General features: G+C 32.8%; 25 protein-coding genes across 52 annotated transcripts in view; 13 read left to right on the top strand and 12 right to left on the bottom strand.

The window, feature by feature from the left end:
- LOC109326689 (bZIP transcription factor 11-like) overlaps positions 1-195 on the bottom strand; it is a 10,528-nt gene extending 10,333 nt beyond the window's left edge. For 2 of the 3 annotated variants that reach the window (XR_002105277.1, XM_019559426.1), the window contains exon 1: positions 1-195. This exon is cut by the window's left edge. The gene's annotated coding sequence lies outside the window, so the exon portion shown is untranslated. The other variant, XM_019559427.1, reaches the window with a different exon arrangement.
- Positions 1,248-5,448, top strand: LOC109327181 (AP-4 complex subunit mu-like). The gene is made up of 13 exons (XM_019560248.1): positions 1,248-1,427; positions 1,494-1,597; positions 1,917-2,120; positions 2,370-2,486; positions 2,584-2,712; positions 2,851-2,962; positions 3,351-3,445; positions 3,542-3,646; positions 3,724-3,818; positions 4,469-4,556; positions 4,682-4,742; positions 4,829-4,902; positions 5,321-5,448. Exons 1-13 carry the CDS (start codon positions 1,370-1,372, stop codon positions 5,417-5,419), a joined length of 1,341 nt encoding a protein of 446 aa, XP_019415793.1. The 5' UTR covers positions 1,248-1,369; the 3' UTR covers positions 5,420-5,448.
- Positions 10,687-15,233, top strand: LOC109326222 (transcription factor bHLH110-like). The gene is made up of 7 exons (XM_019558921.1): positions 10,687-11,078; positions 11,361-11,958; positions 12,420-12,551; positions 13,751-13,816; positions 14,148-14,213; positions 14,738-14,797; positions 14,985-15,233. Exons 1-7 carry the CDS (start codon positions 10,951-10,953, stop codon positions 15,132-15,134), a joined length of 1,200 nt encoding a protein of 399 aa, XP_019414466.1. The 5' UTR covers positions 10,687-10,950; the 3' UTR covers positions 15,135-15,233.
- On the top strand, positions 18,838-21,912 carry LOC109326927 (bifunctional nuclease 1-like). Of its 3 annotated transcripts, none has more exons than XM_019559845.1 (11): positions 18,838-18,876; positions 19,043-19,302; positions 19,664-19,834; positions 20,033-20,082; positions 20,225-20,281; positions 20,397-20,462; positions 20,583-20,657; positions 20,757-20,875; positions 21,049-21,140; positions 21,501-21,555; positions 21,709-21,912. In XM_019559845.1, exons 2-11 carry the CDS (start codon positions 19,059-19,061, stop codon positions 21,722-21,724), a joined length of 945 nt encoding a protein of 314 aa, XP_019415390.1. In that variant the 5' UTR covers positions 18,838-18,876; positions 19,043-19,058; the 3' UTR covers positions 21,725-21,912. The 3 variants fall into 3 exon arrangements, with proteins under 3 accessions (XP_019415390.1, XP_019415391.1, XP_019415392.1); XM_019559846.1 differs by having other exon boundaries at positions 18,857-18,936; positions 19,053-19,302; XM_019559847.1 differs by lacking the exon at positions 18,838-18,876 and adding an exon at positions 18,881-18,942 and having other exon boundaries at positions 19,050-19,302.
- Positions 22,861-28,050, top strand: LOC109326926 (phosphatidylinositol/phosphatidylcholine transfer protein SFH6-like). Of its 6 annotated transcripts, none has more exons than XM_019559843.1 (15): positions 22,861-22,882; positions 24,016-24,316; positions 24,551-24,650; positions 24,793-25,059; positions 25,164-25,241; positions 25,357-25,458; positions 25,573-25,622; positions 25,709-25,808; positions 25,909-26,001; positions 26,105-26,218; positions 26,316-26,451; positions 26,545-26,891; positions 27,291-27,365; positions 27,480-27,578; positions 27,766-28,050. In XM_019559843.1, the coding sequence occupies exons 1-14, from the start codon at positions 22,876-22,878 to the stop codon at positions 27,498-27,500; spliced, it is 1,791 nt and encodes a 596-aa protein (XP_019415388.1). In that variant the 5' UTR covers positions 22,861-22,875; the 3' UTR covers positions 27,501-27,578; positions 27,766-28,050. The 6 variants fall into 6 exon arrangements, with proteins under 6 accessions (XP_019415388.1, XP_019415385.1, XP_019415384.1 ...); XM_019559840.1 differs by lacking the exon at positions 22,861-22,882 and adding an exon at positions 23,158-23,265 and having other exon boundaries at positions 27,480-27,575; positions 27,759-28,050; XM_019559839.1 differs by lacking the exon at positions 22,861-22,882 and adding an exon at positions 23,158-23,265.
- On the top strand, positions 36,109-40,119 carry LOC109326033 (glucose-1-phosphate adenylyltransferase large subunit 1-like). Of its 3 annotated transcripts, none has more exons than XM_019558665.1 (14): positions 36,109-36,425; positions 36,480-36,608; positions 36,912-37,085; positions 37,257-37,349; positions 37,467-37,550; positions 37,647-37,702; positions 37,862-37,955; positions 38,067-38,252; positions 38,364-38,444; positions 38,843-38,929; positions 39,045-39,149; positions 39,268-39,374; positions 39,512-39,572; positions 39,684-40,119. In XM_019558665.1, exons 1-14 carry the CDS (start codon positions 36,228-36,230, stop codon positions 39,783-39,785), a joined length of 1,557 nt encoding a protein of 518 aa, XP_019414210.1. In that variant the 5' UTR covers positions 36,109-36,227; the 3' UTR covers positions 39,786-40,119. The 3 variants fall into 3 exon arrangements, with proteins under 3 accessions (XP_019414210.1, XP_019414212.1, XP_019414211.1); XM_019558667.1 differs by having other exon boundaries at positions 36,110-36,425; positions 36,492-36,608; XM_019558666.1 differs by having other exon boundaries at positions 36,111-36,425; positions 36,486-36,608.
- LOC109326427 lies at positions 41,251-41,992 on the top strand. The gene is made up of 2 exons (XM_019559111.1): positions 41,251-41,430; positions 41,751-41,992. The coding sequence occupies exons 1-2, from the start codon at positions 41,319-41,321 to the stop codon at positions 41,990-41,992; spliced, it is 354 nt and encodes a 117-aa protein (XP_019414656.1). The 5' UTR covers positions 41,251-41,318.
- On the top strand, positions 43,788-45,028 carry LOC109326729 (protein RADIALIS-like 6). Of its 2 annotated transcripts, none has more exons than XM_019559489.1 (3): positions 43,788-43,947; positions 43,985-44,224; positions 44,999-45,028. In XM_019559489.1, the coding sequence occupies exons 2-3, from the start codon at positions 43,986-43,988 to the stop codon at positions 45,024-45,026; spliced, it is 267 nt and encodes an 88-aa protein (XP_019415034.1). In that variant the 5' UTR covers positions 43,788-43,947; position 43,985; the 3' UTR covers positions 45,027-45,028. The 2 variants fall into 2 exon arrangements, with proteins under 2 accessions (XP_019415034.1, XP_019415033.1); XM_019559488.1 differs by having other exon boundaries at positions 43,790-43,926; positions 43,971-44,224.
- Positions 45,721-51,594, bottom strand: LOC109326725 (5'-nucleotidase domain-containing protein 4-like). 4 transcript variants are annotated; one of them, XM_019559480.1, is made up of 17 exons: positions 51,281-51,594; positions 50,530-50,849; positions 50,223-50,300; positions 49,916-50,136; positions 49,298-49,390; positions 49,023-49,106; positions 48,582-48,692; positions 48,092-48,197; positions 47,953-48,015; positions 47,739-47,792; positions 47,491-47,548; positions 47,115-47,191; positions 46,696-46,784; positions 46,547-46,607; positions 46,403-46,462; positions 46,244-46,306; positions 45,721-46,073 (listed from the first exon to the last, which is right to left on the bottom strand). In XM_019559480.1, exons 1-17 carry the CDS (start codon positions 51,402-51,404, stop codon positions 45,936-45,938), a joined length of 1,800 nt encoding a protein of 599 aa, XP_019415025.1. In that variant the 5' UTR covers positions 51,405-51,594; the 3' UTR covers positions 45,721-45,935. The 4 variants fall into 4 exon arrangements, with proteins under 4 accessions (XP_019415025.1, XP_019415024.1, XP_019415027.1 ...); XM_019559479.1 differs by having other exon boundaries at positions 46,684-46,784; positions 51,281-51,593; XM_019559482.1 differs by having other exon boundaries at positions 46,696-46,754; positions 51,281-51,590.
- Positions 53,170-56,972, top strand: LOC109326727. Of its 4 annotated transcripts, XR_002105286.1 has the most exons (7): positions 53,170-53,439; positions 53,522-53,629; positions 53,740-53,870; positions 54,644-54,744; positions 55,450-55,509; positions 56,268-56,413; positions 56,690-56,972. XR_002105286.1 is itself a non-coding variant. In XM_019559484.1 (6 exons), the coding sequence occupies exons 1-6, from the start codon at positions 53,241-53,243 to the stop codon at positions 56,781-56,783; spliced, it is 693 nt and encodes a 230-aa protein (XP_019415029.1). In that variant the 5' UTR covers positions 53,170-53,240; the 3' UTR covers positions 56,784-56,972. The 4 variants fall into 4 exon arrangements, 2 of the variants coding, with proteins under 2 accessions (XP_019415029.1, XP_019415030.1); XR_002105287.1 differs by lacking the exon at positions 55,450-55,509; XM_019559484.1 differs by lacking the exon at positions 56,268-56,413.
- Positions 57,214-59,303, bottom strand: LOC109326726 (putative S-adenosyl-L-methionine-dependent methyltransferase Mb1758c). The gene is made up of 2 exons (XM_019559483.1): positions 58,560-59,303; positions 57,214-58,087 (listed from the first exon to the last, which is right to left on the bottom strand). The coding sequence occupies exons 1-2, from the start codon at positions 58,939-58,941 to the stop codon at positions 57,435-57,437; spliced, it is 1,035 nt and encodes a 344-aa protein (XP_019415028.1). The 5' UTR covers positions 58,942-59,303; the 3' UTR covers positions 57,214-57,434.
- Positions 60,657-61,924, bottom strand: LOC109326728 (myristoylated alanine-rich C-kinase substrate-like). 2 transcript variants are annotated; one of them, XM_019559486.1, is made up of 2 exons: positions 60,846-61,924; positions 60,657-60,799 (listed from the first exon to the last, which is right to left on the bottom strand). In XM_019559486.1, exon 1 carries the CDS (start codon positions 61,277-61,279, stop codon positions 60,893-60,895), a length of 387 nt encoding a protein of 128 aa, XP_019415031.1. In that variant the 5' UTR covers positions 61,280-61,924; the 3' UTR covers positions 60,657-60,799; positions 60,846-60,892. The 2 variants fall into 2 exon arrangements, with proteins under 2 accessions (XP_019415031.1, XP_019415032.1); XM_019559487.1 differs by having other exon boundaries at positions 60,657-61,437; positions 61,522-61,924.
- LOC109326082 (CRAL-TRIO domain-containing protein C23B6.04c-like) lies at positions 64,404-66,990 on the bottom strand. 2 transcript variants are annotated; one of them, XM_019558737.1, is made up of 6 exons: positions 66,880-66,990; positions 66,534-66,669; positions 65,973-66,149; positions 65,773-65,871; positions 65,177-65,422; positions 64,404-65,061 (listed from the first exon to the last, which is right to left on the bottom strand). In XM_019558737.1, the coding sequence occupies exons 2-6, from the start codon at positions 66,600-66,602 to the stop codon at positions 64,759-64,761; spliced, it is 894 nt and encodes a 297-aa protein (XP_019414282.1). In that variant the 5' UTR covers positions 66,603-66,669; positions 66,880-66,990; the 3' UTR covers positions 64,404-64,758. The 2 variants fall into 2 exon arrangements, with proteins under 2 accessions (XP_019414282.1, XP_019414283.1); XM_019558738.1 differs by having other exon boundaries at positions 66,534-66,604; positions 66,880-66,974.
- LOC109326765 lies at positions 70,520-79,560 on the top strand. Of its 2 annotated transcripts, none has more exons than XM_019559567.1 (9): positions 70,520-70,779; positions 71,646-71,728; positions 71,888-72,784; positions 72,870-72,996; positions 74,001-74,792; positions 74,948-77,672; positions 78,380-78,576; positions 78,725-78,784; positions 78,977-79,560. In XM_019559567.1, exons 1-9 carry the CDS (start codon positions 70,734-70,736, stop codon positions 79,333-79,335), a joined length of 5,286 nt encoding a protein of 1,761 aa, XP_019415112.1. In that variant the 5' UTR covers positions 70,520-70,733; the 3' UTR covers positions 79,336-79,560. The 2 variants fall into 2 exon arrangements, with proteins under 2 accessions (XP_019415112.1, XP_019415113.1); XM_019559568.1 differs by having other exon boundaries at positions 70,521-70,779; positions 78,383-78,576.
- Positions 80,757-87,132, top strand: LOC109326692. 2 transcript variants are annotated; one of them, XM_019559431.1, is made up of 16 exons: positions 80,758-80,928; positions 81,310-81,515; positions 82,046-82,182; positions 82,254-82,364; positions 82,467-82,568; positions 82,672-82,777; positions 82,867-83,067; positions 83,281-83,449; positions 83,545-83,626; positions 83,716-83,809; positions 84,083-84,179; positions 84,962-85,055; positions 85,678-85,750; positions 86,068-86,241; positions 86,364-86,486; positions 86,729-87,132. In XM_019559431.1, exons 1-16 carry the CDS (start codon positions 80,916-80,918, stop codon positions 86,888-86,890), a joined length of 1,944 nt encoding a protein of 647 aa, XP_019414976.1. In that variant the 5' UTR covers positions 80,758-80,915; the 3' UTR covers positions 86,891-87,132. The 2 variants fall into 2 exon arrangements, with proteins under 2 accessions (XP_019414977.1, XP_019414976.1); XM_019559432.1 differs by lacking the exon at positions 86,729-87,132 and having other exon boundaries at positions 80,757-80,928; positions 85,678-85,745; positions 86,364-86,480.
- Positions 87,963-93,185, bottom strand: LOC109326694 (lysophospholipid acyltransferase LPEAT1-like). Of its 3 annotated transcripts, XM_019559435.1 has the most exons (9): positions 92,603-93,185; positions 91,453-91,572; positions 91,307-91,344; positions 90,954-91,018; positions 90,793-90,861; positions 90,325-90,458; positions 89,445-89,585; positions 88,568-88,631; positions 87,963-88,238 (listed from the first exon to the last, which is right to left on the bottom strand). In XM_019559435.1, exons 1-9 carry the CDS (start codon positions 93,098-93,100, stop codon positions 88,219-88,221), a joined length of 1,149 nt encoding a protein of 382 aa, XP_019414980.1. In that variant the 5' UTR covers positions 93,101-93,185; the 3' UTR covers positions 87,963-88,218. The 3 variants fall into 3 exon arrangements, with proteins under 3 accessions (XP_019414980.1, XP_019414978.1, XP_019414979.1); XM_019559433.1 differs by lacking the exon at positions 87,963-88,238 and having other exon boundaries at positions 88,288-88,631; XM_019559434.1 differs by lacking the exon at positions 87,963-88,238 and having other exon boundaries at positions 88,288-88,631; positions 91,453-91,569.
- Positions 96,782-99,390, bottom strand: LOC109326695 (protein BRASSINAZOLE-RESISTANT 1-like). Its single transcript, XM_019559437.1, has 2 exons — positions 99,007-99,390; positions 96,782-97,791 (listed from the first exon to the last, which is right to left on the bottom strand). The coding sequence occupies exons 1-2, from the start codon at positions 99,250-99,252 to the stop codon at positions 97,066-97,068; spliced, it is 972 nt and encodes a 323-aa protein (XP_019414982.1). The 5' UTR covers positions 99,253-99,390; the 3' UTR covers positions 96,782-97,065.
- On the top strand, positions 106,220-110,109 carry LOC109326084. 2 transcript variants are annotated; one of them, XM_019558741.1, is made up of 6 exons: positions 106,220-106,707; positions 108,104-108,230; positions 108,610-108,743; positions 108,830-108,889; positions 108,969-109,037; positions 109,731-110,109. In XM_019558741.1, the coding sequence occupies exons 1-6, from the start codon at positions 106,420-106,422 to the stop codon at positions 109,800-109,802; spliced, it is 750 nt and encodes a 249-aa protein (XP_019414286.1). In that variant the 5' UTR covers positions 106,220-106,419; the 3' UTR covers positions 109,803-110,109. The 2 variants fall into 2 exon arrangements, with proteins under 2 accessions (XP_019414286.1, XP_019414285.1); XM_019558740.1 differs by having other exon boundaries at positions 106,224-106,707; positions 108,827-108,889.
- LOC109326885 (protein DA1-like) lies at positions 114,287-116,640 on the bottom strand. The gene is made up of 7 exons (XM_019559766.1): positions 116,536-116,640; positions 116,303-116,422; positions 115,667-115,882; positions 115,521-115,586; positions 115,278-115,399; positions 114,849-114,910; positions 114,287-114,629 (listed from the first exon to the last, which is right to left on the bottom strand). Exons 1-7 carry the CDS (start codon positions 116,542-116,544, stop codon positions 114,388-114,390), a joined length of 837 nt encoding a protein of 278 aa, XP_019415311.1. The 5' UTR covers positions 116,545-116,640; the 3' UTR covers positions 114,287-114,387.
- Positions 118,999-121,919, bottom strand: LOC109326883 (protein DA1-like). 2 transcript variants are annotated; one of them, XM_019559765.1, is made up of 9 exons: positions 121,770-121,919; positions 121,374-121,500; positions 121,182-121,253; positions 120,972-121,082; positions 120,615-120,815; positions 120,369-120,434; positions 120,090-120,193; positions 119,924-119,982; positions 118,999-119,371 (listed from the first exon to the last, which is right to left on the bottom strand). In XM_019559765.1, exons 1-9 carry the CDS (start codon positions 121,805-121,807, stop codon positions 119,100-119,102), a joined length of 1,050 nt encoding a protein of 349 aa, XP_019415310.1. In that variant the 5' UTR covers positions 121,808-121,919; the 3' UTR covers positions 118,999-119,099. The 2 variants fall into 2 exon arrangements, with proteins under 2 accessions (XP_019415310.1, XP_019415309.1); XM_019559764.1 differs by lacking the exon at positions 121,770-121,919 and having other exon boundaries at positions 121,374-121,571.
- On the bottom strand, positions 123,434-124,048 carry LOC109326886. The gene has a single exon (XM_019559767.1). It carries the CDS (start codon positions 123,956-123,958, stop codon positions 123,581-123,583), a length of 378 nt encoding a protein of 125 aa, XP_019415312.1. The 5' UTR covers positions 123,959-124,048; the 3' UTR covers positions 123,434-123,580.
- Positions 124,991-127,375, top strand: LOC109326426 (pollen-specific leucine-rich repeat extensin-like protein 1). The gene is made up of 2 exons (XM_019559110.1): positions 124,991-126,902; positions 126,984-127,375. Exons 1-2 carry the CDS (start codon positions 125,390-125,392, stop codon positions 127,373-127,375), a joined length of 1,905 nt encoding a protein of 634 aa, XP_019414655.1. The 5' UTR covers positions 124,991-125,389.
- LOC109326508 (protein DA1-like) lies at positions 128,652-131,580 on the bottom strand. 2 transcript variants are annotated; one of them, XM_019559207.1, is made up of 9 exons: positions 131,431-131,580; positions 131,035-131,161; positions 130,843-130,914; positions 130,633-130,743; positions 130,276-130,476; positions 130,030-130,095; positions 129,751-129,854; positions 129,585-129,643; positions 128,652-129,032 (listed from the first exon to the last, which is right to left on the bottom strand). In XM_019559207.1, exons 1-9 carry the CDS (start codon positions 131,466-131,468, stop codon positions 128,761-128,763), a joined length of 1,050 nt encoding a protein of 349 aa, XP_019414752.1. In that variant the 5' UTR covers positions 131,469-131,580; the 3' UTR covers positions 128,652-128,760. The 2 variants fall into 2 exon arrangements, with proteins under 2 accessions (XP_019414752.1, XP_019414750.1); XM_019559205.1 differs by lacking the exon at positions 131,431-131,580 and having other exon boundaries at positions 131,035-131,232.
- On the bottom strand, positions 133,095-133,708 carry LOC109326921. The gene has a single exon (XM_019559829.1). The coding sequence runs from the start codon at positions 133,617-133,619 to the stop codon at positions 133,242-133,244; it is 378 nt and encodes a 125-aa protein (XP_019415374.1). The 5' UTR covers positions 133,620-133,708; the 3' UTR covers positions 133,095-133,241.
- Positions 134,651-134,993, top strand: part of LOC109326425 (pollen-specific leucine-rich repeat extensin-like protein 1) — a 2,975-nt gene continuing 2,632 nt past the window's right edge. Inside the window, exon 1 of the mRNA XM_019559108.1 lies at positions 134,651-134,993. This exon is cut by the window's right edge and continues 1,570 nt beyond it. The gene's annotated coding sequence lies outside the window, so the exon portion shown is untranslated.

Genomic DNA, 134,993 nt, shown 5'->3' with positions numbered 1-134,993 from the left:
AGAAAGAGATTGAACTAAGTGGGTCCTGCGTTTGAGGGAAGAGTCTATAATAAATCCGGAACAAAGAATTTCACTGATAACTGGAGACATGAATGTCAAACAGAAGAGGACAAAGTACTAGGAATATTAACAATATGAAAAGACATTAAGATGTTTCATAAAATCTAAGTAGACAAAGAAAAGAAGGGGAATTGTTAGAAGGTGAAAAAGAGAAGTTGAATGGGTAAATGAAGAGACAATTTTATAGAAGAAAGTTGAGGAATGAGGAAAGAGAGACAAATGGCATCGAAATTTTCTCCAAGGAAGAGAGACATTATTGCTTATGTGAGGTAGAGACTAATTATTTAAGGTAAAGGGTGAAACTAATTTAGTTGTTGTAGAAATTATATAAAATCAATAAATTCTAATACATTTTCTAAATTTAACCTTAGATACTAATCATTAATCATTATACACATAAAAATAGGAAAGAAAGAAATACCATAAATGCTAAAGTTAAAGATATAAACTTAAAATCAATGGTATAACTCTAGTCTAATAATAATGAGTAGCTCAAAATTCCAACATTAGCCAAATAAGGTTAAATAATTAAATCTCTCAAAGGCTTAAAACTAAGTGCTAAGTTCTACATTTATAGTGAAGAATATTGAGAGATGGTTAACCAAAGTCTAGTTGTTTAAATGAGTTAATCATTTAAAAACGCCTGATAAGAAGGAAATATACTCTCTATTAATGGAAAGATATATCCTTAAAAAATCAAAGAAAATCTAACATATATCACATTTATGTTTTAAGTATAATAAAATAAGATATATATCATTCAAAATACAAATAAATAAAAATACTGGTCGAGGATCGTATTCGTGTGCAAGTTAGGATTTAGAGAAAATACAAATCACACTTAATATATTGAAGAGGAGCATGTGGATGTTCTCACTAACTTCGAGGACTAAATATCAATTTGTACGAAGATTTTAATAATTTTATCTATAGTTAACATATATTAAAAGAGAAAAAATCTATTGACTAATAGTAAATGAGATACCATGTTAGACTAAATGTTTAATTTCTGAAAACGATATTTATTGAGAAATACAATTATCATTTAAAAAGATTTATCCAAAAGAGTAAGAAATAAGCTTATACTCATAGATATTTATTACACTAATGTCAAAGATGGTATGGGTATGTTCCAATAAAATATACTTGATGTTATTACTATTTTCTTAGTAAAAAGCGAGTGACGAAAACGACAATGCGTTTGGTGAAGTAGAATAGAAGGTAGAAGTAAAAGGGGTAATCGAAGTTGCAGCAGAAGAAGATTAAAGTAAAACAAAGCAAATAGCGATCTAAGTTGAAATTGAAGAACATGATTTCTCAGTTTTTCGTGCTTTCACAAAGAGGCGACAACATCGTTTTCCGCGATTGTAAGTATAACTTAATTTTCGAATAGATTTCTTAACAAATTGTTATAATCTGAAATTTGATCGCAGATCGTGGTGAAGTACAAAAAGGAAGTGCTGAAACATTTTTCCGAAAAGTGAAGTTCTGGAAAGAACACTCTGAAGATGAAGAAGGAGATGCTCCACCTGTTTTTGTAAGTATTATCATTATTATAATAAGAGTAAATACTTGTTTTAGTCTCATATTTTTTCGATGTTATCAGTTTAGTCCTTTAAAAAATAAAAGAGCTAAAATGTCCCAAATTTTTTTAAATGTGTGTCAAATTAGTCTCTTTTAGCATGTTTTACAACACTTGGTAGAGACTAATTTGATCCAGAAACGACTAATTTAACCCACATTTGAAGGACTAAACTGATAAGGTCGAAAAATATGAAAGACTAAAATAAATATTTACTCTTATAATAATTAGATGAATTATTTCTATTTTAATTTGATTGATTTATTTTGTATAGAATGTAGATGGTGTGAACTACTTTCATGTCAAGGTAGCTGGTTTGCATTTTGTTGCTACAACTAGACTCAATGTTTCACCTTCTCTTGTTCTCCAACTTTTACAAAGAATTGCACGCCTTATCAAAGATTACCTTGGTGTTCTTAATGAAGATTCTTTCCGAAAGAACTTCGTGCTCGTCTATGAATTGCTTGATGAAGTCATTGTAAGTTTTTGCTATTATGCTTCCCTTGTTGAACTTTAATTCACTACTCTTCAATGCTTTGCTTGTGGAAAATAACAATACATGCATGTTAGTAGACAACTTTGTTAAGCTAACATAGGACGGCTAAGGGAAATTTTGCTTCACTTTATTTTTTCCTTACCATTTTAAAGTTCGGTCGTTCTGTTTTGTCCCTGATTGCAACACCTTTTGTTTGATATATCTAGCTATTCTAAAGTTTGTTTGTTCCAGGATTTTGGTTATGTGCAAACAACCTCTACTGAGGTTCTGAAGTCGTATGTTTTCAATGAGCCAATTGCGGTTGATACTGCACAAATACCTGCCCTTGGTCCTGCTTCCATTTTTATGGTAACTATTTGTAGAGTCAGTTAGACTGTTACTTTCAGCAGGCATATTGTTGGTTTCCATTCACGGTCTTATTGATTTGTTGAACTCATATATGCAGCAAGGGAACAAAAGAATGCCAGCTACAGCTATTACAAAATCTGTTCTTGCTAACGAACCTGGTGGTAGGAAGAGGGAGGAGATTTTTGTTGATGTAATTGAAAAAATAAGTGTCACATTCAACTCTAGTGTGAGTATTTAGGTCGTCTTTTGATATGATCTTTTCATTTCATCTTCTGATCTTCTACAATGTCTTTCTTTGCTTTTGTCATACATATACTGCAGCAAAATTTTGTGGCATTTCGATATGATTTTTTGTTGGAAACAGGGATTAATACTTACTAGTGAGATAGATGGCACCATTCAAATGAAAAGTTATCTTACCGGTAATCCAGAGATCCGAGTTGCTCTCAATGAGGACCTGGGTATAGGAGCAAGTGGTAGGCCAATTTATGTTATACTCTTTCCCCTTTAAAGTCGAAATGTTGAAAAAGCTGTGTGGTTTCCTTACCATTTATTTTTTATGGTGATTGTCTGATATAGCCTATCAACTATTGAGCACTATGTAGGATACTTTGTTATAATTGCCTTACTCATATATATATATTAATTCCTGGGTCTTGACATATTGAAAATCATTCTATATATGTAGTGTTAACAACGGGATATTTTAGTTGGCTATAGTTGGTTGAAGTGTTGGTGGTTGACACTGATGGATGGATAATTTTCTTTAAGAAACATCTGTTTTTTATTATTTAATTGTTCAAATCCCTGTTAGTTTTGCCCTGTAGTTTATTGTTTCATAATTCATTCTATCATCGTTAACAGATTATCGAGGTTCAGGCGCTGTGATTTTAGATGATTGTAACTTTCATGAGTCCGTACACCTTGATAGTTTTGATGTTGACCGAACTTTGTCATTGGTAAGTGCTTTGTGCATTTGCTTAAATATTTAGAGTAATACAAAAGAGTGCTATAGCTTTAAGTCCCTTGACTACTAACTGGCAATTGCATGATAGGTACCACCAGATGGTGAATTTCCCGTGATGAATTATCGTATGACTCAACAATTTAAGCCACCCTTTCGTATTAACGCATTGATTGAAGAAGCAGGACCCCTCAAGGTGGTTTGGACCTCCTTCTATTCTTCTAAGTTTTCTTTTTATTTAGCAAATTCTGATAGTCTACTATATTTTCAAAGGCCGAAGTGACCATTAAAGTGCGAGCTGACTTCAACTCAAGCATCAATGCTAACACTGTTCTTATACAAATGCCACTGCCAACATATACTGCTCGGTATATGAATTTACTTCTTCATCAATAAACATAGGTTCTATTGGTAATAAATACTTGATAGGAACAATTTATTGCAACCCTTAACCCACATGCAACAACGACACTAAACTAGCATGAGGAGAGATTATTAAAAAGAGAAATATGCAAACTAAGCATCAAGTATGTCAATATAAACACAAACAGCCACCAATTTCACCATTATTGTCTTATAATACCTATGCTTTTTCTAGTTCTAGCAAGCTGTCCCTTCTCTAGCACCTGGTATTCCCACTTAAGATAAAAATTTAATGCCTAATATTGAATACCTCCTATTATAAATCAGTACTCAAAAGATTTGAAATGCAAAATGATAAACGAAAAAATGATTGCTTACTAGCAGTGGCTGACATCACTAAGTTAGTCAGTGACTGATGAGTGGCTAAGTGTGAGAAGGAAAAAGTGATAAGGGAACTATGCATGTGCGCAGCAGAACTGATTTGTTCTTTCTGCTGCGAATGCTGTGATCCGGGTCAGATTTACTAATGTTGTTGCCTTTTGTTTTATTTTGTATATGTTTCTTGTATTTTGCATTTTCTAATAGAATCCAGGCCAAGAAGCACTGCACTACTTGCTCTTACATCTGTTTGGGAAACTTATTTTCAAATTTTCAGTGTTAATTTTGAGTTGGAACCTGGAGCAGTTGGAAACACGACTGATTTTAAGGAAGCAAATAAAAGACTGGAATGGGGCCTAAAAAAGGTGATATTGATCTTTTGTTTTAATATTTAAAAATTTAAAATAACTATTATCTTTCAGTTAGGTATTTGAAGCTAGTATGAATTCTACTAATAAATGTAAATAATGGCTGGTTCATCCTCTAATAGATTGTTGGTGGATCTGAACATACATTGCGAGCAAAGCTAACATTTGCACAGGAGTTACATGGTACAATTCTGGAAATTTCGTCTTGGCTTATTGTCAAAAAGATATTCGTCTTTTGTAATGAATTAACCCGCATGTATTGGGCACAGGAAATATCATGAAGGAAGCAGGTCCTCTTAGCATGACCTTCACTATACCTATGTATAATGCTTCAAGGCTTCAGGTAAAATACTAATGATTTTCTGGAAGCTGATTTTTCTCATACATTTATTTAATCAGGTTTGTCAAATCATGTTGAAAGATCCTAAATCCTATACCTTAATTATACATATGTTGAACATTAAGTACTTTCTACATTTAGTGATGTGGAAGTTTGATTAGGATGATTTAAAATTATTATTATTAAATAAATGTAGAAGCCTGTATTAGACTTTATAGGAAAATGTTGCAGGTCTTTTTTGATAATAGTGTATAATTATACTGTTTAGATCTTTATGTGTTGGTGAAAGTGTTCTTGAAGCTCTAGTTTATGGCTTACTAAGATTGAAACTGATTTATCCCTTTGTAATTTGAGGATTAGTTTCAACTTTCAAGTTAATCTATTATCTTAAGCAGTTTTAAATTGCCATTTGTTGGTGCAGGTGAAGTACTTGCAAATAGCAAAAAAGTCCAAAGCAGATAATCCATATAGATGGGTTAGATATGTAACCCAAGCAAACTCATATGTGGCACGATTGTAATAATTTCAATATCTGCAAGACCAAATTCTGAAGTTCCTTAATTTCCATCATTGATGTTTTGAATACAGAATCATGCCACTAGAAATACATGGAGTGATTTCAATAAGTTAAGATGGATATTTCAATTTGTAATGAAGTTATAGTAATGAAGTTATGAGAGTTTGAGAATAATTATGTTCCAAATAGGAAATTGAAATGTATGAGTGACAAAAAATACAAATGGTGTTGCTATTGTTCTTTCACTACTCACAAAATCAAATGCAAATTTAACTTTTAATGCATCGTCTTTATTATAAGAAAGATTGTAGAAGGTTTTGAATTTTTTGATATAACATTTTATATTTTTATTTTCCATTTCCCGATAAAAGCGTTGATTATCTCTATTCTTATTGTTGAAGACTATCAATTAACAAACAATACTAAATGAATGTAAGATCATAATGTTATATAGAGATAACTATTTTTATTGGTATATCCAATTTAGTTGGAAGTGTCTTATTTATTAATCACTAATCAACCGTGTATTATCAAATATTTAATTCTTAATTTAATTAGTAAATTAGCCAACCTTTTAAATTTTGTATGTGTAAAGTGTGACTAATATATAATCAAATTTAACAATGTATTTTTTTTTACAAGTATCAAATGTTAATGTAATTTTGTTGAGTGTAATACATTCAAATTAAATCCAAAATATTGTCCCTTATCACCTCTCTTCTCAAGTTGTAAGACATCTTCTCATAAGTCTCCCATAGATAGGAAAAACAACAAAAATGATAAGGTTAGTGGGCTTGAAAAGCAAAGAGGATCATCCCTCAAGTGTAGGGTTTGGTGCCTCTAATTTTGAGAAAGCATTTATTCTTCCCCCAAGTGTAGGGTTTCATGCCCCTAATTTTGAGAAAGCATATATTCTTATTTTCCATAGCCTTGTCTCCTTCTCATCAACTCACTTTTTAGTCCATCTGCTTTTAGGCCTCCTTTTGAGGGTTTTCCATAATATTAATCACTTAATTATATAGAAAAAAGTTACAGATTTAATAACTTTTATGCCGAGATTTAATTTTTGCTACTAGGTATTCCACACCTTTTCGGATAAGAGAGTAATCTCTTTCAGTGTTCGTTACTGTCTCTCCCAACATGTGTTGTTCTTAGGAGTCAAATTTTTTACCTTAAGAATTTAGTAAAGCCTTATACTACTTAATCAACGCCTTATATGTATGTTGATATTAATGTAAAGAGATGATAATGTAGATGACATTATATCATGAGGCATATTATGGTTTACTTATAAACTCACTTAATTTATCAATTAATAAAATTTGTTCCTTTATATATATATATCCACGTACAAAAGGATTCAATGATGGTTGAAACAAAAAAAGTATACTACCACGAAAGTTTCAATTATTGAATGTCCAAATATGATTGATTGGTTTGTGGGAGAAATCCTTTATATATGATATCTTTTATCCGGAAAAAAAGGAGAAAAGCTACATTAAAAGAGGAAAAGGCTAAGTTAATGGATGAATGTCATATAAACCAACCATGACTAAAGCTAACCCTAGATCCTTAAAGAAGAAAGGCATGCAATATATATAGAATCTCTCTTTCAAGCTAGACCCTAGAAAAAGATAAGAATGAGACAAGGGAAGCAAATATTGCAAATTAAAACACCATTTTATATTTACTTTGGTGAGCTTAGTGGATTTTGTGAAACGGACCGAGATTATATGTTCTAACTAGTGTCTCATTTCATGTTCAAAGTCAATCAGAGTACTACATTTTATTACTTTTTATTTTAAATTTTTTCTTTTATTCATATGTCAATATATAATTGGTTTGAGATAAAGAATGAAATACCGATGAGAACATGTGATCCTCATCCTTGCGAAACAACTAGGTAACTTTACAGACTTTGTAAATTTAATGCAACAATGAGGACGTGGATAATATGTTTCTAACGGTGTCATATTCTATGTCTCATGTCAATAACATATTTTAAAAAAAAGGAAAAGAAAAAAATTTAAAAATAAAATGTAGTACTCTGATTGGCTTGGGATAGGAAGTGAGGTTGTTAAGCTTATTATAATGAATATACATATGTTGTCCCATATCCTGTAGCATAAGTTGTCTCGTATTAATGATAATGAAACAAAAACAATAATAAAAATATAAATATAAATTTTTTAATTGACATAACATGTTTTCACTGATACAGAACACAATTTACGGAAAAAGATATGGGACACAACAGATCTTTGTTAGCTTATAATACAGTCACAACCTAAGTAACAAAATAAGATAATCAATAGTTTGACATATAAAATTATGACATTGATCTATCTTATTCTATTTATCTAGTGTACTCTTTGATTATACATTTTATTAATTTAATTAACTTCACCTTTTACTATTTGTTGTGGAAAGCATCACCATCTTGAAGGAAATGATGTTTGCTTCTTCTCAATTCATCAAATTGTTCATCCCAATCTTGGAAAATTGGGTGCATTTTTAACCATAAATAAACCCATGCTTTGTAGCAGTGAAGGAAAATTTCAGCAGCTTTATTGTGCGCAGTGTTAGTGTATAGATAAATTGAAAAGGCCATGCTGTTACGTTATATATAATGTTTATTCTTTTGACCACAATGCTGAAAAGCATATAGTGGTATAATACTATTTTCAGATTTTGATATACTCAATTTCAAAGGTTGAGGATAAAGAAACTCAAATTTGATATTTTTTACAAGAAACTATGAAGTTAATTAATTACTTCTTCATCGCAGAAAATTAACAAAAAGTGTAAAGAAAACTATTTAAATTTAACAATTTTTCGGACAGAAGGAGTAAATAAAAGTTTCCCAACTTATTTATCTAATGCAATATAATTTTTTAATATTTCTTCTTCTTCTTGGAATATAGATTAGATATTGATCATTCAGTAATTTACTTATAAATTAAAATATTAAATTATAATGTATCTAAATTTAAAAATGAAATGAAATAAATGGAAAGAAAAAAACTGAGTAACACTGCCAAGTAGAATGTGTGGATGTAGCAGAGGATGAAGATGATTTATCTCTAATGTTGTCTTATTTCATATCTCAAACTAATCATATATTAACACGTGGATAAAATAATTTTTTTAAAAACAAAAAATAATAAAATAGAGTATTCTGAGTGACATAGAATATTAAGTGAAACACTATTTGTGACAAGTAATCTAAGCTAATCTAATCTTGTTGATATATAAATATATTGATCTCACATTCCTCCGTCATCTTTTCATCCAATGTGAACTATTTGTAAATGTTTATAATTTATGTCATAATCATGCATATTTCATTACCATTTATGTACTCCTTAGAGTTTCGGAACACAGCATATCGGAAGTAATTTTGAAAGAGAAAACAATTATAACTTTGAAACCACGAGATATCCAAGACATTTATGTAAGAGAAACCACATGGATCAAAATAATTGGTAAAAATCATTATGTATTAAGCTATATGATGCTTCATTATATTATATACTCTAAAGTGAGTATATATATATATATATACACGAGAGAACCGTTTACACCAAATTTAAGTTACACTAATTACATTTAATCTCAATTATTTTTTCTTAGATCTAACATACCAAATGAGTGAGTGCAATAAATTATTTAAGATTTGTTTTTCCTCTCTCATCACTTATTGCAGACACTCTTTTGATCTATTGGATATAAAAAAATGAATGGATGAGATTGAATGTAATTAATGTAATTTAACTTTGGTGTAAACGGTTGTTTCCTCTATATGTATATATATTGTTGGGTATTCCAAGTGTGAATGAAGAAGTCTCATTGATGAATTAAAGAGCATATAAGTCGATGAACTTATAGACCTAATGCCTTAAGGTTTTGGGTGAAGATGTGCTGTCAAACCTACTTATATGCTTCTTTCACTTAGCCCATAAAAGAATGTTAAAACTCATGGATGAAAATCTCCCAAAATATATATATATATATTATTGTTTCTGGAATTGAAGTGCCAAGCACTCAAGCAAGCATGGTGTGATGTACTGATACAAAATATATTTTGATATGTGTTTGATTTGAGCTAGTGCATAATCGTGTGATTCTACACATGGGGTGATTCTTAGGCCATGGGTTTTTCTGGAATAGTAGAAAATTGTATAACTCTTTTTTGGTTGATTAAACAAGCTTGAGTGTATCTTTACATAAGCTTTAGGTCAGGTCATATCTAATAGTGAAGCTTGAATCAGGTGACATTTCAGCCTAAAACTTTATGTTTCAAAAAGATATTCAACGTTTGAGGCAAACCTTGCCCTACCTTGATTTCATGCCTAGATAATATTAACTATAAAATTATTAGGTGAACCCAACACCAATATTCTTTCTAATAATAAATAGATAAGTATATTCAAAATAAGAGAAAAAATTAATATAATTTAACACTATTATCTTCGGAGATAATAGTACAAGTTCTATTGACAAATCAATTGTAGTCATATAGGTAAAAAAAGGTCAAGGTTAACACAATTAAGGACTAATTCATTTTCTAACATTTGTTTGTTGTGATAATTGGTTTTTTAATCAACTTTTTTAAGTAATAAGAGAAGAGAGACTTAATTGATGCCTATGTTTTATATTTAGTATATTGTATTTTAACATAAATATAATATAATAGTATGTATGAAATGATGATAATATAAGAGAAAGCGAGCGTGACGACTATCATATGAAATTGCAGAACTTTGTAGAAAGCATTGGGATCGAAGGGAATGGATTTTTAATCATGGCCTAGGGAGAGTGTAATAATCCTCTTCCTGTAATTGCAGAGAGAATAAAATGCACACACTTTGAAGAGTGAGCACAAAAAATTAAAGTGGATGACAACAAAGGACATGATTACATGTTTAATTTATTTATCTATGCACTCAAAGCTGCAACAGAGAAAAAAGGGACAACATAAAAAATTACAAAAAGTGAAGAAAGTGAAGTTGGCATGAAAGGAAATTAAATAATTAAAAGTTAGAGAGAGATATAGAGAGGGGTATGGGCATAGAGATTGAAATATGAATACTAAGTTAAGAGATAAATACTACATAATAACATATAAAAAACAATATATAATAATATTTTTATCCTTTTATTTATCATGAAATCATTTTTTTTGTCATTAAAAATATGAAGAAAATTAATGACTTACATATCTATTAAAAGAGAGGATCCTTCTTCAAATAAGAAAAATTAGTCATGATGATATCTATCTTCCTTCCTTTTCAAGGATACTTTAGTGAAATGAAAACTTGATAGAGTAAAGAGGAAAACTTAGAGGCAAAAAGTAAAGCAGCATAGAGGTATGTGGGTATCACCTGGAACAGTGTTCCATTGAATACACAGTAGCAGATTCCATTTTTTCTCACCAAAGCTTGTGCTATTGCTGCTACTAAATTATAATCATCTTGGGATTTTCAAATACCCTTTTCTTTTTCCTATTAAGACCTTATAATAAATTTATCATTATGGAATCTAACAATCTCCATCACCTCCAACAAGACCAACCTCATCTTGTTGAAGCTTCTTCTTTGACCCCATCTTCTTATGGATCACTTGGTGAAAGTACCTATTCTTGGAACCCAAATATCACTTTGTAAGTCTCTTCTAACACTTAGTTATAAGGCTTATATGGGTATGAGTTAGTTTTGTTGCAAATGTTTGTTTCTACTTTGTCTGAATCTGATGCTATCATTAATGCACCACATGCAGTAGTTATTCTATGAACTATGGTACTAGACTAGGGCTTTGTCTCAATCACCATAAGTGAAAGTTAACTAGCTATATACATATATAGCAAATATATTCAAGTTGAAGTATAATATATAGTATATACCATTAAACTTCTAACCCTGTTTAAATATATATATATATATAGGAATGCTGGTAACTTCAACCCAAACTTCCAAGAAGCTAATGCCAGATCAAGAGCTTTAATGCACAAGAATGATATGATCGAAGATTTAGAAAGCTGCATAGCCCCCAAATTCAGTGAAATGCTAAACAATACTCCACCCAACATGGAAAACTATCAATATCATAATCAATTTGATTCCACTTCCACTGCCACCAACAGAATGAAGAATAATAACGAGCACAAAGATATGGATTCTCTGAATGAGAAGTTGTTGCTAAAGACACTTTTTTCAGGAGACATTTACTCCACTAAAGCTGAAAATTATGCTAACTTTGGTGGTGTACCAAGTAGAGGAAACTTTAGCCAGATTTACCCAAGTATAAATATCTCAAACTTAAACCACTCTTCATCCACTTCCACATTACCAATTTCAAGCTCCTTGAATATTATAACCAGTTCACAACCCTTAGATCTATTAACCTCACCAGCATCATTTCCATCAGGTTTGAACCATCGTTCTCATTCACAAGATCATGGTTTTGGTAATGATAATCTTTCTTTTCGTCTTCATCATATGCAGCAACCCTCTCACAGGTCTTCATGTAATAACTCTAGTGATGTAAGTATTCTTATATATATATATATATATATATATATTATCCTTTGATTGGCGTGGTATATGTATAAAAGTAAAGGAAAATAAGAGATAAATCCATTTGTTTAAAGAGAAAATTGTCAAATTCTGAAATTCAGTTAAAAGTATAAAGATCGAATTTGACATATAGTTTAGTTGTGTGATACTACGTACTTATTTTATCTGCAAAACTATGTATAAAGATACCTTTGTTAAGAAAGATACCCCTTATAGTAATTTTTTTTATTAATTTGTAGCAATAACAAATAATCTTCTCTTTTTTTGATACCTCAGATATATATCATTTTCAGCTTTAAACATATACCTTTAATCTGAATTTATCTTCTTTACTCTTTTATTGCCACTTTTTTCACTTGTTGATAATGACCCACTTCAATTATTATTGAACTGTTCTTTACTCTTTTCATTCTTCTTTGTCTATGTAGCTATCACACTTCACCAATGGCGCCATAGAAACAAAGAGACCCTGCACTTTGATGCAGTCAAAGGCTTCTCAATCACAAACAGCGTCGAAGAAATCAAGATTGGAATCACGTACATCATGTTCACCCATTAAGGTGCCTTATTTCTTATATTTTTTAGGTTATATTATTATTTTTTTTTGATAGGCGGAAAAATTCAATACTCACCTCGGTAAAGCTAACCTCTTTAGCCTATAAAGATTACGTCATTTATCATGAGCCAAATTGACCATATCACAGCAAACCAAAGGATTCACCAACAATTTCTACCTTTTGGAACTTTATAAAAAGAATCATGCATCATCAACAAATCTGAAATAGAATTAGGTAGAAAATTTGAAATCTATAATCAAAAGGAAAATCGTTTCCACACTGAAGATGTAAACGAACAAACTAGAAGAAAATGATTAGTTGACTCTATATGCTCCAAACAAAAAACACAATTTATCTCCAGCCCATCTATAATATACCTTCTTTGAAGCTCGTCCTTATTAACAAAGCTCCCTCCATCTATATTATTTCTTATCTTTTATGCATAAATGGAGAAAGTAAACCAAAGTGTTTATACACATTATCCCTGACCGTTTATGAACTGGTAAAATTATCTGCTTTAACATTTGAATATCAGAATTGGTAAAATTATGCACACATATCGAAAAAATATATCACAAAAATTAAACAATTGTCTCACATATGCATAAAACATTACTCTTGTCATTTGTATGTACAATACATACTTCAGAGTTGAGATAACCCATAAATAAATAACAGTATTGTACTTCCACAAAAAATTACAGTATAGACTAATCATATTCTTATTTATCTGTCTTATTATAGGAAAATGTGCATATTAGAAAAATATAATACATGTTTTTTTTGTCTAATATTGTCTTTATCTCTCTTTAGGTATTAGTTTCTTTTCACTGCACTTTCATTTTAATGATTTAGTTTTTTCACTTTATTATAAATCTTTTGATATATATTTTAGAAATTCAAGACTTTTATTATAAATTTTTTGAAGCAAATATGCTGTTATGGACCATGCTTATTTAATCTTTATTACCTAGTATTTTCCCTCTCTCATCAATATAATCTTCACCAAATTTATTGCTTATTACATCAATAGCCTATTTAACCATATATATAAGGTACTTATAATCAAATTACATATATCAATTGAGTGGTTAGAGTTACTTATTTTGTTGATTTTTTTCTAAAATGGATTATGCAACTTTTATAACTTTACCCTCTATAATCTTAAAGAAGATTGAAGGTGATACTCTTTAATTGTTCAGGTTAGGAAAGAGAAGTTAGGAGATAGGATTGCGGCTCTTCAGCAATTGGTGGCTCCTTTTGGCAAGGTACACTTGCACAAACATACATCATCACTCCTTACTCCTAATGTCACTCGAAAATATGAAAAATGATACATCTTCCTACTAATTTTTTCTACCCACAAAAAATGACATATGTTACAAGTTTATATTTTATTTATTAATGATCGGTTTATGGATAGGAGGATTAGTATGAAGATTTAGTTGAAGATATAATATTACTCGGAAAATATACCTACCAATAATTTTGCAAATACAGTTAATATCAAACGTAACTATATTAGGCATTCATATATAGAGTTCACAAAAGTTAATATCGAACTATAATATACATGATTGTGGAATTTGGATGTTGCAGACAGACACAGCATCCGTTCTTATGGAGGCTATTGGATACATTAAATTCCTTCAATGTCAAGTAGAGGTACATACATTTTCTTCCACTTACTAATATTATCATTGATTCTCAATTATATCAAGTTAATTAGCCCAAACTCTAAGGTGGTGGTGTAAAGTCATGTTAGATTCTAGGATGATCATAAGGTTAATGGTTCGATTCTTGAGAGCGACACTTGTTGGGATGGGCAATTACGCACCCAAAAATGAATTATTTACTTACCCAAAAGGTGAGGAGATATCTTTGGTAATACACAAAAAAACACCAAGGTAGTAGGGTTTCAATTGATTAACTATGTTTAAGGTGGTCTGATGGTTAAGGTACATAAATTTAAGGAAGAGAATGAATAAGATTGTAGGTTCCAATATCACAGTAGCAAATTAAAAAAAAGTTATAAAGTGGTTTAATAGTTAGGGATGGAGTGAAGAAGATATAGAATGTGAGTGTCACTCACAATAAATACTAACATACTAATACAAATAATTAACTAGATGAACTTTATTAATTCATATGTCCAATGACTTGGTCCTTACATAGTCTTATTGGTACAGACATTAAGCGTTCCATACATGAAATCATCCCAGAACCAGAACAACAGAGTCATGCAAAGGGTAAGAATTTTGCAATCATACAATACTATATATGCACATGCACACGCATATTATAATTAATTAGCATGCTTAGCTTTAATCGAATAATGTGAATACATAACATATACTCTAAAATCATACTACATAATGCATATTCAGCACACATTTATTGAAATTAAAATTGTATGTGTGATATTCATAATGTCAGAATTCAGCCATAGGCGACACAAATGAGGAACCAAAGGAAGATCTTAGAAGCCGAGGTCTTTGTCTTGTACCATTGTCTTGCATGTCATATATAGCAGGTGATGGTGGCACTGAGGTGTGGCAACAACCTAACTTTGGTGGACCAACTTAGTGTTAGCTAGCTAGTACCTTGTTTAATTTGAATTAAGTTAAAATAATCATTCAAATGAATGTTGAACATGACCTTAGGGGGGAAAGAATAAGAAATGAAGCAAATGGGTCATAGATCTTATAGGGTGCATATTTAATGTCTCAAAAAGTGTGGCACTCCATCAGTCATTTGTTCTGATCAGTCAAAAAAATATTTTATTATTAAATTTTTAACTTAAATATATTTTTTCTAATCGATCGGAAGAAGTGACACACTTTTTTGGACGGTAGAGATGACCCCGAATTTATAAACCTATGTTTGTAGGGACTTAATTAGAAGTTAAAAACAAATCCCATTTAATTCGTGCTTAATGGAGCAAACTTGGTCATTCCTTTCTCATAGTCAAGGATAGCCAAGTTAGATCCATTAAAACATCATGTATCATTAATTTAATTACTTTTTGGGACTCATTGTTAATGTAGGGTGGTATAATTTTACAGCCATGTTAATCATCAACATCGATTTAAAGTTTAACAACTCAAATATAACAATTTATCACGCAACAAATTAAATTACTTTTGTTTCTTTCCTTATTTCCATATTCATCTTTTATCTATAACATATTTCCAAAAATTGATATAAAACAAAAGGCAACTTAAAGTTGTTTGTAAAAATAAAATATTATTATTAGTTAACGTAAAGTTACATATTTTTTTCAATAAAATATAGCATATGTTACTTTAATTGAATGAAAAATAGTTAGGTATTATTCTTTATAGGTTTCTTATTTTTCAATAAAATATAGCATACCTTAAACTTTGAAAGAAAAATAGTATTGCAAGCTAACGTAATTGAAAAAATATATTTGATTGTATATTATGTACCGAAAATAAATTTTTTATTACATACTTTCTGTTAAGTATCAATTAGATGTTGGTCTAGTAGTGTAAGCCCTCACTAAATTTCCAAAGTTGATGGTTCGATTCTCATGAGCAACATTTGTTGGAATGAGTATTATGAACTCCGAAATAGATTAATTCATTACCTAATAAGATAAAAAAAACATATTTTCTATTAAGTGATAAGTCTATTATTAATTCATTAATAAAGTAACTATGAGTGATGCATGTGCTTACCCATTGGCATAGTTGATAATATTCTCTATTTTTTTTATACACCTAATGATAATCTTCAGTGCTTTTTAATCGAGCGGGCTAGTCCTTGGTACCACATTAAAAATATTTAGGCAATTGTTTGCGGGAGGGTGCTACCTATATATATAAATGCATAATATTAATATATTGTTAGTGTAAAATTTATATACAAACTGATGACAACCTCAAGGGGCTGCCTTAGAATTATAGGATCGTTTAGCTTGAAATTAGGCTTTGTGAATGTGTGAATTCGGTTTTGTCAAATTAGGGTAATTTTTGGGTTGATTTGCTTCGGTTTGGGGTTGTATAAATAGGCTAGGGTTTGTGTATGGTTTGAGGTTTTATGGCCTCGGTTTGGTTAGGTAATTTTAGGGTTGGAGGGGTTTGAGTTAAGGGTTTTTGGCTTGTAATTGTAGATGATGATTTGTGGCTGTTTAGGGTAAAGTGATGTGTATGGTTTCGGATCAATGGGAGATGAGGTGATTTAGGGATGGTTGGGTTCGGTTGGGGGTTATATGTTAGAGTTGTCTTTTGATTTGGGCGTGGGGAAGTGTAGGGCAGATTGTGATGGCTTGATAAGGAAGAAGGTGGAAGAGGAATGAGATGGAAGACGCCACAAGCATGGAAGCTTGATAAGTCAAGTGTTGCTTGCCACAAGCTTAAGAAGCTTGATAAAAGCTCATCAATGGCCACGGCCAAAGGATAGAGTTTAGGAGAAGTGCTCTCAACTAAAACAATTCAAATTTACTCAAAAATAAAACTTAACCTTTATTAATGATTTGATCAAAATATAAATAGGCAAAGTTGCCTTGGCTGAATAGATAAAATAGAAGGAAGATAAAATCCTAACTAACATAATCCTAACAAGCCTAATTTAATTTGATCTAATCAATTTCGGTTGGATTGAGTTGTTGAAGATTTGAATTTGAATTAGCCTTGAAAATTCCTCGAATTAATCATAGAATTCCCTTGCTTGAGTGGACTTGATCATCTTCTCTTCATCCCTTAAGTATAGCCACAAGTTGGTTCTGAAATTGTTGCATTGTTCCTATTTTCATGCCACCTTGTTTATGCTACACCACTTAACCACTACTATGCCAAATTACAAGGAAATAAATAATTTCCCAATCCCCAAAATATATCAAATTAAATACTAAAATACTTGAATGAAAAATAAACATAAATCCTAAGACTACATGAGAATTAAATTCTCATTTATTAATAACAATGCAAATAAAATAAACTAAACTATGCTATGAAGCCTCCATAAATCATAGGTCGCCCCCTAATTTACATCACAAACATTATAATATTCTTCACTCAATTTCATACATTTTTTTCTCTATATAATAATCAATAATTTGTGGGCAATCAAAATTGTAATTTTTTTAACTTATCCATTTTAGTGGGAAAATGTATCTATAATTAAGAAACCAAGACGCACTAGTTTATTTCTTCATGTTTACCCATTATATCATTGCCGTACATTAAATAGTGTGATGATAATATAAGCTATCAGAAATATGTTGTTCAAAATATATCCCTAAATTAAATCCTGAATTGAGTTGTTCACCATATCTCATGCTATATTATTTTTATTATTATTTAGATGCTTGCAATAATGGTGAAGACAAAACAAAACCTTATCCATATAGTGGAGCATATGTTTTGTGCACGTGGCATTAATGGGTAGATCTTGATCCATGTCAGGGTGACCGGAGAAAGACTTGTGTGGGGACATATGTATATAGAGATAATCAATAAAACATTGCCAACACATAAGAATTTAATTCCAATTAAAATTTAATCCTAAATGATAACAGCAAAAAATATAAATACATTTGTCTTTAAATATGACGTGGCATGTGTCTTCATACAAGTTTTTCTCGGGTGGCTGAGGCCATGATGAAAATGAAAAGACGGAGATACCCTTTTACTCGTACTAAATAGCCTAGTGGTTATGGTGATAATTACTTAAATTTAGCAAAATAAGCATGCTGTGAATTTCATCAAAATTATGAAATTCATGATTGGGCCCTGGTTTGATTAATTAGCGTAAGTTGTGGATATTCTTATGTTGTCTGTTAAGAATGGAAAACATAAAAATGGTGTGAAATCAAATAGCGCAGTCATAAAGGGAGAAGGAGAGAATAATTATTCAATCACTTTTGTAGAGTAGTACACAATCATCAAACCCACTAAACAATACTTTTCCATTACGAAAAATACAAGGGGGTATAAGAGTTATTTCCATATACATTATCTGCTACTAATTAATGCCATGTTTTATACTTTCATCTAAATTTTTGTTATAAGAATTAAGTATTTGTTTCTCCATTAAATCTTTATTCAATTTTTATGTTTCTCTCTCACCTTTTTTGGATAAAGACTAATCCCATATGTAACTTCTAACAAATGTTGCTTTAGAAGTCGAATCTTGATCTCTTGGTTATTATGTATAGTTTCATCTGATTTAAATATATTTCTTACAATGCGAAACTATAATCTTTTATCTTTTCCCATCATCATTCATTCGGACAATTCCAGCACATCTCTTCACTCATCACTCATACTATCTTAATAATAATAATAAGTTATAAATAAATTAAAGTGCCCCTATTGAATTCCTCAGTTGGTGAAATCACAAGCACATCGGTGATTGAATAATCTTCAAGGTGCGATTTCGATTTTCAACTAATCCGTTCATATTATTACTATTAATTACTAATTTGATAGATTGGTCAATTTGGTAAATAAAAATGTTTGTAAATTTGTGTTGTAGGATTTGAGAATGGGTTGTTTGAAAGTAGTAGGGTTATGCAGTGTTCCTCCTATGATTGGATCAATGAACGCTACGTGTATTAGAACTCAATTTTTGGGAATTGCTCCTTCCAAAGCTAAACCTAATTTAAGCACAAGAAAGTGCAACACTGTACATTGCAGTTTCAACTCATCCTCAAACGGTAGTGGAAGTATGCCTCAAAATTTTAATGAAAAAGATGATGATTATGTTAACTCTAGTGTTGTTGAAGCTGGTATGTTCACTTCATTAGCTATACTGCTATCAATTTTTGATTCAATAAAGAATAGAGGAATAGATTATCATTATATAAATCCCTTAATTTAAAATATTAAAATATATCTTCCATTTTCCTCACGAAAAGGAGTGTCAGTGTCCGTCTGCGAGTGAAATTTTGGAGGGGAAAGAAAGGAAATGGAAGACTTCAGAGTGATTTCACAAGTGTGTGTCATGACTTTCAACCCTTCCATTTTTTCTTCATTCCCCTCCAAAATCTAACTCGGAAATAGAGTGTTATCGAATTGTTTCTTGATTGGGCAAGAAGCCTTGCTACTTATTAAATAGATATGTGGTGTGATTTTTGTTGTATTGTGTAGTTGAGGTGAAGAGTGGAGCAGATGGTTTCATGATGAAGATGAGGGATGGTAGACAGTTAAGGTGCATTCATAACAACCCTCATGGTGGAATTCTTCCAGATTATGCACCTCATCCTGCTATTGTCTTAAAGATGGAAGATGGAACTGGTCTACTTCTCCCTATTATTGTTTGTATGTCTCTTATTCCCTACATGCATAGTACAGTATTGTATCATATAAACTTGCTTCTTTAGTCTTTTATTTGATTTTCATAATTATATCTCTCTCCAATTTTAGCCAACCCCATCTAGTGGGATAAAGGCTTAGTTGTTGTTATATATATTATTCCAATTTTAAATTTGTGGTACATCACTACGTCTTGGTTTGCAGTGGAGATGCCAAGCGTCTTACTAATGGCAGCAGTACGCAATGTTCAAATAGTATGTCTTCTTTCTCAATTAAATTCAATTGTATTACCCTCAAGTGTACCCTGATAATTCTTTAAGGTATTATTAGTCAACCATCTGTTTTTGTGTAGCATATCCTCATGCATGGGTACTAATTATTTGGTTGCTGCGTCAGGCTAGACCTACATTATATCAAGTAGTGAAGGAGATGGTTGACAAAATGGGATATGAAGTATGGTTCTGTTTATATTTATGCTCTCACTTACGACCGCAGTTGTATTGTGCTCTTTTCTGCAGCCCACATGATGATATTAATAATCAAATAATGTACTTTCTTGCTTATGCAGGTCAGAGTTGTTAGAGTCACTAAGAGAGTTCAGGAGGCTTATTTTGCTGAGTTATACCTTTCCAAGGCATTTACTAACTTTGCACTCTTCCTCCTTCTCACCCTCAATGAAAAAAATTAAGAATTAAGACATAGTATCATTTACCTCAAAGGTGTTGTATAACAGTATGACTTATATTTGATATAGGTTGGAAATGAGGCAGAATTTATGAGTTTTGACCTTCGACCTTCAGATGCTATCAACATTGCAGTGAGATGCAAGGTAGTCTTTAAATTCTATTACATAAATGCATCATGGCCTGCAGCATGCTACATTCTCTTATTAGCCAAGTCTCATATAACTGTTCCACCAATGTTGTAGGTTCCAATACAAGTCAACAAGTACTTGGCACACAGTGATGGAATGCGAGCAATTGAATCAGGCAGACTGTTAACAAATTCGCCTGGTTCAGATGGCCCATTAATTACTGAAATGGACCGGTAGGTTTGTGGAGTAGATACATTATACGGCAATATGACTTAATTGTAGTATGTGTACTTTCTGTTTTTGGGAATTATTTTTTCAAAAACAAAGAAGTCTTTGAATCTGTCTCATTGCAAGCATTTTTTTTCCATTGTGAAAGATAAGTATCAACTAAAAGTGAAAATTGCAGGCCAAGTGGTAAGCCTTGTACTGAAACAAAGGAGTTCAATCTTTTGCACAAGATGTTGAAAGCTGTTGTTGAAGAGCGCTATCAAGATGCTGGTAATTATATTAGGTCTAACTATTTATTTGATTGACTTTTTATTTTGGGATATGTCATCTCCTTTCTCCATCGATTTGGCCCTAGTTTGCAGCACTAGTCTGATCTTATCACCCTTAACAGTTGTAGCAGTGAACTTATAATTTTCCATTATCATCTTTAACAAATTTATCCGGTTCATCATTTGAAATAAAAATGAATTGTTAATGTGAACGCATATGTCCTAGCATTAACAGTTATATCTTATAAGAAACCTGTAGTAGATAAGGTCACTTAAATTACATTTCTCATTGACTACATTATACATTTTACTTCCTCTAATGCTAGTACTTGTACATCTCATGTTTCCGATGCTACTCCAGCTTTATGGAGGGACAAACTTAATCAATTTAGAGCTGGGAAAAAGGTGAATAACAGGTATGAAGCTTATTTCATATGACAAATCGACAACGCCCAGTGCTCTGTCATAAGATATCTACATCTGAGTCATTTACTCCAAACTTTTTACCTCTTTTTCCTTCTTCTCTTGGACAACTATATATCAAGTTTACAAATTTGTTTTGTTTTCAGATCCTGGACAGTGTAAATTGTATATCCAATGACCAATCCAACATTAGAATGTCAATGGAATTGGTAGAGCAGATAGTTGACAACTAGACATGTCTCTACTTCCGCCTATATATACAGCCTAATATGTTTGTGAATATTTGTATATATATGTAAACATTATTGCTAATGCATCATAAGAACTTTGTTTTCTGCTACTTGTTTTAATCCTCATGAACTGTTAATGACTTAATGTATTTGGTTCATCAATGGGACGCAGCATGTTGTGTTGAGTTTTAATGTTTCAAAAGTAATTTGAGATGATTGAATAAAAAGCTGATTAAATAATTGTTTCCTCTTCCCCCTTGTGTCTGCTTCCTTATTTTTAGGGACACTTGCATGTAGGGAAAGCCTTTTATCTGCATAATATGGGGACTGAAGAATATTTAAGTCATTATTTGGTTGTTAGTTCTAATTAATATGCTTTAGTTTCCCACCATGTTAGACTGGTTCACTTGTAAATATGCTGAGAAGTAATGTTCAAACTTCAAAGTGGTAGGGTTTAACAGGATGGACAACTTTTATAAAACTAAGGACCCCGTCCTTTCAAAGAATCGGGTCTGTTTGTGGGTTAAGTTTTGAAGGGAATAAAAGAAAATAGAAGGCTTCACAATCATCTTTATGATTGATGTTTCCGAGAGTTAAGTTACTTGCATTTTTAAAATTCTTCAGCTCGATAAAAGTTCAATGACTAACTACAATCAAGCAAATTATTCTCACAAGACAAAAAATAGTTCTTCACTTAATTTGCATCGGTTACAATTATATAGAAACAGAGTAAATCTTGTAATATTTTTTTGAAGATAAATCATTTAGTGTAATTATAAGCATTAAATATATTATTTATTCATTTTAACTTTTCCACCTGTTTACCATTTTCATTGGATGGAGTATAAGATATTTTGATAAGCTTTTCTTTTTTGGTTCAAATTTTGATAAGCTTTTTAAACACTTACGCAACTGTTTAAATGATAAGATAAAATTATGAGAGGTGAGTACACAAATTCATACAGCTAATATATGTAGGAGAATAAATGTAACCTTATATAAGCTTAATTAAGTTCTTGCATTCAGAAGCAAGTTGAAAATTGAAGAAGAAGGGTGCGGGACCAAAAGCAGCTACAACTATTCATGGACGGTATATTCCCGCCAAGTTAAATCAGTAATCACAGAATAGAATAAAGATAACGTTGTCACTATCTCCATTCAATTCTTGCACCCTCGACCTTTCTTTCTATCACAAAATATCTTCATCTACCAATGTTATGCCGACTACACATCTGCTGTCCTCCTGTTTGTGCCGTTCTATGTGTTATGAGCTTGTGATTGGTCAGAAAAAATATATTTAAATTAAAATTTAATTATTAAGTATTTTTTCTGACCAATAACGAGTATATAGAATGACACAAACGGTGGGACACCAAATGTGTTTTAACATAAATGAATAAAATGTTATGTATCTTATATTTCTGGATTTGATGCTTCCTTAGCTTACCACTGTTGACATGTCTTCCCTCCCTTGTGAGTAACCACTCATCCTTTATTCCAGTTTCTTTGCTTTTTTCATGGGATTGTATCACTCTACTTTTTATTTTTATTATTATTATTTGAAACTTCTACACCTGAATTCTTAGTGTATCTTTGGAATCTTCCGTATGATAGTTGGTTTCTGGAGGGGAATGAAGGAAAGAGAAAAACATCCGAGTCATTTCACATGTTATTTCATGGTTCTGAAGCCTTTTCTTTCTTTCCCTTTAAAATTCAACTCGTAAACAGACCGTGAGAATATTATAAGATAGTAAATGAACTTACTTGACAAAAAAAAGTAAGGTATTAGACTTGTTTGGTTAGTATGGGTTTTTATAAATTATGATTTGATAAGTCAATCCTAATAGCTTATGGCTTATGAGCTAGAAGCTATTAAGTTGTTTAACTTATGAGCTAGTTTATTAGATAATTTTATCAAACATTTACAATTCAATCAACTTGTTTATCTGTCCTTGATTTAGAAATGTTGCAAGCTACGGTAACAACAGTCCTAAACATTCAATTTGCTAGTTTTCAGCTTTCAGCTAGTTGTGTAATCCACACATAATTTGGTTGTTAGCTTAACATAGATTCTGCATTTGCTTTTAATTCTGACTTGTTCCTAATCTACAGTTCTTGAATAGAATGATGATTCTGCAATAGTTTTCTGCACACTACTTCAAAAGCATTGTTTTGCAAGTAATGATGTATCTGATTGACATATTTTGAAACTTTATGTATTAGGTTTTGAAGAGTTCTCAGGCCACAACGAAAGAAGAGAGCAGAAATCGGACTTTGGGAACTTGGAGGATGAGAAGTGCACAAGAATTGGGAGTCTTAAAAAGAAAGCAATGAATGCATCCACCAAATTCAGGCACTCTCTTAATAAGAAAAGAAGCAGAAAAAGTGGTAGTTTGAGTAATTCGCTCTCCATTGAGGACATTCGAGATGTTGAGGAGCTTCAAGCAGTGGATGCATTTCGACAGGCACTTATGTTAGATAACTTGCTGCCTCCAAGACATGACGACTATCATATGTTATTAAGGTTACAAACCCTTACTCCTTACATTTCAGGCTTTCAGCATATATTATTTTTATTATGAGTATAAAATCATATAAAATGATAATATTTTGCTTTGACATTCATTTTTACTTTTACATGCATCATCTCTTTTCATATTCCTTGATGTCACACTTCTTACACTGGAGAATAACAAATGGATATGGTTTCTTCATCTTAAAGTACAGTTTAAAACTAAGTTAACTAATGTTATTGTAGATTCTTGAAAGCAAGGAAGTTTGATGTCGAGAAAGCGAAGCACATGTGGGCCAACATGATCCAGTGGAGGAAAGAACATGGTACAGATACTATTTTAGAGGTGAGCCTCTGATTCAGTAATATACCGAACTTTTATTTTATTTTCTTCCTTAGTCCATCGTGTATTATTTCATAATCTGTAGCACTTTGAAGTTTCTCCCGTATGGAGTTCATAGTACACTCCTCTTGTATCCACTCTGCAGGATTTTGAATTCATGGAGCTATCTGAAGTCCTGCAGTACTATCCACAAGGTCACCATGGTTTAGATAAGGAAGGAAGGCCTATTTATATTGAGAGGCTAGGCAAAGTTGATCCTAATAAGCTTATGCAAGTAACTACCATGGAAAGATATTTGAGATACCATGTGCAGAGTTTTGAGAAAACATTTGCTGTTAAGTTTCCAGCTTGCTCTATAGCTGCAAAGAGACATATAGATTCAAGTACAACCATTTTAGATGTCCAAGGCGTGGTATGTTACCGGTCTAAATGTCAATTGAAGTTTCTCAAGCATATTCTAACCTTAATTTAGTTAACACAAGAGTTCACAATTCTATGCTGCCTTTTGCTTTCCAGGGTTTCAAAAACCTTACCAAGTCTGCACGGGAACTCATCATCCGGCTGCAGAAGATTGATAGTGATTACTATCCTGAAGTACGTATATTTAATTTTCACCTTTTTTGGAAGTTCCAATTCTTTCACGGCTTCTATACTTTCTTATTTTTCATTCAGCGCTTCTAAGTTGTAACCTGTGAATGATACTGTGCAGACACTCAGCCGAATGTTTATCGTCAATGCTGGTCCTGGTTTTAAGTTGCTCTGGAACACAGTGAAAACATTTCTTGATCCAAAAACTACTTCAAAGATTCATGTATTTGTTTAGTATTTGAGTTACTGTTTATGTTTTAGATTTTACAGGATTTCATTCAAGTATTTAGCTTCTACTATAGGTACATGAATAACTGATACTTGAATGTTTCTTTAGGTTCTTGGAAACAAGTTTCAGAGTAAATTACTTGAAATTATAGATGAGAGGTAACTACCTTCAATTCTATTATCGTTGTTAATTCTCGGCCAATGTTGATTGTTTTTTCGAAGTCCTGACTTAGTAATATCTTCAGTGAGCTGCCAGAATTTCTAGGTGGTAGTTGTACTTGTGTAGACCAGGGTGGTTGTATGATTTCTGATAAAGGGCCATGGCAAGATCCAACCATTTTAAAGGTTTCATGCTTATCATTTAATTATCAGACTCTTTATTCACTAGTTCTCGATTCTGTTTTGCATCTTACTGTGACTCAACTAGAACAGTTGTGGCATGCAGATGGTTCTTAGTAGTGAAGTGCAATTTTCTACACAAACAGTAAGAGCTTCTAAGAGGAGGGTGATTGGTGGTGGAAAAACATCTTATCCAGCGGTGAAGTTTCTAATACCATCTCAGACACTGCATCAATGAGAACTTTGAGATTTTATATTAATAATCAGAACTTCCTTTTGTTTTTTTGTTTTTGAGAGAACAGATAAAAGCTAGTGATACATTAAATGTGGAATCTGGATCAGAAGTTGATGATATCACTTCTCCCAAAGCAAGTGGGACTTATATAAGCTCTACATTGACTCCTCTTCATGAAGAAGTAAGTTACCATGATATTGTTCCTGAGGTTACCGAAAAAATAATAATTATAACAATGATGTTGCAATGAATTAAACACATCTTTGATATTTAACCAGGCAAAATTGGTTGGCACTGGTGGGCATGCCGGTGGTTCGTCTGAGTGTGATGAATGTGTCCCTATGGTTGACAAGACTGTCGATTCTGGATCGAAAAGGAAGCAAGAATCATCTCAAAACCCATCTGGCCCAACAGGTTAGATATTTGTTGCATCTAAATGGAGTCAATTACTAAGATTTCTTGGCATCCGAGGAAAGTATGTAAGCAATCCTTTGATATTCATTGCAGAAAAATTCCTATTGAGTGACCTTCTTTGGCATCCAAGAAAACTATTTCCTGATGGCAACTACTATGCATATATCTGGGCTGTTATAGTGGCCTTCTTTCTTGCCCTTTTGACTTCTGCTCGTACCATAGCATTTTGTGTCACCAAAAGAATACGTAGCATGAGTATTGATTCAATACCAAAGGAGGAATACCTCCAATCTGCCTTAAAACGCATTGGTGAGCTAGAAGACAAAGTTGACATACTACAGTTAAAACCTACTATGATGCCACATGAGAAAGAGGAACTACTGAATGATGCAGTTTGTCGCATGGATGCATTGGAGGTAGAGCTGATTGCTACAAAGAAGGTAATTGTTGGGATTTCAAGTGTGTAAATATGTGGGTTTAAGAAGTCTCACTTTGAATAAATGATAAGTTGAAGTAAGACTCATTGGGACAGGATTATGGTGTTTCATTCCTTATCTGGGCCAATTACACATTGCCATATGAATAAAAGAAATTTTTTAAAAACAAAAAGTAGCATTTTGATTATCTCGGGTTAGGGAATGAGACACCATTCGAGACAGATGATCTCTCTCTGACCCGTAGACGTAAAATCGTAAGGTTTTGGGTCAGGCTTTATATGAAACTTTGGTTTATATTGTGTGGTAGATTGTTCAATAAACTTTGCTGTTTTTTCTGATTTTGGTAGCAACCTATTTTTGTATTGTATATTTATAAACTATCATGTTCCACTTCCTGAACAGGCTTTATACGAAACATTAATAAGACAAGAAGAACTTATGGCATATATAGACAGACACAAAAAAAGCAAATGCAAGGTTAGTGAAGATATTTAATTCTTGCTTATTTTATTTTTAAGAAAAAATCACATGCTAGTGACCATTCTACATGGGGGAACTCCTAAGAGTGTGTCAACCTGTTTCATTTTTTAGCAGAGAAAGGTTTGCTGGTGAAGTGAAGAGATACTTACATGGCAGGACTATTTGATGTGTGTAATAATTAATGAAATTGCAATATGCCAATTCTTTATTTCTGTAGGATGGAGATCACTTGTTACAAACAGTATCTCACTTCATGTCTCAAGTCAATTAGATTGCTCCGTTTTATTACTTTTTGATTTTAAATTTTTTATTTTATCCACGTGTTAATATATGATTGGCGTGAGACAGAGAATGAAATGACACACTGTTAGAGACAGGTGATCCACATCCCTTTATGTCCTGCCTCTACACATTGGTCTTGTGTCTTCATTGAGATGTTAATAACATACTTGAAAAAGTGAAGTGGAAATTTCATGTGAACAAGTATGGATATTCCAGTTTCTGGATAACCCCTTTTATGGAAACTTGTTCCTAATGAGGAAAAAAGAACTCATACCTCTTGGGTTCACTCAAATTTAGTTTCCTCTTCTAGTCCAATTCATCCAGAAGTTAGGCATGTATTTGCAATTTTGTGTATGAGTAATGTTTTGCAAACTTGATTTTGTTAAAAATGGAATTATAATTTATTTGTGTTGGGATGCTTTATTATTAAAATGATTTTGATGTGAATGAATATTGTTTAGATAGTATTAATTAAAACGACTTTTAAATTGGTAATTATTAAATTAGTGGCAAGAGCAAAAAATGAAGTAACAATTGGTTTTCTAAGGGTCGTATGATAGGAATATTAATTGAAAACAAAGTTTTGATGATTGAAAAAGTTATTATTTACTTTAATCAATGTTTAGTCCCCAAACTCAAATGGAGGTTTTGGATTAGTTTAAAGATGACACATGTTGGACATAATAGTAAATAACACACTCTTAGTTTATAAGTTTTTGGATTAGTTTAGTTATTCTTAAGCAAGGTTTCAGGTTTGAGTCTTGTGGATGGTAAAAATACCTGCTGAGAGAGTTGGCCTCACATACATGTAAATGTTCTCGGGACTTGGACGTGATTGTCACTAATGCGATGATACATGTGTGAAACAAAAAAAGGTTTGTCACTTTCTTTTATAACTGCAATGAATTAGTGAGGAGTCAGTGACTGTGACAGGGTTCGTCTGAAATAGAAAACAGAACTTGTAATTCAAGAAAGCACAGCAGCTATAATGTGTGAAGAGATTATAGCTAAAGCGAATTCAGTCCAGAATTGTAACATACACTTAGATTATTTGACTATTATATTATTACAATTACAATTTACAGGTTTACTGTTCTTTGAAGCTAAGTTCACTCTAACATCCAAAGTTCTGAAACTTAAGCATGAGGACAATTTTAATGGCTGCATAGATGGTTCTCATAAAAGAGTTAGCATATGTTCTAATGTTTTATATATAGCAAAAGGCAAGTCAATTATTTTGTTTTTTTTTTCATAGAAGAAGAATCAAATTTTGAAGTATGGCATAGTAGGAGAGGCTCACCAATCAAAATGATTGATTTAGAGAATGTTTATTTGTTGGCTTATTTGTATTATTGGTCTATTCATTGGGGACAGACAAGAAATGTTGGGTGGTAATAAACAAGACAATCTTTCTATATAAAAAAACAAGACACTAATATTTTTCTCTTATGATGTGTACTTTGCTTATGCTTGTGGATAATGGTAGCTAGTTTGTGGCCTGAGATTACTTTTCCCGAACTATGTCTCAACCCAATCAAAATTGACTTTTTATTATTTTTTGTTTTTAATTTTTTTTTTTTATATGGCAAAATGTGATAAGTTTGGGATAAAGAATGAAACACGGTTGGGGACATGTAATCCTTTTCCGCTAGTTGTTAGCCACCTCATTATAAAGAAAGTAGAAAGTCATATACTAATACTGCATAATAGAGCACCTCAGTAGCTCTAATGGTACATTATTTGGTTAATCCAATTCCAACCACCATTGCATAAACTACTTCTCTTTCATTATTTATTTATTTATTTATTTATTTATTTATTTATTTATTTATTTATATATATATCTTTCTTTTCTCTTTAAATGGTCCCTTGAAGCACTAGACCAAAATCACAAGGAGAAGGACAATATAAAAATAGGAATTGGAAACTAATGGCAGGATACATTTTATGCTGTAATAAGAGCATAATACATGTTCTTCTAAACCTGATTATGTTAATCTAATAAAAGTGAAAAACCTTGCCATTTTCATCTAGTATTAGACTACTAAAGCATCCCAATTGAGTTTTCAGTGAGAAGATTACAATCCTAGAAATTTGATTTTTTTTATAACCAAGGATCCCTTCACTATGAAACTAATTTATTACCTTTCAATAAGTGTTGGTCACGGGAATTGAATATGATAAGACATTTTATCCTTTTGTATATAATGAAATAACATTTTTGTCATAAAAAATATGTAAATCAAGTATATGTCTCTCCGTTAATTGAGAGATTCATTCTTCCTTTGGCTTAATACGATATTTGGGATCCCGTGATACCTTACGCTACTAGATCAAGTATCAACCACTTGTAGATCGAAAATGATTATATATATATATACATACGTGTGTGTGGAAATGTGAATATTCTCCTTGCACCAATCAAGTAGCTACCAATAAAAAAGGATGGGACTAATGTGATTGATCTTTTTATATAAGGCAGTCCACCCTGCCCAATATGACAGATTGTGAAGAATGTCAGCTTATGATTGATCTTTTTATTCAAGCATTTTGTTTCAAATCGTTTTAGAATTTTCAAGCACCTTTTTATTGCAATTGCATTATGCTCTTTTAATATAACTTTTTGCAATAGATAGTTGTGAGTTATGATTGGAAAAGAAAATAAGGTCCATTTTCTTATATAGAATCTTCAAGTATGTGTAGATAACATCCAAATCAAACATACACAAAATAGTATATATAAATAAGACTAATAGAAATTAAAACAAGGTGTGTTCCATTGAATTCAACCCCTCAGAAATAGTAGAATCAATAACTATACACAAATCAACTAAAACTATATTATCTTTCTCTAAAGTCTAAACACATTTAGTTCCGATATGAATTTAATATATATACATTGACATAATAATTTTCTACACTGTTGGTGTAAAAAACTATACCGTAGATAGATTTTAAATTCTTCTAATATTTGGTATTGAAACCACTTCTAACTCTTTTTTCATATTTTTCACTGAATTAAATACTTTGTTTTCTCTGTTTCTCTCTGCTCTTCCCATAGGATTCTTTTCTGCTTAGCAATGAAATCCTCAACCGCACGATTAAAATCCTCCTTACTCAACCGTTCCACGTGGCATGATCTCTTGCGAAAATTTGAGTTGTATCTCTTGAACTCCGCCACCATTCTCCGCCGTTCAACACTCTCCGATTGAATCCTCACGGTGGTGGTGGTAGTTGTCGTTTCAGTAACCGCTGTGGTGACAGTTTTTTCATCCATAACTGTCGAACAGAACTCTCCAACTTGATCCGAACACGTGACTGGTTCATTCTCCATGATCTTAAAGCTATAGTCGCTAAGATTCAGATACTCGTCGTAGAAGTCGTTGGAATAATTCGATACCGATGATACGGCACCGTTTTGAGTATCGGAGAATGCATAAAGAGATAGTAAAATTGCGTTTAAGAGAAGAAACGTATAGAAAGAGTTGTTGAATATAAACATGAGTTTATTATAGGAAAACCAGAATGCTTGGACCGTAATGGGAAACAAAGAAGAATGTGAAGAAAACCAGAGAATGGCAAAGAAGTTGAAAAAGAACATAATGATTTCAAGCGTTTTTTGCTTCAATGGAAAGGTTTGAACAGTGTTGGTTATTTGATTAGCGTTGTTAATGGAAGCCATTGAAGGATGAAGGAGAATGGTTGAAGTGGAAGTGAAAGTGAAAGAAGGAATTGGTTTATTTATAGAGAGAACTGCATAAGGTTATTGTCGTTAAGCTTATCAGACAAGTAATGTGTTTGCTAAAAAGTCTCATAATTTCTTTTAAAATCGATGTATTATCAACATGTTACTATTTGTATTACATTTGTTTGAAATTTAATGATAAGTGAAAAAATATATATACTAACAATATATGAGTTTTATATATTATTATTGTATTTTTCGTTGATATTTAATTATTGTTTACTTTTATCCATAAACTAACAACATTCATATCAATGTATACATGTTAAATTCATCTTTTATTAACCTTTCTTAACAAATTTAATATTTTACTTTTACTTAATTCACCGTTTTTAGGTAATGATAACTTCCTTTTTTTTTTGCACAAATATATTCAACAGATTTGTTTGTGAATGGGGTGACCAAGTACATTCTTAATTTAATTTAATAAGGTATCTAACTATGGATAGTGTTTCTTATTCCTATTATGAATGACAATATATTGTTTAAAGAGAATGAAACAAATTTGATATACAATGTCACAATTTTACATCACAAAAATATTTTAGAAATTCTAATGGAATATGAGTTTAATTAAATCAAAATAATCATATTATTCTTTTTTTTAATAAACGTTATAACAAATATCATAACAAAATATTATATGCACGCTATATAGTAAGGATACCCTTGTTAACACTTAAATATATACTATACTTATGATTTTTCATTCATTTTTTAATCAAAGGTACCCCTTGTTATTAACAGTATTAATAAAAAAACTAATATTTTTTGGGTCGTATGATTATTCTCTCAACAAATATCGTTCTCAACAAAAGTCTACAAATTATTAATTATATTTATAATTATATATATTTAATAGATTATATATTTAATTATACTTATTAATAATATTAAATTTATGTAATGTTTTATTACTTTGTCTTTATCTTTTTTTAATAGTAAGTGTAGTTGTTTATTTTGACTTATTATTTCTCTTATTAATTAGGTTTGAGTAAGTTGTAAAAAAATTATTAAAGTTGTATTGATTTTCTAAGAGATTGGTAAATAGAAACACATTTATTTTTCCCAATAACACAATTAAATAAGAATGAAGGTGGTATAACATATCAATTCTATAAATAATCCACACAGAATTGATTAATATTAGGTGAATTCCAATTCGAGGAATTATATTACTATTTTTAATTATTAAATTATTAGTATATACAAAGATAATTTAAGAAGTTATCTTCTTAAGTATTAAATAACTCTTTATAAATTTAGACTCCTAATACTAGATTCTATTTAAAAGACATAATATTAAAATATGTTTATACTAATGTTAGACTCCTAATTAGATTAGAAAACAAATCATAAAATAAAATGATCTCAATTCTAAAAGATCTTCTAAGATACTATAATCAATGTAAGATATAACATGATATTATTTTAATATTCAAATATCTTTTAGATATTTTTTATAAGATATTTTAAGATAGTTTCATACATTCTAATATATTTTTCTAATGTGTGCTCAAGCACATATTTTAATTTACTCATAAATAATAAATTTACATTAAAAAATGATATGATTAAATTATAAAAACCTATGAATTTTTGTAACCAATGTAAACAACTAAAAGAATCCTTCTTTTGTGTTCTTGATTTTTTATTCTAGATTCGAATGGAGTAGAAAATATATTTGGTACGTAAAAAAAACTAATAAACCACTAAGAGTGTGTTTATGACTTGGTTTTTAGAGTATAATGGAGGGAAAATAAAGACTTTGGAGTTCACAACAATATATTTTAGGGTTTTATAACTTTTAATTTTCTCTTTAAAACTTAATTCACAAATAAACTTTAAGACGCAAATACTTGATCGAGATAATAAATAACATGATAAGATAAGAAGGATAAAAGGTAATTACATTTTTAGTACACTAAAATGATATGTAGTTCAAGACAAATATTTAACTTAGTTATTTTTTAAGGAAAAAAAAAAGTATAAACGGGGGAGTACGTAATTACTGAAGTCATGGAAAGCAAAAACTAAAAAGGCTAAAAAGTAAAAGCCCTTTCATCAGAAATGTGAAACCATCCAATTGAAGCATTGGGTTTGCATGAATTCTCGAAAAAAAAGTAGAGAAAGAGAAGAAAAAGAGAGAAGGATCATGGCAGAAGAACATTTTCTAACATCCTCAACCAATAACTCACGAGATGACGAAAACATTTATGCATGAAACCCATGAAACATTGATTCATGATATTAATTAATCTTGGATAAAAGAAAAACATCGCATTCCTACTTGCTACATCGTTTTCTTTGCATTTAACGCTAAAGTCCTAGACAATTTAATTTGTTTTATACGTGATCTTCGATTTGGAAAGATTTTGTTGTATGGTTTGTATTATATTAATGGTAGGGAAATTCAGTTTTTATTTATTTTATTTATTGTTTATTTGTTTCTATTTTTTTAAATTCTAAATTAACATTTCAAATATATTATCTCACTAGTAAAATAAAGTCATAATATGGATAAAGTAGTCATTTTGTGTGGATAATGTGAAGGTCTTCATTACACTCAACTTTGTGTCATCTGTATGAATCCTTATGGTGTGCTGATCCTTGGGAGTTGAATTTTTAAGGGGAATAAAGAGAAATAAAAGACTTAAGAGTTATATCACAAGTGTATTTTAAAGCTCTCAAGCTTTCTCTTTTCCTTTTTCCCCTTCCATCCCTGATTGTTTTCATCAATTATTACTCTGTTGCCATCAACATGCACGGACTGGGATCACCTGTTTCGAACCATATCTCATTTCATGTTCCAAACTTATCAAAATGTGACTTTTTGTTTTTAGAATTTTTCTTTTATTCATGTGGCAAATTATAATAAGTTTAAGATAGAAAATGAGATAGAGTTTGAGACAAGTGATCCTTATTCCAACACGCACTATGCCAACTAACCCATTTGCTGTGATCTCAGGACATGACAACCCATCCAAGGCCCAAAACTCCCAAATTGGGCCACTGGGCTCCTAGCCCAAAGGTCTACAGAAGGCCCCATAACAGGTACCCTTTTATGAGTTAGGCAAAGTTATAACCCAATTACTTCTCTCTAACCCTACTCTCTACTCTTATTGATATAATTGACTTGATTGTTCGAGTCTCTTTGCAAGTACAAATTTCGGTTGGTTCAAGCCCGGATTTGGCTCGGCTTAACATTCTCAACCATTGATATGTCATCTCACCACCAGAACAATTGAATACAAATATTAAATCAAAATGCATATATTTAACATTTTTTTACAAAAATATTGATGAGAGGAATTAAAATAATGGTTTATCATTTCTTGGACTGAAAACTAAAATAGCCATGCTCATGAATCAAATTGATTAGCATCCTAGACTCACTGAAAAAGAAAACTGTATAATTCTTGTATTTTATACTATGAATAAAAATTAATATATAGATTGATAGTTCGAATAGTAGAATCGTGATGATTATGGGGAATTTTTACCTTCATAACAAATGGAAAAATAGTAGTAGACTTAAGTATTTAACATACAAGCAAAATTTAATCTTTGCACAAGAAAAACTACAAACCGTTGGTTGTGGTATTTGTCTGAGGTGCTGTCCATAATTTGTATCACTCTATGTGCTATGAACTTATAACTCTCATGTCTGTGTACTAGGTGAGTCACTGGCTCATTCAAGAGTGGAGGAAGCTATGTCATAGTCATCATAATAAAATGCCATCAACCCCTTAAATATCTATCACTCGAATATGACAACAACATAGCATGTACAAAAATGTGCTACTCACGTTTATCACAGACCGCACATGATTCTTTTATTTTTATCCCTTTTAATAATGATACATGCATGCATTCTGTTCATTTACAAGTGTGTTATGTCTTTAACATATTTGCTTAATTACAAATTTAACACGTTCTCCTTATTTGTTTTCCAAGTGATTTTGATCCTCATATATTGTAGTCATATAATTACTAACAAAATGTTGTTCTAGTGATATAAGACTTAATTAAATCTTTATAATGACTAGAAAATCAAATATTTAATTCTTGTAAACTATATTTGTCGGAAAGAATCATATACATGATAAGCAATGAGCATGAGTACACCACTAAAAAGTGAAAGCTTAACAAATATACTATTTAAGCCTGATTTATTACAAAAAATGAAGAAGAGTAATAGTTTAGTTCTGGAAGGGGCGTAATAAGAAAGGCATTCAAAGAAGTGAATAATAAGTAATAAGCTATTCATAGAAATGTGTAGCAAATGGTGAGTCGGTGACAGAGGAGAGAGAGAGAAGTTTCTCGTGATTTCATTTCAAACCGTGTGCTCTTTTAAGAATCTTTTTTCTTTTTGCAGCTTTGCCATTTATATTTCTTATCAATCCTCCTACCCATCAAAAAATAACATATCTCATTTATAAGCTAATTATTAATAAATAAAGTATATCTTTGTGATATGTGTCATCTTATTACCAGTAAGAGAATGTAGTATAATGATATATAATTTTCAATGTAATATATTAAGAGAAATGTTAAAATCATAATGTATTTAATTCTTGAGCATGTCATGAACTTATTTTTTCAATACAAGATATACTTATATTGAAGTTAACATTCATGATATATTGAATATGTATTTAGCGGTTGTATAGTTTTACATTTTTAATTTCACATTGTCGACACATGCAACAGTGTTTACCTTATTATTATTATAATACTAAACTGAAAAAGGTTGGGATTTTATAAAAGTGGGTTACCTTTTCACTTATACAAAAAGATTCAGTGTCTCAACCTCACTTTTCTCTTGTGTCATGATGAGTAGCACTTCCATTCACCTTAATATTGGAAATGGAAGAAACATAGGAAATGGTTTCTGGGGTGAAACTACTCTCAGAAGTTTAACTACAAGAACATTCTTAAAGATTCATACTTGTTCACAAACACATTCTACCAATGTTGCTACAAACTTCAAAGCTGTTCTTACACCAGAGATTGACCAAGACTCAAAGGTATATTATATTATATATATATATGTTATGATGCTTTCATTATTTTGATATAAGTTGCAGCAACAGGTATATGAAAGTTATGAAACTCCAAAAGCAGACCCAAAAAGTGTAGCTTCTATTATATTAGGTGGAGGTGCTGGAACTCGTCTCTTTCCTCTCACTAGCAGAAGAGCCAAACCTGCGGTATATATCTTCATTTTCTCATTTTCATGATACTAGTACTTGTATTATAGTGTAGCAAGGAATAAGATATTCATAGAGTGGTCATATATCTAATATATTAACCAACGAGAGTTAGTCTAGTAGTATAAGGCTTCACTAGATAAGGTTGAGAGTTCGATTCCTATGAGTGACACTTGTTGGAGGGGCAACTGCGAAACCCGAAAGGAATTAGACTTTACTCTTTTTTATTTGTTTCTTAACTTTTGTAAGCTTTGCTTTCTAATGATTGCTATGTTTCTTAATTTGAATGAATAAAATTGGCAGGTTCCAATAGGAGGGTGTTATAGACTCATTGATATTCCAATGAGCAATTGCATCAACAGTGGCATCAAGAAAATATTCATTTTAACTCAGTTCAACTCTTTTTCGCTCAATCGCCACTTGTCTCGAACCTACAATTTTGGAAATGGTGTCAACTTTGGAGATGGTTTTGTAGAGGTCACTTATTACTCTATGTTTAGTAATAACTTTCTTTTGGTGAAACATTGTTAGTAATATTTGAAAACAAGATTAATCATCTTTCATGAAATGTTTCTTTCTAGATAAGTTTATTATCAAACATGAAAGCATGGTGATTGCAATAGTGAAGCATAAATTACATGCAAACAGGTCTTGGCTGCTACTCAAACACCCGGAGAAGCGGGGAAGAAATGGTTCCAAGGAACAGCTGATGCTGTGAGGCAATTTTTTTGGGTTTTTGAGGTAACACACTTGTATTTTTTTCATGCATAATATCAAGTTGATTTGGAGTAGAGTGAATGTGTTATATTTACAACTGTAATACAAAAAGAGGTGAATAGTGTATGGATTTTCATGCAGGATGCTAAGAACAAAAATGTTGAGCATATATTGATCCTATCTGGTGATCATCTTTACCGAATGGACTACATGGATTTTGTACAGGTACAAAAGATAAGAAATTTTCATTGAAGGTTGTATTTAGCATCATTTATAGTTTTCTTAAACTAATAGTGATTTTGGTGGGGACTTTCATTGCAGAGACATATTGACACTAATGCTGATATCACAGTTTCTTGTGTACCCATGGATGACAGGTATAATCTACATGAAGAATCTGCTTGATTTGCTTCTTTTTTCCTTACGATGACGGCATGCTGCCTTATTTGCTAGAGGAAAATCTTTTGCTTACAATAATGTGTTCATTTAGTTATATACTGAATTGTATTTGTTGGTTGTTGTTAACTGTCTTGCAGCCGCGCATCAGACTTTGGGTTGATGAAAATTGATAGAACAGGACGGGTTATACAATTTGCAGAAAAACCGAAGGGATCGGATCTTAAGGCCATGGTATATTCATAATATTTCAAGTATCAACTTTCTTACATCCATTTTTAGTGAATAATTAGGAGTCTATTTATTGTAGTTGTTGTTCAGCTAATGTATCCTCAATAATTGCAGCATGTTGACACCACTCTCCTAGGATTATCGGCAGAAGATGCAAACAAACATCCTTACATTGCTTCCATGGGCGTCTACGTGTTTCGAACCGAGACCCTGCTGAACCTACTAAGATCGAACTGTTCTTTGTGCAATGACTTCGGATCTGAAATTATCCCATCTGCTGTGAGCGACCACAATGTGCAGGTGAGAGGGGATATTCTTTTTGCTTTTCGTTATTGAAATCTTTGAAGTAATGAAAATAAACTTCTTAGTTTTGGCAGTGGCTTACTTTTCTGCTTCTATTTGCATTCTCAGGCATATTTGTTCAATGACTACTGGGAAGATATTGGAACTATAAAGTCCTTCTTTGATTCAAATCTGGCCTTAACAGAACAGGTTTGTTTAACTATTCTGTAATTCCTCCTAATATTGGCTCATATTTATAACGGTCAGTCTTAGTAACTATCTTCGTATTCAGCCATTTTGGGAGAATTTGCATTTTAAGAAGCTCAACTAGAAGGCAGTGCTTGGTTTACTGTGAAGTCCAAAAGTGAGAGTTATCATTCAATATTAAAACAAATGAAAATCTTCACAGATGCAGAAAAGTATCATCTATTGATGCAGAATTTTGGAGTCTTTCGCAGTTTAGAAGACTTAATTGTACAGAACCAAATTTTTGCTTATAATCATGGACTTGATAATGGAATTAGAAAAGTAATTTTACCATGGACAATGTTTTCTTTCATAAGGAACAATGCAGTAAATTTACTGATATCATGTGTTATTACTTGCAGCCACCAAAATTTGAATTCTACGATCCTAAGACTCCTTTCTTCACTTCACCAAGATTTCTACCACCCACTAAAGTAGAAAAATGCAAGGTATAACTACAATGTTTTGACCAAGCTACTTTATGGAATTTTTGCTGAATCTACTGCTTGGTTGGTTTCTAAACTATTGATATTATTGTATGAATACATGATTGGTTTTCATTAGATCGTGGATGCAATTATTTCTCACGGTTGCTTCTTGAGGGAGTGCAGCGTTCAACATTCTATTGTCGGGGTGCGCTCACGCTTAGAGTCTGGTGTGGAGTTTAAGGTAAACTTGATGCATTTTGTACTTTTCTGTAGTTATTCATTCTTTCAGATTTGCTCTAGATGCCCACCCGAAAGACCATTGTAATATTTTTATGCTTTCATTGGATTTTGCTATCCAGGATACCATGATGATGGGTGCTGACTACTATCAAACTGAGTCTGAAATTGCATCTCTGCTTGCCGAAGGGAAGGTTCCAATTGGCGTTGGGGAGAATACCAAAATCAGGTGCAATTATTTCTCTTAAATAGCTATTCGGATTCTCGTAGAATATAAGTAACAGTCCAAGCTGTGGCTCACAAATTTATATGTCCTAACATCAAATTAAATGGTGCCCCTCATTTCATACTCCAACATTTTTTAAGGAATTGTATCATCGACAAGAATGCCAAGATCGGAAGAAATGTGATTATTGCAAATACTGATGTAAGTGCCAACTCATTATCTTCATTTCAAAAACTGCTGCAAAAGATCTTGACTATTGGTTGTATTTGTTATATGCACTTCTCTGCTGATTTAATTTTATCGACTTCGCAGGACGTTCAAGAAGCAGACAGGCCTAATGAAGGATTCTACATTAGGTCGGGAATCACGATTACACTGAAGAATGCTACCATTAAAGATGGAACAGTTATATGACGCACTTCAGAATAACCACCTTGCCGAAATACACTTAGATGAAATGCTGGTTTGTATATTAGAAGTTACTTTCCTTATAAGAACTCGTTAGGTTCTGAATAAGTAATAGCTATGGCTTATTTCAAGCAGCTGCTATATGCTGATGAAAATTATATCTCTAAGTCTAGGATTTATAGGTCATGCCACTTGTTACACTGAAACGGAAATCGAACCATTCCTCTAGGATGATTAGAATTCATCTGTAGTAATCAATGCTTACACATGAGGTTATAAAGTTGCTAACTTATGTTATAAATTTATAATATGCATTTTTGCATCGTAAGGCTTGCATGAAGGTATCAGGTATCAGTTTCTGCCATCCGCACCCGCATGTGAGTCTCTATTTTCTCTTGCATTATTCCACTTCTCAACATTTCTTAGTCTGGCATACATCTTCGGAATTCGCTTTAGCTTTTGAGAGCTTTGAGCAATCAAAGCATCAGTTGAGGGACTCTCACCGAAGACCACCTCGTAGCCATCACGAAAAGATGAATATATTGCATGTAGACCGTATCGAAAAACCGGTCCCTTGGTGTTGAGTTTGAACCAAAGTTCTTGTTGAAATCCCAAATTATGCAAATAGACGCGGCTTGTGAAGGATGTTTTGTGCATCTTGGATGTGCTCATTGAACCACCTTCCTAAGAATGAGATTTGGTCTTCATAATTTGAATTTATTAGCCGGCATCAGATACGATATATATCCGATACGTTTAGGATATTTATATGCAGTATCACCGAAGTCTTAGGCCTATTCATAAAGTGAAGTTCAAACATGATTGCCATTTCTATCATTATCCAATTGACGAAGAGAGGATGGATTACCTCTCAAGACAGATCCATACCAAATTGATGATCCTCTTCCAATGTGAACATTTCCAGTTACAGAGGCACTTGGTGCAACAAATACATCTTTATCAAATATGTACATCAAAGTTCAATGCCTAGACACTAATCACAAATATTATATATCATGTGAATGAATGAATATAGCACATTAAAACAGCCCACAGTGGTTGTTAAGAGAAATAGTCCAACAAATATTTAAATCATTTTTGAAACAATAAGATAAAATATGTGTGATTTAATAAGGACAACAATCCAACAACTAAAAAACCTTATTACACACTTAGTTGTTTCAAAATTGAATCTACCATATAAATAATAAGGATCCACTCAAATGTTTTAATTTCTTGGTTTAGTCAAATAAAAAAGTATCGTTTAAGTAAAATGAAAATTTTAAAAAACACAATAATATTTCTACATTACTTTGACTAAAGACAAAGGGATATAATCATTTTGGACAAAAGATTCCCCCTATTTGTCTATATTTTTATTGCAATTGTCTTTAAAAATGACCAAGTAATCTCTTAATAATGCCAAAAACATCATGTTCCATGAATCTCCTCTCTCTCTATTTATTATCTAAGACACCAAAAGTTAGGATACAAAGAACACTTAGTGGTGCATGAAATTGTTCTACTTTTTCACAACAAATGAGTGGGAGAACTCTAGTTCCTATATTCTTCGTCTGGGCTCTTCTTACCATCATCACACCAACTCTTATTTTTTTATCAGAGAATTCAAAAGCCGACCTCGATTTAAATGGTAAATATCTTTACAGTTTGTTTGGAGTTGAATTTTGGAGGGGAAACAAAGGAAATAAAAGGCTTGGGAATCATACCATAAATATATTTTATGGCCCTTAAGCCTTCTCTTTCCCTCCAAACTAACCCTTAAGGAACTGCTCGTTATATATATATAATATGTATATATAATATGTGTATATATATTCTCATTCCACATGCAATAACGATGATTATATAAATAAGTTTGCTTGTTAATTACACCTTCTTTGCATTAGGACTTGTAATTCTCTTGTTTCTGTTTCTCTTGAATGTTAATATCCAAATTCATCAACTTTATAGGAAATTATACAAGTGAGGGAATGAAGGCAAGAAAAATGTTTGTGTACACACAGAATGATGATATCATAAGAACAATGCCACAAGCCAAATCAGTGGAATCTGAAGAGGAAGTGGCATCAGCATCAGCACCAGCACCAACTCCATCATTATTGGAAACTAGTGAAAGAGTACACTCACTTCATAATCATACTCTTATAAGCAATATTACAGATTATGGGCTAACCCTCTCTCTTGTTTTTTAAGTATCATTTCATGTCATTTAGAATTGTTGCAAGTTACAATAACAACATAATCAAAAGTCGAATAAAAGTGTACGTGGTTGAGGAGAATGGCAGGGATGGATGCACGCTGGGAAAACCATAGGTGTTGAGTTATAATAATGTAATATTTTTCATAGAAAATACTTTACCAAAAAAAATTATTGTATGTATGTATAAGAATTTTTTATATGAAGATTTCTGTATCCATGTCTATCTCGTGGAGTAGCTATGCAAGTTAGTGAAAACAAAGATACAATAATAATATTCTTGGATCATTTTTTTGCATACCTTTTTATACTTTATAATTGTTGATCAATTCTTTTTATTTGGAGACAAGCAATGTTAACTTAATTTTTAGGATTTATAAAATAAGGAAAAAACAAAATACATTATATTCTAGTTTTACGAGTTAACTTAATTTTTCGGTATATAATCTTCCAATTATAATGGCCTTGTAAGTTCAACATCTAGGACATGTTGTGCAAGTCTTTTCCTTGAGTTTCCTTTTATTTTTCCTAACAAACTTAGATTTGTTTAATATATTAGGAACAACTATCTATGTGGTGGTGGATAAAACATATTTGTGTTCTATTCCATTTTATTATATTTTGATTGGTCAAAAAGAATATAAAATTGGTTGTTTCAATTTGTTAACCCTCATGATTGAACCATTATATTTGGTTTTGTACACCATAGTAAACTCAACTTAAATACATATATATGTGCATAGAATATAAATTATGCGTTCAAAGGCCAAGGCCAAGGTATAATTTAAAGCAACCTAAGTTAAAAGCAAATGATCGTGAATTTGAAGCCTAAGTTTCAGTGGTACTAATCTATAATATAACTTGTATTAATTTATTAATGCTCATGGAGAAAGCATATTACTTGACTTTGCAAAATAATTGAGGGGATAAATATTCTAGCTAACATCACTACTAGAAAAGACACAGAATATTTAGCACATGCTTTTTTGTATGAGGGTGGAGGTCTATATTTTTACGGAATATATCTATAGCTGTGAGAAATAGACAATTAGCATCTAATCTCCACCACCACCAGCCTGTAAAAGTCTACTCTTCTGAATTATGATCATATAAGTATTTATGGGTTATCTAGACCATACTATATATGTGTCCTCAAGAATCAACTTAGTTTGTACTTTGTAAAACTGTGAAACATTAAGGATCTGTTTGCGAGTTGAGTTTTGGAGAGGAAGAAAGATAAATAAAACGCTTTAAGTGTATTTCATGGCTCTGAAGCCGTCAATTTCCATTCATTCTTTTTCGAAATCTAACTCGCAAAGAGACAATAATTACGAGAATTTAAGTGTTGGGTCAGTCTAAAGGTGGAGCGGGTCGGTTAAGATTTCATCTCAAAACTAGAATGTGGATCAGTTATCCCACATTTTGTGTCTCATTGAGTCCGAGTTCAATAAAAATTTGTCATATATTTAAAAATAAAAATAAAAAAAACAAAGTAACATTTTTATGTTATTTTGTGGGATATGATTGGTTTGGGACATAGGTGGGGACAGAGGATCCTAGTTCCTCAAAACCAATTAACAATAGAAAGAGTAACACGACAAGTATTTAAACTATTCCCAAAATAATAAGGTAGTTAATATGAGACTTACTTTCCAACAGATTGTGATGCTAAACCATCTCTTACCAAAATATTAACCTTGAAATGAACCTCCTAAAAGTGATATATAGTATAAGGGTAAAATGAGGCTTATACAACACATGCCTGAGACTGGGGACCACATTCTCATGACATAGAACCCCAAAAAGAATTCGCCAACTTGCACATACCCACTTGACTCTCATCACTTACATAAGAAGCAGCAAGAATGGGAAATATCTTAAACTAAACTAAAATCCTTAGATTGAAAAACTCACTACCTTTTTCTCATAATAACTCTTTAATTATTACCACATTAGTTTTTGTTCTACCTTGTTTTGTTATAGTTAGCATGGGTTGGACAAGAGAAGAAAATAGAAGATTTGAAGATGCTCTTGCAGTGCATGGTCCTAACGACCAAAACCGGTGGCAAAATGTAGCGAATGCTGTAGGTGGAAAATCTGTAGAAGAAGTGAAAAAGCACTATGAGATACTTAAGGAAGATTTGATTCGAATAGAGTGTGATCAAATTATACCACCCAAGTATAGAGGAGCTGGCATAAACGTGAGGAAGATTGTCAATGACCAAAGGTAATACTAATACCATGAAACTATGAAACTATGAAAATTTGGTACTTTGAAACTATGTAAAAAAAGATACTTCTCTTTAGAATTTAGTGGAAAAACAAACTAAAGTTGCTCTAACATTGCTTCCAAGTAAATATCGTCGGGTACTTTGAAAACTATAATATTTTAACAATTAAATTGTGTACATTTTTTTATGAATTTTTGACATGTGTAAAAGGATAAATAAGAGATACAGATATTATAATTTGTCATGAGAGAACTTGTGCAAGAAATAAAACTAGTTGGTTGAAAATTAAAAGTGAGAAAGCTTTTTAGTTTTGGGACACTAATCCCTACCCTGCATTGCCAATTTCATTATAAACACCACTATGTCATCATATGCATGCTATTTCTGGTGATAGTTTCTGTTTTTAAAAAATTTCTTTTATTCACGTGTTAATCTTCATTCTTTCTAGTTATATACAAATTTCGAACTGTAAGGTCCATTCAAGAAACGAATGGTATTTTTTTTATTTCTTCATTTCAAATTAATAAATAGAGTATTGAACTCCAAGGAAACCCCACATGAAATCTAATCCATAAAGCTTTAGATCACATGCACGTGATGATGCACACTTGACCACCATAATGCATATATTAATATCAACCCCATTGGTCTGTTATTGCTGATAATCATCAAATCATGCATCCATGTACTTATTTAGACACTTATCAAGTTTCTTAAAAACCTGAATTTATTCCTTTTCTTATTCCATATCATTCTGTTTTCATGAGCAGGAAGATTGGGAATCTAAATTTCCAGTGAAGCAAAAGAATATATGTAGATCAGAGTTGTTGAGTTACTACTCTCTAGCTTAGTACAACATAACCCCCTCTTCTTTGAATTTATGTTAATGTGTTGTGTATTCCTTTTCTTGTTATATTAACCCAATTGTGATTTATATTTTATGTGATTTTTCAATTTAATCATGGATCTATGGAATAAGAAAAGTGTAGTGCCCAATCATATTTTTTAGTATTTCTAATTACCACGTGGTATTAACATAAACAGGAACAAAACAAAAGAAATAACTTATAATCGGCCATATACAACTATAATTACTGGTGATAACAAAAACAAAATTGAGGAGTGATCTTCATTAATCTTGCACTGGTTTTATTGAACACAGGGCAATCAAACACTCTCTTCATGGTGTGGCTTTGCAAGTTGCAACTTCAAGTTGAAATTTCACAATTCTTGAGCAATCATTGTCCCCAAGCATATTAAATGATAATAAAATATATCAAAGTAATAAAAGTTATAACGTATATATAAAAATTTAATTAAGTTAGCTCTAATTCAATATTCAGTATTGGGTAATCAAATTTTACATACAAGTATCGGCAATTCAATTCTATTAATATATTTAAGAAAACTTATTAATGGTTGGGTAAGTATATATGGAAAATAAAAATACTCAATTTCTGTAGTAGTTATTATTGCTTGCTAGAATGAGAAATGAGAACAAGGAAGCTATACAACGCTAAAATCTAGTAAGCATATTTTTCTTCCCATTGTAGGGGACATAATAAATATGGCACCTTCAAAATTTACTAAATCGAGCAATGTACATAAAATAGAGAAGTGAGGCAGGGAACAGGAACATAGGGCAAACAGAGAATTCAGGTTTCCCAACCCAAAAGAATGTTGCGCCAAATTCCGATGCAGCTAAACTTACATTTCACCCGGCTCATAAGCCAGAATTCCAAATTCATGTTGCATGAAGTCTTCACTGGGCCTGTAATACTTGTCGGGAGAGTACAAGGCCAGGTTAGATACTTTGCTAGTATAAAGGCATGCAAATCTTTCAACCTGCACCATGCATATAGAAAAGTTCATTTAGACAATTATTACCATTCACTGGGATCAATTTCATACACCAACTAGTAAGCTACACTAACAAGAAAGGGATTACTACAGTTGTATACATGTTTGAGAATGGAGCATATACACCTAAAACACTAGCTAGAGTAACTTCTTACCTGATGAGCAAACCGAGAGTTTTGATAACCAGTTTTCAGAAGCTGGCCCCAAGGCTCGTGAAACTGCAATGGTTTTTTCAAAAAAAAAATCAACATCTCTAATACAAAGATGGATACATTGTAAATAGACTAGAAGGAAAAAAAAAGTGAACTTTCTACCCTTTGATGTAATTTTCGCTGTGCTTCTTGATGGCTCAATCGTACTCTCTCTCTTTCAAGCTGCCAAGAAAATTAAACACTTAATATCAGATGTCTGAAATTGAACTGCCATGGATGGCATGGGAATGGAACTAAAGGCCTAACCTCCAATTTATCAAGTTCTGAAGATAAATTCTGCTTGGCATCAGGACTTGGATTCTTGAATCTGAAAAATGGTGCGCTACTCTCTAAGATTTCATATAATTAAGCAGGGCTTATGAGAGGTCGAGAGTTATACTAACTTCAGAGACCACCTTAGATGATGTATTCCGTCCTCAATACAATTACGCTCACTCCTAAGGAATTGGAGTTCCTGCACAAGACTATTCATGTAAAAATCTTCCTGAAATTGTATAAGCTAGTCAAGTAGTCATTGCGAAGGAGAATGAGAACAATGCAAAAGCACACCTCAACAAAAATGCCAGAAGACCTTTTTTTTTGAAAAACACTAGGTTGCCAGAACTTTTGACAAAATGATTTTGACATGCTTCGTGGCTCTTGGGTGGGAGAATCCCTAACATTTTATCCCATCCAATAGCCAACCTTGAATCTTGGAAGATTTCTGTCAAACTTATGGCTGACTAGGATTACTCAAATCGTTTATGCATGAACTTAATAATGCCTTTTTTCTATGTTTATAAATAATAACAGAGGTAATAAAATTAATAAGCACCTTGCGGGTATCCCTTGATTCCCAGAGGAGTTTAATCTCCTTCTCAAGCTCTGGGATAACAAGCATTGTTCTCCATCCTGCTCATCAAGCACATTGCACCACAATCAAATATGTTACATGAAGGAGAATCCCCAAATATACATAAACATTGAAATAAGTTAATATTTGGATTTGTACACATAAACAAAATCAATTGGACTCAGATTCCATCAATGTCTCATATTCTCACTTACATTTCTAGTAATCCATAGTTCTATAATAGTCCTACAAAATCATATCAGCAGGTAACAGCATAATAATAGAATCCACGTAGCTAGATAGAATAAAAATGCAAAGTCTATGTCATAGAATAGCCATAAAGATTAATATGATGTACCAAGAGCCTTTTTGCTGCGTAATATGTCTCCATAAATGTGATCCCCAACATACAGAACCTACACGTAAAGCAATGAGATTATTACAGGAGGCCTCAATAAACCAACAATCCTGAAGTACTAGAATTCCTAGATCAACAACTGCCACGATAATTCCCTGAAAATAATCAACTCTTAAGAATAGAAAACTATTATGTAGCTTGGTACCATTCATGTATGCTACCACTATGTAGCCGTGAGAGAAAATTACCTGTGAACTTGATTCAACGGAAAGTAGTTTATGCAGATGACCAACGCTTCCTCCCTAAAATAGAAGTTCAAAATCACAATATACACAATGAAATGCTGAGGTAATAAATTAACATTTGTTGGATACAAAGTGAATATAAAATAACACCAACTTCAATTTGTTTCGCATAAACCGAAAATTGATTTCCATTTATGCAAACTGATGACTTATATACCTGGAAAACTGGACAAGCATGCTTTCCATCGTCAATTATTAACCTTGCTGAGTTATCACCCACCTTTCATTAAAAAATTACAACTTCTTATGCAAGATCACTAAAGGAGTGAATAAAAGGATATGCTATTAGTGCTAACCTGAGGCATTGGAGAGCCATTATCTGTATTAAGTAGCATCCCAGTCTCAGGCACAACCTGAAATAGGTTGGCACGATTTTCTTCGTGAAAAAATCCTGGCTTTGCACTGTATCGATGGTGGAGTTGATCGGGTTAGCATGGAAATCTAAAAGTTAGGTTATCATTGTATGTTAACTTTCAAGATTAAAAAACACACTGCGAAATTGCATCACGAACATGTTTCGAGGTTCGTAAAATGAATGATACATGACGTGTTCTCAAGGGAGGAAGACATTAAATGGTCTGGCTAAAACAAATTGAAAATGCAATTCACTGATCAATGCATGGACCAAACTTTAACAGTTGGCTAACCTCTTAGTTACTCAACATATTTTGTTCATTGTGGAAATCTGAGGGCCATAATTTGACAATAAAGGGGGGAATCCACACTATGCAGAATAATAAAGCCAAAAAATACAACTAGGTATAGATGCTAGGAGTAAAACATTACCTGCCAGTGATGACAACATCAAAGTATTGAAGCCAGTTAAAATTGTTAGTGCCATCTGCCATTTTGGACTGACAGAGGAAATTCATGACAATATTTGTGTAGTCCCATAAACTGCCAATGACAATATGAAAGTGTGAAAATTATTAGCCAAATGTATGTGTAGAGAAGGAAACCAGCTAGTGTTTTTGGAGATATACATTGTAATATTTCATCTAAAATCAATTCATTACAAATTTTCAAATACTTCTCAATCCTTATCTTGTAATGTTGCAAAATATGACCACAACTCCAACTTGGCACTGTGTGTTTTATTTAACCAGAGTTAAAATGTCTTATAAAAAAGTTTTACTAATTTGATTGTTCAATCAATCATTAACAACCAACATGGTGAGAGTAATTACTGAGTTTTTCCCTATGATTACATAGAAAACATTTAACTACCTGTTTGTCACTAAAAATGTTGCACGTCCGGATTCTCTGAGCATTTCAAGCATGGGCACTATCGCGGTGTCTTCATTAATATACCTGATAGATAAAGTTCAAATGGAAAAGTGATCAAATCAAAATAATTTCATCAAGAATCCATAGATGAAATTTAAGCACGCAACTTTCACAAAGAAATATGTATTACACTAACTGAGACTCCATGATATTACTAGCACAAAAGGTGGATGTCCAATTCTCACTTTGCTAGGTCAGTAATTTTATATTCATACCTTTTGGGATCTTTAGCAACCATTTGCTTCAATGTTCCGTCACGGTGGCACAAATCAACTGCAGCTCGAACATCTTTGTACATGCGAGCATAACTGGAAGGAAAATCAATAAAGGATATATGTATCATGAGGCACACATATATATAGTAGTTATTTACAGTCTGTTTGATGGTTCAAGTACAAATATATTTGATGCTCATTCATTCCTTTTTTACACCCCAGCTACAATTTTCCAACATTTGAAAGGGGGAAAAATAGAGCTAATGGCCTAGCATTAATAATATGCTGCATTTTGCCTGCCTGCTATGTCTTATGTAGCAACAATACGTAGCTAAAGTTATTATTTTGTACTTTATATAAACAGCATTAACAACAAGCTTACTTAATGGAGTTCTCGCTACCTTCATACCCATAAAAAAACCCACACCTGCCTGGCAGGTAATTTATCATTAAAAAATATTAAGTTACTAAATTTCTTCAAAAAACTAACCAAGATTACCCTCTGTATTGGAAAATAAAAACGATGATCTTCTTGGTTGTAGTATGCAGTTCATCTTGAAAATAAAAGCATACAACAATTCTCAAACAGAACTCATGCAAGCATAAAACAAGACTTACTCAACACCCTCTTGAATTTTTCCAGGATTCCCATCCTTAAAATCTACCAGTTGAGCAAACAAGTATGCTTCAGCCAGTGAAAAGAGTGTATCAATTAGAGCATAGTCTGGCTCATCAAAAGAATCACGTACTAAAGTATTTCCATAGGTCCCAACTTTATCTTCTTTTGACAACTCTTTAAATCCATGATAGGCTACTTTCACATACTTGTGGCGATCCATCTAAATACATACACAGCCAGCAACCCAACAATCAAATGGAGAAAGAAAAATAATCGTTTTTCATACAATATTTGTTCAGTCTTAACCTTCAAGATGTTGCCTCTTTTTTTGTCAAGAACCAAGCCTCTAACCATGTACTTCCAGTCAAAAGTCCAGTTTAGTAACTGCAACAAAAATGAAGTTTTTTTTAGCCCAAACACTGCAAAATGTTAGATAGATTATACCCACAAAAAATATGGGAATAAATAAAGTCCTCTGACAATGTGAACTAAAAAACATAGTAAATCTTCGGAAAAAACACAATATCAGACCAGGACTATATATTTACTACAAGAGATAGAAGACAATTTACCAAACATGGCAAAAAATAGCAACATGACTAATTCGGCAAACCTCTCGAGGATACCCCAAATCATAAACCAGCTTTTTAATTGTGCCTTGATAAGCAAGAGACTCGAAGGTTTCAGGCTTGTATTGCGCCAAAGTATAATCCATGTCAAATCCGACAGCAACAATGTTCTTCATATTCAGTGACCTGTTACAAAAGATCTGCTTGCCTATATCAGTTTTACATCCATGTCTGGGAGACAACGACGACAACACACATGGCTTCTTGCCACTATCACTGCCAGACAACTCCACTGATCTTCCATCATGTACATCAATTCCATCGTTCCCGTCCATTAAATATTGACAGCGCAATCGGTTAACTCCTATAGATTTAATTCAGAACAGATAATTAAATTCCATTCTGTAGCAAATGAGTGTATAAAATGCTACATACTTGTATGACAGTCAATGTAAAACTTTTTCGAAACTCTATGATATGTAACAATTGAACATAAAACTTTCTTGAAACTCTATGATATATAACAAATTAACTCATTCGATATACAATGCAACCTGACATAGAATTTTATTTTGTAAATAAAAATCTTACAGCACAAGAAAAACAGTTAGTCCAATAAGGGACCACACATCTATTGTCATACCTTTTGTGTCGCTATATATTAATCGGTTGAAAAAAATTATTTAAATTAAAATTAAAATTATTAAATATTTTTTTGGTTAATCATAGCTTGAGACAAAGCTGTGGAACAACAAATGTGCTCCCGTCCGATAAGAGGGGGAAGAGAAAACGAACCTGGTGACGTGGCAGCGTTAGCGAGAGAGGGAGAAGGTTTGGCAGAGATTCGGGAAGGAGAATAGAAAAGAGGAGGAGAGAAATTGAAGAAGGAAAATGAGAGTGGTCTCTTTAGAAATCGCATGGTTGGTGCGTGCGTGCGTGCGTGGATACTAAATAAGCATGATGAAATTGAAAAGCATAGGAATCGGAAGGGAATTAGATTCAGATATGTAAACGCAATTACAACTTGCAATTTCTATTATTGGAATTAATATTCATATTCATTTTCATTTTCATAAGGAAATGAGTTAAAGGAAATCAATATTGTTAATTAGATTAGTGGGTTTGGGTGTGGAAAATAAAAGAAGAGAGAGTGGTGTTGAGTTGAGAAGTGTTATGAAAGTGGACGAAAAAAAGCTATGGTGCTTTACTTGCTTCACCCCTTTTCTCCTCGTTTTCTGGTTATGCCGTGGATAAGTAGTTTCCTGCCACAATCCAAACTCATCTCAAAACTTTGTAAATAATGTTTATCCGAGATTTTTACAGCTCGGATAAACTCTGATACAATGATACACGTGGAAAACTAAAAAACAACCTTAACAAAAATACATTTTTTATTTCCTATAATTACTCAATTTAGTAAAGATGTAGTTAGGGGGAAATAATTAATAAAAATGTTTAACTAAAAATCTCCGGACTTCTGACATTTGGAATAAACATATAATTTTAACATCAATGATTACTATATAAATAATATTAAAAAATCTATCAAATGCAGGGGAATAATACAAATAAAAATACTTTGTATCACACTCAGATGATGCAATGCTTCTTCTTCTATTTTCCTCCTTCCCTTTTTATATCCTATCCCCATGCGCTTCAAAAGCTTTGTCCCATGTGATGGGGCTAACCTAACATTACTTATTTAATCTATCATCATTATTTATTGATATTAATATATATTATAAATAATGTACTAGTTTATTATTGTAATGGTTGAAAATGATTGACAATGTTATCCCTATATGAATCTAAGAAGGGTATGTGAAAGGGAGGTAGGCATAGAAGAGATATTTGTAATGAAATAAGGTGTAAATATAAGGTGAGGGAAAATGTAAAAATATAAGAGTTGTATGTGATTGATAACATGTTCGAAATGAAGATGTAGAAAGAAAAACAAAATATAAATAGCTAGGTAATCATTATTATATGCTTGCTAATATAGTTGATTTAGAAATCAACCATCATAAATATAAACTTTATATTCTAATTTATATTATGCACTTTATATCATTGAAATGATCTGATGCACATTGCACACTTTGAAAACTAAAATCCATTAATATAAACCATTAAAATCATATATGGTTGAGATTATTACATCTCACCTAATATATAGTAATCTTATTGAAGAGTTATCTTTTAAGTGGAATCAAAATCCAATAGGGGAGAGAAATTACTGCTTTTGTTTTTTACTTTAAAATAAAAGTCTTATATCATGTTTTTTTATGTATTTCTTCACACTTTCAACTCATATAAGCTAACTCAGCCTAAAACCAATAAAACATTGATATAGTAATATAAAATTTCAATGAATCGTTAAAGTTAAAAGTTTAATTCACGCGAACAACATTTGTTAAAATAACAATCAAAACTCGAAAGGATTAGTTCATTACTAAAAAATGTGAAAATATATATTTAGTAATACGAAATGATTGCTATGCTATTGGACAAAAAGTAGCATAATACTCTTATCCTAAAAGAAAAGCTTGCATACGTGTACGGAACAACAACTTTTATCTCATAAATTATGACATAACATTTCCCATAAGCATATGATTTGAAAAAACATTTTTAAATTAAAAAATTAATAATTAATTATTTTTTTAACTACTCATATATAATAAGTTAAAAATTTAAAAGTAGTAAGATAAGGCAAAACGCAGCAACAAGTGAGGAGAAAGATAAAGCAATAACAATGCCAGGTTCAACCGTCAACGGTGCTTCATCAACCACCTTATCCACCGTCCTCGCCGCACCGTCCTCTTCATTCTTTCTAAAACCTAAACATATTTGTTTTCTCACTCCCACTCGTAGAGACTTTGCTTTTCTTTCCTTCCTCTCTTCCACCACCTCCTTCCTCTCTTCCCCTGCCTCCGCCATTGAATTCGGCATTTGTACTCTACGCGCCACTCTTCTTCTTCTTCTTCTTCTTCTTCTTCTCATTCTTCTTAACCTAACGTGTAACTCGTTGTGCAGCAGGACCAAAGGATTGGTTGAAAGAACAGAAGAAGAAGTCCTCCAACTTCTTATTAGCACCTGTTGATGCTTCCCGCCAAATTCTTCGTTCTGGCTATCTCTTTCTCAGTTTGTATTCTCTCCTCTCTCTCTCTCTCTCTCTCTCTCTCTCTCTTTCATGCATTGTACACTTTGTTTCTTAATTATTTGTTAGGATTTGATTTTGGTTCTTTTGGCAGCGGAAACAGACACTACGTATAGCGATGAGGATTTACAGAAAATTCAGGATCTCTTCAGATCTGCTGCTAGGGATTGTGTTCCGGAGGATCGAAATTCCTTTGTCAATTTCCAAGCTAACACTGGAGTAGAGGTTGTTTCTTTTGCTCCCTAAGTGTGTGTGTTTAGTTAAGAAGCTTAATTAAACCTTTATTTATTATATGAGAGGTTACGAACGTTACATAAGTTCTCTTTTACGTATCTTATAGGATTATTTCGCACTATTAGTTCATAACCTGGTTGGAAGCTTATAAGTTAGCTTAGAAGCTAGGAGCTCAAAATTGAAAGTTGATAAACTAGCCAATCGAATCAAAGTTGTTTGGTAATTTTACTAAATTAATTGATAAAGTAGCTAGTAAGTGTAAAATGAATAAGCTCAAGGCTTATTGGAACAAGTCTCCATAGCTTATTCTTACTTTTTTAGTAAAATAAGTAGTGCTATAAGCTACTTGAACGTGTAACCAAACACAATCAATTAGATAGGTCAAAATAAGTTTTCCAATTCTTCCTAATGCTCTCTAATTATAATTTTAATTTTCATGACATAATAGTCATTAGGATAATAGATTGGGAAAATAAAAACAGGCATCAACCACTACCAAATTTAAAATATGGATGCTTCATTCACTATTGTTATGTTCAATATTAATAATTGGATAATGGACATTAGGCATTAGGGTATCAAATGAATGATTGATAGATAGGTTTTGTTGCTTCTGTGTTAAATACGCTACACTTCTCAACATTATTGGTAAGGTGCTTAATTATTTCTCCCCATATCCTTTTCCCAGAAAGCATGCTATCTAAAGTGCAAAGTAACTTTTTGACAGAGGCAGAATAAGCATTCCTCGTCTTTTTTATGAACAGGTATGCACATTTCGGTTAATTGTGAAGAATGCAGCTTCATTGCGAGCGAGTAAGGATCCTGTAAAGTTGAAAGCTGAAGCTTTGCTGGATAATCTTATAAGGTATATTTTTCCAACACTTATATGATGTAGGCTACTGCACCAATGAGTGCCTCTCTCAACTTTCTTTTATATCGCTTGTTTTTTTTGGTTCCCACGGTTAAAATTAAATGTTGGAAACCACTTCAGTCTGCACCATTTCACAATATTTTATGTCTACTTCACTCATTAATAAAAGCAAATGAATTATTTCAATGGTTTAATATTGTATGATAGAACATTATGACGTCATTCGATCCATGTAGCCGACCCCACCTAGTGAGATTAAGGCTTAATTGTTGTTGTCGTCGTTTTGGCTGAACTATATTCCTACAAGGATGATATATAGATTACAATATTTATAGAAGATTGTTTACTTGTCAATCTGGTAAGGAAGGGCTTACTAAGTGTACATTGATATAAAATTCCTATTTGCAGTTATGACTCATGTTACGTGTACCTTTCAGGGATTTCCCTTGCGTTGTAAATTCTAGAGTTGCTAATACAGCTTGTAATTTCTAGGTTGCCTGCTAGAACAAATCCTACTCCCACCCACCCCTGTAGATGTCTTATGTGTTACCTTTTATTACAATACATAATGCATTATCTGCACTCCCTTGTTCCATCCTCCCTTCTAACAGTCATTTGACCCCCGAAATATGTGTTGTTTGCCTAATTTGGTAAGTTTATGGTAAATGACTGCTTCCCTTAACGCTTCTTATCATGCAGATCTTTCACCTCTGTCAGTGGGTTGGCAAGTGAAACCAACATTCAACTTGCATCCGATAGGTATCTCTTTAATAGTAGCTTACACTAGTATGTGTGAAAACATGTATTTTTATTTATTTATAAAATGTACCTGTTATTATTATAAAAAGGAACTCAGTTAATCCCCTCCCAATGTTAGTATCCAGTGTTGGAGATATTTGTACCATCTTTGTATTGCTTTGTTACGAACATATTCAATGAGACCCCTAACTTCATTAGAAATTCATTTGACATCAATTATTAATGAATGGGACTCCAATGTTCTGCAACATTTCATGGTCTAATAGCGTTTTTAATATCTTAATGTACAGAAATAAGGGTAACTGGGAAAGTGTGTTTGAGAAAATGCAAAACTTTGACAATATAAATAACACGTTCTTGCATTTTGGATTGAAAGGACAAGGGCTTTGCTGAAAGTTTTCTATAGCTTGATCTCTCTGTTATGTCTTTGCCTCCTCTCCATGAACTCCTTGTGAGCTTGTCTGTAAATGCTTTGATAGATATACAGATATTGATTTGGTTGTAACAGCATCACTACCCTTCATTAATTATAGAGATCAGTTTTTTTTCTAGTTTGTCCCAAATTAAGTCAAAACACTTATATGGTTCTATATTTTTTTCCTCTTGATTTAATTGCCAACCTTGTTGTCATTTGTGTTTTTCTCCCAATTGTTAGGAACTGAAGTTTTATCTTTTAATTTAGTTATTATAGCTCAATATGCTCCATTTTAATGGAATGCCCCTGAAACTACCTTTTGTTTTTCTTTTCTTTTTTTCAGAAGAAAGATATCTGACGCCATATCAGATACATTATCTTCTCTTGACGATTTTGAGCAGGGAATCAAGGATTGCCTTGAAATCTGATTGTAAACTATAGCCTGCCTTACCTTTTTGAAGTGAAAAGTTGATCATTAAAAATACAGAAGTATGTGCTTCTGTCTATATCTTTTGAATTCTCCATTTTGTTACATGTAATTTCATTTTTCTTTTTTCAAGTGACAATACCGCCATAACATTAAAGGTTGGCAATAAATATAATCTTAAACTTAAATAACAAATTGTGCTACCAAAGATCATTAGTATATAATGTCATTATTAAATAGATCCAATTCCCCTTGTTGCCCCAAACTGTTGGCCACTTTACTATCCGAACTGAGGTTTGGTCATTATATATTTCCTAATACTTTCACTTGTTCCCCAGGGAATCAATTGGTGTGCCGGCAGTAAAAAAATTCCGCCATCAATGTGCTGACTCCTCAGAAAATCAAAATATGCTTTTAACCTGGTTAAGCTAGTAGTTCTGCCAATCTTAAATCTGTAAGCACTCTCTCAGTACATATCTGCTATGTTTGTCAATGCATTTAGTCATCAGTGCCCTGACTCGCTTGTTGCATATGTTCTTGATAGTTTTATACTTTTATATTGAAGGGTATATGCATCATTCGTAAATGCTAAATATTTAATACAAAAAATGGTTATAAACTTTAGTCCTTTAATAAGGGTATATGCTCTGAAGCTATGACATCTGTAGCAATTTTGTGGCAGCCTTTTGTCAGTCATGTCAACACTTAATAGAAGTAACATAATATTGTGGACTAAAAGTAAGAATTTCAAACTTTTAATCTTATCATTGCATCAAAACTCACCCTCTTTCAAGGGATATAAAATCAATTTCAATTTTTATGAGGTCCAAAATCAAAATCACCTTAGGAAAGGGGATGAGGGTTTGGAAGTAATTACGTTAGGTCAAAAGCTATTCATAGATACTTGCCCCCTTACCATTCGCAAATAGTGTTAGCACTTAGCACTCATACAAATGGCCTCACATGGACCAACAACATTTGTAAGAATTTGTCATATGATGTACTCTTACTACAAAGTACAATAATGGCATTACGGGTAGACAAAACTACATGGTAGATGTGAACGTGGACAAGGATATATTATCAGGACTGTGTGACTGACCCTTTATGAGCAGCACCTTGATCTGGTGAGCCAGAAGCTTCTACCAAGTATAAACGACAGCATGGTGTTCCATCGTCTGGATGTGTTTGAACCGACCTAGGCAAGCTTCGAAGCTTGTTGAAGAGATTTAAAGGATCATTCAAGAGGCCAAAATGGGCATCAGGATCTCCAATCTGTGAAAGTTTTACATGAGTAAAGCCAATAGATGGTAACAGATGATCTGGCCAATCACTGTAAAAATGGAAGGTGGAATTTGACAGCGTAGTTGACGACTTATTCATGAAATCTGCTAGAACAACTGTGTGGGTTAGAGTGCATTGGTTAGCTAAAAGCTTCAGCACTTGCATGGCTTGTGAGTTGATGAGGTAGTAGAGGATACCTTCCAGAACCCATACAGTGTTCTTGTTTGGCAAGAAACCTGCAATTTGAAGCTTTTCCAGCCAGTCATTTTCTCTTATATCAGCTGCCACTCTGGTTAACGATTTGGCTTTCGACATGATATGCTGGGAGTCGTATGCAGATTCTTTAGCCGCTTGTAAAATAGTCGTTTTCACCTGCAAGACTTCTGTAAAATCAACCTCAAACACATCACTGTCCTTTAAGCAACTCAAACGATATGCCCTTGTGTCCATTCCTACATAAAAAGTTGCAAGTTCATCACCATGGTTAGTGCAGATTATTTACTCTTTTCTCTTGAGAAGGGTCTAGAGGAATTTGCACTGCCAATTAATCATCTGTAAAAGCACGTGACCAAGAAGAAGAAAAACTGGGAAAAGGTACTGGGTTATCGTGTCACTGGTTATCTTTAGTTACTGGATAGATAGGTTGTGGTCCAAAAGTTATGGCTTGCTATGATATAATCAAGTGTTTGTCAAAATTATTATTTTTGCTTCAAACATCGTGTATTATGATCTTGAAAGCATAATTCACCAAACTATCCTTAATTTTTTGGGTTGCGGTGGCTTTTGGCTTACATAGTTACACACTAAGAGGAACTTAGCTAAGCTAGCTGATCAATTAGCAATATTACCAAATAAGAAATAAGAAAAGGGTGTGGGATCAAAAGCTGATTAGACAAAAGTTTAAACATCTGAAGCAGAGTTTACCTGCACCAAGGAGAACAACCTGTGCTTCTCTGCCATTGGAGGAACTGAGTGCATCTTCTATTCTAGAATCAAACCAAAGGGTCCTAACTGCAAGAATTACCCCAGAAATTTCACTAGCATTTTTGAGACAATCTTTCTTGATCTTTTCATGAAGGTTTGTCAAGTAACTCTCCCCTGCCAGTAACTCAGCAAGTGGATCATGGGTCACATGCTTCCACAGTGCCCTTCCAGCAGCAGTTTGGCAAGCTGATCTTTGAAGAAAATCCCATTCTTTTTCAATTGTTGCATGAACTTGTTGAACAACTTCACTTTGCAACAAGTCTGGAAGCTTTAGCTCAGGCCATGTTGGGTACTCAGGTAAGCCATTTACTTGATCTGACATGAGTGTATGTGACACACAAAATATGGGGATCAAGAGTTTTCTGAATAAGATAATTCATGTTATTTATATATAGAGGAGTTTAAAACTTTCTGGTTGGGATAAGGAAAGAGAACCACACACAACCAACGCTTGAGGAATACATATATCGTATCCAACTTCTTGGCCTTAATGTAAGACAAGGTAACAATGCAGTCCACGACTACCACCACAATTGCATATTCTAAGCCTTTCCATGTCTTGGCTCCTTTCCTAAAGTGTTGATAAAGTGACATTCGGTGGTTCCCACGAGAAATGACTTTTTCTAAATGTGGTATGGGAAGGGATCTTATATGAAAGTGTACGATAATTTTTGTGTGAAGGTCATAGATAAATACAAGGAGAACGTTAACCATTATATTAAGTGTGTTTGGATTAATATTTGCAAACTTGTTTTTGGATTAACACATGATTTTATAAAATTGATCTCGGTTAAAAGCAATGTTGTGAAACTCGAGCCAGATGTCAGACTGGGAGAGGTCTCGTATTAGGTTTAAACGGTTAAACCGTTCAGTCTGACCGGATGATTTCATACATAATTAAAAACTTTTATCTATAAATGTATAGTTATTGGTAAATATAAAATTTTATATTATTATATTGAAGTAATATATTTTTATTTTTTTTGGACCATAATAAAACAAAATATTATATCAGTGTTCCATTTTTCTTATATTTAAGTGAACCGTCTGGTTTACTTTCCGGGTTAATTCGGTTTAATTGGGTTTAACACGGTCGGACCAGATTTTCTCGGTTCAAAGCGGTCCAACTCTTATTCTATTAAGACTGCAATCCAAAACTGTTTTCAAGCATGAAGTGAATGATTTATGTTTGGATATTTTATGGGTAAAGGGATCTTAGTAACATAATGTTGTTTAAATTATTTTGTTCAGAAATGCTTTTAGATGAGTAAAATATGAGAAAATAGGAGTAAAATATGAGAAATGCTTTTAGATGAAAGCAAAATCAATTCCCTCAGCCATCAAACAGGAAAGTGCCAGCTTCTTGCTTATCATTAAACGTGGTTTTAGAGTGTGAATTTCTTTAGGACGAAGTTTTTTTTGTTTTAAGATTAATTTTATTTTTTTATGAGATTCATGCTGTAATGCTTATTTGTTTATTGAAATTATGTTTCCCAATATTAATTTACATTTTTTAGGAAAGCAAAAAAAAAACCTGTATGTTTTTTCAAAATAAATTAAATTATTTTATTTTTCAAATGATCATATATTTCTTATTTTCGTGCAATTTATACGTGCCATTATATAATACCAACTACCTGATTTGAACAAGTGATTTTCAGTTGAAATAACATGGAATAGCTCGAACTACCACCACTTTCCTTGAGGGAAATACACGTATACACCTTGAACCACATCATATATTATGATTTATGACTTATGAGTGTGATGATAACATATGAGAGAAGAGCCACGCGCAATGCATATGGTAGAAGTGGATTTCATTTTGTCTTGACAGCTCATTACCACCAATTACGTGGCACCATCCATGTCACCCATTCTCCATTCCTACGTCCCTTCATATCCTCCATCCTTTTCTTTATAAGGCAGAGGATTTGGTATCCTCTCAGATATTCTGTATCCCCGTCACTAGACTCTCATGTATTGGAGAGGATTCCGATTCCTTTTATTATATTCATTAATAACAGTTTCAGATTAGAAATATCCTTATATCATATTAATTAACAATTCACATCTAGTTTAAGCAATAACAGACAACAAGTTATTTTGAGCAAAACTATATGCACACAGATTAGATAAACTAAGAATTAAGAACCTAAAGAGAAAGCTGTTTAGATAAGGGGTTTCCCAAACATCACTTTTAATATCAACAATCCTTTGAAAAACATGACAAACCTAGGAAGAAGAAACCTACAAACTTGTATTTAATTTGTTCAAGTACTTTTTCTGGGTTTGCTTTTCCTCCTAGCCCTGTTTCTGGAAGGTTCCTCTTTAGGAAGTTGGAACTCTTCTTCCTTTCTATTAATACTTATGCATGCTGCTTCTGTTGCTGTTGCTGATTCCTCCTGTTGTTGTTGTTGTTTTTCTTGTTCTTTCTTCATTGAACTTTCTTTGCTTTTTTCTGCTGTGGAAGCTGCTTCTATTTTCTTCTCTTGGGTTCTTTCCATAACAATAATCTTTCGAGGCCTACCTCTTTTTCGAGGAGCCTGAGATTGAACCTGTTTTTGACCCTTTTCACCACCTTGTATAGATGAAGCTTCAGCTATGGCTACTGAAAGTTCCTTCATTTTTTGTCTCTTCTTCACCATATCTATATGCATACACCTTCTCTATCAGTAAATAATACCCTGCTATGTATTATTTCTATATCATCAAAACAAGGGACCATAAAAAATCAAAACTTTATTACTCCCTTCTTAACCCCATATGAATAGGATTACACATATATTCCTTCTTTATGATGCAAAACACTCTCTTACTATTTCTATTTCTATTTCTATTTCTCTCTCTGTGTGAAAAGTAAGAGACCAATATCTTTGACCAGAATCTAGATTGTGCAAACGCTATAACAAAAAAAAGTAAACACCCTTCTCAACTATTCAAAGGAGTAAAAATATAATAACCATAGAATAGAGTAAAGAATTCATGTGATTTGTTTTTGTCATTCCCCATACACAATACTTACACAAACTTTTTCTTCTGCACTGCAAGGAAAAAAGGACAAACAAAGACATACGTAGCTAAAGAGAAAGGTTAAATTAAGGAGAAACTCTTGCACTTTGAATACACCATAAAGAAACTAACCCAACTACACACGAAATGGAAAAAATAGCAGTAGCTAGCAGTAAGTAACTATGGTAAGATGCTGATTCGTCTAAGTAATAATCATGTTTTTTGTTTTCTATGTTTTGGTTGGATTCAAGTGTTGTAAACAAAAATGACTCATGTATCAATGTCTTGTTTACTCTTTTGTTTTCAAATCAATTATATTTTTGAACAATTGTTCACATTATTGGGAATGCCAAATATGAGAAAGTTACTTATCTGAATATCACATTCTAAAAAGGGAATGGTGTATCTCCTGGTATAAAGAGAAAGTTAATTAATTATCTCCTCCTGCCAGTGAAATTATGACATGTGTCATGTTTTATCATTTTCTATAAAAATATTTTTAAAAATAAACAAAATAGCACACATGTCACATTTTTACTGGCTAAAAGAAATAAATTTTCTCCCGATATAAGGAATACATTATTCTCTTCTAGATAAGTTTAAAGGAATAGTCTTTATACCAAACACCATGTCATGAGAATGATTATCAAAATTGTTTTGAAACAAAAAGAAGTAACCATGGTTAGGGTGCATGGACCAATGCAATGGTGGGGTGATGCAAAGGGAGTATGTCTAGAGGTATCAAAACAGGTCATCCGGATGGGTTCGGACTAGAAAGTCAATATATATGCGCTCGAGGTAAAAAGGGTATGTGGGAGTGGGGTTCATAGGTTAGGTTTGGTGCATTGTACAACTCATACTCAGTGTTTCAGTGTGACCACTTGTCACTTGTGTCGCTTCCTCACTTTTCACCACCTTTTATTGTTTTTTCTCACAACTTTACCTTCTATTTCTCTCCTTTCCTTTTTTTTACCATTCTTATTTTTTTGACCCTTTCAATCTTTCATACTAATATACAATTACCATCAATCTAAGGTCGTTGATCATTTTTTCTTAGATAACTCCTCCACCTCAAGTAAAAAAAACTACAAGGTTTAGCAAACATATCAGCACACAAATTAGAGAGCATCGAGCCATGAACAATTAAATATAATTAATCTATTGGGATATTTATGAAAAGAAGAGATATTTTCGGCAACTTGAAAGACTAGCACCAAGGAAACATGATTAAAGAGAAGTAGAGAACACACATTCATGTTTTTTACACTATTAACACATTATCTATTATTGATTTGTATTATTTTTGTATGAAAGTTAATAATAATTAACATATAAATAGTAGATGATTTGTTGACAATATAAAAAACATTAAAATCACTTACATTGTCGGTATATACATAATAAATCCATTAGTTAACGAATCAGGCTAAACATATTTTGCTTTTTGAGGTTTGACCCTATGATTGATGGGTGGGGTAAGTAGCTTTTAGCATAACTATATGGTGATGTTTCGCATTTGATTTTATGTGGTCAAGAATTGTCAAATGGGTCTTAACTCTTCAGCATGCTTAGTGTTTTTTTGGTTAAAATATTATTGTAGACTATGTTTGACGTACACAAGTACTCTATATAAAACAGTTCAAAATTTGTTAAAATCACATCACACGATGGATTGGATAGTCTTTTGATTGAAATACAATCCGTTCTCTGACGATTATTCTATTAATCAAATTTATAGGTTTATAGTATTTTATCATATTTATGTGTAGTACTTTTCAAAACAAAAATATTTTTGGAAAAAAAAATTCATTAATAAAGGGGAACATAAAATTCGTAATAACAATTATGGTGGAATAGAGAGATCAATAGCTATATATAGCTTGTATTATGTGATATGGTAACAGAGTAAATAGGGTTTATCCAATGATGTAAAAAACTATACCGTACTGGTTAATTCAACTGGAAAACCAGTAAATTGGACCTCTAATTGGTACGGTATAGATGTTGAACTGATCAAGTATCAAAGCCGGTAAATCGACTTGTATTTGACTAAACCGGCCAGTTATATTTTTTTATAAAAAAAACGTAAAAACTTAAAAACTCATTACAATGTGACTCATCTTTCCAACCATTCTTCAACACTTCATGGCACACGCTTCCAATGCATACTTAGATTATATCTTTTGGTTTCTAACATTCGCGTATAATCTAAGTGACATTTGTGTAATCTTGGAGTATTGCCTGAAGATAGGATTTGGTACAAAAATATAATCTCGACATGAGATAAATTTGACTCCTTGGTGTTAAATGTTAAAACTTCAAATTTATTTGTTTTGTAGAGTGAGTTGTGAACTTGTGTCATTTATTTATATTTTGCGGTTGTTAAATGATACTTTTGTATTGATATATGTTTTGTAATTTAGACTTTGAATTTGTTAGACTTAAAATTGTTTGTTTATGTGAATTTTGAGTAGATTATGAATATGAATTATAAATTTGAGTATCTACCTATTTGAATTTTTGTTGTTGTAGGTTTATACATATAAATATAAGTAGATGTGTCCGGTTTAACCGACATGCGGTTTAATTACTAAACCACCGGTTAAACCATTGTACCAATATACCAGTACTTTGACCGATTTGATAACCGGTACGGTTTTAACAACACTCGGTCAAGTAATTAAGTAACAATGACGCAATTATGAGCATAATTAAGTAAAGTACTTACAAAAAGTTAAAAGCCCAAAAATATTTGATCTTGTCTTGATGTACAACTACATTGCCCATGTTTCAAAAGCTCCTCAGCTTGAGCTGAAGTCTGCTTAGCTAAGGAACAAGTGTACCTTTTGAATGCAAGGGTCAAAATATAACCATACTATTAATAGAGGATCAAAGTTAACATGACCACGCTGATATATATTTATCAAAATCAGTTATCTCACAAATTGTGCCACAACTTTGTAATAAGAATTCTAATTGGTCAAGAAATATCATCTCATTATAAATTATTTGATATTTCAATCAATTAATTGACCAATCAAAATCCATAATACAAGATTGTGACACAATTTGTGTAGGAAAACAAATATTATCCCTCCCTCCACTCAACTAACATGAGGAGGTGATCTCAGGTCGCCGCAGTTTCATGGCAAGCTGGATCTGGGGCTACCTCTGCTCCCGAACGCCCGTTACCAACGTAGCTTGGGAGCTTGTCATCAGATCCCCAAAAGGCTGCAGATTTCAAATCATCCTGAGTCATTAATTTGGAAAATTCCTCATGGTTGTAGTCCAATTTGCTTTTTCCTCCTAGTTCTTTGGGTAGATTCTCCTCATCAAAATAAGAATTCATGAGCTCCATACTATCTTTGTTTTTGGGGTAAACAAACTTCACCTTCTGAAATGTCTTAGTATCCAAGAAATACTTCACTATCTGCATTAAGATAAGTAGAACCGGTAACTTCTTAAGTACTTAAATGGGATCACTACCAATTTTAGTGATCATTGGGGCAAGGAAGATTTTACAGATGCTAGCAGAGATTACAAACCTTCCAAAAAGTTTCAAAAACCCAAGGGGGGTTGTAAAGAAATGCTATGGCAAGCCTCTCGGGATAGTGGTTCTGTAAGATGCTGGCAGTCTCTTTGGCTGATTTAATGGGCACACTGCTTCTCAATGACCATCCAGTGAAGTCTATTAACCATGACATTTGTTCCTGACCTGGTGGAAGGTTAAGCATAGCATTTTCCAGAAGATACACCAGATGCCGAATCTGATTCTCAATTGAAGATGTGTTCTGCAACAACATACATTTAGTTTTCTTTTTTGAGACCTCATTGTAGCTCGACAACATTATGAAATAGTAAATGGGCAAACATAGTGCATGCTCATGGAACAAGAAAATTTTCTGATTATGATATGTACCATCTCTGCTATGTGAGCCATAACTGTTTGTTTCCCATTTCTATTACATTATTAATGCTACAGCTAAGTTAATACACACCCATTAGTAAAAAGAATTATTCAATTCATTCACCAGATTCGGTTTGGCAGACTCTAGTTGAAAACACCGGACCAGCAATTATTTAGCTCACACAAGAACTCTTCGGAAATTAATGTGAAAGTAAAATGTCAAAACTACGGTACCTGCTTTCCAGGCCTCAATATAAGAACTGTCCTTCCTTGTCGGTCATGAAAATTTGCTCTGTACAGTTTTCCGGTCTCTCCTTCCCCAGCAACCTCATTCTGAGAAATGACATTACCTCACAGCATTTCAGACCATATGATATAACATCAAATCACCAAATACAGGGACCAAATACTACAAATTACAAAGCAAAGCTTACCCAGCGGATATACTCGGGCTTATAGGTTGATCTCCACCTGAGTGTGTCCTCCAACATCTTCTTGGACTTGTCTACATTCCAGTTGCGAGCTTCCAGATATCTCCTCAAACAAGCAGCAGTGCAGTACTTTAAGCTGTTCCCAGATAAGGGTCCAATTGCATCCTCAAGCTCTTTAATCTGCACATACAATTTTCATATTCAGCACAAACCTTAATATCACATATTTACATCTAAAAGGTGAGTTTGATGCAACATTAAAGTTGTTGCTACTTAGTGACGATGAGGTCATGGTTTCAAATCCCGTAAACAATGTGTCTGTTTGCCGGGGTCAGACTGCGTACAGATATAATCTCCAAACCCACTAAGTGAGAGTCTCGTGTATTAGGCCACTTTTTTTTACATCTTAGGTTTTAAATAGCGGTTACGGTCATGGCCGCAATTTCATCGTATCGAGTCCGATTAAGGACAATTGCGGGAATATGCGATCAATGTGGCCGCAGTTGTGAACCGCAATTCAAAACCGCCACGGCAAAGCAAAGCAAAACAAACTCAACTCGATACCTTGGATTCGTTCTGAAGCTGCTCGTGACCTTCGTTTTCATGCTGTGAATTACTCTTGCGGTGAAACATATCTACATAGAAACAAGAGCTTCAAATTAGCACAATCAATTTCTGTGACTGAAATTGAAATTGAAACCTAACAAAAAAGCAATGACATAAAATAATGAGAAAAAAAGAGGAAAATGAAGAAATTAAAGAGTAGGAGTTTTTTGTTCATCGATAGAGCAGATCTATAAAATGCATGAGCTAAGAAACTTGATCAGAGATCAGAAACATTGTATCATAACTGAATTTAAATAAATAAAAAAGTGAAGAGGAATATCAAAAGCACAAAATGGAAGGGAACCTGAGAGTGCGAGGAGTGAGAATTCAGAACTACGCGAGAGAGAGAAGCCACAACAGCATCAGTCAATAACAGGCTCAAATTTTCAATGCCGTTGAAAACTGATAGTTTTTTAATAAAAAAATTTAATTAATACTTCTGTTCACCGTTTGTATAAAGATAAATGTATCATTCACTATTCATTTATATTATTTTTTGCTGTTGAAAAAATCAATGATGATTAAAAAATGAGGGTGTAATATTTATGTTTTGATAGTGTAAAGATTTATAGATTGTTACTGCATCGTCCACCCTTCATTTTGATTACTTCTTTTGAAGAGTTAATGATGATTAAAAAATGAATGATAAATAATACAGTAACAATATAAAAAACTTTTATACTATTCGTATATACATTTTTTCTCTAAAAATAAATAATTAATAATAGGCTGAACATATATAAAAAAAGATTTAATATGTATACAAAAGCAGTATAAGAGTTTTTTACATTGTTAGTAATTATTCACCATTGATTTGTTAACCACTATTGACTCTCAACAAAACAAAAAATAATATAAATCAATGATAAATGATATCCTGACAGTTTTACACTGTCATTGTATAAATTTTAAACATATAAAAATCAGACATTTTTGTGCATATATTTTTTCCTCCTTAATTAAACCAATAAGGCCCATTTCGGTTACTAAAGTAATCAAGCATTTATCTCAAAGGAAAAGCATTAGTATGTGAGGGTCCATACACCCTTGATATATTAAACAAATAAAGTCTAACTAAAGTGATAAGACATCAAATTAATTTTCTATTTTATTTTTAAACTTGAAGTTGATCTTCTAATAAAATAAAATGTTAGTTTAATCCTATATTATTTTAATACTTGTCAATTTCATAATTATGTCATAAAAATGATAATTAGTTAGAAAATAAATTGATGTGCCACTGCTACCGATAATAGCCACTCCTTTATTTTGGGTACAAGATAATTACAACCTAACAAGCAGGAGGCGTCAGGCATATGTCTATTAATTAGATGCCCACTTGCAATGTGAGTGATGTATGCCATCTCTTCTGACATGTGGCATGATAAAAGTAATAATCAAGTCGATTGGAGCACCGTTGTTAATACCGTATTGGTCATCAAACTGATTAGAGTACTAGTATAGTGGTATAACGGTTCAACCGATGGTTTACTAATTAAACTGCATACCGACAAAATTAGATATAAAAATATAATATATTATTATTAATGTTGAAAAATCAATAAAAAATCAATAATTGTATCAATTTCATTAAAAAATTAATTTGAAAAAAAAACTTGCTGGTATGATTGGTACGGTTCAATTGAAAACCGACCGGTTTTGACCGATTTTAGTCGATATGATTGCATGACCGGTATAATTACTGTACTGTACCGATATTGATATCGGTTCGCCGGTTGAACCGGCCGGCACGAACCGGTTTTTATAACACTGGACGGGAGGCACGATTTTCCTTGTAACTTGTATTCTTAATCCACGACTTCCCTTAAAATCATCAATAACATACACGATTTCCATTAAAATTACATTAATCCTATAATTTCTAAAAAGTTACATTAAACATATGATAATGTAATCAAACTACACTATCAACCAAGTAAAATTTCCTATTTCAATATCATTATAATACAATCATATATCTATAATATATATAATATATATATAGTATATATATATATAAGACTTGTCTTAACTATGGTGTTAGGCCTACCAATTTCCAGCTATGATTAATCCATCATTTTGAACGGGTTATATATATTAAACTTATTTTAACTACACTAGAGTTAGAGTGATAAAGTGAAACTTTAGTTGGTTTGGTTCATTAAGATATCAACTTTTTTTAGGGACATTTAATTAGTTGACGTAACAACTCAACACTAATTGTATGTAAAGCAATGATGAATAATGAAGTGATATTCATTCCCCTTATAATGTGACGAGAATCCTAAATAGCAACAACTCAAACATGTACTAATACAAATTACATGATTGAAAAACGCCACCTCAATCATAAAGCACCAATGCACCATCCTTGGTGGATTGAAGAAGAAGAAGAAACAATGACAAAGCTAGAGTTGGGATGATAAAGAACAAGAGGTGGATGTGATGAGGTGAGTGATAAGCATGCATAATAGTTAGGGGTACTTATATCTTCCATTTGGTTTGGTCGGAGATAAGAAACTAAGAAGAGATAAATACGTGATAAACAAATATATAAAAAAATTGTATCAATTTCATTAAAAAATTAATTTGAAAAAAAAACTTGCTGGTATGATTGGTACGGTTCAATTGAAAACCGACCGGTTTTGACCGATTTTAGTCGATATGATTGCATGACCGGTATAATTACTGTACTGTACCGATATTGATATCGGTTCGCCGGTTGAACCGGCCGGCACGAACCGGTTTTTATAACACTGGACGGGAGGCACGATTTTCCTTGTAACTTGTATTCTTAATCCACGACTTCCCTTAAAATCATCAATAACATACACGATTTCCATTAAAATTACATTAATCCTATAATTTCTAAAAAGTTACATTAAACATATGATAATGTAATCAAACTACACTATCAACCAAGTAAAATTTCCTATTTCAATATCATTATAATACAATCATATATCTATAATATATATAATATATATATAGTATATATATATATAAGACTTGTCTTAACTATGGTGTTAGGCCTACCAATTTCCAGCTATGATTAATCCATCATTTTGAACGGGTTATATATATTAAACTTATTTTAACTACACTAGAGTTAGAGTGATAAAGTGAAACTTTAGTTGGTTTGGTTCATTAAGATATCAACTTTTTTTAGGGACATTTAATTAGTTGACGTAACAACTCAACACTAATTGTATGTAAAGCAATGATGAATAATGAAGTGATATTCATTCCCCTTATAATGTGACGAGAATCCTAAATAGCAACAACTCAAACATGTACTAATACAAATTACATGATTGAAAAACGCCACCTCAATCATAAAGCACCAATGCACCATCCTTGGTGGATTGAAGAAGAAGAAGAAACAATGACAAAGCTAGAGTTGGGATGATAAAGAACAAGAGGTGGATGTGATGAGGTGAGTGATAAGCATGCATAATAGTTAGGGGTACTTATATCTTCCATTTGGTTTGGTCGGAGATAAGAAACTAAGAAGAGATAAATACGTGATAAACAAATATATAAAAAATGGAGTATTGGTGTGTGTCAAAAAAGAGAGGAAAAAGCTAAACACAATAGTGAAGAGTATAACTATAATTTTTTGATATTAAATGTATCTCTATTCTATGGGTACGAAAGTTTCTTTTAAATATTGTCGGGAATAGAACCTTTAACCTTTTGATTTTTTTGGATTCTAACAAACCTTAAACTACTATATCAATATTTTATTGGTAAGGTGTAATGATAATGAACAATGCAAATCATGCAATAAAGAAGAGTACATAAAAATACACAAATAAACTCAATGAGCCAAGTCAAGTGAGACAAGTTGGGTTGAGGAGAAGCATATGCACCATAACTCAAGCATTTCCATTTAATCAAGGAATTCATTTCAATATTTTTTCACACTTTTTACCCAAACCCATTTCACCGCCACCAAGTCGCGTGCAAGACACGACCATAAAAAACAAGGAGCGTGCACGCACGCTCTGTCCAGGGAGCGTGGATATTCATTCCCAAAGCACAATTTTGGAGGCTTTAACCTTTGTTCATTCCTTCTCTTGAGTTTTCCTCATTCTGAAGTGCAATCGTATCGAAATCCCTAATTCGCTGTTGCTATCTCTGATCATCACCGCATCAATGGCTGAACGCACCGTTTCCGTCACTCCCTTTCAGATCCGCAAAGGTTTTTTTATTTCCATTTCTCATTCTCTGTTTTTTTGTTTAGGGTTTTGCTTCTTGTCCTCTAAATTAAAATTCAATTATCGTTTCTGAACCTGTTTGATTAGTATTAGGTTTAGATAGTGAATTCCGGACATAACATCGACGAATTTGTCTGCATTCCCTTCGTTTTTACCTTTTATTGTTTTAGTGTTTGAACCACCTGTTAGGGTGTATTTGGGAATTCATCGACACTTGTGATTGTAAAGTTAGTTTTGTTTAAATTGTGTTTGTATTATATGTTAGGATAATTCGTTGTTAACTGTGGTTTTGATAGAATGAATATTGTATGGAGAATGAAGATCACCTATCCTACTTTTTGTGTAGCAGATGTGTCTCAATCCAATTAAAACTTGCCACATACTTAAAAAGAAAAATCATAAAAAAGAAATAATTTTTTTAAATTATTTGGCGGGACTTGATTGGTTTGGGACGTGGGGCATGAACTTTTTGGGATAGAGAATCTTTGTTCATTGTATGGATAGTGTTAATCAAACTTACTTTTAGATGTGTATTTACCAAATTGTTGAGGTGAACCTTAAGGGATGAGATATCAATCAATTTTTCTTCTGTCAAGTTTTGAGTTCCAAACCAAATCCATTTACAATTATATGACTTTTGGAGATGCCAAACAAGTTGAGAAAAATGCAAAGTGGATGTCGTTCACAGACCTAGCATACTACTCTTCTTTTATTTTCTTGGTGATATTGATTTTTGTTGTACATTTTCTTGGTTTTCTTTTTGAACTTGAAAACTAGAACAGCGTTTTATGATTGGTTAGGATTTTCAAATCCTTTTTTAATAATTGAAGCTCTTAGCAATTTTGTACAGATTTCCAAGGTTCTGATGGTCTTCTTCCCCTTTCACCACAGTGGCTTATTCCGAAGTCCGGGGAGAGTAAACCTGGAACTCTGGTGTGTAATTACTATCTACTACTACTGCCTTTTTTATTTTGGTCAGTTTTTACTTTTATAAAGTTTATAGGCGCAAATACGATTTCTGTGCGCAAATCACTCAAGAAATAATTTATAATTGCTTCAGAGTTTTTTCATTTTCTTTTTCTGATGACTCAGGAAAACCACGTGGTCTCGAATACACCATATGGCAATCACACAGGTGAGGATGTGCACGATGGCCATAAGCGAAAGGATGTCTTTAGGCCATCCGTGCTTGACTCTGAAGGTGGACGCTTTGATCTTTGGCGTGATGAAGGAAGAGACACTAAGTATGCCATACGCAAGGATCGTTGGAAGGATGGAGACAAAGACCTAGGTGATGCTCGGAGAGTGGAGCGGTGGACGGAAAGTTCAGCTACGAGGCACTTAGGAGAACCACGCCGTGGTACATCTGATAGATGGAATGATTCAGGTAACAGAGAAGGGAACTTGGACCTGCGACGTGAGAGTAAGTGGAACACGCGCTGGGGTCCTGATGATAAGGAGCCAGAAGCTGTTCGTGAAAAATTGGATGATTCTGGTAAAGATAGTGATCTGCACCTGGGCAGAGGTTTATCTCACATTTCCAATCAAGGAAAGGATGAAAAGGAAGGGGATCGGTATCGACCATGGAAACCTAACTCCGCACAAAGCCGTGGAAGGGTAGACTCACCCTACATCCAAAATGTAACTCCAAAAAAACAAGTGCCTACATTTTGTCATGGACGGGGCCGTGGGGAGGACACGCCTCCTGTCTTTACTCTTGGTCATGCTCGTCCTGGCTCTGGTGGTAGCTATAGGAACAGCACATCTACATATTCTGAATACCCTGGAACTGTATTGGATAAATTTGAAAATGAGCATGAAGAAGCTTGTTCCTTTAGATATAGTAGGACAAAGTTGCTTGATGTATACAGAGTGACCAATATGCATACAGATAGAAAACTAGTGGATGCTTTTGTGCAGGTATCTCATCTTACAAAGGATGATCCTTTGGAGCCTCTAGCTCTTTGTGCCCCAAATTCTGAAGAACTGGTAATTGATGCCACCGCTTATTTTTTTCTGGATGTTGCTGTCTCAATCCCTAGTGGTTTATTAGATTGCTTTTCTGTTTGAACAGTCTGTCTTAAATGGTATTGACGAAGGGGAAATACTTAGCAGCGATGCATCTCAGGTGCTGAAAGATGGCCGAAGCTCAATAGAATTTACACATTCAAGACGAATGAAGCATGGCTCACCTCTCCAAGGTACATTAAGATATTAAGATATAAGGTTACAGATAGGTGTAGGTGCAGGCTACCTTCTCTAAGAATTGGATTGCTTTAGCAGGCTGTTAGAACTGGTATCAAATCAGAATGTAGAAACAAAAAATAGAAGAAGAATAGATGTAAGATCAATGTGATCTTGATCTGTAAATTGTGTTATTGCTGAAAATGTGTATACAATGATGAAGAACTCCTTCCACAAGAGAGTAACTTCCCTAACTGATTTCCTAAATCAGTTCCCAATTACAACTTCTCCAAAAACTACTTCTTACAAGCTTTCCTTCCTCTATTTATACAACTAATACACTAATCTAACTAACTAGTAAGGGTACTCTAGGAATTCCCTCTTTATTTAATTCTAACAACTCATAACAATAAACCTCTTTTCTACTACCCTATGCCTACCCTATCACAGGCTCTCTTTATGATTATAAAGAGTAAGGTTCTGAGTTCTGACAACTTGAAAATGCTCAATTGAATTTCTCATAAAGCTCTTCAAATGAAAAGCATACTCAGTTATAGATGCCTGAATAATATGGAAAACATACTGGATATTAAAGCATCCTCTAACTGGTTGAGAAATGAAGGTATTGGTAATGGAAAATTAATTGAAAGCCTGGTAATTGTTTATTTCATTACTTCTTTACATGGGACATTACAATTTACAACGGTTTCTTTATATTAACATATAGTGTAATTTGTTTAGAATCTAGAATTCCTGTTTATAATATTACTGGATATGATGATGAGTATGTTTGCATCTGCATGTTTAAACTAGCTCTTAATTAGTGGTTCTGCCTCCCCTTTTTGCCTCTATCATATCTTACCACATTGTCTATCCCATCTTATTTCGTGTATGCATATATGTTTAAGTGTTACTGGAAAAATACCCCTACTTAAACATATTACACTTTGCTGCATTTGACAACTATGAGAGATGGATTTTTCTGTTTCTCATGGAGTTTGCTTATACTGTCTCCGTGCAGATAGAGATGAACATGGAGGCTCTTACAGAATGGCTGATGAGGTGCCCACCAACAGAGAATCAACCTTTGAAGGAAATAGTTCTGTTCATCCTGCTGCTGCATGGCATGCTACACCTCTGGATGATTGTACATCCACTGTTTTACATGATAGCAATGATGTGTCTCGTGATGTTAGGTCAAGAAACTCAGATATGATCATGTTAAACGAGCCAAAAGATCCTATTACTCAGCTAGACAGCAAATTGGATTATTTATCTGACGCAAGAGATGTAGCTAAGTGGCAAGCTAGTGAAGTACCCATTTTTAAGAGGCAGCTATCTGGCATTTTTGACAGTGAACTTGAAACCAGGAGAGTTCCACAGACTCCTCCAGAGGAGCTATCCTTTTTCTATAAAGATCCTCGTGGTCTAATTCAAGGCCCGTTCAAAGGAATTGATATTATTGGATGGTTTGAAGCTGGATATTTTGGTATTGATTTACCTGTCCGTCTGGAAAATGCAGCAGCTGACTCGCCATGGTTGCAACTTGGTGATGCCATGCCTCATTTACGAGCTAAAGCCCAATCACCACCTGGATTTCCTGCAACAACATTAGACTATACTGAGGCACCTGGTCGGCAGAATTCCAGTACCCTCGGGAGCATACATCCTGGACTTAGTAACATTGAGATGTCGAGAAATGATTATAAGCATAGACAGAGTTCGACTGCAGAAGCTGAAAATAAGTTTTTAGAATCGCTCATGTCTGGTAACAAGAACAGTCCTCCACTTCATAGTCTCACATTATCAGAAGGTTCATACTGCTAGTTTTTTAGCTTTTTTTTAATAATTTGGCTGCAAATATGTTGCTGTGCACTACATTTTCTCTCCTTATTTTTTTCTTTTTGTTACATTGACTATGTTTTGAGATGGGCTAATTTGATTCTAGTTCTGATGTGTGCTCTTTAGGTTTACAAGGGTTTGTTGGAAATAATTCTGGTAATTTGGGCCCACCCGAAGTAGATAGTGGAAGCAACCTCTACTTACTGGCGCAGAGGATGGCAATTGAACAACAGAGGTCATTGTCCAATCCTTATCCATATTGGCCAGGGAGAGATGTTGCATCCCTTGCTCCAAAACCAGATGTTGTTCCAGATGGACTACCACATTCAAAATTCTTGCCATCATTGAGTGACGATTCTCGTCAGTTTCAGTCCCAAAGTTCTGAGCTGATGTCAATCTTCCAAGGATTATCCAACAGATCATCCTCTGGCTTAAATAACACTGTTTCTGGATGGCCAAATTATCCCTTACAAGGTGGATTGGATCCCATTCAGAATAAGAATGACTTGCATTGCGATCAGAATTTTCCTCAAATACCATTTGGTATTCAGCAAGGATTGCAACCACCAAATCAATTGTCTACAAATAATTTAATAGCTCAGGCTTCAGATAACCCATCTAGTATTTTGACAGTAGAGAAATTACTTGCTTCGGGCTTACTCCAAGATCCTCAAATATTGAATATGTTCCAACAGCAATACTTGCTGCAGCTGCATTCTCAAGCAGCTGCTCCAGCACATCAAATGCCATTATTAGATAAACTCTTATTGCTGAAGAGGCTACAGCAGCAAGAGGAGCAACAGTTATTATTGCGACAACAACAGCAGCAACTGATTTCTCGAATGCTGCAGGAGCATCAGTCTCACCAGCACTTTGGTGATTTATCATATGGACACTTGCAGGGAGGTGGAATACCAATTGGAAATTTGCATCTGAATTCTTCTCAAGTTCAACAAACACAAGAGATTTTCCCCATGAGCTCTCAGGCACCAGTTCCAAGAGTGCGTGAAGAGGTTAGTATTAAGTCTTTGAATTCACCCCATCAAGTGATCCAGGGCACTAGCTATAATAGCAGTGAAGCTTCTGTGCAGCTGTCTAATCTGTTATTTGGGAATATTAATCGTCAGAGAAGCTGGGGCCCCAGTATGCCTGAGCATATTAATGAAGATCTCCAGAAGGTAATGTTGCCTGCATCAACTCCTGTTGAAAGTTCTGTACTACATGAGAACGAATCCAAAGAGGAACCTAGCATTGAGCAGAGACCTTTCTTTCTTTCTGACTATACTGCTAAATCTGTGGAGCAGATGCTAGACGGCACTTGTCAGGATGACGGTTCTGTCAAGACTGCGACTTCTGAGTCTGTTGAGCATTCTCGACCTGAACAGTGTGTTGCACCTGTTATTGCTATTTCTTTGGCTGGATCTTGTGGGATTCAGTTACCACTAGCAAGTGAACTGGGTCAGGATGTGGAGATTAAATCAGATAGTCTTGAAGAGCAACAGAGTGGAAAGGATAGCTCCAGCGTTGTGCCCTCTGTAGCTGATACAAGAAATGTTGAAGCACATAAACCCAAAAAGGCTACTGAGAAAAAATCTAAGAAGCAAAAATCTGCCAAATCTCAGTCTTCTGATGAAGCAAAGGGGTCGCTAAAAAACGTGAGTTTGCAGGAGTCGAAGAAGTCAGAAACTGAAATTCCAAATTATGGTGAGATAAATGTGGGCGAATCCCGCAAAGGTGACCCAGCTGAAACATATATTCAGCAAACAAGAGGTGATGGCTATCAAACTGGAACTGCTACCACAAAGTTGGCAGATAGTGAAGAAGTTAGTGGTCTCCCTGCAAGTATTCCAGGAAGCATTGCTGAAACAGTTGTTGAGAGTGGGTCAAATGCAGTTAGTTCCGTTGCCACAGAGAGTACCGACTTACATTGTGGACGAGCATGGAAACCTGCTCCTGAGTTCAAGACAAAGTCTTTATTAGAAATTCAAGAGGAAGAACAAAGAAAAGCACGGACAGAGACACTTGTATCTGAGATTGCTACAGCCGTCAATTCCATGAGTTTAGCAACTCCTTGGGTTGGAACTGTAGCTAATCCAGACTCTACAAAGGTGTCTAGTGAAAGTCACAGTGGAGCAGGCAATACTCAATATCTGGCTAAACTTGGAACTTCTCAAAATATTAAAGAAAGCCCACTACATGATCTATTAGCAGGTGTAAATAAATTTAGTGATTTGGTTCCAGACAGTATTTTGTCCTCACAAAATGTCGCTGCCCATTCTGAACCAATAGACGATGGGAACTTTATTGAAGCTAAAGACACTAAAAGAAACCGGAAAAGGTCTGCAAAATCAAAGGGTTCAGGGGCTAAGTTATCAGTGCCAACTGCTTCTAGTGAAGTGCCTGTAGGTTCTAGTCCCACTGAAAAGGGAAAAATTTCCCGCTCTGTGCAGCAGGAAAAAGAACAACTTCCTGCCATCCCCGCAGGACCATCTATAGGAGATTTTGTTCTGTGGAAAGGAGAGCCAGCAAGCCCATCTCCTTCTCCAGCATGGACTACTGATTCTGGTCGGGTTCCTAAACCAAAGTCATTAAGGGACATTCAAAAGGAGCAGGAGAAAAAGGCTTCTTCCAGAGTTCCCACAAACCAATTGCCTATCCCCCAGAAATTACTACCTGCACAAGCTGCTCGGAGTAATGGTCCTCCATTGCCAATTTCAGCTTCACTGCCTATCCAGATAAACCAAGCTGCACTGCCTATCCAGATAAACTCCCAAGCTTCTAAATCAAAATACAAGGGGGATGATGACTTGTTCTGGGGTCAAATTGAGCAACCAAAGCAAGAAACTAATCAGTATGACTTCTGTCTCTTTGTTGTGCCATTACTTTGCTGCATGCCACACCATGGTTGCAACTATTTAATATATAAGCTTGATTGTTGTCTATGATACCATTTTATGAAAATTGTTGAGGGTTTTGCATCTGCTAAATTATACATGTGAGCAATCAGATTTTGCTTATATATCACAACCGACTAACAAAGTAATAACCCTAAAAATAACGGCGTTGGATAGGCCACTATGACGATGGTGACTTAGGCAACTTTGAGCCGGACGAAGATTGAACAGTTTAGATTCTGTGTTTTGAGTCTGATTTGTTGAGATCGAAATCTAAGCTGTCCAATCTTTCATCCAACAGCTTGGATTCACCAAAGTCACCATATTGGAAGTCACCTAATCCAAAATTGTTCCTTGGACAGTGACCTCAGCATTAAATAGTACTAGAAGTCTAGAACATCGATTCTTTGGACAGAAAGTTCTGAAAAGTATGACGGTGGTTGATTCAGAAGTAAGGCTGATTCACAGACTCGGACAGACATCTAAGGGCACTTACTCTAGTCCTACACCACCTTGGAATTTGCCTCTATACAAGAGCAGTAGTTCCATTTTAAATTCTTATCCAAAAGTAACATAAGCAATAGTAGGTGGTTGACTTATTGTTTCCATGAAATTCAAGTTTTGATATATAAGTTGATTCAGCAAGTTTTGTTGTCTTTGTTAGTAGGCCAGGTTTCCCTCAGCTTGCAAGTCAGGGGAGCTGGAGCTCTAAAAATATTCTTATTAAAGATAATTCAGTGGGACCGTTGAATAGACAAAAATCAGGGAGTGGCAAATCCACTGTGCGATCTCTATCATCATCACCTGCCTCTTCTCAATCATTTCTGAAATCAAAAAGTGATGCCATGACTAAGAATTCTGGTAAAGATATATTGCCTATTCTTTCATTTCAATTGTGTTGATTCCACTTGCTTGGCAGTTCTATCTACTGAGTCCTCCATGCATATATCACCTTTTGATTGGATCACCGATGATAGTGTGATGATGTTGAGCTATTCTTTATTTTCAGAGGCCATTGACTTCAGAGTTTGGTGTGAGAATGAGTGTGGTAGGCTTCTTGGGACAAAAGGTTGGTAACATTTCAAATTTGGTTTCTTTGCTATGATTTGATGATTTAATGTTTACTGGCAAATCTGTTTTTCCAAATTTTATTTTCCCATAAAGAACCACGTTATTTAACTGAATGTAGCAAGGTGTTTGTTGGCCACGTTTTCTTGGTTATAGTTACTGTCATTTTTGCAATATTTTTTTCTGGCGGCAGATACGAATTTCCTTGAATTTTGCCTGAAGCAATCCAGATCCGAAGCAGAGATGCTTCTAATAGAAAACCTTGGATCATATGATCCTGATCATGAATTCATTGATAAATTCCTAAATTACATGGAGTTGCTACCACCGGATGTTTTGGAAATAGCTTTTCAGATGCCGAATTATCAGAAACTTTCTGCAACTATGGTATCTGGAAGTGCAGATTTACAAGATCATGGCCACACTGAAGGATCCTCAAAAGGTGGGAAGAAGAAGGGTAAGAAAGGGAAAAAGGTTGGTGCTTCAGTTTTAGGATTCCAAGTCGTAAGTAATCGGATCATGATGGGTGAGATCCAGACAGTAGAGGAATAATATTAACACAGGTTCTTGCAGAACATGTAAATACATTTTTGTTCTTTGTAATTTGTAAATAAATTCTGTTGTAGGAATTTTGTTTGCCTTTTTTCACGTAGCAACAGTAGCAGCATCAATTAGATCTGCTCAAGCAATTTTGTCATCCTAATTCCTAATGTAGAATTACTTGACATATAATCTTTATTTTCAGTCTTAACGTCATTCAATTAATGTGCTTTCTGAGACATTAATGTCTTCCTTTAACTAGTAGGATACCCGAATATTCGCTCCGGTGATAATGTATTGTGTAGCAAATGTTGTTTCTTGATTTCAATTTGGTAGTACGTTCAAAGTATCACGCTTCATATTAACTTTTACAATTCAAATGCTTCAGATTTCTTAATATTGGAAGTGCAATTGCTTAAAACAAGTTTTATTTTATTGAGACAAGATATGAATTTTAAATCATGCAGGTGTGTATCAGTGTTCAATTGAAATGAAATAATCAAATTCAGTAATAGAATTATAGAATCAACTTTACACTTTCTGGAATTAGAATCTCCAGTTACTCTATTATAATCTGCGGACAACCCAAAAATGTAAAATCAACCTCTTCAATGTTCCAATGTTCTTCAATCACCCTTTTGTGATTATGTACGATAAAATTTTTACAAAACTCAGCCAAAATTTATCAAGATTTAAGGATGATAGTTAAATTACATCACCAATTTGGTTCTTGAGATTGATGGGTCAATTTTGTCCTTAACATTATGTAAATGCAAAATTTGTCTCTGACTTTAACGTTCATTGGTCAACTTAATTTTTGACAGCAATTTGATATTAAAACTTCTATTTTTTTTAAAAAGAAAGTAAAATAGTCAAGGCTTTAAATTGGTTTGGAATTTGTGGAATTTGTAACTGTTCCACTGAAGTCTCTAAAGTCAGATTTTATAATTTGATTTTACTTACAAGAGGTAATATGTTCCAGTTGGGAAGTATAATAAGACTATTACTTCTATATTTTTCATATGCATAATTGAATTTAAACCCGAGTTCTTAAATATAAGATTGACAAGTTTATTAAATATGATCAAGATTTATGAATTTGCTGTTTTCAGAAAATCAGAATGATGGAGATCTAATATATTAAATAATAATGAAATTTACAAAAATAAGATTAAGAGTAAGATTATATATAGTAAATTTTTGGGGGTAAGAAAACATAGGTAGAGTGGTATATATAACTATATGGTAAGGGAAAAAGATATATACACCACTGAGTTTTACACTATCACTACATTATCTACCATTGATTTTTAGTCTTTGGATAAAAATATTGCAAATGAATGGTGGATGATACACTGACTATGTATAAATTACTAGTAGAGTAATAGTATTGATAATTTGGTATATTCTACTATAGAAAGCATTGGGAAAGTGGAAAAGAAAAAAAAAAGTAAAGGGTAAAGCATAAAGCAAAAACTTGTGGTGGTTTTAACATTGCATTCCGATACTGAATTTCTTAATTAAAACGAACCTCGATCATTTCTCTCTTCTCCGGCCACCGCATCATTCATATAACCACCACCATCTCCGATATGGATAACTCCGGTGAGTTTTCTTACTCTCTCACTACATGTCGTTTTTCCTTTTTCCTTTTCTCGTTTCAACTCTATTGCGTTCTTCAAAATTCTCGTTTCGTATGTAATCATATGGATTCGCCTTTTTCTGTGCTTACAATTGCCGCGAATGATTTTCGATTTTCGTCCTTTTGGTTAGATTTCTTATAGTGTGTTAGAGAATTTGATTAGGAGTGTCTAAAACTGTCGAATATTGATAGGTAAAGGAGGATTATTGTGAATAGTGGAATATGAAATTGTTATTTTAAAAAAAATGAAGAACGAGAAATTGTGAATAGTACATGAGTCTTGGAATGACTCTACTAATGTGTATTAATGTAATTGTTCCATCATATGCTGATGCATCTGGCAGGAAATCCTCAAGATGTTACTGTGCCACCGGTTGAAGGCGTTGCTGGAGGCGGTACAGCTTATGGGTGGAATGATGGTCATGGTCTGAATAATCTCAAAGGATTAATTGATCCTACCGAAATTCCAACTCCGGATTTAGTGCATGTATGGTGCATGCCAAGCACTGCAAATGTTGGACCTCAAGATATGCCTAGAAATTTGGAGCCTGTTAGTATTTTATAATTTTACCCTATTTTGTGGTCGTAACTTATATATTAATAATCATCACATAATTGTATATTCTTTTTGTAAGCATGGCCCAAACCAATGCTTGTTGTTTATGCATAGGAAATGCATGAGTGATCGAAGAGTGTGGTTGGTTTATTTCACAAAGTCACAAGTTATTACATGTGTGAATTACGTAAAAAAATGATTTTTTTTCCTTTACTGTTACACACTTAACTACACCTGATGCATGCTTCTACAGCTATGCGGCTATGCCTATAACTAGTCACAATGGTTTTGATTATTTGATCAATTAATGCATGGTTTTCACACTTCAATTTTTAATTCAAAGATGGGGTTGAATACTTCTCAATAGATGCACCTATGACTTTCAATTTGGAACTTTGAAGTTCTTTACCTTAGATAATTAGATTTGAGGTTCGAATTTAACCATATAGAAGTTTTAGAAATTAGAGAATTCTAGATCATTTGCTTTTTGCTTCTGACATTAAGATTTTTGCCTTATCTTAAAGATAAACCTGCTGGCAGCTAGAAATGAGAGGGAGAGTGTTCAAATAGCTATCCGGCCAAAGGTTTCGTGGGGTGGTTCTGGTGTTGCAGGGACTGTGCAGGTTCAGTGCACTGACCTATGCTCAACATCTGGAGACAGGTTGGAGTTTTTTATGTTGTATGGAATAAATGTTATTTAATTTGGTTTTGGGCTGACATCAGTGATGGCAGACTGGTTGTTGGGCAGTCATTAATGTTGCGGCGGGTGGTGCCCATTCTAGGTGTACCAGATGCTCTTGTGCCCCTTGATCTTCCAGTTAGTCAAATAAACTTATTTCCAGGGTAGTTTTCTGATTAATATTTGGTTGAGTTCTTCCTTGTCCTTCTTCTATGTGCAGAAGATGCAGGATTTCACCCTTTTTTGGCATTATTTTACTTCTTCAGAGAGACTACTGCTCTTTGGATATCCATTGATGTCCCAAGTGCTCAAGCCCCAGGACAATATGAAGGAGAGATTCTCATTACTGCCATTAAGGATGATGCGGAGTGAGCCTCTTTCTTTTAATAATTCTGCTACTTCTTATTTTGTGTTACTCATTTTAATTCTTAACTTTTTTGTCAACTTTTTTCAATTTTAACTGTTGCACAGATCTATTCAAAGTTTAAACAAAGTTGAGAAACATCAATTGTATAGGGAGCTTAGGGACTGCCTCGACATAGTTGATCCTATTGAAGGAAAACCATTAGATGAAGTGGTCAGTTTTTCCCCATTGCGTCTCATTCAAATACTCTTTTTAGTTTTGGTGTTATTATGGTCTTTCATGGGAGCATCTATCTTTTTTAGGTTGAAAGGGTAAAATCTGCAACTGCATCTTTAAGAAGGGTTCTTCTTTCTCCATCTTTTTCTGAGTTCTTTTCAGACAATGGGCCTGCAGATATAATGGATGAGGATGCCATTTCAACCCTCTCTTTACGGGTGAAATTAAATCTAACTGTTTGGGAATTTGTGCTTCCTGAAACTCCTTCGCTCCCTGCTGTATTTGGTGTATCCCTTACTAAATACCAGGCATGCCAACCCATTTTATTCGTGATTTTTTTAAACACGTGTAGAAAATTATGGCATGTATATCGCTTGTTGTTTAATTATTACTGCTTATATAGGAATTTCCATCGACTGAGGCACTTTGGGTGTATATCTTTGTGATGTTAGAAAAGTTTATATCGTGCACAGTTTGTTGTTTCCTTTACTCCACACTAGATATCTGACACTGTAATTGAGGATCGTTTTGGTGTGCAACATGGGACACCTGAATGGTATGAGGCATTGGATCAGCATTTCAAATGGCTTCTACAATATAGAATCAGCCCCTATTTTTGCAGATGGGCTGATGGTATGCGTGTTTTGACATACACATGTCCATGGCCAGGTATATTTTACACTATAGACAATTAGCTTGACAGAATCAACCACGAAAGGAGAAATTATAGTGTTGCTGAATGTTTCCTTCTTGCTATTGTATAGTGGATCATCCAAAATCAGATGAATATTTGTCAGACCCACGGTTGGCAGCATATGCTGTGCCATATACTCAAGTAGTCTCCGGGTATACAGTCAGTTGTCACAGTTCGCTTTCCTCAGGTATATTTGCAATGAGAACTGATGACATTCAATCCACCTGTTGATGTGCCACAGTAATGATGCGGCAAAGGATTACTTACAGAAACAAGTTGAGATATTGAGAACCAAGACCCACTGGAGAAAAGCATACTTTTACTTGTGGGATGAGGTATAAACAGTTGTTGCCATTTACAATAAAATAATAACTAGGATACCATCTTAGTTTTTGTTATCTACCTTTTCCTATCTCTGGATAGTGCTACGGAAAACAACTTGCAAGTGATTTTGGCAGTAGTCATTGGTTAATTATTTTCTTGCTTTCCTGCTGAATTAAGAAAAATATAGCTTCATTATCATTGAATTGTCCTATGTGGTATCACTTTAAATCTGATGCACTTTACTATGATCTTGATAAGCTGATTTGCTTTCTTATTTTTTCCAGCCGCTGAATTTGGAACAATATGATTCGGTTCGGAACATGGCCAGTGAGATTCATGCTTATGCTCCTGATGCTCGAATTTTAACTACTTATTATTGTGGTATGTTTTATCTACCTAAATTATTCTAACTTGTCCTCTACTGTCAGGCTTCGTGATGGTTATTTTTCCTATATTATAATTTAGGTTGTTTTTCTTCTTGGTAATGGCTTTGACTTACGCAGTATATGAACTTTCTTGGATGATTGCAAATATTTCATATGTTTGCAACAGCTAACTATGATTGTTTCCGAAATTAGTTGATGGATGGCTGAAACTGATATACTCTAGATGATCTTTTATTCATATTTGGAGCTACCTGACCTAGGAATAGTTTTGCGATGGATGTAACTGCAGTTTCTACATGCTGAATGTCTCACATCTTTAATCTTGCATATTACCATGTAAAAAACCGTATTTTCTCATTTATAATGAATGAATTGAACCTTAGAATACGATTTTTGGTAGATCAGCATACATTGTTTACTAGCAGATCCTTGAGATTTAATATTTTACTTGTAACTAAATCCTCTCCGTTTGCAAAGTCTGACTTCAGATTGTAATTCACACTAGTTCATGTGTGTTATATTATAGATAATTATCACAATCTTTATCTGTGTTCATATGATACTAATCTCAAATTGGCTTTGTTGATGGTCGTTTTGCTTTTGATTTAGTTTCTTTCTAGTAATTATGGGGCATGTTTCTGCAATTATTTGTCATATATTTGATGGTTTCATTGTCTAAGCATTATCTCACTTTTCTCCACAAGTCCTTTCACTTAAACTTCTGTAGCTGGTTCTTTTTTTCTGACTGTATGTATCATGTGATTCTTTGTTATGTAGGGCCAAATGATGCACCTCTTGCACCTACACCTTTTGAGGCTTTCGTAAAAGTTCCAAATTTTCTACGTCCTCATAATCAAATTTATTGTACTAGGTACTGCACTATATTGATTGTCTCCTCTAAAAAATTTGTTAAAGCAATTTTAGGTATGATTGGATGTTCCTCAATTCTGGAATTTTCTCATGCGGAAAACAACTTTTATGAGGAAAAGTTTTGAGTCTCTCACTTTATGTGATTGGTTTGGTGAAGCAATTTTCAGAATCTTGGTATATAGGCAGTGGCATTCCATTTTTATTCTTCCTTAAAAAAGCAGTTACATACTGTCCCATTTTCATTTCTGTTGGAGGACCCTCATGTAAATCGGCTGTGTTGTTTGAGTGGGAGGTTTTGTCTCCCACAGTACCAAATGTGCCCCTTCTCCAACTTACTTGACCCACCCAATTTTTTAAACTTCTATGTCGTGGCTCATTTTCTTACCCATACCATCAATTAGAAAGTGTAACTTGAACTTCAGTTTGGTCACTGACTTGCTTGTTATTTAGAAACCTTTATTGGCTGATGGAAATTGAAATGCTGCGGCTCATATTCATACCCCTTCTTTGTCTCATTTTTGTGTGCCTATGGAAGAAATTAATTTTGGCGAAAATAAGAAGGAACAAAGAAAGAGAAGTCTCTTGTCATTAAGTACACTAAGGAATCAAATGTGTCTTTGCAGTGAATGGGTTCTTGGCAATCGGGAGGACCTTGTCAAGGACATTATTTCTGAATTACAACCAGAGAATGGTGAGGTAATATTGTAATTTCCTTGCACAGGCACCCACAATGGTTTAAGATTGACAATCATTTTAAGTGGGTTTACTCGTTTCTGAAGTAATTAGTCAGTTGCATTGCATAATTTTAATCAGCATTTCTGTATAAAAATATCCGAGAGCGGGATGCTAGAAATGCTTGACGTTTTTATGATAATATCATGCATAATGCAGAAATCCTGGACATACAAAATAACAAGTGATAAAGTGATACATGGTAGAATGCATATTACTGTTGTGCTGGTGCCTATACTCTCTTATTTGCTCATTGGAGGGAGGTGGTTGTTTTGTTACAGGAATGGTGGACATATGTCTGCATGGGACCATCAGATCCTCATCCAAATTGGCACCTTGGGATGCGAGGCACTCAGCACCGTGCTGTCATGTGGCGTGTTTGGAAAGAGGGTGGCACCGGATTTTTATACTGGGGTGCCAACTGCTATGAGAAAGCAACTACAGCCAGTGCAGAGGTATTTGTCGAGCTTGCTTCATGCCATATCATCACTATGGAAAAGAATGGAGCTGTTAGAACTCGTTAATGCTGTATAGTTATTGTCCTGACAAGTGACAACCAATATATTTGTATGAACAGATAAGATTCAGGCACGGTCTTCCTCCTGGAGATGGAGTTCTATACTACCCAGGTGAGGTGTTCTCAACTTCGCATCAACCAGTGGCTTCTCTTAGACTAGAGCGCCTACTTAGTGGCTTACAGGTATAGCATTTATTGTTTTCTCATAATTCTGAAAATTATTCTCAAGACATATATATGAAATACTTACCTTTCTATAAGTACAATAGATACAGCTCAGTATTTATATTTAGTATTTGCATGGTTTACAATATTTCTAAATCCATTTGCATGAAAGTTTATTTTCATGGCGTGTGCTGCCATAAGCTGTAAGTAGTCACTAATTTGCATCTGATCATAGATTCATATTTTATGCCCTTATTTAGGACATTGAATACCTGAGACTGTACGCGTCAAGATATGGTCGGGATGAAGGTCTTGCGCTTTTGGAGAGGACAGGAGTGTACTTCGGTCCAGAGCGTTATACATTTGAGCACATGCCAATTGATGCAATGAGGGGGCAGATTTTTAATGCTTGCCGTTCATGAATTTGTCAGTAATATTACTATATGGTTCAAGTGGTTTATTTGTCAGGTGCTGAAAAATTGAGGCTTCTGTATCTCTCAAAGATGTGGCAATTAAACCTAGTTCTTTCCCTCTGGTTCATTTTCTTCTATATTCTTTCTTCACACATAGTTTGAACTCTGTTGATACGAAACGTAACTAAATATATGTTTAGAATGTTGTTAGATGACAGGTCCTTTGTTCATTGCTGAAATGTTCCCCTCCACTGTCCATAGCATCAATATCAATTGCAGTTTAGACAAAATTTACTAGCGCTTAGGCCTAAGTATGTCTTCACAAATTACAGCTACGTTGCAATGTTAGGGTAGCCAGTATATGAGAATGTTAGCTTTAAGAATCCTGGCATGCTTCTATATGAAATGTTCATATTTTTTGGGCCAAATTTGAGATTTGCAACTATTTTTAATTATTTTCCTTAACATGTGTGAATTGGTTATAAGTACTTTATAATTATGGACAGAAGGAATGCCTATTTTATTTGCTGCCATTTGTGTACATTACAGAGTAATTAAAGTTGAACCAATTTTCATGTTAAAATGAGACATTATTTGGGGATGATGAATTGATGATAGTAATAACAACAATGGCAATAACAGGAGGCTTGTACGATGAGTATCCAAGAAAGCGTAGCCAGTCTCCTCTTCTCTCCTTGCACCATTCAGGTTTTCCTTCATCACAGTATCTAATCAAATTTTTCATTTCATTTTAACAACTAAAGGAGAAAAAATATCAACCATCAATTTCACCTAGAGTTAAGTTAACCATATGATTAGCTAGTTTTAGTTTTGAATATGACATGTTGGCATCATTATTTCCAGCTTATCTCAGTAAGTTACTAAGTTTATTAGAAAAACTTATCTAAAAAAGCTAAAAAACGTATAAAGCAACGAGTTATTTTCATGAGATTTTCCAAACACTTATTGATTGGTATAAATGGCAATTTTTCCTCAATACCACTCCGAAGTCAAAATATTTAAATCATTTCTGGCTCGACATGATCTAACCAATGCAATACATTAAATAATAATCAGAATCAGAAAGAAAAAACTATATATTAGACAGCCTCGTATAGGAGAGATCCTACTCATCTTCAACAAATTGACCAAAACTATATAATAGATACAGATCCTCTTCTGAAACAATTGCTTAATGCTCCAGAGGTAGTTCCCAGATACATAAAATTTCAAATATGAATGAATATTTGTTCTGCATAATTTTTTCAATATTAATTTTTTTGTTTCCTGATAAATAATAGAAAAGTACAATGAATATACAAGAGCACGAATCCGAATTAGCATTGGGATAACGAACCTGCAGGAACACCAAAAGAAGATTCAGATCTAAAGGTAACATGGTCTTAAACAAAACATAACCCCTTTAACTCTACAAATTGTTTGCCTCAACAAGAGTTCACCATCTATTAAAACACATTATCGGTTACAGTATTTACAAGATAATTACAACAAGTACCAATCCGTTGTTTAGGTGATTGTATTAGGCTATGAATACCCCTCATTCAAGCTCAAAAGCAAATACTAAGTTTCAAACATTAAACTTGACCAGGACTACATATAATTAGAGATCGACGCGATGAAATTATCACTCGTCTTTCTGATGCAAAACAGTAGGCAGACTATTACCATTGAGAGCAGCATGATATATTCTTTTTTCAGCTAGCCCAATATCAGTAAGTACCAAGTTGCCCTGTAAGCAAAACAGTCAAAATAAACAAAATCAAGGTGGCATCAACAGAAGGCAATAACATTTGAACTGTAAGAAAAATGTTTACTACCCTAGTACAAGTAATCACTGCCTGCATATAGAATATGAGGCAAATGCTTTATAGGATATACAGGGAGGTATATTGCTCCACTACTCTGTTGCTCTAAATAGTTATACAAATTATCCAATAGTAATGAAGTATAGTATTATATTTTATTCCTCAAATTCTAAATCCAATATTATTTTCTTTTTCACCAAATTACAAAATCAATTAAGAATACACTTCTCAAACGAACATACCAAACATTAAAGAATGTTTTTATTATTTTCATTTTCAAAATTTGCAATGCAGGAACAATCAACAAGAATTTTCAACATATGGAGGGATTGATCAAAATCACTTCCTATAACGAACTACTGAGTGGTGTAAGTCTTACACGACTGTTAATTTATGTACACGTGTGTAAACTGTAAAGAAAGATTGACTCCGGCAATAAAATGGTCCTTCCTATTTAATTAATCACACAGTAAGGACATTATTGGGTTTAATTCTACTGAAAAACAACAACAATCAAGCTTTACTCTCATTACGTGGGATTGGCTACATGAATTGGATGATGTCATAATGCTCTATCATAAATCATGTTCATCGACAAAGCATTAATCTCTAAATCTTTTTGCCTATGATTTTTCTTGGCCTCCCTTTACCATCCAATATTCAATCTAATAATATGACATTACAGGTCTTATAGTTGTGCGGTAAAATTAAATTCACAAAAAAACTCGAAGATATACCTCACTAGCCATCAACCTTCTGACATTATTAGCATATAGTTTGGGATCATCCTTCTCCTGCTGTGATGGGTAGTAAACAGGTAATCTTATCACCTCCATATAATTTACAAACTGACACAAGAGAAAAATCACATGGCGCACCTGCCAACATGTATGTAAACATAAAATAAGATTTAAGAATGCAAAGAAATGCTGTTAGGGAAGATGTCAGTCTCTCAAATTAAATTAGCAAAAAGACAGAAGGAAATAAAATTATTTAGATCATAATCGGAAACGTGCACATAGCATTTCACACAAAATTATTGCCAGCAGGAACAATTTGTTTCCCCTAGATGATAAGCACAACTTTGAAGAATGAAAGCTGATCTTCGTTTGCCAGAACATACCTACAACCTTTTACATTTTACAAAAGTAGAAATGTTTTAGCCGATTCTTCAACTGCACAACCGAGTGACAAGTTCCAGCTACCACATGAAGCCATGAACGTAAAGAGCAATTTAGTCAAAGGCACCAAAAGGTGCACCTACGGCATTGAGGTGAGGCACTAGACAGATTAAGTGCCTCTTGGTACTTCAGGATCATCTTTGTATACAACAGTTAACTATAAAAATTAAAAAAAAGTCACTAACTCAATGTGATGCTAAAGGGGTGAAATAATAAGATTTTTAGAGAATTGATGCTCGTCGTTTCAGAACAAGTTTTAAGAGTATGTAATGTTAACTATTCACATCTATCAAGGTGCAACTTCAGGGTCAATATCTGACATATTTACCAAAACAGAGCAGCTTAGATGTTGGGTATTATTGAATTAGCTTTTATTATCAGAATTCGGCAACAAAAAACATGAAACTCTATCACTAAAAAGTACTCAGTTACTTACCCCAGATATGGAATCCCAAGCAGGACTAAACCTCTGGTAATGGTATTTTAAAATTACAGGAACTACCGGTGCCCGTGCCAAAAAACCTCCAGTCTTGAATGGAAGGAGGAAGTCTCCGTTTGTGGTTGTACCTTCTGTAGAATAAATTATTATAATTTATAAGAATATTGATACACATGAGTAATTTATAATTTTATATACTCCGAATCTCTTCATAATTTACTGGCAGATATAATAAGCAAGGGAGACAAGTATTAACTTTAATATGAACATTGCAACCCATGCACCAAAATACTCACCCACTAGCAACAGAATAAGACAATAACTGTAAAGAAATCAAGGTATAGAATAATAAATGTCAATGAGTTTTATATTACCGGCTCCCAAAAAACAATTTAGAAATCAACCCCAATTTCTTGAAAGGATGACCTTTACCCCTCCCCCCCAAAAAAATGAAAGGATAATAACCTGGAAATAGCATCATTAATGGAGCAGATTTGTTCTGATGAGCTTCTTTTATTCTTTCGGTTACAACAGCTGCAGGAAGAAAGTCCACAGGTTAGTTTCACTAGAAATTTTTCAGATCAAAATATTACTACAAAGTGGACATCCACCAACTATCTATGCACCTGAAACACCCTTGGAGTCTGATAACTTTGATTCCCGCTGAACATAGACACAACCAAGGCACTTGCTGTTACAAGAAACATGCCATGATGATGACATGTAAGCATTAGGTTATGAATAATCCTTATAGTGAAGATATATTAATACTGAATCATATAAAATTCAACATTCTCATTTTATAAACTACATATTCATTGTTACTAATTAAGAAATTTCAATTTTCCATTGAGAAATAAATGAAGAGCAGAACAGCCCAACATAAAAAGAACTCAAATGAAGCAATATGGTTTATGTTTGCAGTGGTCCATGACCATGGATATTATAAACAGGGAGAAAAAATAAAAAGCCAACAGACCTGATGAGACCAACGAAAGGAAGTTTAGACACTGATTTCTTCATCAATGAAATGCAAGATTTAAACATTTGAGAAAAGAAATATGTCAGTAACAAACATATGTACAAGAATCTTTGGCAAAGAGAAAAATCTGTCATATTACAAACCTTAGCAACAAAACTTGGGAATGAGGATGACATGTGGTACAAAATATCCAAGTATGACACATGATTTGATATTATCACACCAGTTCTTCCTATCTCTTCGGGCTGATGTTTGTCTTCCTTCTTAAATTGAAGCAGACAGAAAAAATAAGTAGAACTAAAATTGCATACAAAAAAGAATAAATGAGTGGATGACATTTTCTATTTATTTGATATTTCTAACAGAATCACATGCGATACTTTATTGCTTTATTTCATTACGCAAGCAACAGTTTTGGCATTTAGATTTCAGGAGAAAGGTGGCATAAAAAGGGGGTTTACTATGAGAATAATTCTATAAGTATGAAGTGATTTTGTTCCTCCGAATAACAAAGAAGAAAGTATGAAGTGATTTTGTTCCCACTATACTATATCAAACCTATTTTTTTCCATTAAATACTCTCTATTTATAAGCAGTTACAGGGGATATAGCATTACTACCTCAGCATAATTAACAAAACAGGAATACTAGTTCTGGGCTTGACACCACGTGTCGACTTAAGGTAATGTTTGTTAGATGCATCAAAACAACACAGAACAAAACATGTGTTCTATTCTATGCTTGGTGTATTCTATATAAATAGAAAAGAAGAAGATATGAGAAACCACGAAAGAGGGTAGGAACTGGGAACTAAAGACAACGGATCAGATGTATTCTACTATAAGTAGGAAAAAAACTAGATATGAGAATCCACTAAAGAGGGTAGGAACTAGGAACTAAGAACTAAAGAGAAGGATCAGAACCTTCTGTTCCATCATGTTCTATCCACATGTCAAACGCTGCATAATATCCGTTTGCGCGGGTAAGGCGTATATATACACTCCCCAAACCCAGGGAGCCTCGTGCAATGGGCAACCCCTTGTACAGTTACAGTTACAGTTGCAGGATTATAACTACACATATTTCTGCGAAACACCTTCAACTAAAGAATTGTGCTTATTCGGAACCCCCAACAACAGTTTCTTAGTTTGCAAAATGAACATCAATCAAACACACTCTAAGAAGCATAATAAGGCAGTTGAAATGACATCAACACAAAAAAAAAACCGCAGCATCATCATCTTCAATCAATAACTAACTATAACATCAAAATCACAAACAAAGAACAAGTACCTGAGTATCAGAGTTGTGATTAAAAGAGGAATCAGAAATCCAATAAAATCCAAAAATAAAAAGCATAGCCCTAGAAAGTCCTCTTCCACAACCAACAATAACACTTCTTCTCCACCCACTCATATGAGCATAATCTTCTTGCTCCTCATCTCTATTAGGATCATAGAAAATAGTACAAACCCTACATATCAAGTAATAGAACAACAAAATAATCGCAGCAACAATAACTCTAATAGGAAACAACGTCACCAATGCGAATAAGAGTAAGAGTTTCTCCTTAACCGATAACTCGCCACGCCCCATGGCTCCGTAAACGTCGCGTCTAACATACGCAGCGTATTTCTTCTCCATCTCGTGGATGCTATCTGAAGAAACGGCGACGGAGACGGTGGATTCAGATTTGAGAAGAGGACGATCGTCACGAATGATATTAGTGTTGTTGCCATTAGCGTTTGGTTTTGAAGGTTTTGAATTGAAGTCTTTCAATTCTGACTCCATTTTCGAAGGTTCAAATGATAGTTTCTGATTTGTGAAGTGGTTACTGATTAGTCTTCATCTTCATTTTTTTGGCTAAGGATTTGACTCAAGTAAGTTTTGACTTTTGAGTAAAATTTAATCTCTGATTATTTTTTCAGCTTAATTTTGACTCAAATTTATGTGGTTCAAAGGCATAAATGTAAAGAGTAACAGTTGTTGGAGGATTATACTTATATGGAAAGTTTCTCAATTTTAATAATAAATATAACTAGCAAATAAAATTCATATTGAAAAGTCTACATGTATATACTATATATGCATAGAAAGTTAGTAGAGAGAAACTAATAATTAATATATATCTTGAATCTTATCTGAATTTTTAATATTATAAGATATGTGAAAGTATTTTTTAAGTGATTATATAATTATTGACTAACTTTTAATCTTATAAATATTTCTATGAAATAAATTAGTGTTTTTTTTTTATATAAGAATCATTTCATTAACCTAACAAATTGAACTGTATTTAACTCAAATTTACGAGCTGAAATTTTAGTTTAATTTAATTTATTCATTGACATATCAAGTCTATCATTTTAAAACATGAATAAAAAACTTGAAGTTTATTTTAATTCCCATTCTGACTAATAATATAAATTTCATTTTAATTCTCATGCGCACCTCATTCTCTCTTCCTCAAATAGATTCCCCCAACTTTTCTTATTATAATTCTTCATTAATTAATTAGAGTCAATTCTTTCATTTTACAATAATTTTTATATTGTTACCTTCAGAAAATATATTAACTATAATGTTATCTAAATTGCTTGGAAGGGGAAATTGACTTCTTTAAACATTAGTAGTAACAAACATTGACCGCTTTCATTAAAAAAGATTTAAGACACTTCAATGTAGATAATTAGATATCATTATAAGATTTTCTTAGTTCTTTTTCGGATATATTTTATATATATTTTTACAACATTTATTTTTTGCTCCATTCACCCTATTAAAAACTCTAACTAATTAGCTAAGTGTCAAATTATAATCTTACAATATATTTTTAAAATTAATAAATATAACTACTTTTATTGGTATATATAGCTTAATTAAAAGTGTCATATAAATAGTGCATAGAATAGGACTAGAGAGACATAACAATATGAAATTTTGGAATGATTTGGAAGCTGTACACATAACATACCTCTTGAGGTAATATTTTTCTTTGAGAGAATTTTAAAGGTCATGTATGAGATATTAAGGAAATATAGAAGAATTGTTTTAACTAGGTCATGATATTTTGCATTTTAGTAGGCTAAACAATATTACGAGGATCAAAATAATACCCTTTAACATAAATTTTAGGAGTTAGATATAAAAAATTAAATGGAATAGAGCAAAGTTCTAAAGAAAAAAAGTTCAAATTGCCTACTTTGCAACCAATGATATTAATGATAAGGTTAAGAAATTGGGTATATTGGAAAGTGCTAAAGAAATAAAGAATTCAATGCCTATTTCTAGTAAACAATTATATGTATGATGATGTTAAAATTGGTATGAGAATATAATATGAGGTTTCAAGATATTTCCTTGTTTCTATAGTATTACACCAACGATCAATTTGAACCTTTTTACATTAGTATTATTAGATGGGTCAACTAAGCATATCAAATAATTTTACTTTTGAAAATTGGGACTCTAAACATGAATTAAATGAAAAACTATAAATATAGAGAGAAACTTTAAAATCACATAACTTTTATAAGGAAGTCACAAATAATCAATGAAATCTAAATTTAATTAATGAAATGCATTAAATTACTAAATTTAAATATCTTAAATAATTATATAATCAAATTTTTAGTCTACACCATCTAATAAAACTAATGTTGAAGTTGTTGTTCAAGATGCTACTATAAAACAAAATAGCGATCAGTGATTACGGTCATGATAATTAGAGAACAAGGTTTGTTTTGTAGTAATGGGTTATTTTTTTATTATGTTTCGACAAATATACTAACAAAATTCCACCTAACGAGCAAGTCATAATCTCAACAGAGTAGTTAGCATTCAGGAGTTTGGTTCATTACTTCATTCAGTAAGTAATGATGCTAACATCTTATGAATAACTCACTAGCAAGGACATGATGTACATGTGTGGGACCCACTGTAGTTTATTCCTTCATGCAAATAGCCTAATTCATTAATGACCATTCATTAACATGATCAGGATGATCTTTCCCGACTCATTTTCTGTTTCAAGCAAATCATATATTAACACGTGGATCAAATAAAAAAGTTAAAAACAAAAAAAAGTAATAACATGAAGCACCATGATTGGCTTGAGACATAAATTAGGACAGATAATCTTCATCCTCATTAACATGTTTTAGGTACCAAGTGTGCAATATCACCACAAAAAACGAATATAATATTGAGGTTAAGGAGAAAATGGTACAGAATGAAACTTTGGACCAGGCACAGATTCAATGACTGAAAGGTTGTTGAATTGGTGGAGATGTTCCAATGCATGGGTTTCATTGTCTTGTTTTCCTTATTCCTGAGTGCTATAATTTTTTTGATTCTTAATCTGTTTGTATATCACCTAACCTATGTAGAAATTTATCCTTTAAATTTGGGGTGCATGTTTCTTCTTTTAGGATGTCATAGCTTGCTCTTCTGGTCTATCTCTCTGTTTGGTAATGGATTTCCTTCTTTGTAACACACACTGCTAGTTCATAAACTGTTAATGGAGAAATGTTGTTTAGTTCCAAAAATACTGATTGCACACGTGAATGAACAAAGTAATAAAGTAATTGCAACTTTAGTCCTAAAGTATATTATTCAGTGGACAAATATTATTATTCGTATTTTCATCAAAAGGAGTTTCCTGCCATTAATTAAGCATTTTTTATTTATCTTTTTCATGAAGTGAGGTTGGTGATTCTGACAGGCCAAATCCGACTGAAACCATCAAATTCAAATAGGACCTAGCTGCATAGTTTTGCAGAAAAGTAAGATTCTTAAACATTTTAAATTGGTTTTAGTTACTATGAGTAATATTGGACCAAACTGCGACTGGGGAGCCTCCAACTATCAAGGAGTTTCATTGTTACATGGGTATGGGAAGAGTGAAGAGTCACAAGTGAGACACCACGTCTTGAACCAAAACCTTAAGGCATTAGTGCTATGGATCTTTCCTTCTTGTAAACTCTTTCACATGTGGGACTTCACACTTGAATATTCACCTGATTTTACCCCATTAATATACTAGGACATCTTCTCATTAAAGAAAACTGGTAAATATTTTCAAAAAATGAAAGTGGAGAAAACTAAATGAAAGGAAATCAAATAATAAGTATCCTATTTGTTAAAAGGTTTAAAATCCTTTTAAAATGGCAAATATTATCCAATGCTAAAAGAGCATACGGAAAAAACACTTAGGAGAGATTGAGAGGTATCCTAGCACCCATAACCGTGATGTTATCTATAAAGGTTAGTTTGGAGTTTGATTTTGGACTGGAATGATAGGAAATGAAAGACTTAAGAGTCATCTTAAAAGTATATTTTATAATTCTCAAATCTTTCATTTCCCTTATTTCCCCTACAAAATCCAACTGTAAAACTAACCCTAAAACGTCATACAAGAAGATACCATCTGAAAAAAACAACAAAAAATAATAACCAATGCCAACCGTTATCTTAAGAAATCAAAATATTGAAGCTCAAATGTTAATATTGAAAAGTCCATTTTTTTGGATTTTCAATATGTTAAATACACCACTTTGTCATACAAAGTTTCGGATTCTAAATCAAAACCTTCAGCAGGACACTTAAAATAGTGATAAAATGAGAGTTTTTGGATTATAATTTTGAACATAAAATGGCCATGGCATGATGTTTAAGATGAGAAATTCAATGAAACAATCGAGCAACCAACTAGGAAAGCAAAATAACCTTATGGACACAGGAATTCTGATAGCACTCTAATTCTTGCCACTTCCAAGTGTTAGCTCCAAATCATCCAATCCCACTTCATGAATCTTTTCCCCAACCCAAGGCTTCACCTGTACCCCAAAGCCTGCCTCAGAAATTGTCATCTGTTGCATTTTTCCACTGTTATCAGGCAGAGAATGCTGCTGTTGCTGAACCGGAGGTCCCATACTAAAACTGAGATTGGGACAAAATGGCAGGGCAGATGCAACAGAAGGTGCAAATGCTTGTTGGAAGTTCAACCACTGGCCAGACTCAACAGTGGAAGTATCAGATTCATCGCACTCCGGTATAGTTGGCGGCGTATAAAGGTGACGGTGTGTTGGGCTAGCAGGGGCAGAAGCTGCAAAAAAAGGCTGATGATTGAGATTGAAGGAAGCTGCTTTGGCAATTGAGTCCCAAGTGGGAATTGGTTTAGGATTTCTTGAGGTTGGTGATGACATAGGTGGTGTTACTGGGGCACTGTTAGATATTCTTAAAGGAGCAAGGGATGGTGGGTAAACATTATGAATGTATGGAAAGAGGTTGTTTGATGCAGCAACATTGTTGAGATCGAAATGAGAAGAGCTTGGGAATGGAGAGGAGGAAGGGCTAACTTGATAAGAAGGGATTGGGCTGGGAAATGAGGATGAAAGAGGACTTGGGTTTTGTGAAGAGAAAGGAGTGTTTCTGGTTGAGCTCCCTGCACCATCAACTGCACCTGCTGCTGGTTTACATCCCTAATTCAGAACAACCATCATAACCCAAAAACTGATTAGTGTTGGAAAAAATTTGGTACTAATTCCTCGCCTCAAAGATAAGGAACTAATTTCATAAGGAATGGGACAAATTTGGTAAGGGGAGTATATTTGAGATTATTTTTCAATATAACCAATCTGAAGAACAAAAAAATAATTGGTGTATGCTAGGGTAAGATTATTTAATAATCAGACTGCTAAAATAATTAGGTTATGACCCATGAATAGCTTCTAATTAAATTAATAGTTTTTCAACTGACAATTGATTAATTATTTTGATTTTACTAGAATGAAAACATTTTCTACACTACACCAACCTTTATAAGAAGCTAATAATTTTTTTACAAAATCTACAAAGCATTTTTTAAGCTTAAAAATAACGATACCTAAAACAGAAAAACTATTTTATTGGAGAAAAACGGTTTTTAGAGAAATTGGAAGCTTAATGAAAAAAGTTACATCATTTTGAATTGGATGCATGTTTTTCATATCCCCATGCAAAACTAATGAACAGATAAATAAGATTAAATATTAATCAATAATTTAAAAAACTTCACACTTTTTATAATTTACTATATAAAATGATTATTTACCAAACTTAAAGAAAACGAAAATTTATTCTACAATTGATTTTCAGTGTATATATGTAAACATAAAATTGTTTGTTATAATCAATTAAAGCAAAAATCAATTCCTGAAATAATCTATTTTTACCCCAAGTATAAATAACCGTCAATTTTGTCAACCAGAGCAGGAAAGCAAGGCTAGATCTTCCTTCCACTAATGCAACATATATACCAAATATGCTCAAGTGTTAGTAATAGTTCCATGTACATTTTTTGTCCGACATTTTGTACTATTTCATGTGGCATGAGTTATGGTTAATTGAAAAAAATATATTTAAATTAAAATTTTAATTATTAAATATTTTTTTAACCAATCACGCACAACAAGTATCACAAGATTGTACGATAGAATATGTGGTCTCGTAGTACTTAGAAGGCTTCATTGCACAGTAATTAAAAATTGCTCTAAATAAAAAGGATTAGCTCACTCTTACACAGATTCATGAAAATTGAGATGTAAGCTTGAAAATTAAGGTACAGATTCATGAAAAAATGAGCAGAAATTAATCAAACACTATAGATGTGAATGCAAAAGGAAGAAAAAAAAGGAGATCCATGAAAAACTATATACCTTGCGATATGTAGTGCCATCTGGTTCAACGCTCCAACCAGCTTCAGCACAAAGAGCCTTCAACACTTCATTGTTATCACAATGCTTTGGCAAATTATAGTTTCCCTGAGCTCGTAAACCTGAATATATCTTCGCCGCTATAGCTCTCCTCCTCCTCTCTCTCCTCCTGTTATTCTCTCTCTCCCTCCACGACGGTTTCCTCCGATTCGAAGTCGCCATCATCGACGTTGCTTCCTCCGAAATCATCTTCACGATCACGGTTTCGCCACCGCCAACAATGCCGTGTTCTGCGTCGCACTTGATCTAAACCCAACGCCACACTGTAATGGCCTCACGAGGAATGTGCATCCTCCTCTTATTTCTTCACACTCGATGTTCACTGTTGTAGTTTGTAATATGATATATTCTCCTGCTAAATTCTGTTATGTATTATAAGGTAATAGTCTATTTATTTAATTAGTTTTCAGTTATCATGTGTCAATTTTTTATGATAATAGGATTTAGTAGGAGGATATTTCATTATTCTAGTTTTCTTTTTTCTTTAAAAACTCTCTTTAACACTATACGTCATCAGAACCGTTAATCATGGGATATTGTTTGTGATGTAATGGATTAACGGGTGAGATTGAAGAAGAGGGTAGCGGCAAATGTGTGGGGCTCGCAGTGGAAAACACAACGCAGAGGAGTTACATAACATGTGGACTGTTTTTGTGAGAATGAGACTCATCAAGTAATAGAAAGATAATTGATTTTTTCCTTTGTATTTTAAGGGTAAAAGTGTAATATTATTTTAAATAAAATGGATACAAATGTCAATATATATTGCATTTTCTTTACTTTTACATAGCACTTGCCTCTTCATTAATGGAGAGGAGTCTCACTCGTTTTCTGATCCCCTAATTATCATTAGTGTCAGTGGGGCCCACACGATAGCTTAATGCATAGTCCCTTTTTCTTTATACTTTATTTGCTATTATTATAATTTTGCTGCACTTATACCCATGATTCACAACTCAAAAATCAAAATATGGACTTGTATGTTGTTTATTTAATTTTTAAGATTCAATTTTTTTATTTTTAAGAATTATTTTACACTTTTTGTTTGTAACCATTGTTCTTAGAGTAATGATAAATTATTCACTCTTCAAACGTTTAAAGAGTTGTTTGGTGAAAGTAAAAAAAAAATAGGAGATAAATTTTAAAAGTTTGTCTTAATCTCAATTCATGTGAGAATTTAAACAAGTATAAGTTTTATTACAAAATCATGTTTTGAAATGATAAAAAACATATATATTTGGTTTAGTAGTATAAGGCTCTACTAGATCCTCATGATGATCAAAAAGTTTGATTCATGTGAGTGACATTTGTTGAGATGGACAGTCACATACCCAAAAAAGATTAATTCCTTATTAAAAAAGTGAGATAATACTGTTGTTATTTATCAAAAATGGGGTTATATTGTCTACTCAATTGTTAAGAAAATCAAATGTAGATGGTAGTTTTTAAAAATTGGTGTACAAAAATACTTTCAATTTATATACCTTGTTTTATCTTTTAATCTTTCAAAAAATGGGAGTTTTGACATGTCACAATTTTTAAGATGATTTTTAATACATTTCAGCTTATGTAAGTGTTAGTTTTCTTAAATAATTCCAATCCAATCAATTACTTACACAATTTCACCACTTTCAACCTACTTTACGGCTAGTATAAAAATCTAGCAATTTCAAGACTTAAAACTTTTTGGCTTAAAAACATATTCTTATCTATAATTTTTATTGATTTTCCATCTTTGTACATATCAAAAGTTAGCTTTTATTCAGTATCGCTAATTAAGTAATGACATAAATAATATCCTAAATATTCATCCAGGTTCAAATAAAATAGGGAGATTAAAACGAAAATGAAGTAAAAGAAATCCCATGTAAGTCCAAAACGATAGAGTCTGAAAATGCGGGTATAAAAAGGAGTGAAATGAGTGGTTTATTTTTTTGATGTGGAATATGCCAAACCCAAAACACTTTTCCTTTCACTTTATTTGTTTTTGCTTCAAACTTTTTTTCTTTTTACAACTTCTCTCTAAAACTTTAATGGGTCAAACATTTCAGCTAGAAAGCTCAGTCACTGCGTTATGGACCAATTCAATGCACAAAACCGTTCGAACAAAACATTGTGGGAAGACCCGACCCGGGTTCCGCGTCAAGGAGTTTCGCAAGAACCATCAAAAGTATGATGATGTGATGTTTGTCTACACAAACAACAAATGATTTGTCCAAACTTGTTTGTTTTTATCCTTTGTTTGTCTCCTCCTATATTTATGTACCACTACTTGTGATTGGTCAGAAAAATAATATTAAAATATTAATTTAAATATATTTTTTAAACAATCATAATCACTAACACATGAAGTGGTATACATTATGATCTACTTCCTCCTCAATAAACACAATATTTGTGTATATCTCAAAGTCTTTTAAATCTTAGGACAAAATAGCATTCATCTACAATAATCAAATTGTGTCAAACTTAGTAGCATGAGAAGTATATATCCTAATCTCTCCTAACATGATGCATTATATATAAGATCATGCCCTTAATCTACAAAAGATTTAAAATGAGACATATGACACTATCTCCTATTAAAAATAACCATACTATTGGAATACTAAAGAGATTGTTAATAACCATTGTTAAAGATATATGATAGGTTATTTTGCAAGATGATAGTTAGTTAGAAAGTGAGGAATTAGCAAGTTAGATTTATGTTAGTCACTTGCTTTACAAGCTTTCTTTTCATTATTTTCTCTTATATAAATAAGTCATATTGGTTCACATCTTATTCAATCAATTCAATGAGAATATTATCAATCTTTGTTTCTGATTCTTCTTTCTTTAAGTTTCTTTAAACTTTTTTTTATACATTTCTTGATTCATCAAGAAGCTTTCTTTTCATGGCTTTTACCACGTATTAACAACTATTGTTGCTCAGCATGTTACATTTCAATAATCAGAGAACAGTGTGTTCTAGGAATGATGGGGAGACAACAGAAGTACAAAACCAAAGGTGAACTAATTAAGCATATATGTTCACTCATATTCCAATAAACCTTTACATGCTTATATGTCTACATTGAGTAGATATCCTCTTTATTAATGGATAGAGAAATTATTTTTTTACACTTAGCTTTAGAATAAAAGTGTCATTATAAATGTAAACAAAAGTATATAATTGTCTTTTTATTATGTTTTTTCGTTTTATTTTGTACAATACTTCTCTCTCCATCACTAGAGAGAAGTCTGACTCATCTATAATATCATACTAATAATAATATGTTATTGATTATTTGTACATAAACACACCATCCTCATATAGATTAATGCAAAGTGTCCTTCAAGGAAATATTAACAAATTCAAGGTATAAAAATACACCAAATAAATACAAAAGAGAAGCAATGTTAATAAAAAAACTATTAAGAAATTGTATTACATAGTCCAATATGAATAATATCTCCTGCTCATCTTCTTCACTCTCTAGTAACCTGATAATAAAACATTAAAAAGTGAGAAATTGACCAAAAACCTTAAAATATTAATTTTATGTATCAACCCAATTATTTGTCTTTCAAGTTTCAACTGCACATGGGGCTATGATGTAAATGATCAAATGCATGGAGACATAGTAAAAGTTGATAACGTAGGGGCATTGCGTTTCTTGCCCAAATCACAGTGGGGCAATGAATAGTAACATATTGTGAGAGAGAAAATACAAACAAATTTTAACTGCCCTAAACAAAATAATAATAATTATATAAACATCTCACCAGCCTTTCATCACTTTTATACAAATATATGAATAATTAATATTGTTGTACAAATTATTAGGTTGGTTTACTTATTACTTGATAATTAAAAAGCATAAATTAAGAATGTGAAAGTGACTTCTAATTTTGGTAGAATTGTTTTTCCTGATATTCACTTTACTACAATTGGTGATTGCATAATTTGTAACTATATATGTAAGTTGTGGGTGAGTTTTACCCTAATCAACTCTATTTTATTTTTATCGACAATTGTTAATATGTTAATATTTTGTTTTGGGTGAGACTTCACCCTAACTATCAAACCAATTTATAACTCCAATTTTTTGTTAATGATAGGACTCGAACTTACTACATCCCTTAAGATGTCTAATCCACTCTATTAACAACGAGTTTATTAGGAACCTGATTTATCTAATTTACTTTTTAATAACTTGTTTTGTTATAGAAAGAAAGTTGCATCATATGTAAGAGTTGCAAAGGATGGAGGGAACAAGAAAGTTGTTAAAAGGTGGAGCCCCTTTGTTTTGTCCACTTTTGCCATTACTTATTTGGAACAACTCCTACTGAAACGTACTGCACGATTATCTTCTACCTATCTTCTCCAATGTCCCTATACCATTCCTACTCTTCCTATGTGTATTCTTCATTTTCTTCTTTTTGGTGATGTTGGTGTCTTCATCAAAAACTTGACAAAGTCGGGAACAAAGATCTTCTTCACATTTCTTCCTTCCTATGTGTTTTATAATGGAGAAAGCTCAACTGGTACCAAAAGCCAAAAGGCAAGATATGCTCGTACCAATGTAAAGACGCTGGCTTGTAGAGTGGAATAAAGCTTCATATTAATGTAAAATGCTATTATATTACCATATATAATGTATAATTGATGGGTTGGTTATTTATATAGAAAATTTTACACTCACAATTTATTAAAAATAAATTTTACATGCCTTATTAGCACATTAAGTTAATTTGAAACAATTTGTCTAAAACGTCTATTATTATTATTATCATTTCAACACTCGACATCTTTAATTTTTTTGTAAAGCACTGCTTAGAAATTGAAAATAAGGGGTTCATTGACAGAAAAATAAGGGCAACGAATAAGAAGGAACGATGAAGAGAAAAGGTTTGAAGCAATGAATAATCAAATCATTTGCATGATATTCAGAACGTTAATTAGTTTTGGGCCTGTGAGAAAAGTCAAAAAATCTGACGGCTGGATTAGGTACAATGCTCTTACAAGATCCACGGTTCATGTTACCCCATAGTGGCGGGAAAATAAGGTGCAGTAAATAAGAGGGCGCGGGAGTGGAAAAAGAAACATCATTGTTTTTTTGTTTGACACGTGTATCCTCTCACTAAATACAATCTCGTATGAATAGGATATATCTATAGATAAGTGAGATTAACTTTTTCGACAATTATTTTTCTCGTCCACAAGACTCGAACTCGAGACCTTACTTAAAGAGAATCAAATATATATCACTCGAACCAAGTTCAACATGATTATAATTGTGATGATGGATAATAATGAATTAATATGTTTGGACAGTGTGAGTGTGAGGGACTACACCGACGACAGGTACAGGCTTCTGTGCAAGTGGGGCCCTCCTACAAGTTTCGAGTGTCTGTTTAGGTTTCTCGATCATGCCTTTCTTCCTTCCTTCTTTAATTCTTTCGACCATTCTCTCTTTTATTTTCTTCCCAAATTGCCATTAACTCGTTCTTTCTCTCTCCTCATAATTTCACTTTTTTCCTTTTTTGTTCAGATAGGACTTATGCGTTTATTGCCTATTTGGTTTTATAATTTTATTATTTTCAATATCAGTACGTGTTGTTTTACATTGTTTAAGTAATGGAAATGAATTTTATAAATTCGATAGAGTCTTAATTTAATTCTTGATGGATAATGGTTTTTGTGATAATCAACATCAATGTTAATCAACATCCCAAATTAGTTAAAAGGTTTCAAATAATTAGTATAGAGTCATCAAGAGAAGGAACAAATTAAGAGATTATTGGAGTATTTAATTTTCTATTTCACACCCCTTAAACGCGTGTTTCATAAAATCTAGCACAATTATTTTAGTCAAACACGTCTTTGAAGCTCTTCTGCCACAAAATTAAACAAACAGCTTCATCCATTTTAAAATTGATTATATTTTTTGTTCGAAAACACTATTATCTATACAACTAAAAATTATAATAAATGAACTTATTATCCATTTCCACTCGTATTTTATGTATCTCAAACTATCACCACAAAACCAAAAGGACAATAAATAAATTTCCAAATTAATTGTAACTTGTACATAAAACATTACATTATTGACAACCCTAAGTTGATATAATTTGTAATTGAAAGGTGACCATAAATATTATTACAGTCCTTCGTATTAAAAACAGATAAAACATGCATTTTTAGAAACTTATCTCTCTTTCTATGGTGATTATAATTGGCAAGTAGTAGCCCACTATAATTGACCTAAACTTTGTAAATCCATCAAATTCATGTACAAAAAATTAAATCTATCAAAATTGGAATCTCAACCTTAAAGAGATTCTATATGATGTAAATTAATAACCTCCACAAAAGTTATTATTAATATTATTGGAATAAAAATGAGACATATTTAGTAATGTTTTTTTTATAATAACAGTGTCATTTCTGATCTTTTTTTTTGCAAATAACTAATCCTTTTGGGATTCAATCCAACAAATATTACTCACGAAATTAAACATTTGACATTGAGGATGAGTCTTACAACATTCGATCAAAGCTATATTGGTAGTTAGTATTGTTTAGGTTAATAAAATAGTAGTAGTTAAGAGCATGTACAATAACAAATAATATATTCATTTTTATTTGGGTTCTATACATTACTTTATATTTTATTACAATTCCTTATGAAATAAGAACAACATTTATTTGTTCTTACAATGACAATCATCTATTTTTTCCTACAAAATCTATTTCTCTCATCATTTTCCTTGATTAAAAACAACCAAGAATTATTTTTATTTAAGAACAAATATAAAAAAAATAAAAACGACCCAATAAATGATAAAATAAAAATATTCTTATTCAATTAAAAAGAAAGATAATAACAACCATTCTAATGACTCGGTACGGGATACACATCTACTGTCCCACACTTTGTGCCACTCCATGGACTATGAATTATGATTGGTCGGAAAAAATATATTTAAATTAAAATTTAATTATTAAATATTTTTCTAACCAATCACAAGCACATAACACATAGAGTGGTACAAAGTATAAGATAGGAGATGTGCTCCTTGACTCATGAAAACAAAGGGTATTTGTATTATTACATCATGTTCATGGCGTAACCTCGTCTGTGTCCAAAGCGCATGATTAAAGAGCCCACTCTGACGTGGCAAGTGTTAATTGGTCCATTTCTTCTCGTCGGGATTCATACCAACACATACCAATAAACAATACCAGTCACACTCTCTCTCTCTCTTCTCTCTCTCTGTGTGTTTTTTCTCTCTGCTCAATTTCCCCAAATTACTCATCTATCATATCTTCTCTGCTTCTGAAACTCGCACAAACATAATCAACAATGCATGATCTTCCGTACGAATGCAATTTTGATATTTGAATTATTCTCAGCTGCTTTCACTATTTTTCATCATATTTACCGCTTTAAGATGTTGGAAGCAATGGAAAGTTCAGTCAATGGTGGTGGATTCTCTCACTTGCAGAGCTATGGAGATAGTAGTGAAGAGGAACTTTCTGTGCTGCCACGTCACACTAAGGTGGTGGTTACCGGAAACAACCGTACCAAATCGGTGCTGGTTGGTCTCCAAGGCGTGGTTAAGAAAGCCGTTGGTTTAGGTGGATGGCATTGGCTGGTAATTTTTTCCATCAATTTCATTAAGCAACTCTCAATTACATTATTCAAATTTTGTTACTAACTTAGTTTAATTGCTTTCTATTTAATGCATTTTAATTATGATATTAATAATCGATGTCCTTCTGTTGGTAGATTTTGTTATTTATTTTATAATTTATATTGCAATATTGTTCTAATTCCAATTTCTGATGAAACAAAGCTACTATTGATTCTTATCCAAATCAGTTGTGTTCATCTTTTAATTTAGTGTTTTGCAAGTTTTAGGTTTTTCACATTGCAATTTGAATAGAATATATTCTTTTATAGTTTTTGAGTCACAATTTTCAATAACTACTTATGGGTATGCATTGCATGTCTTACTTATTTACTGGATCTGGTTTATTGTGAGATGCTGTATAAGGATTATTTGCTTATTGGGTCTTTTTTTGTCTGATTTTACACATACGGGGCAAGTAAATCAAATTATCTCAGTTTTGGTTTTGTTTTCTGAGGTCTCAGCTCAGAATCTGGATATTTTTCCACCCTTTTGGTATCGTTTCCTTTTTTAAATTATCTTCGCTTCTGGATTTTTCTTACACTGACAAGGATGTTTTATTTGGGATCTTACTGTGCGCTAAGAACCCAAATGACACATGCTTTGTTAATTTTTTTGCGATGATAATGATTAATTGATAAGTTGCACGCTTGTTCTGAGTATGCCTGCTCCTTCTGTAAGGACAAAAAGAAATTCTTCTCCTTCACATATACATATTAAGAGCATGTTTGGAATGCATGATTATTAAGCAAAACAGTTTTTTAAGAGAGGGAGAGACTGAGAGAGGGAGAGAGATGTAAGTGGCATGTAGATATGTTAGGGTAAAAGTGCTAAAAGCTGTCCATGATTTTGTTATGCAGAAAACGACTTTTTCTATAATCTGTTTTTTAGCACTATTTGATTACTGGCATGTTCTTACGAAGTTTCTTATAAATTCTCTTGAACTCAATTTGTTATTCTAAACATAAGCAGAATATACTCTTTAACCATCCAACAAATAATATTTTAAAAGATTTCATATCATTCTTGGTTATTTAATACATTTTTTTTTAATTCAGTGCGAATTAAACAAATTAACCACTTCTTACTTAATAATATATCATTATAAACTTGATTCTGTTATAATAATATATACATATAATCTTTTGTTCTAAGTCTAATGTTGCATATTTGTTTTTTTCTATTATATTTCCAATTCTCTGGCTCTCTCTAATTTGGGGCTGTGTATGTAAAACTGATTGATTGTTAATCTTTTAGAAGATTCAAATTTGAATTCCGGATTGTATATATTCTCTGAACCTAGTCTAGCATTTGTTGGTTGGACCACTATTTTACACAGTACTTGATATAAAATAAGCAGGTTCTTACAAATGGTATTGAAGTAAAGCTACAGAGGAATGCTCTTAGTGTAATTGAAGCACCAACTGGTAATGAGGAAGATGATGACCTTGAATTTGAGCATGTACACTGGAATGGATCAGATATGGGTGAGTGAGTCCATATTTATCACTTACCAGCTTCTAATCATCTTGCATTCTGACAGCTACTGATATTTGCTATATCTTAAAGGCTTAAGGCTATCTCAGTAAAGCTAACAAACAAGATTGTCATTTTGTTTTGTCCTAGAATGTAAAATATGTCTAATTCCTTGTATTAGAATGCTGTAATATTTGTTTATTAATAATAGTTTTGGTTTCCATGTCCGTGAGTTTGGAAAGTGGCAGAGGTTGGTACTTGGTAGCATTGGATCCCTGTGCCTTCCCCTTTTGCTTTTGTTTTCTAAAAAGCTCTAGTGTCTTAATTCTTTAATTTTTTATGACCCCACCATTATTTTTGATTTTTTGTGTCTTATCTTTGATTTTTCAGCATCGGACGATACACACAAGTCCCATAAATCGAGGCACAGAATGCATAGATCATTGGGATCATCTCACAAGAGTAGGTCCTTCTCTGGTGATTCACAGTCTAAGGGGTCCGTTTCTATGCCTCATGGGTCCAAGGTATATCAACTTTCCTATTTTTTGCTTCAAAATTTATCACCTTCATATTTCAAGTGTTAATATTTATTAGATAATTTCTCTAGAAGGTTGACTTGAGCAAACTGGAAATGGCTGCATTGTGGAGATATTGGCGACATTTCAATCTAGTAAATTCCTATAACTATCTCTTTGTTTAAAAAATGATTATGGCAGTAAGTGTTGCTGACTTCTAAAATGGATTTGTAGGTGGATGCAGTCCCAAACCCATCAAAAGAGCAACTAGTAGATGTTGTTCAGAGGCATTTCATGTCTCAGGTATCTTAATATTATTACTTATTTTATATTTGTTTGTCCTACTTGTTATTCACATAATTTAAGAAATCATTATATCATGTAAAATTTGATTAAAACAACTCAATTTAATTCACAATGGATACTAAATTAAGAAGAAATGGAGAAATATGATATTAAAAAGATGAGTAATAAATAAGGATGTAGTTGAAGAAATAAAGTATAAATGTGTATTTAATTTCTAAAACATCAAAAGATTTGGAATAATATATGAAAATGTTTAAACATTAAAAAATATGGAAGGTATGAATTAATAATTGAAATTCGCAATGGGTAGTTCATTTGTATTGTTGAAGTGCACATGATTGTCATCAATATCTGCCTTCAATATTCAATCACTTTCGTACTGTAAATGAATGTATCAGATTCTCCATACTATAGTATTTCCATAGCGTATTCAGCTTTAGTGTCCAGCAATGTGTTGTGACTATGATGCAAACTTGCCACGAAAATCTACACTAAGATTAAGGCATTGATTTTTATGTTACTATTTGATTGGTTTACAAGTGACATATGTCGTATTCTCGTGGATAGAAAAATTAGTAGGAGAATATAACATTACTCCATTTATAAAGTTTGATATTGACCTTGGTCAAGTATTTTACTACTAATCTACTATTATAAAGTCTGAAATTGCATTTTCTTCTTGTTCTGAAGCAAATGGACGAGTTGCAGGTCATTGTGGGATTTGTGAAAGCGGCAAAGAAGCTTAAGACTGTGTGCAAATGAGATTCAGTGAAGAGACAAATGATATTTTATAATTTATATTGCCTATGCTAACAGAGATAATGTCTAATATCCACTTCCCTTAGTATTATGTAATATATTTATCAGTAGTGACTTGTTTCTTTCTGATAGTAGGTCAATACTCAATAGTATATGAGGTTATAGAGTCTCTTACTCTTTTTTAGCCACCTAGTTATGTAGATATATCTATGTCTCAAAGAAGTCATTAGAGACTTTTCTAAACTTGATTCAATGTATTCTGACCTGGGAAGTGGTTCTTTGAGACCTTAATGTAAATATTTTAGTTCTCTTAACTTTATGTTTCTTACATTTGTTTTGCTATTCCGATAGAGGGGTGTCACTATATGCAACCACTTTAAAATAAATGGAGTGAGTGTATTTAAATTTCTTAAATCTAGTGATGAATTCTAGTCTAAAAATTGTTATGAATATCATCATTTAGGAGCTTCTTCAAACAATTTCAAATTCAAACTTCTTAACTCTATGGGAAAAGAGTCGTTGCATTGGAACTTTAATAACTATGAAAAAGCTTTTTTGGTACTTTAAAAAGACGTTCGTTCAATCAAATTAACAAAAATTATACATGAGTCATGACTACACACCTAAGACCACTCACAATGGTAACAAAAAAAATTGTTCTTAGCGAAATAAGTATATTTTTCGTTCAAGTTCACCACTATAGAGGAGTCGTTCTTGTTCTTATTTCGCAACAGTAAGCTAAATAAGCAATGTTCTTAAAGTTGTGAGTCGACATTAAAAAATGGAAAAAAAATGTTACAAGAGAGTGAAATATAAATATAAGATAGGTTTGTGGGTCCATTCAAGAATGGAGGTAGAGTTACATCATTTGATGTGATTTTGGCTTGAATTGCTTAAATTGTTAGAAAGTGTAAACAAATATAAAATAATTAAGGATCTCATTTAAGAATGAAAAAAGTATTGCAACATTAAGGATGCTCTAACGTGTTCTTAAATTAGTTGTAGACTTATTAAATTAGCTTGAAGCTTATAAGTTAAGATTAGCTTATCAGCTAATTATTGTGTAAAATGAAATAAGCTTATATATAACATATCAGAGGCTTTATTTGACCGAACTAGCTGAAAACTTACAAGTTAGTGAAGATAAAAATGAAATAAGCTTATTGACTTGTCTATTTGTTAAACAAGGAGAAAATAAAAAGCCGAAGATGGTCACATAAGGCAACGAATTATGTTTTAATCTTTCATGTGCATTGTGTCATATTTTAATATTTTCTTGGTCTAGTTCATAAAGAACACATTTCATAGAGGTTGTTTAAATAAGCAACGTTCTTCTAGGAATTGTTTCTGTGTTACTTGGGTTTGGAAAGAGAAAATTGTGTAAAAAATAAGTGTATGACAAAATGTGTTATCCATGAAAAAAACATGAATGTAATATGCATATTTATACACATATCGAAAAATATATATTATATTATTTATGTACGTATTATTATTATATCATATACTATTTATTTAGATTTTTCAAAAAACAATAATAATTAAATATGAATGATAAATAATATAATGAAAATCTATAAAAGTCATATATTTTTTCTCCTTAAGATGGAATCAAATAGACTTTTTGTTGTACTCCTAGCCACTTTGACAGGTAAATGAAAAATATTTTTAAAAATAAAAAGTAGTATCCTGGTTAATTAGAGATAAGAAATGTGACACCATTCAAAACAAATAATCTATCTGGAGGTCCTAATTCTTCAACCTTCTGGTAAAGGACAGATGGATGGTTAATATTGGTGACTAATCCATTCTTTCCCTAAAATGAGGGACGTTGATGAATGGTATAATAAAATTAGTTTCATCATCCGGAATAAAATGATTTCAGTATCAAAACGGGGCCCATTAACACATGCACACCCTATAAACACTGCATTATCTTAGCCGTGTTTTTTCAATGTTGTAAGAATCGGACCGAAACACTCCACTAACAAAATATTTATAAGTTGTGTGTTATGGTCATTGATGAGTTTGGTAATGGTAGGTCACTGCCCATAAGTATGACCACACAGTCAAACCACACTTTTCCTTTTTCAACTAAGAAAGTACTTCATTCATTTTAATATATTTTTTCTTACTTGATGAGTGCTAGTCGATGCAACCGAAAATGATGATATTATGGTCCACTTCTCAATACCAGTGTTTAAGGGCCCATCAAGCTCTTACACATTGACCCATTCCCCCTCAAGTTGTATTTTATTTTATTTTGCATTTATTATTATTATTTTCATCCGTTCAAGTACTAAAAGTTATACCAACAAGATGTTGGTCTAATGATATAAGGTCTCAATGGATTCCTAAAATCAAGAATTTGATTCATCGGAGTGATTCTTATTGAGATGGACATCCACGAACCCAAAAGTGGTTAGTTCCTTACCCAAAAAGATAAAGAGATACCCTTCGTAATATAAAAATAAATAATAAAAAGTTATTATATTTAAAATTATTATATTTCTCGAATGATATTAATTCTTTATAAAAAAGAAACTAACATGTTGGGAAAGATTAGAAAACAGGAGGCTAAAGTTTGCAGCAGAACATTACTAAAAACTAAGACATATGATGAGATATGCAATGCAATTAAGTTTAGGCTAAGAAGATGAAGTACATAGGGTCCAAAGTGGGTGTTGTGTTTGGGTTAACTTTGGTGTCTGAGTAGTGGGGACAGATACATAGCCGCTGAATATTCAATCCCCGCTTCCACAAAACAAGAATGAAATTAGCCACGCCAAAAAAGTTTGGTGGTCGGTTGCTGATTTTATTCACATTCATAATTGTTGTTTATCTTCCACACTATCCCCAACAAAAACATAAGCCCCACCATTTCCCACAATGTATTATTACCTAACCCAATATTCAATAATAATTATTAGAGTAAATATTCATTTCAATCTTTTATGTTTTTTGATTTTATTATTTTGATCCCTCAAAAAATAAATTTGAAATTTTTGGGATCATTTTAAATTTTTCATTGTTCAAAAGAACAAACTGATAAGGTCGAAAAAACATGAAGAGAAATTAAAATAAGTATTTACTCTGGTCATTAACTATGACACCACTTTGACCCTATACCCTATAAGTACATGTTGCTCATTGTTAATTGTAATAATGTGTGAAGTTTTAGACTTTTTAAGTGGGTATCACAAGAGAAGAAAAAAAGATGAGTAGCTTTCAAATGTGGATTGTGATTCTCTTAGCTTTCTTACACTTTAATTCATATTCTCTGATCTACTCCTACCCCATTTCGGGTGCACATTTGGGTCATGAACCCAAGTTATGGACACCACCTAATGGGTCAGGGTGCCACCACAACACCCCACCACCTCAAAGTCATAGACACCGTAAGACTCCACCACCACCGCTACTACCACCCTTACCACCGGCGGCGTTTTACTTCTTTTCTCCACCACCTCCTTATTCTCAAAAAACTCCAAGACCAGTGGGTCCATTTCCAGTACCACCACCAAGGTTCGGCTAGATTGTTTTGACAACATTACTAAGAGTGAACACGTTGGAATATGTTAACGTTAGAATATGTTGAAATCACGTCACTGTTTTTTCTTTCTACTTTGTCAGAGTCAGAGTAACATGTTTAAGTGAAAAGTATTAACTACTTTATTCTGTTTGTTACGTTGTTAATTTTGAAGTAAGGCTAAATGTTAATGTTTCCACTTTCCACTATATATACATTATATATATATATGCTTCGTGAAATGAGATTCCTAAATTCTGAGTACCTTGCCTATTGAACTTTTTATCCAATTTTCTTCTTCTTTTATAAACCTGTTATTATATGATCAAAATCTTTATGAAGAAAAAATCTAACTATCAAAGTTGATGTATTAATAATATCAAGATTACCATATTTTAAGATGGAGAAGATGTATTGAACTTAGAGCAGATACTGAAGGATATGAACTAAGGACTCTAGATGTTAAAATAAGGAGTAAATACTCATTTTACTTCCTCATATTTTTTGACCTTACCAGTTTAGTCTAAAAATGTTAAATGTGGGTCAAATTAGTCATTTTTAGCATATTTTATAACACTTGAGATCAAAATGAACTAATTTGATCCACATTTGAAATTTTAGGACCATTTTCTTTTTTTTTGTTTTGAAATACTAAACTGATAAGGTTGAAAAAAATGAGAGAATAAAATTAGTATTTTAAATAATAGTTGTAACATTTTTTTTATGATTTTGAGAGCTTGAGATTGTAAAACTAGAAAAGTAAACTTGACCTGGGCTAAGCTCATAAGCATTGTATGAATTTACACACCATAGGTCTTTCTTTTGCATCCAGAACTGCATCTACCAATTAAAAACTGCAAAACTCATCACTTTCAGCACAATAACTTATATTATCAATATCAAAGTTTCAATAACATATTGCACATGAACAGCATTTATAACCAAAATGTAGTTTGCTAAAGCTAATGCCTAAGTGCCTTAGCATCTGTTTCTAATTATATCAGGCCAATCTATGTATCTGTAAAGAATGAGAATCAATATGTATCTATAGACTATAATTCAAAATGGAAAATTCCCTGTTGTTCTGATATGTTGAAGGGTCTGTTGTAGATCATACTTGTACACTGCGCGCCGAGCTGCCCGAAATCCGTCTCCATAAGCAGGGATAGTATTCTGTTCAATCTTGAACTTGAAGAAAACCCAAAGCTTGATCTCATAATAAGGTCTTTTAGCTTCCAACCACATATGAGCCATAAATTGACAGATACCTTCTTCAACTTCATCACTTAGTCCATGATAGCCTTTGCATATATACATAATGTAGCACATATATATATAACTCAGTATATTGAGATGCATTAATTTAAACTTACGTATAGATATCATCCTTAAAATGCAAACAAAGTTTACATGTTTTGACCATGAAAATGTAAAATTGTACACTCCAAATGCGACGAATTTATCGACGAACAGTAGATGAATAAATTTACTGCCATAGAAATTGGAAGAAGTACTAGTACCTTCATCTGAGTGCAGCCAAGCATGCATCATCTCATGCGCTATGATCGATCCGGTAAGCAGCCTGTAAAATAACATAATTGGTTCATGAATAGAATGATTCAGATAACCTAAAGATGACAAGTAAGAACTTTTTCTTCTTTTGAAGAAAAAAAAAATCATATTCTGCTATTCAAAATGATTAACTAGTCTATTATGAAAGCCATGAATTTGTACAAACAAGCAACCATGGTAACATACACAAGAGAAACTTGCATGAAGATGTGAATGAAATTTTCATGTCACTTTTTATCTATATCCATTTCTACACCTACTTTTAACAATTACCATTGTTGTTTTTAGAACAAAAGTCTATTAATCTATGGTTATAAAGTTGGTTCAATTAGGGGTATTGGTAAAAATGACATTAGATTATCAACTTCCCTAACTACCTTGGTAAACCAAACACAATGAGTATCGCTGTTACGCCACATGGCCGCTGAATCAGTTTGCGAGGTTTTGTTCTAATGCCTGATGCTCTATTTCCTGCTTCAAATTCAGGCCCCCTTGTGATCTGCATTTAAATGCCATGCATGTAAATAACCAATTACTCAAAGTTCTTAACAAGTTCTATCATTTAGTCTTCAAATATTACAGAACATATCATCAAAACAGAACTGAAAAGGAAATCTTACAGTGTTTATAGTCACTTTTTCTGAGAAGAGACAAATTCCTCTAGGCTCAAAAATCTCATTGTTGCCCTGACAAGAAAGCTTACTCTTATCAAGATCAAATTTTCAGGTATTATTCTTTTTGCAAACTTAAATGTATTTTCACTTACATTGTTAATTCTCTCTACTACTTGAATAAGTTCTTGTCTTTCAACCAACAATAATGGAATTTTGTGGTCTAGATTCATATGTAGACTTTCATAAAATTTCTGTATCTCAATATAAAGATTTTGGCATTCTTTTGAATCCATGATAGCAGAGTCCTTACACTCTAAGCAGAGGTTCCTACCATCATTAAGATCACTATATCCTCCTCTTTCTCTTGACTGCATATAAACATAAACAAACATTTCATTACATTTTGTTTTTGTCAATTTTCACCATACTCAACCACTTTTCCTAGGAAAACATATAAATGATATTGGTTTGAATATATTTTTTAACCCAGTGAACATGCTTCTCTTTTGTTTTTTCTGGTTTCCCACAGGTATCCTTGCACTGGAGCCGAGAACATTCATACGTACGCAGGACTAACTCTCCCAGTGGGTATTTTTTCCATCCACAAGATTCGAACCCGATACCTTACTTAAGAGGAATCAAGCATGCTTTTCTTTTGTTTAGTCACTATCTAACTTTTTTCTCTTCATTTTAGTCCTTAAAACCAAAAATCATTATATATACAAGTATAAAAAACTCTTTTAAGCCAATGATATTTGAGCAGATGAAGATAGTTCACTTGCACTAACCTCCATTCTCTCACAGCTGAAACAAATTGGAGTACCATCATGTATATGAGAAGTGCAAAATTTTTGCATAAAAAATGGACGAGTCATATATCCAAAATAACCACCATAGTTTGTTAGAACCTGTCAACAAATTAATATATATACTAAAAAATTAGCAGCAATAGATGATGATATGAAATAATAGGATAAACACATGCTTATGAGTTTATTCTAAAGAAGTGAAATACACTTACATTACCCATGCAGACATCACATTTTAGATAATTGTCCTTATAGCATGAACTACGATAAGGGTAACTTCCAAATATTGAGAACTACAAAAGCATAACAATAATAATAGTAAACACAACAAAACAATTATGGAATATAAATTTGGAAGGTAAATAGAAAATTCATGAACCTCTTTATCATAGATTGGTTGGTTACAAGCATGACAAAGGAGACATTGAAGGTGCCAGCATGCATTAAAACAAGTTAGGTATTGGCCATAGTAAATCTCACTGTTGCAACCAGCACAATTCCTATTAATTAAGTGAATAATTAGACAACTTTTTTATGAGCATAACATGTATAGTTGATATGTGAATGACCAATAGTAAAGGATTTTCACCTTGACCCTGTTGGGAAATGGGTTTCAATGGGTGGATACATATTTACATTTCCATGTCTTGGAGGAGATTCCAAATTTAGGCCTCCAAAAATACCTCTACCAACTTGTTCATATACTTCAAAGTCAGAATTGCACTCAGTACAATGAACAAAGAAATTTAAAAAATGGAGGTTTTACTTGCTTTATCACTTACCACTTTCATTATTACTTTCTTCTATGTGTTCCCTCTCTGAATCCTGCATTCAAATTACCAATGAAATATATTAGAGGTGGAGATAATAATATCAGTGGAACAACTCTTCAAATGGATAGAACAGAAAAGGAGCAACTTTTTACCCTTCATAAAATCATTAGATGAATATGAAGGTTTGAATATGTTTGTAGTCCTTTTGAATTCGAATATTAGTGAAGTGGTGAAAGTCAATTACCTCTTTACAATTTGCATTACCCATAAGACAGATTCCTATATGCTAATATAGTATATGTTTAATTCCTTTCTGCACATTAAAATTCCATATAAGTATACAAAGTCAAACAAAAGAGAAAAGAAAGGTTAATAATTACAAACTGAACAAGGTTAATAATTACATTGAGTTACGTTGCATGTATGAATAATTCAGATATAAGAATACTACAAAAGTGTCAATAGTTTTTTTGCCTTATTTTACTCTTCATATTATTGCTATAGAAAATAAACAAGTTTTGCATCGAAGATTAAGTTGAACCTGGAATACCAAGGGCTATGTGAACTAATAAAATAGAAATATGGAAGAATCTTCACGTACATGCCAATTTATACTGATTGATTGGAATCTCACACGTTGTTTTATGATGAATTTAGATGAATTATTACTATTTAAGAAAGTCATATCATGCTATCCCTATATAATATTTGATAAAGAATTTATTTTAAAGGAGAAAAATCTAATCTAATTTGTAGTATCTTGAAAGAGATTTTCTTCACACAAACTATCTACTCTATAAAAGGAGTCAGGTGTCAATAATTCTATTTTATTTTCGAATAATACAATAATTCAAAATCGGATCATTCAAATATTTATGTACCCAAAAAAAAGATTATTCAAATATTTTATTTTCAAATAACACACTAATTGCAGCCTCAAGGAATATCTGCTGTATTAATTATATTTCCTTTTCAAATAATACAATTATATTATTCAATAATTAAAAAGATGCTTTCTTTTCAAATGATAAAAAATTACAACACGTGTTATAACCTGTATTAAATTATGTTTTATTTTCACATCCATATATATCTGAAGATGTTTCTTGAAAAGTTTTGATATATGTTACTATCAGTAAATTTAATAAAACTTGTTGTAGATGATATTTGAGTTTACAACATCTTTCACTTCATTTCTTAAATTTTTCACTTTAACTATTGGATCAGCTTATGATTCATATATTTCATATGGTTATTTATAAATACATCTAACTATTTAATTTTGGCAAAAATATTCTGACTAATATAATAATTTTGCCAAAAGAAATTACACATAAAGTATAACCCAGAGAGATTCTTATGAGAAAATTAAAATAATTTAGTATTAAGTGGGAAATAAGAAAAGTGGAATGATGTAGAGATACTAAATGGATGGATGTATTGTTAGTCAATTTGTATAGTAAAATTAGAACACAATTAAAAGCTTAAAAGAAATTGTAATGAAGAAATAAAAATAAGTACATATTATAGACCAAAAGAATTTAATTAAATAATGTTTTATACTAAATTTTGAACAAAAAGAAATTTTATATAAATCATGTGAATGTGTAATACATCTTTTGTTAAACAATTTCATACTTTTTCACGGCCAAATACTTATCTTAATCAAACAACAACTATATGAAATATAATAATATAAAACAATGGTGATTAAGAATAACTCGCTCATTCTTTATTATTTCTAAACAAACTGGAAGATAAATCATTCAGCCTAACAACACCATCATGCACCGGTTCCTATTGAAACATAGAAATAATACCATGCATCACAATTTTCAATAAAATAAGTTACCCAAAAAGTTCTTATTACCAAAAGGTGATTATAATTTTAACAATAGTCAATTCAGCAAACACTTGTACCTAAAAAGAATAAGAAATCCAAATCACACCACTTGTTTGGTTATTCAAACTAATGCATAATAACCTTAACTTGTGTTTGTACTTCAAAATGGGAAATTCCCTGTCCTACGCATATGTTGAAGGGTTTTTTTCAGACCAAACTTTTGCACAGCTTGGTGAGCTTTCCTAAACCCATTTCCATAAATAGGGCATGGACTCACTTCAACTTGGTACTTGCAGAACTCCCCAAGCTTCCTTTCATAATTAGACCATCTTCCATTCCTTGAAGAAGAAGAAGAAAGCTCACACTCCAACCACATATGACCCATAACCTGAGAGATACCTTCTTCAACTTCTTCACTCATTGGTTCATAACCTATACATCATATATAGTATATAACTCACTCACATTAGTTTCAACTCTTGTTCAGATATCATCATCCATTACAGTTTAAACACATTTAAATGTTGTAAACTACAACTGTACATGTGGGCAAGGTCAGGCGAATAAGGCAAGCGTTTTAAAGTGCGGTAACAGTTACGGTTACTACGATTGCAGTTGTTGCAATACGGATTGCGGGTGAGTTATTTTGTTATTATAAAATAATTTTGGATTGGATGCATGCTATCTGATGCTGCCTGATATGGTCCCGATGCTGTTGCGTTGCAGCCCGATGCGACCACATCATTATGATTTAGAATCACACTACAACTGTGGTGTGATGCGGTTGCAGTGGTCATTGCAAACGCAATATTACGGCCATATCAGGTAATGTAGTCCACAATTTAAAACACTGATAAGGCCTTACTCCAAAAAAATATTGCTAATGGTAACATTCTTTCTTTGCAAAAAAGGCCATAGGCACCATTTTATTGACAAAACAGTACATGAATAAACTTCATGCTAAGGAAATTGGAAGAGTATTACCAGAAAGATTCATCCATGCATGCATCATCTCATGAGCTATCATGAATCCAGTAAGAATCCTGAAATGAAGATTATAACAGAATTTGTTCATGCGTATATTAATAATTCAGAGCTAACCTAAAGATTATAACTAAGACCCCACTTTTCTTCATTTAATCATTAGTACCTTGGTAAACCAAACAGAATGAGAATTCCTGACACAATACCATTGTCTAGAGTAAGTTTGAAGGGTCTGGTTCTCTTCTCTGGTGTTGTATGTTGCTTTGTGACCTGCTCAAGTTTAAATGATATCAACTATAATGTACATATTTCTTGTCTTCGACATAGATCACATGTCCTTATTCATGTCGTAATTACTTGTTGCTCATGACTTTACAAATTCTATCATCTAATCATAAAAACTAAAGATAATATCACCAAAAGAGAGTATAAATGGAAATCTTACAATGTTGATTGTACTTTCCATATAACGGACACAAACACCTTTGATATCAAGGCTTTTATTGCTAACCTGACCAAAATAAAGAAACAACAAATAAGTAAAAAGAAAAGAACTTCCTTTAAACATGAACTAAATATATAAACCAAATCTTCATATAATATCATTACAACCAAGATCAATTAATCAGGTATTATACTTTCTACAAAGTGGCTTAAATGCATTTTTTCATTGCATCATTTTCTCTCATACCATTGCATAAAGCTGTTCATTTTCAACCAGCAATAGTGGAACTCTCTTGTTCACTGGCATGTGTAATCCTTCGTAAAATTGATGTATCTCAGCATAAAGGGGTTGGCATTTATTGGTAACCATGATAGCAGAATCCATGCACTCTGGGCATAGCTTTCTATTAGCATCATGAAGATCAATATATCCTTTAGTACCTCGTGGCTGCATATGAAGAATAAAAACAAACTTTTCATTACATTCTGTTTTTGGAACCGAACTAACCGGAAGTTCTATTATACCATCACGACTTCTATACTAAAGTCGTACAATGTTACCACGACTACTTCTAAATGACGAAGATATTAAATTTAGAGTAACCTGGAATCTAAAACAGCAGGTGCAGCGTGGAGTACCATCGTGTGCATGAGAAGGGCAAGACTCTTGTTTCCAGAATGGGTTTGTCAAAGAACCAAGAGGGTTTGATGGAACCTGTCAAACAAATATACAATCTCAAATTTTGGTTGCAATGTTGAATATTACTTAGTAAAGGGAAACAAGTAAAAACATTTGAGGTGAAATAGTACTTACAATGTTCTTGCAGACATCACATTTTGGACGGTAGCATGATTTATGATATGGATAACGTCCACATGAAGCGAACTAAAAAGGCAACCATAGGTATTTAAGCAAACATAACAAGATCGTGTTCTCAGAGTTTAAAAATTAATAATAAAGTATTTTTGTGATTAATTAAAAAAAATGACACATGAAATGACATACTTGTTCACGTGAACCATCGATTGGTTGGTTGCAAGCACGACAACGGAAGCAATTGATGTGCCAGTATCCATTCAAGGAATCTATTTTGCGTGACTCACAAATAACACTATTGCAACCAGCACAAATCCTATTAAGGAAATTATTAGACAAAATAAATAATGAGATAACTTTTTTTGTCAACATCACATGAGTACTTAACTGAACTCACAAGTGTTTTTATCAATCATCTCTCTTATGAAATAAATACACATACTAGTAGTTAACTAATATAATTAAATAAATTACTTATACATTTACCATTTATAAAAGTATAGTTAAACAAAAACTGGTTTAACTCATGATAACAAATTCATAAAAGTATAAAACATTCTCAATCTCCCTCTAACTCACACATACCTGTACCCGAATATGTTTTTCATAATCTGGTTATACATATTGGAGAAGTGATACTTGAACCTGAACTAAGAAGGAGTATACCTTTCAAAATACATAGTTTTATAAAAGAGACAAATGTTAGCATGCAAAAAATGAATAAAATACAAATATCGAAAAAATCTAAAAATGCATGCCATGCCTACTTATGCTGATTTGTTGCTCATGCAAACTTTATGATGAATTTAAAGGAATTATTAACATTTAACAAGAATAAAGATAGGTTATATTACCCTTAATTTTTTACGACTTTTGTGTAATGAATTATTACCATTTAGTTGAGGTCGTTAACCGGGCAAATAATTGTTGCATATTTACAAAGAGTGAGAGACTACCTTTAAACAAACTAAGAGCTACTAACCGATCAACAAAACGTTGGTCTAATAATGTAAGACCTTGTATATTCTCAAAACAACCAAAATGTTAAATGTTCAATTCTTGAGAGAAATATTTGTTAGAAATAACAGTCACACAAGCCGAAAAAGATTAATTTCTTACCAGAAAGGTAAAGATATACCCTTTATAGTACAAAATCCCAAAAACAAACACGATAGAGGTTTGCAAGGATATGGTATTATTTAAACTACATCTAGATGATACAGTCACAATTTAATGGGATCTGGAATAGGTACGAAATAAAAAATAATATTTTTACCTACTTAGAAAGTATTTGTACTTTATTTTATTCTAAATCCAAAATTTTAAAAACTATTTATGAGTTGATATATAATGTATAATGGTATTATTTAATTCATCTTTAAGATCTTCAAAAATTGATTTGAGTACATATCTGTATATACTATATATTTATACCATATATTGACTAATAAAGTACAAATCATCATTGTTGCAGTGTAACAAGTATAACCAATATGAAAATAATCACACTGTATAGTATTGGTCAAAATCGGTTTATGCTATTAATGGCTTTGCTTAAGTAATGAACAGAAAAATATTTGTTTTGGTTGCAGGGGCTGTTCCAATTTCTCAAAGAAAAATGGAAGATAAAGTTATCCTTAGGTTTTAAAATACCTCTCAATGAATTTTCCTTTTCCTGGTGGTGGAGTTTCTTATATGTTAACAAAACTTTTTTCAACAATATAATAGGACAATTCTCTATTTGTTCTTTTTTTGGCAGAGAAAGAGAAGCCATTTCTTAACATAACACAGGGTAGTGGATTCAGTTGTGTACCTATGTGCATAGTAAAACAAATATTATGGTGATGGTTTGTTAAAATGAGAAGTTGGCATGCCTTTACAGTGTATTCAGTCTCATTTATCAGAAGTAATTGGTTCACAATGAATTTGTCCTAAATCAAAATGATAATATGAATAGATGACACATAACATTCTTACTCTGTTCTCCAATGTGTCATTCTTATTTCCTGATTTATGTTCTTACATGAGAACAATTCTGAATTGTTTTTAACCAAAGGAAAGTGAGGAGAGATAGATGTTATGGAAAAAATGTAAATGTTGTAGGAGCCAAATAAGAATAAGAATGATGTTTATCATTGTGAGAAAAGAATAAATGTCATATTTCATGGTAGCTTATAATAAATTATAAAGTAATGTGTGAGACTCCTGTCAACCATTACTCATACATCGATTATTGATAAGAGATCCAATTACAGGATTAGGAAAATGGAACTTCACAAATAAATGTATCAGACATAATACACAACAAAAAAACAACATCATTCGATATAACAAAATACACAACTATACTGTATATAACATTATCATAACATGCTTATATGAATCAAAATCAAAGTTCATTCTACCTCCTGCTCCTCCACAAATCCTTCAATACGTAGAAGAACAAACCCAATTGCAACCCCAACAAGAACAAGGCCATTGATTATAGAAGCAATGGTGAAAATTTCACCTGCAGCATTGCATGTTGAAGAAAGTGCCCCTCCACCCTTTCCTTTATATGATGATGATGTGGTTTTCAATGAGCTTACAATGTTAGAAAAACATTTCTCAGTGCTCAATGGAAGACCCAAAGAGATAACTCCATTGTTAGCCTTTAATCCTCCAAATGAGTTCAAGCCTATTACATGCACTATTCTCTTGTTGGTCTTTCTACTTGAGCTCATTATGGCTCTGGTAATGTTCTGAGGAGAGAGCACAATTGTTGCCATGGCCATTTGATGCTATTTTTCTTAGCTACTAATGAATAAGGATCAAGCTTTGGAGTGTGTGAAGAAAATGAAATGGTTGGAAAGTGTGTATTTATTTGGATAAGAGAATGAGAATTTGATTGGCTAACATATTTTCAATGATTGCGGTTGGATTAGGTGAGGGGTGCTGGGCCACTACTCCATTTCCACTATTTCTGAGTGAATGAAGATAATAATCAATATAATTTTTAATACATCTTCTATATTTCTATACTAAAATTTTATAAAAATAACCATTTATCTATTTTATAAACAATATTGGTACCTTCTACCTCATATGGATGCAGGTGGGGGTGAGCGAGAACCCGATCCTGAATATAGTCGGGTTTCAGTGGGTCTAAGTTCGGGTTCAAAAATTAGACTCAGTCAATATTTAGGGTCGGATAAGGAATAAAGATGATCCGATCCAACCCAACCTGTCTCATGGTTACTCGTTCATTATGTTTGTATGTGTGTCTATTCAATTTTGCATAGGGTAACGACATCTCTTTGACGCAATGTATAATTGATTCTCTAATTTTTCTATCATTTATACATGATTAACAAAATATCTATAATAATAAATAATACTGAAAAGACTTTATCTAAAAATGTTATGCATTATATTTAATCGAGTCTACGGTCAATTCAAAGGTTGACCCGCTAGACATTTGGGGTCGAGTTAACTTCAATTTTAGGGTTGTGTTCTAAATATAATCGATCTAACATTTAGAGTCAGGTAATGAACTAAGAGAGAAGTCTTCCTTGGCTCATGCTCACTCCTTGATGTGAGTATGAGATATGAACGTTTAAAAAAATCTAAGGTATGGCTGGTACACAAATATAAAAATAAATTTATATAAGAAATGTGCAAAATATTTTTTATAGCAGTCATTTAAACAGTATAATACTTGTATAACCCACACACTCAAGGTTAAGCATTCAAAAATAAAGGATGAAGTATAATTTGTGGTCTGCATATGGCAAACATAATCACAAGAAAATGTATGTTTTGCGTAGACATGTTTTGTCTTTGACTATGGTCTTTCTATGCCTTAATACGAGAAACATTATCAATTAAAAAACATAACATTGCCAAAAAATTATTACATGAAACGCAAATATAGGCAAAGAAGCATGACATGCCCAATTAAGCCAAGTTATCCATTGGTTGAAACCACCCTCTAAAATAAGAGGTATTACAACACCAATGGTTAATAAAATAGAAAGTTTAGTATCTAATTTTGAGGGACCTAAAGTTTGAATTAATGGCTTTGCCACTTTGGATTCAGAAAATATTGCAGAGCCTCTCATATAGCTTCTAATGTTTCTTACTGTTTCTCAATATAATCCTCCACCCTCTTCTCTTTTCATTCATTGGCAGCCTTGGGCTTTTCCAAGGTAGTGATTTTATTCAAAATGCAGGCCTCAGGCTGCTCTGTGATTCTTTCCTTGTTACTCGTCTCGTCATTTTCATCCTTCTCCTTTGCGCTCTCGGATGTTGAAGCCTCTTTCATTGCTCGTCGCCAATTGTTACACCTTCATGAGCATGACGAATTAACCGAGGCCTATGTCGAAAACTACATAACAGATCTAAAATTTGATAATCCAAGGCTCAAACGTGCGTATATTGCATTTGAGGCATGGAAAAAAGCAATATATTCTGACCCATCAAACATCACATCTGATTGGGTGGGACCAGATGTTTGCTCCTACAAAGGAGTTTTTTGTGCACCTGCCCTTGATGATCCTAAGATCGAAGTTGTGGCCGGGATTGATCTTAACCATGCAGACATTGCTGGTTATATTCCTCCCGAGTTTGGTTTGTTAACTGATCTTGCTCTTTTCCATATTAATTCGAACAGGTTCTGTGGTGTTCTCCCAAAGAGCTTTTGCAATCTAAAACTTATGCACGAGCTTGATATCAGTAACAACCGCTTCGTTGGTCCTTTCCCACAATCTGTTCTTTGCCTTCAAGATATCAAATACCTTGACCTAAGGTTCAATGACTTCGAAGGGGAACTACCTTCTGAGCTATTCAACAAGACACTTGACGCTATCTTTTTGAACAGCAACAGATTTGTGTCCGTGATTCCAGAGAACCTAGGGAACTCACCAGCTTCAGTTATTGTTTTGGCCAATAACCATTTCAATGGTTGTCTTCCTGGAAGCATTGGTCAAATGGACAAGACCTTGAATGAGTTTGTGTTGGTTCACAACAACCTCTCAGGGTGCTTGCCCTCTGAAATTGGAAAACTTTCCAGCGTTGAGGTGTTTGATGTGAGCCATAACATGTTTGTCGGTGTGTTGCCAAAGACATTAAATGGACTCAGAAAGGTCGAAGAGTTATCCATTGCAAATAACAAGCTCACAGGTTCTGTCCTACATGGCATCTGTAGCTTGCCTAGCTTGGTGAACTTCACATTCTCTTATAACTATTTCAATGGCGAGGAAGAAGGTTGTGTGCCTCGATCTAGAAAAGAGATTGAGTTGAATGATGAGAGGAATTGCATTTCTGATAGGCCAAAACAGAGGGATGAAAGTGAATGCAATGCAGTCATAAGCAAACCTGTTGATTGCAACAAAGCTCAGTGTAGCCACTCTTCAACCCCATCTCACTCTAATAATCCCCCAAGTCATACTCCATCAGAACCAAAACCTACCCCTTCAACTTCCAATCCACCAACTGAGACTCCATCGGAACCAGAATCATCACCACAGACTCCCGAAACCCCCGAAACACAAGCACCACCCACACCAGAAATGCCCAAGGCACAATCTCCACCCACACCAGAAGCACCAAAAGCAAAACCACCTCCCACACCACAAACACCCAAGCCAGAACCACCACCAACTCCCAAAGCAGAGCCACCACCCAAACCACAAACACCCAAGCCAGAACCACCACCAACTCCCAAATCAGAACCACCACCCACACCACAAACACCCAAGCTAGAACCACCACCAACCCCTAGAGTAGAGTCACCCTCAACACCCATGCCAGAACAACCATCAACCCCTGAAGTAGAGCCACCACAAGCACCTAAACTACAACCACCGCCTACACCAGAAACACCTAAATTGTCACCACCTGAGGAGGATCCTCACCGCGAAGCACCTAAAGGACGACTAAGGACTCCACCTCCACCAGTCCAGTCTCCTCCTCCACCAACTAACTCCCCACCCCCACCAGTTCACTCTCCACCACCACCTGTCCACTCACCACCACCACCGGTTCATTCTCCACCTCCACCAATTAACTCACCACCACCACCAGTTCATTCTCCACCCCCACCGGTCCATTCTCCACCCCCACCGGTCCACTCTCCACCACCACCGGTCCACTCTCCACCACCACCAGTCCAAATATGGAAGAATCTTCACGTACATGCCAATTTATACTGATTGATTGGAATCTCACACGTTGTTTTATGATGAATTTAGATGAATTATTACTATTTAAGAAAGTCATATCATGCTATCCCTATATAATATTTGATAAAGAATTTATTTTAAAGGAGAAAAATCTAATCTAATTTGTAGTATCTTGAAAGAGATTTTCTTCACACAAACTATCTACTCTATAAAAGGAGTCAGGTGTCAATAATTCTATTTTATTTTCGAATAATACAATAATTCAAAATCGGATCATTCAAATATTTATGTACCCAAAAAAAAGATTATTCAAATATTTTATTTTCAAATAACACACTAATTGCAGCCTCAAGGAATATCTGCTGTATTAATTATATTTCCTTTTCAAATAATACAATTATATTATTCAATAATTAAAAAGATGCTTTCTTTTCAAATGATAAAAAATTACAACACGTGTTATAACCTGTATTAAATTATGTTTTATTTTCACATCCATATATATCTGAAGATGTTTCTTGAAAAGTTTTGATATATGTTACTATCAGTAAATTTAATAAAACTTGTTGTAGATGATATTTGAGTTTACAACATCTTTCACTTCATTTCTTAAATTTTTCACTTTAACTATTGGATCAGCTTATGATTCATATATTTCATATGGTTATTTATAAATACATCTAACTATTTAATTTTGGCAAAAATATTCTGACTAATATAATAATTTTGCCAAAAGAAATTACACATAAAGTATAACCCAGAGAGATTCTTATGAGAAAATTAAAATAATTTAGTATTAAGTGGGAAATAAGAAAAGTGGAATGATGTAGAGATACTAAATGGATGGATGTATTGTTAGTCAATTTGTATAGTAAAATTAGAACACAATTAAAAGCTTAAAAGAAATTGTAATGAAGAAATAAAAATAAGTACATATTATAGACCAAAAGAATTTAATTAAATAATGTTTTATACTAAATTTTGAACAAAAAGAAATTTTATATAAATCATGTGAATGTGTAATACATCTTTTGTTAAACAATTTCATACTTTTTCACGGCCAAATACTTATCTTAATCAAACAACAACTATATGAAATATAATAATATAAAACAATGGTGATTAAGAATAACTCGCTCATTCTTTATTATTTCTAAACAAACTGGAAGATAAATCATTCAGCCTAACAACACCATCATGCACCGGTTCCTATTGAAACATAGAAATAATACCATGCATCACAATTTTCAATAAAATAAGTTACCCAAAAAGTTCTTATTACCAAAAGGTGATTATAATTTTAACAATAGTCAATTCAGCAAACACTTGTACCTAAAAAGAATAAGAAATCCAAATCACACCACTTGTTTGGTTATTCAAACTAATGCATAATAACCTTAACTTGTGTTTGTACTTCAAAATGGGAAATTCCCTGTCCTACGCATATGTTGAAGGGTTTTTTTCAGACCAAACTTTTGCACAGCTTGGTGAGCTTTCCTAAACCCATTTCCATAAATAGGGCATGGACTCACTTCAACTTGGTACTTGCAGAACTCCCCAAGCTTCCTTTCATAATTAGACCATCTTCCATTCCTTGAAGAAGAAGAAGAAAGCTCACACTCCAACCACATATGACCCATAACCTGAGAGATACCTTCTTCAACTTCTTCACTCATTGGTTCATAACCTATACATCATATATAGTATATAACTCACTCACATTAGTTTCAACTCTTGTTCAGATATCATCATCCATTACAGTTTAAACACATTTAAATGTTGTAAACTACAACTGTACATGTGGGCAAGGTCAGGCGAATAAGGCAAGCGTTTTAAAGTGCGGTAACAGTTACGGTTACTACGATTGCAGTTGTTGCAATACGGATTGCGGGTGAGTTATTTTGTTATTATAAAATAATTTTGGATTGGATGCATGCTATCTGATGCTGCCTGATATGGTCCCGATGCTGTTGCGTTGCAGCCCGATGCGACCACATCATTATGATTTAGAATCACACTACAACTGTGGTGTGATGCGGTTGCAGTGGTCATTGCAAACGCAATATTACGGCCATATCAGGTAATGTAGTCCACAATTTAAAACACTGATAAGGCCTTACTCCAAAAAAATATTGCTAATGGTAACATTCTTTCTTTGCAAAAAAGGCCATAGGCACCATTTTATTGACAAAACAGTACATGAATAAACTTCATGCTAAGGAAATTGGAAGAGTATTACCAGAAAGATTCATCCATGCATGCATCATCTCATGAGCTATCATGAATCCAGTAAGAATCCTGAAATGAAGATTATAACAGAATTTGTTCATGCGTATATTAATAATTCAGAGCTAACCTAAAGATTATAACTAAGACCCCACTTTTCTTCATTTAATCATTAGTACCTTGGTAAACCAAACAGAATGAGAATTCCTGACACAATACCATTGTCTAGAGTAAGTTTGAAGGGTCTGGTTCTCTTCTCTGGTGTTGTATGTTGCTTTGTGACCTGCTCAAGTTTAAATGATATCAACTATAATGTACATATTTCTTGTCTTCGACATAGATCACATGTCCTTATTCATGTCGTAATTACTTGTTGCTCATGACTTTACAAATTCTATCATCTAATCATAAAAACTAAAGATAATATCACCAAAAGAGAGTATAAATGGAAATCTTACAATGTTGATTGTACTTTCCATATAACGGACACAAACACCTTTGATATCAAGGCTTTTATTGCTAACCTGACCAAAATAAAGAAACAACAAATAAGTAAAAAGAAAAGAACTTCCTTTAAACATGAACTAAATATATAAACCAAATCTTCATATAATATCATTACAACCAAGATCAATTAATCAGGTATTATACTTTCTACAAAGTGGCTTAAATGCATTTTTTCATTGCATCATTTTCTCTCATACCATTGCATAAAGCTGTTCATTTTCAACCAGCAATAGTGGAACTCTCTTGTTCACTGGCATGTGTAATCCTTCGTAAAATTGATGTATCTCAGCATAAAGGGGTTGGCATTTATTGGTAACCATGATAGCAGAATCCATGCACTCTGGGCATAGCTTTCTATTAGCATCATGAAGATCAATATATCCTTTAGTACCTCGTGGCTGCATATGAAGAATAAAAACAAACTTTTCATTACATTCTGTTTTTGGAACCGAACTAACCGGAAGTTCTATTATACCATCACGACTTCTATACTAAAGTCGTACAATGTTACCACGACTACTTCTAAATGACGAAGATATTAAATTTAGAGTAACCTGGAATCTAAAACAGCAGGTGCAGCGTGGAGTACCATCGTGTGCATGAGAAGGGCAAGACTCTTGTTTCCAGAATGGGTTTGTCAAAGAACCAAGAGGGTTTGATGGAACCTGTCAAACAAATATACAATCTCAAATTTTGGTTGCAATGTTGAATATTACTTAGTAAAGGGAAACAAGTAAAAACATTTGAGGTGAAATAGTACTTACAATGTTCTTGCAGACATCACATTTTGGACGGTAGCATGATTTATGATATGGATAACGTCCACATGAAGCGAACTAAAAAGGCAACCATAGGTATTTAAGCAAACATAACAAGATCGTGTTCTCAGAGTTTAAAAATTAATAATAAAGTATTTTTGTGATTAATTAAAAAAAATGACACATGAAATGACATACTTGTTCACGTGAACCATCGATTGGTTGGTTGCAAGCACGACAACGGAAGCAATTGATGTGCCAGTATCCATTCAAGGAATCTATTTTGCGTGACTCACAAATAACACTATTGCAACCAGCACAAATCCTATTAAGGAAATTATTAGACAAAATAAATAATGAGATAACTTTTTTTGTCAACATCACATGAGTACTTAACTGAACTCACAAGTGTTTTTATCAATCATCTCTCTTATGAAATAAATACACATACTAGTAGTTAACTAATATAATTAAATAAATTACTTATACATTTACCATTTATAAAAGTATAGTTAAACAAAAACTGGTTTAACTCATGATAACAAATTCATAAAAGTATAAAACATTCTCAATCTCCCTCTAACTCACACATACCTGTACCCGAATATGTTTTTCATAATCTGGTTATACATATTGGAGAAGTGATACTTGAACCTGAACTAAGAAGGAGTATACCTTTCAAAATACATAGTTTTATAAAAGAGACAAATGTTAGCATGCAAAAAATGAATAAAATACAAATATCGAAAAAATCTAAAAATGCATGCCATGCCTACTTATGCTGATTTGTTGCTCATGCAAACTTTATGATGAATTTAAAGGAATTATTAACATTTAACAAGAATAAAGATAGGTTATATTACCCTTAATTTTTTACGACTTTTGTGTAATGAATTATTACCATTTAGTTGAGGTCGTTAACCGGGCAAATAATTGTTGCATATTTACAAAGAGTGAGAGACTACCTTTAAACAAACTAAGAGCTACTAACCGATCAACAAAACGTTGGTCTAATAATGTAAGACCTTGTATATTCTCAAAACAACCAAAATGTTAAATGTTCAATTCTTGAGAGAAATATTTGTTAGAAATAACAGTCACACAAGCCGAAAAAGATTAATTTCTTACCAGAAAGGTAAAGATATACCCTTTATAGTACAAAATCCCAAAAACAAACACGATAGAGGTTTGCAAGGATATGGTATTATTTAAACTACATCTAGATGATACAGTCACAATTTAATGGGATCTGGAATAGGTACGAAATAAAAAATAATATTTTTACCTACTTAGAAAGTATTTGTACTTTATTTTATTCTAAATCCAAAATTTTAAAAACTATTTATGAGTTGATATATAATGTATAATGGTATTATTTAATTCATCTTTAAGATCTTCAAAAATTGATTTGAGTACATATCTGTATATACTATATATTTATACCATATATTGACTAATAAAGTACAAATCATCATTGTTGCAGTGTAACAAGTATAACCAATATGAAAATAATCACACTGTATAGTATTGGTCAAAATCGGTTTATGCTATTAATGGCTTTGCTTAAGTAATGAACAGAAAAATATTTGTTTTGGTTGCAGGGGCTGTTCCAATTTCTCAAAGAAAAATGGAAGATAAAGTTATCCTTAGGTTTTAAAATACCTCTCAATGAATTTTCCTTTTCCTGGTGGTGGAGTTTCTTATATGTTAACAAAACTTTTTTCAACAATATAATAGGACAATTCTCTATTTGTTCTTTTTTTGGCAGAGAAAGAGAAGCCATTTCTTAACATAACACAGGGTAGTGGATTCAGTTGTGTACCTATGTGCATAGTAAAACAAATATTATGGTGATGGTTTGTTAAAATGAGAAGTTGGCATGCCTTTACAGTGTATTCAGTCTCATTTATCAGAAGTAATTGGTTCACAATGAATTTGTCCTAAATCAAAATGATAATATGAATAGATGACACATAACATTCTTACTCTGTTCTCCAATGTGTCATTCTTATTTCCTGATTTATGTTCTTACATGAGAACAATTCTGAATTGTTTTTAACCAAAGGAAAGTGAGGAGAGATAGATGTTATGGAAAAAATGTAAATGTTGTAGGAGCCAAATAAGAATAAGAATGATGTTTATCATTGTGAGAAAAGAATAAATGTCATATTTCATGGTAGCTTATAATAAATTATAAAGTAATGTGTGAGACTCCTGTCAACCATTACTCATACATCGATTATTGATAAGAGATCCAATTACAGGATTAGGAAAATGGAACTTCACAAATAAATGTATCAGACATAATACACAACAAAAAAACAACATCATTCGATATAACAAAATACACAACTATACTGTATATAACATTATCATAACATGCTTATATGAATCAAAATCAAAGTTCATTCTACCTCCTGCTCCTCCACAAATCCTTCAATACGTAGAAGAACAAACCCAATTGCAACCCCAACAAGAACAAGGCCATTGATTATAGAAGCAATGGTGAAAATTTCACCTGCAGCATTGCATGTTGAAGAAAGTGCCCCTCCACCCTTTCCTTTATATGATGATGATGTGGTTTTCAATGAGCTTACAATGTTAGAAAAACATTTCTCAGTGCTCAATGGAAGACCCAAAGAGATAACTCCATTGTTAGCCTTTAATCCTCCAAATGAGTTCAAGCCTATTACATGCACTATTCTCTTGTTGGTCTTTCTACTTGAGCTCATTATGGCTCTGGTAATGTTCTGAGGAGAGAGCACAATTGTTGCCATGGCCATTTGATGCTATTTTTCTTAGCTACTAATGAATAAGGATCAAGCTTTGGAGTGTGTGAAGAAAATGAAATGGTTGGAAAGTGTGTATTTATTTGGATAAGAGAATGAGAATTTGATTGGCTAACATATTTTCAATGATTGCGGTTGGATTAGGTGAGGGGTGCTGGGCCACTACTCCATTTCCACTATTTCTGAGTGAATGAAGATAATAATCAATATAATTTTTAATACATCTTCTATATTTCTATACTAAAATTTTATAAAAATAACCATTTATCTATTTTATAAACAATATTGGTACCTTCTACCTCATATGGATGCAGGTGGGGGTGAGCGAGAACCCGATCCTGAATATAGTCGGGTTTCAGTGGGTCTAAGTTCGGGTTCAAAAATTAGACTCAGTCAATATTTAGGGTCGGATAAGGAATAAAGATGATCCGATCCAACCCAACCTGTCTCATGGTTACTCGTTCATTATGTTTGTATGTGTGTCTATTCAATTTTGCATAGGGTAACGACATCTCTTTGACGCAATGTATAATTGATTCTCTAATTTTTCTATCATTTATACATGATTAACAAAATATCTATAATAATAAATAATACTGAAAAGACTTTATCTAAAAATGTTATGCATTATATTTAATCGAGTCTACGGTCAATTCAAAGGTTGACCCGCTAGACATTTGGGGTCGAGTTAACTTCAATTTTAGGGTTGTGTTCTAAATATAATCGATCTAACATTTAGAGTCAGGTAATGAACTAAGAGAGAAGTCTTCCTTGGCTCATGCTCACTCCTTGATGTGAGTATGAGATATGAACGTTTAAAAAAATCTAAGGTATGGCTGGTACACAAATATAAAAATAAATTTATATAAGAAATGTGCAAAATATTTTTTATAGCAGTCATTTAAACAGTATAATACTTGTATAACCCACACACTCAAGGTTAAGCATTCAAAAATAAAGGATGAAGTATAATTTGTGGTCTGCATATGGCAAACATAATCACAAGAAAATGTATGTTTTGCGTAGACATGTTTTGTCTTTGACTATGGTCTTTCTATGCCTTAATACGAGAAACATTATCAATTAAAAAACATAACATTGCCAAAAAATTATTACATGAAACGCAAATATAGGCAAAGAAGCATGACATGCCCAATTAAGCCAAGTTATCCATTGGTTGAAACCACCCTCTAAAATAAGAGGTATTACAACACCAATGGTTAATAAAATAGAAAGTTTAGTATCTAATTTTGAGGGACCTAAAGTTTGAATTAATGGCTTTGCCACTTTGGATTCAGAAAATATTGCAGAGCCTCTCATATAGCTTCTAATGTTTCTTACTGTTTCTCAATATAATCCTCCACCCTC

This window comes from Lupinus angustifolius, chromosome LG14, assembly GCF_001865875.1.
Source record: "Lupinus angustifolius cultivar Tanjil chromosome LG14, LupAngTanjil_v1.0, whole genome shotgun sequence".
Lineage (NCBI taxonomy): Eukaryota > Viridiplantae > Streptophyta > Magnoliopsida > Fabales > Fabaceae > Lupinus > Lupinus angustifolius.
Note: the sequence above shows the minus strand (reverse complement) of the source record. Positions and strands in the feature narration are given on the sequence as shown.

What these genes read in the sequence shown, in the direction of transcription:
- LOC109326084 (XM_019558740.1), top strand. Translation starts at nt 106,420, where the DNA reads ATGATCTTCCGTACGAATGCAATTTTGATATTTGAATTATTCTCAGCT. An exon ending in TAGGTGGATGGCATTGGCTG is followed by an intron (nt 106,708 to 108,103) that starts GTAATTTTTTCC and finishes TAAAATAAGCAG; the next exon opens with GTTCTTACAAATGGTATTGA. An exon ending in CTGGAATGGATCAGATATGG is followed by an intron (nt 108,231 to 108,609) that starts GTGAGTGAGTCC and finishes TTGATTTTTCAG; the next exon opens with CATCGGACGATACACACAAG.
- LOC109326885 (XM_019559766.1), bottom strand. An exon ending in TCAGCTGTGAGAGAATGGAG is followed by an intron (nt 115,883 to 116,302) that starts GTTAGTGCAAGT and finishes GTTTATATGCAG; the next exon opens with TCAAGAGAAAGAGGAGGATA. An exon ending in ATTGTGTTTGGTTTACCAAG is followed by an intron (nt 114,911 to 115,277) that starts GTAGTTAGGGAA and finishes GTTATTTTACAG; the next exon opens with GCTGCTTACCGGATCGATCA.
- LOC109326883 (XM_019559764.1), bottom strand. Translation starts at nt 121,556, where the DNA reads ATGTTGACAAAAAAAGTTATCTCATTATTTATTTTGTCTAATAATTTC. An exon ending in TCGATGGTTCACGTGAACAA is followed by an intron (nt 121,254 to 121,373) that starts GTATGTCATTTC and finishes TTGCCTTTTTAG; the next exon opens with TTCGCTTCATGTGGACGTTA. An exon ending in ATTCTGTTTGGTTTACCAAG is followed by an intron (nt 119,983 to 120,089) that starts GTACTAATGATT and finishes TCTTCATTTCAG; the next exon opens with GATTCTTACTGGATTCATGA.
- LOC109326728 (XM_019559486.1), bottom strand. Translation starts at nt 61,279, where the DNA reads ATGCATATAGATATGGTGAAGAAGAGACAAAAAATGAAGGAACTTTCA.
- LOC109326694 (XM_019559433.1), bottom strand. Translation starts at nt 93,100, where the DNA reads ATGGAGTCAGAATTGAAAGACTTCAATTCAAAACCTTCAAAACCAAAC. An exon ending in ATCACAACTCTGATACTCAG is followed by an intron (nt 91,573 to 92,602) that starts GTACTTGTTCTT and finishes CTTCAATTTAAG; the next exon opens with AAGGAAGACAAACATCAGCC. An exon ending in GAAGGTTGATGGCTAGTGAG is followed by an intron (nt 88,632 to 89,444) that starts GTATATCTTCGA and finishes TTTTGCTTACAG; the next exon opens with GGCAACTTGGTACTTACTGA.
- LOC109326729 (XM_019559489.1), top strand. Translation starts at nt 43,986, where the DNA reads ATGGGTTGGACAAGAGAAGAAAATAGAAGATTTGAAGATGCTCTTGCA. An exon ending in AAGATTGTCAATGACCAAAG is followed by an intron (nt 44,225 to 44,998) that starts GTAATACTAATA and finishes TTTCATGAGCAG; the next exon opens with GAAGATTGGGAATCTAAATT.
- LOC109326765 (XM_019559567.1), top strand. Translation starts at nt 70,734, where the DNA reads ATGGCTGAACGCACCGTTTCCGTCACTCCCTTTCAGATCCGCAAAG. An exon ending in CCAAAGCAAGAAACTAATCA is followed by an intron (nt 77,673 to 78,379) that starts GTATGACTTCTG and finishes TGTCTTTGTTAG; the next exon opens with TAGGCCAGGTTTCCCTCAGC. An exon ending in TAGGCTTCTTGGGACAAAAG is followed by an intron (nt 78,785 to 78,976) that starts GTTGGTAACATT and finishes TTCTGGCGGCAG; the next exon opens with ATACGAATTTCCTTGAATTT.
- LOC109326508 (XM_019559205.1), bottom strand. Translation starts at nt 131,217, where the DNA reads ATGTTGACAAAAAAAGTTATCTCATTATTTATTTTGTCTAATAATTTC. An exon ending in TCGATGGTTCACGTGAACAA is followed by an intron (nt 130,915 to 131,034) that starts GTATGTCATTTC and finishes TTGCCTTTTTAG; the next exon opens with TTCGCTTCATGTGGACGTTA. An exon ending in TGGAAAGTACAATCAACATT is followed by an intron (nt 129,855 to 130,029) that starts GTAAGATTTCCA and finishes AAACTTGAGCAG; the next exon opens with GTCACAAAGCAACATACAAC.
- LOC109326033 (XM_019558665.1), top strand. Translation starts at nt 36,228, where the DNA reads ATGATGAGTAGCACTTCCATTCACCTTAATATTGGAAATGGAAGAAAC. An exon ending in ACTACATGGATTTTGTACAG is followed by an intron (nt 37,551 to 37,646) that starts GTACAAAAGATA and finishes CTTTCATTGCAG; the next exon opens with AGACATATTGACACTAATGC. An exon ending in AGTCTGGTGTGGAGTTTAAG is followed by an intron (nt 39,150 to 39,267) that starts GTAAACTTGATG and finishes TTTGCTATCCAG; the next exon opens with GATACCATGATGATGGGTGC.
- LOC109326725 (XM_019559479.1), bottom strand. Translation starts at nt 51,404, where the DNA reads ATGCGATTTCTAAAGAGACCACTCTCATTTTCCTTCTTCAATTTCTCT. An exon ending in CATCTAAGGTGGTCTCTGAA is followed by an intron (nt 46,608 to 46,683) that starts GTTAGTATAACT and finishes ACCATTTTTCAG; the next exon opens with ATTCAAGAATCCAAGTCCTG. An exon ending in CAGAACTTGATAAATTGGAG is followed by an intron (nt 46,463 to 46,546) that starts GTTAGGCCTTTA and finishes TTTTCTTGGCAG; the next exon opens with CTTGAAAGAGAGAGAGTACG.
- LOC109326695 (XM_019559437.1), bottom strand. Translation starts at nt 99,252, where the DNA reads ATGATTTCGGAGGAAGCAACGTCGATGATGGCGACTTCGAATCGGAGG. An exon ending in ATGGCACTACATATCGCAAG is followed by an intron (nt 97,792 to 99,006) that starts GTATATAGTTTT and finishes GTTCTGAATTAG; the next exon opens with GGATGTAAACCAGCAGCAGG.
- LOC109326921 (XM_019559829.1), bottom strand. Translation starts at nt 133,619, where the DNA reads ATGGCCATGGCAACAATTGTGCTCTCTCCTCAGAACATTACCAGAGCC.
- LOC109326082 (XM_019558737.1), bottom strand. Translation starts at nt 66,602, where the DNA reads ATGTTTCACCGCAAGAGTAATTCACAGCATGAAAACGAAGGTCACGAG. An exon ending in TATTGAGGCCTGGAAAGCAG is followed by an intron (nt 65,423 to 65,772) that starts GTACCGTAGTTT and finishes ATGTTGTTGCAG; the next exon opens with AACACATCTTCAATTGAGAA. An exon ending in TTTTTGAAACTTTTTGGAAG is followed by an intron (nt 65,062 to 65,176) that starts GTTTGTAATCTC and finishes ATCTTAATGCAG; the next exon opens with ATAGTGAAGTATTTCTTGGA.
- LOC109326426 (XM_019559110.1), top strand. Translation starts at nt 125,390, where the DNA reads ATGCAGGCCTCAGGCTGCTCTGTGATTCTTTCCTTGTTACTCGTCTCG. An exon ending in TCCCAAATCAGAACCACCAC is followed by an intron (nt 126,903 to 126,983) that starts CCACACCACAAA and finishes CAGAACAACCAT; the next exon opens with CAACCCCTGAAGTAGAGCCA.
- LOC109326727 (XM_019559484.1), top strand. Translation starts at nt 53,241, where the DNA reads ATGCCAGGTTCAACCGTCAACGGTGCTTCATCAACCACCTTATCCACC. An exon ending in TTGCTGGATAATCTTATAAG is followed by an intron (nt 54,745 to 55,449) that starts GTATATTTTTCC and finishes CTTATCATGCAG; the next exon opens with ATCTTTCACCTCTGTCAGTG. An exon ending in ATTCAACTTGCATCCGATAG is followed by an intron (nt 55,510 to 56,689) that starts GTATCTCTTTAA and finishes CTTGTTCCCCAG; the next exon opens with GGAATCAATTGGTGTGCCGG.
- LOC109326692 (XM_019559431.1), top strand. An exon ending in TATACTCAAGTAGTCTCCGG is followed by an intron (nt 83,627 to 83,715) that starts GTATACAGTCAG and finishes GATGTGCCACAG; the next exon opens with TAATGATGCGGCAAAGGATT. An exon ending in TACAACCAGAGAATGGTGAG is followed by an intron (nt 85,751 to 86,067) that starts GTAATATTGTAA and finishes GTTTTGTTACAG; the next exon opens with GAATGGTGGACATATGTCTG.
- LOC109326886 (XM_019559767.1), bottom strand. Translation starts at nt 123,958, where the DNA reads ATGGCCATGGCAACAATTGTGCTCTCTCCTCAGAACATTACCAGAGCC.
- LOC109326726 (XM_019559483.1), bottom strand. Translation starts at nt 58,941, where the DNA reads ATGTCAGATCAAGTAAATGGCTTACCTGAGTACCCAACATGGCCTGAG. An exon ending in GGTTGTTCTCCTTGGTGCAG is followed by an intron (nt 58,088 to 58,559) that starts GTAAACTCTGCT and finishes CTTTTTATGTAG; the next exon opens with GAATGGACACAAGGGCATAT.
- LOC109326926 (XM_019559840.1), top strand. An exon ending in AAACTACTTCAAAGATTCAT is followed by an intron (nt 25,459 to 25,572) that starts GTATTTGTTTAG and finishes ATGTTTCTTTAG; the next exon opens with GTTCTTGGAAACAAGTTTCA. An exon ending in AAGATCCAACCATTTTAAAG is followed by an intron (nt 25,809 to 25,908) that starts GTTTCATGCTTA and finishes TGTGGCATGCAG; the next exon opens with ATGGTTCTTAGTAGTGAAGT.
- LOC109326927 (XM_019559845.1), top strand. Translation starts at nt 19,059, where the DNA reads ATGGGTTGTTTGAAAGTAGTAGGGTTATGCAGTGTTCCTCCTATGATT. An exon ending in ACTTCTCCCTATTATTGTTT is followed by an intron (nt 19,835 to 20,032) that starts GTATGTCTCTTA and finishes CTTGGTTTGCAG; the next exon opens with TGGAGATGCCAAGCGTCTTA. An exon ending in CTGAGTTATACCTTTCCAAG is followed by an intron (nt 20,463 to 20,582) that starts GCATTTACTAAC and finishes TATTTGATATAG; the next exon opens with GTTGGAAATGAGGCAGAATT.
- LOC109327181 (XM_019560248.1), top strand. Translation starts at nt 1,370, where the DNA reads ATGATTTCTCAGTTTTTCGTGCTTTCACAAAGAGGCGACAACATCGTT. An exon ending in GTCCTGCTTCCATTTTTATG is followed by an intron (nt 2,487 to 2,583) that starts GTAACTATTTGT and finishes TCATATATGCAG; the next exon opens with CAAGGGAACAAAAGAATGCC. An exon ending in CCTGGGTATAGGAGCAAGTG is followed by an intron (nt 2,963 to 3,350) that starts GTAGGCCAATTT and finishes CATCGTTAACAG; the next exon opens with ATTATCGAGGTTCAGGCGCT.
- LOC109326222 (XM_019558921.1), top strand. Translation starts at nt 10,951, where the DNA reads ATGGAATCTAACAATCTCCATCACCTCCAACAAGACCAACCTCATCTT. An exon ending in TGGAACCCAAATATCACTTT is followed by an intron (nt 11,079 to 11,360) that starts GTAAGTCTCTTC and finishes ATATATATATAG; the next exon opens with GAATGCTGGTAACTTCAACC. An exon ending in TGGTGGCTCCTTTTGGCAAG is followed by an intron (nt 13,817 to 14,147) that starts GTACACTTGCAC and finishes TGGATGTTGCAG; the next exon opens with ACAGACACAGCATCCGTTCT.
- LOC109326427 (XM_019559111.1), top strand. Translation starts at nt 41,319, where the DNA reads ATGAGTGGGAGAACTCTAGTTCCTATATTCTTCGTCTGGGCTCTTCTT. An exon ending in AGCCGACCTCGATTTAAATG is followed by an intron (nt 41,431 to 41,750) that starts GTAAATATCTTT and finishes TCAACTTTATAG; the next exon opens with GAAATTATACAAGTGAGGGA.